At 40.1% G+C, this 134,086-nt stretch overlaps 7 protein-coding genes, 1 long non-coding RNA gene, 2 other non-coding genes and 4 pseudogenes across 16 annotated transcripts; 7 read left to right on the top strand and 7 right to left on the bottom strand.

The window, feature by feature from the left end:
* Positions 1 to 20,388: 20,388 nt before the first annotated feature.
* LOC121049941 lies at positions 20,389 to 21,001 on the top strand. Its single transcript, XM_040508423.1, has 2 exons — positions 20,389 to 20,847; positions 20,960 to 21,001. The coding sequence occupies exons 1-2, from the start codon at positions 20,389 to 20,391 to the stop codon at positions 20,999 to 21,001; spliced, it is 501 nt and encodes a 166-aa protein (XP_040364357.1).
* Positions 21,002 to 21,007: 6 nt separating this feature from the next.
* On the top strand, positions 21,008 to 21,566 carry LOC121050132. Its single transcript, XR_005802056.1, has 2 exons — positions 21,008 to 21,214; positions 21,325 to 21,566. It is a non-coding gene; the product is annotated as an uncharacterized LOC121050132 (long non-coding RNA).
* Positions 21,567 to 26,340: 4,774 nt separating this feature from the next.
* On the bottom strand, positions 26,341 to 30,864 carry LOC112170802. The gene is made up of 9 exons (XM_040508422.1): positions 30,682 to 30,864; positions 30,479 to 30,571; positions 30,002 to 30,174; positions 28,731 to 28,784; positions 27,757 to 28,096; positions 27,601 to 27,671; positions 27,364 to 27,483; positions 27,133 to 27,251; positions 26,341 to 26,665 (listed from the first exon to the last, which is right to left on the bottom strand). Exons 1-9 carry the CDS (start codon positions 30,812 to 30,814, stop codon positions 26,575 to 26,577), a joined length of 1,194 nt encoding a protein of 397 aa, XP_040364356.1. The 5' UTR covers positions 30,815 to 30,864; the 3' UTR covers positions 26,341 to 26,574.
* Positions 26,429 to 26,531, top strand: LOC112174954. Its single transcript, XR_002926263.1, has one exon. It is a non-coding gene; the product is annotated as a U6 spliceosomal RNA (small nuclear RNA).
* LOC112170486 (sodium/proton antiporter 1) lies at positions 27,042 to 36,586 on the top strand. 2 transcript variants are annotated; one of them, XM_040509216.1, is made up of 11 exons: positions 27,042 to 27,271; positions 31,290 to 31,487; positions 31,584 to 31,712; positions 31,808 to 31,984; positions 32,952 to 33,058; positions 33,789 to 33,909; positions 34,809 to 34,870; positions 34,980 to 35,285; positions 35,565 to 35,859; positions 35,951 to 36,046; positions 36,500 to 36,586. In XM_040509216.1, the coding sequence occupies exons 2-11, from the start codon at positions 31,341 to 31,343 to the stop codon at positions 36,569 to 36,571; spliced, it is 1,512 nt and encodes a 503-aa protein (XP_040365150.1). In that variant the 5' UTR covers positions 27,042 to 27,271; positions 31,290 to 31,340; the 3' UTR covers positions 36,572 to 36,586. The 2 variants fall into 2 exon arrangements, with proteins under 2 accessions (XP_040365150.1, XP_024163563.1); XM_024307795.2 differs by lacking the exon at positions 36,500 to 36,586 and having other exon boundaries at positions 27,043 to 27,271; positions 35,951 to 36,264.
* Positions 29,099 to 29,231, top strand: LOC112174920. Its single transcript, XR_002926231.1, has one exon. It is a non-coding gene; the product is annotated as a U6atac minor spliceosomal RNA (small nuclear RNA).
* An 18,023-nt stretch (positions 36,587 to 54,609) lies between the features above and the next one.
* LOC112170801 lies at positions 54,610 to 58,099 on the bottom strand (annotated as a pseudogene).
* Positions 58,100 to 58,377: 278 nt separating this feature from the next.
* Positions 58,378 to 98,837, top strand: LOC112170485 (sodium/proton antiporter 1). 6 transcript variants are annotated; one of them, XM_024307798.2, is made up of 10 exons: positions 58,378 to 58,797; positions 59,206 to 59,382; positions 95,112 to 95,240; positions 95,336 to 95,512; positions 95,837 to 95,943; positions 96,275 to 96,395; positions 97,296 to 97,357; positions 97,463 to 97,765; positions 98,047 to 98,341; positions 98,433 to 98,824. In XM_024307798.2, the coding sequence occupies exons 1-10, from the start codon at positions 58,549 to 58,551 to the stop codon at positions 98,565 to 98,567; spliced, it is 1,755 nt and encodes a 584-aa protein (XP_024163566.2). In that variant the 5' UTR covers positions 58,378 to 58,548; the 3' UTR covers positions 98,568 to 98,824. The 6 variants fall into 6 exon arrangements, with proteins under 6 accessions (XP_024163566.2, XP_040365148.1, XP_024163561.1 ...); XM_040509214.1 differs by lacking the exons at positions 95,112 to 95,240; positions 95,336 to 95,512; positions 95,837 to 95,943; ... (3 more) ...; positions 98,047 to 98,341; positions 98,433 to 98,824 and adding exons at positions 59,832 to 59,960; positions 60,052 to 60,228; positions 60,558 to 60,664; ... (3 more) ...; positions 62,988 to 63,315; positions 63,407 to 64,099 and having other exon boundaries at positions 58,379 to 58,797; XM_024307793.2 differs by lacking the exons at positions 95,112 to 95,240; positions 95,336 to 95,512; positions 95,837 to 95,943; ... (3 more) ...; positions 98,047 to 98,341; positions 98,433 to 98,824 and adding exons at positions 59,832 to 59,960; positions 60,052 to 60,228; positions 60,558 to 60,664; ... (3 more) ...; positions 63,021 to 63,315; positions 63,407 to 64,099 and having other exon boundaries at positions 58,381 to 58,797.
* On the bottom strand, positions 89,541 to 93,686 carry LOC112170490 (annotated as a pseudogene).
* A 1,118-nt stretch (positions 98,838 to 99,955) lies between the features above and the next one.
* LOC121048955 lies at positions 99,956 to 102,230 on the bottom strand (annotated as a pseudogene).
* Positions 102,231 to 107,749: 5,519 nt separating this feature from the next.
* Positions 107,750 to 108,658, bottom strand: LOC112170798. The gene has a single exon (XM_024308095.1). The coding sequence runs from the start codon at positions 108,656 to 108,658 to the stop codon at positions 107,750 to 107,752; it is 909 nt and encodes a 302-aa protein (XP_024163863.1).
* Positions 108,659 to 108,715: 57 nt separating this feature from the next.
* On the bottom strand, positions 108,716 to 109,408 carry LOC112170797. The gene has a single exon (XM_024308094.1). The coding sequence runs from the start codon at positions 109,406 to 109,408 to the stop codon at positions 108,716 to 108,718; it is 693 nt and encodes a 230-aa protein (XP_024163862.1).
* Positions 109,409 to 116,898: 7,490 nt separating this feature from the next.
* Positions 116,899 to 123,682, top strand: LOC112170489 (annotated as a pseudogene).
* A 276-nt stretch (positions 123,683 to 123,958) lies between these two features.
* Positions 123,959 to 126,651, bottom strand: LOC112170484 (D-3-phosphoglycerate dehydrogenase 1, chloroplastic). Its single transcript, XM_024307792.2, has 5 exons — positions 126,053 to 126,651; positions 125,590 to 125,966; positions 125,400 to 125,510; positions 125,221 to 125,316; positions 123,959 to 124,837 (listed from the first exon to the last, which is right to left on the bottom strand). The coding sequence occupies exons 1-5, from the start codon at positions 126,597 to 126,599 to the stop codon at positions 124,166 to 124,168; spliced, it is 1,803 nt and encodes a 600-aa protein (XP_024163560.1). The 5' UTR covers positions 126,600 to 126,651; the 3' UTR covers positions 123,959 to 124,165.
* Between the last annotated feature and the right edge of the window lie 7,435 nt (positions 126,652 to 134,086).

Genomic DNA, 134,086 nt, shown 5'->3' with positions numbered 1-134,086 from the left:
GGAAGCGACTACGCTCAAAATTATTGTTTTCGTGGTAGCCTTTTTTGCTCCAAAACTAACCCTAATTTCTTGTTGTTTTTCAGGATGAGTAACCTGAACAAGTTGAGCTTTGTTCCACTAGAGACAACAGATGCAGGATACCACAAGTGGGTCCGTGATGTGCACCAGCATCTGAAGGCTGATGGGATCCTGAGTACGATCCAAGAGCCAAGTCAGGACGTGCTTACTCCTTAAGAAGCTGCTGCTTTTGAAGCAAATAGAGCTACGAGAGAGGCAAATGAAGCTAAAGCCATCATTTTCATGACAAGGCACATGAATGAAGCGCCCCAGAATGAGTATCTCAATGAGGACGACCCAAGAAAACTATTGGTAGAACTCGAGTAGCGTTTTGGGAAAGTTCGTGACTCCCTACTTCTAGATTTAGAAGTGAGATGGCATACCCTCCACTTCTGTAATTTCAAGTCTGTACTTGACTACAATTCGGAATCACTTTGTATCAAGTCTTTGATGGAATTCTATGGGCAGAAAATCACTGATACGATGTTGATCGAGAAGACTCTCTCTACCTTTCCCGTCTCTGTATTGATGGTAGCAAAGAACTATCGGATTGCTGTCAATGCAGGACACATCACAAGATTTCATGAGCTTATTGGTGCCATGAACGTAGCTATAAAGCACGACAACATGGGCGTCAGAGGGAAACCGCGCTGGGTGGTCTTCTCTTCTCCGATGCCTAAGTTAGTCAATGTATTTATGTTGACAAAGTAACAGTAGGTAAGTATTAATTGCGTAATCAATGAGGAGAGAGGAGAGAACCTTTTTTAGGTGAGGAGGGAACTGATCTTCTCCATGTTTTCGATGTGGGACTGATGTGCTTCAGTCCCCAGCTTCTGAAGCTACTGCTGCCAACTTAGCATGGCACGTGGTGGCACGTCAGCAGTGATCTGGGGGTGAGCCGGGGCTCAAGCGATAGCCTGTTTGGCTGTGTTTCTGTAGGTCACTCCTTTGGCTGGAGTTGGTACCGCTAGCGGTAGCATGAGCGTGGCTCATTATAGCTAATTATGCTTGTGAATGCCTATGTAAGTACAAGTCCCCCAAGTCCCCAGTCAAGGAGGGCAATCTTGGTTGGGGAGTTGCCTACCGGTTTGAAGTGTTGCTTCCGCCAGTCTTGCAAAAGCATAATTAGCGTCAGTGCGTTGTCGACCATGGACTTACTGAGCAAACGATTTATACCCTTCCGGGTGGGTCCCTGCTAGGCCCCCTAGGGAGTGCCCCACTCCCCGGCTAAGATAGACCTCCGTTTGGCCGGTGTATTGTTTGTTAAGGGGAGCTGCGTTGAGCAAAGGGTGTTGGGTGGAAAACCCAATCTTTGATACCCAAGTAGCGGGGGTCAACGTACCTGATCAGGGCCGTCGAAGATTGTTGACGCATCCCTCTACATGTCCCCGAGGATCACGTTTTGACTGCAACGTCGCGTTGCGGTCATTGTCAAAGTGAGGCGTTGCCTCAGGAATCGCCGCTGGCGGAAGTCCCTCCGCTGATGATAAGTGGTCGAAATTGTTGTAACGACCTGCCTGGCGGTAGCCTGGTGCATGGCGTTGTGGTTAGCGGTGACTGTCTTCCCAGGTGTTGAGGGAGAAGTCTTGCTTGCAAGATGGAAAGGGAGAAATTCCTCTAGTAGAGTTGTGCTTAGCGGAGACTATCTCTTGCAAGATGGAAAAGGAGAAGTTCTGCTAGCGGAGACTATCTCGCTTGCAAGATGGAAAGGGAGTTCCGCTAGCGGAGTTGCGCTTAGCGGAGACTCGCTTGCAAGATGGAAAGGGAGAAATTCCGCTAGCGGAGTTGTGCTTAGTGGAGACTCTCTCGCTTGCAAGATGGAAAGGGAGAAGTTCTGCTAGCGGAGTTGCGCTTAGCGGAGACTTGCTTGCAAGATGGAAAGGGAGAAATTCTGCTAGTAGAGTTGAGCTTAGCGAAGACTATCTCGCTTGCAAGATGGAAAGGGAGAAGTTCCACTAGCGGAGTTGCACTTAGCGGAGACTATCTCGCTTGCAAGATGGAAAGGGAGAAGTTCCGCTAGCAGAGTTGCGCTTAGCGGAGACTAACTTGCAAGATGGAAAGGGAGAAATTCTGCTAGCGGAGTTGCGCTTAGCGGAGACTATCTCGTTGAGTGCTTCAATGACTGACGATTTTCCTTCTCGATGGTTACCTTGGACAGACGCTTCGTGTGATGGTGCCAGACACGTGGTCTACATGTACTGGATTAGCATGTGCGATAACATCTCCTTAGCACGCCCGTCACCTCGCCATTAATGTGGATAATTATTGATTTTGTAACCGAGGCGTCGCCTCGGTTAATCCGGAGAGTAAGTGCGCTTGTGAGGCACGTGTACGGTTGTAGTGTGATGTCGTTTTTCAGCGGATGGCCTAGATTAGTTTGACGTTGACATAAAAGAGAGGGAAAGCTTGTGCTTTGGCACTTCATACTTTTTACCTTATGTCGTCCTCTTCAAGCTTTGCTCTGCTTTCTAATGAGTACTGCTGCGATTCTATGAAGATATCCAGTTTTTGGAAGCACGAAGATCTTCTGTCATGAAGAGAAGTGTTTTTGGTCACACTCTGGTCTTCATCTTTGAGGTTGGTACTCTAAATCTCATCCCTGTTTTATTAGATTTTTGCGTTTTCTTTTTGTCGGTTTCTGGGTTTTTTTTTTTTTTTTCTCGATTTGTGGTACTGTGTTCCTCCCCGGTGTGCTCTGAGGGCGTAAAGCAAGTTTTGGGGATGGGTTTTGGTGTTTGGAAGAGGGTTGGGGTCTGGGAATTTGCTGGATGGTCGAATCTGGGTTTTTGAGTATATGGGTACTCTGTTCTTGTTTTGGTGTTTTCTAGGCAAGTGTTCTTGATGCTTCTGGATGTAACTAATAAAGGGCTAGCCTAGATTCGGTTCCAACTGACTGGTTTGAGTTTTAGGGTTTTGGGATGGCTAGCGTCATAGAGATTTCAAGCGGTGAGGATTTCGGGTCTGACGAGTCGCTCAACATGGCGAATAGGTTTTTATTGACTAGTTGCGGCCGTCTGCCCCTGCAGGAACTTCCTGGTCCGAACCGCTAGACATTGCACCACTACAAACCATACCTTGGGAAGTTGCCGTGGGTCGTGCTGGTCGTCCTGAGAGTTCTAGGGCAGGGGAGGATGTCGCTGCTCGTAAGAGGTGGGAGGACAGGCTGGCGAGTAATAGTGCCACTAGCGGCTCTGCTGATGGGGGGAGAGAGTCTGGCGGGGAAGAGGTTGAGTCAGCTTGGGTTCTCCGCGACAGTACAGCGGTTAACAAGGCGGGAGGGCCGATGACGGTGGCTGTCGTCAACCGTGTGAAACGGGTGTTCTGCCTACCAGGCATTGTGAAGCTACGACCGCTGCTGAAGGATGAAAGAGCGTCAGTCCTGTCAGCAGGGCATGCCGCAGTGCACGAGGCCATCTTCCTCCAAGGAGTGACACTCCCGCTACTGCCAAACCTCCAGATTTTGGTATGTGAATTTGGCATCGCCTTTGGGTAAATTTGCCCTAATATGTGGCGGTTGCTGATGGCGCTCAACTCACTTTGGCGTCTGTCCGGTTGTGAGGGTCCAACCGCGGCGGAGGTGTTGCACTTCTACGAGTTGGTGTACGTGAAGCGCCAAGGATGCAGCGGACAAGTGAATTTGAGTCGCAGATAGGGGGCGCCCAAGCTAATCGAGAACTTGAAGGACTCCATGTCACCCTGGCAAGGGACCTTTTGCTTTGCCACCGTACCAAGTGGGGTCGAATGCGGGGGAGCCGACATTCAAGATTAAGTCGGAATTCTAGCCTATCCGAGGTTGTCGGTCTGCCGCTGTTTAGAGTTTTTTATTTGTTGCGTGACAATTCCCCTTGTAATGACCATTTTGTTTTGTTTTTTTTTTTTTTTTGTAGCGGGCCTGCGTTATAGCTTGACGCGCGACGAAGAGTGCCGCTTGGCAAGGATCCGCGGCTGCTGGCAGAACCGCAATTTGCTAGATCTCCTCCTACTTACTGGTTGGGATCTGTTGGTCGATCAGCAGCTGACACGAGCCCTTAGTAAGTACCCTCTATAGATGTATGTTTGAGTTTGACTGCAGTCAAGCTAACCCGTTGCTTTGGTACAGATTCTCCGCAGAGAAACAGAGCAAGCCGCGAGGCGTTTGCAAAAGCCATGGACCTCGCCGAGATAAACAATTTCTTGGAGAGCATGTATGCCTCTGGGCTAGAGGCCCAATGGACAATTGTCGACCCTCAGACATTGGCGTTGAGCCAGTCTAAGGTTCCCGTGGTGTTGCCGATGCCGCACCACTCACACCTCGGCCCCGACGGCTTGCCCGTGGTGCAGGCAGGAACTGGCGGAGGTAATGTCACTGCTGCGCCAGCGCAGCAGAAAGAGGGTGCCCCCCATTAGGAGTGGGTCGAAGGAGAGGGCGGCCGCCGCAAAGGGGTCAATGACTATTGCGGGGCTGGAGCCGCAAACTGGAGCGCTCCCCGTTGCCGCTGGTGTAACTCGGGTGGCACACCAAGGGAAGCGGCGACAAAACAATCCGGTCGATGAGGATGACGCGGATGATGTGGAGACCATTGGGGTCCATCAGCGGAAGAAGGCACGGCAGGCCCCCTCGAAGGCGACAATGACCGCTGGGCTAGAGGCACCGACGAGCGACCTCGACTCGTTTGCCGCATATGCTGAATTTTTGACAGGGCCTGAGCGGGAGTTTATCTTCCACCTTTGTGAGCAGCTCGGGTTTGGCGGCCTAGAGGAGATCGTGCGCTCAACCGCCGTTAACCAATCGCCCTTCAACTCGGCCTTTGGACATCTCTCGGTTGGGCTGCATGAATTATTCCTGGCGGCGTCGGATCAGCCCCGGGTTGAGCGGGAGCTTAGGGAGGAGATCAAGGGTCTCCAGGGGGAGCTGGGTGAGGCCAAGGGCAGACTGGCGGATGTGGAGCGGCGCCTGACCAAAGCAGACTATGATGCAGCGGATGCCCATGGAAAATTGGCCGTCGCTGTTGAGTGGGACCTGGGGCTGAATGATCTCGTCTCCAAGCGAGAGAAAGATATTACTTTTTTGTGAGATCGCGTGGCGGCCAAGGATAAGAAAGTTGAGATTCTTCAGCGGGAAGCCGCCGCCAGGTCCACTGAGGTGAAGAAGCTAGAGAGCGAGGTTGCTCTCCTAGGAGCTGAGGGGGAACGTGTGGGGGTCGCCTCTATGGCGGCATTTAAGCAGTCGCCGAAATACAAGAAAGCCATGACTAAGGCGGCAAAGGTTGGTGCCATGGCCAATGTGGAACTGTTAAACCAGAAGGGCGCCATCGATTGGGTCAAGGCATCTCAGCCCGCCGGGCCATCAGGTCAGAATGTGCCGCCCGCGAGGGATGTGGTTCCTGTTGAAGTCGAGGGTGCCCGCTTAGGTAGCGATGAGAGTGGTATGCATCCGACGGACGATTCTCAGCGCACCCCGCCTCCTACTCAGTCTGAGGTCTCCCGTGCTGGCTTTCTGGCCGCCCACACTCTCGCTAATAGTACCATTATAACGTCGAGCCCTACCGCTCGTGGGTCCGATCAGACAAGCCGGCAGTCCGAGCAACAACCGCTGCCAGAGGGCGAGGCTGCCGCTGATACCCTTCAGCCATGAAGATGGCTCCAGTACCTGAAGTAGTGCCGCTGAGGCTTTGGTCTTTTTTTTTTTTTTTTTTTTTTTACGCCGCTAAGGTCTATTGTAACTAAACAATATTCTTGGGCGGGGAGTCCCGACCCTTAATATAAAGTTGGTATTTTGCTTGAGATTTTTTCAAGTGTGGATGCCTTTGCTGATTGTATTGTTTGAATACTTATGAACCGCTAGAGTTTTGACTGCTGTTTTGTGACTCAATGAAACATTAAAGGGATTAAAATTGTTCCAAGTGCACGATGTAGCGGACGTAGTCCGCCGAATATTGTTGGCGTTGCCAGTTGATTCTTGTGCTTGGACTTGGCGACAATGGTTTGAATAATTCCTCATTTCATTGATAGCTGATATGTCAGCGTTTACAAAAAGTGGGGTTGTACCCGTTGGGTAGCTTCCCTTAGCTAAATATGGAGTAAAAAATTTAGCTAAGTCAAGATGCTCTGGGGTAGCGATATGACTATTTGTAGTAATACCGAAGGTGTTCGGTATTCCAAGGGTGGGTCGTTGTGATACCATCTTTGTTCATCAGGTAGAAGGTGTCGGGGCTAGCAACTTCCACTATTTTGTAGGGACCCTCCCAAGTTGGGCTGAGTGTCGTTGGCGGTGGAATGACCTCCTTCATTACACAGTCACCTAGCTGGAGGTTCCGAGCCTTGACCCTGGCATTGTAGAAATGCGATACCCTCTGCTTGTTTTGCAGATTGTGTAAATGGGCCTTGTGTCGGTTCTTCTAGGAGGTCTCTGTCGAGGTTGACGCCCTCGCCGTTGGTCTTGGGGCAGCCGCCTTCGACCCTGGCGGTGGGTTGAGTTACCTCAATGGGTAGGACGGCCTCCGTTCTGAACATCATGCAGAATAGCGTTTCACCCGTGGTGGAAGTTGGGGTAGTTCTGATGGCCCATAGAACTTCTGGAAGCTTTTCCGCCCATAAACCATTGGTGTCGTCGAGTTTCTTTTTTAGCAGTTTCTTGATTATCTTATTTGCTGCTTCGACCTGGCTGTTTATTTGGGGGTGAGCGACAGACGCAAAATTCATCTTGGTGCCCAAGTTAGCGGTGAAAGATATGAGTTCCTTGTTGTTGAACTGCGTTTCGTTATCTGTGATGATGGTGTGGGGGACACCATAGCGGCAGTAGATGTTCTTCCAAAGGAAGTAAGTTACCTTGGCGGTGGTTATTGCCATTAGTGGTTCTGCCTCAATCCACTTGCTATTGTAGTCAACGGCAACAATGATGTACTTGAACTGGCCTTTGGCGGTTTGAAATTTGCCCATCAAGTCCAGGACCCACGTTGAGTGAATCCATGGGCCAATGATGATCGACAGTGGTTCCGCCGGGGCATGTGGGAGATCAGCATATTGTTGAAATTTGTGGCAAGATCTTGATATCCTTCTGGCGTCGTCACCGAGCGTAGGCCAAAAGTAGCCTTGTCACATTATGTGATTGGCTAAGGACCTAGCGCTTGAATGGTTGCCACATTCTCCGCCGTGTATAGTTGCCAGGGCGACCTTTCCCTCTTCTAGGGTTAGGCACCGGAGGTTGGGGTGGGTGAACCCCTGGCGGTAAAGCTTGCCATTTTGGATGTTGTATCAGGTTGCTCTCCGCTTGAGCTGTCGTGCTTCGACCTTGTCCTCTGGCAATGTTCCGTTGCGCTTGGATTCGATGATCTCATTCATCCAACTGGGATTGACCTCTATGTTGAAGATTTCTGCTAGGGTTTTTGTGATGCTAGGCTTGTCAAGACACTCCACCCTTGTGTCCGCTGGACTTTGGTGTGGTTGAGCGGTTGCTAGTCTTGCTAGGGAATCAGCCTTGGCGTTATTTTCCCTGGGGATCTGAGTGATGGTGTGAAATTTGAATTTTTTGAGGAGCGTCTTGACGTACCCCAGGTATGCTGCCAACTGTTGGTCTTTGGACTGGAAACTGTCGTTGACCTGGTTGACGACTAATTGGTAGTCGCTGAATATGTTGACGTTGTCAGCTCTTGAGTCGATGGCGAGGAGTAAGCCGGCAATGAGCGCTTCATATTCCGCCATGTTGTTTGAGGCTTTGAAATTGAATTTTAACGCGTATTCCACGTTCAGTCCCCCTGGCCCTGTCAAGATGACTCCGGCACCACTGGCCTTGGCACAAGCGGAGCCGTCCACATGTAGGTTCTAGTCTGATTGCTGGGGGGCTGGTTCCTCGGCGGTTATCATTGTTGTACTGGGCTTTACCTCTATGTTGGGTTCATCCTAACGCTCAATGAGCTCAGCAATGAAGTCCGCTACAGCCTGGCCCTTCATGGCGGTTCTTGGTTTGTAGTCAATGTCGAACTCGCTGAGCTCGATGGCCCAGTTGCTGAGGCGCTCCGAGTGCTCAGGGTTCTGCATTACTTGCCTCAGCGGTTGATTCGTTAAGACATGAATTGTGTGGGCCTGAAAATACTAGCGGAGGCGCCTAGCTGCGACGATGAGTGCAAGAGCGAGTTGTTCCAGGGGTGGATATCTTGTTTCGGCCCCGTTCATGCCTCTGCAGGCGTAGAATATAGGGAGCTCATCCTGGCCTTCCCGCCGGACAATAGAGCAGCTTACTGCTGTCTGTGATACAGCTAGGTATATGTATAGTGTCTCCCCCTGTACAGGAATAGAGAGGAGTGGCACTGCCGCTAAGTACTCCTTTAAGCTTTGGAACGCTGCCTCATAGTTCGGGTTCCAGTCGATGACCTTCTTGTGGGTTGTCTTTAGGACTTTGAAAAATGGGAGACACCTGTCAGTGAGTCTGGAGATGAACCGAGAGAGGACGGTTAGTTTGCCCTGGAGACTCTAATGTGCTTTTTCCATTCTGGAGCCTTCATGTTGAGGATGGCTTGTACCTTGTTGGGGTTGGCCTCTATGCCCGGCTCACTAACTATATAACCTAGAAATTTGCTGGCGGTGACCTTGAAGAAGCATTTTTCTGGGTTGAGGCGCATACCGTAGGCCAAGAGAATTGCGAATATGATTCTGAGGTTTGCTACGTGTCTGCTGGCTTTTATGCTTTTTACCAACATATCGTCCACGTAGACCTTAATGATTTTGCCTAGATGTTCAGCAAACATAGCATTCATCAGCCGCTGGTAAGTTGCTCCGGTGTTCTTCAAACCTAACGGCATGACATTGTAGTAGTATAGGCCTTTGTCAGTGGTGAAGGAGGTGTACTTTTGGTCACCAGGGTGCATCTTGATCTAATTGTAGCCGGAGAAGGCATCCATCATGCTGAGTAGCTCGTGCCCAGCGGTTGCATCGACCAGCTGGTCTATGCGAGGTAGCGGGAAACTGTCCTTTGGGCACGCCTTGTTGAGGCCCTTGAAGTCGACACACATTCGCCACTTTCCGCTGGGTTTTTTGACCATGACCAAGTTGGAGATCCACTGAGGGTAATTTACATGGCGGATGAATCCAATGCTCTGGAGCTTGGCAACCTCCTCCTCTATAGCACGGTATCTCTCCTCATCAAAGGCCCTTCGCCGCTGCTTGGTAGGGTAGGCAGATGGTTTGATACTTAATTTGTGAGTGATGATCTCGGGGGAGATGCCTGGAATGTCAACGTAGAACCATGCAAAGACGGTGGCGTTGTCACGTAGAAACTGGGTGAGTTGCCGCTACCTCTGGGTCTAGCTGAGCGCCGATGCGGACTGTCCGCTCATGGTGCTTGTTAAAGATGCTGATAACCCTTAAAGATGTCTCCGGGTTGACAGGCTCCTTTTTGACATACTTCTTCTCGTCATCTCTGGGATCTTTGAAGATGTCTGGTGCCGCTGCATGATTTCCCACTATTACTATTTTGTGGAGGCGTGCCGCTCGTGCCACGGTGGTGGAGTAGCACTCTCGTGCTAGTTGTTGGCTTCCCTTTACACAGCCTGTTCCGTTGGGAGTAGGGAACTTCATAAGGAGCATGTACCCGGCGATGATGCATTTGAGTTTGTTAAGTGTGGATCAACCAATGATGGCATTGTATGAACTGAAGCAGTCCACAATGATGAACTCCATATGGATTTCCGCCGTTCTTGGGCTGGCACCGATAACCAGTCGCATGTAGTCAGAACCTAATGGTTGTGTGACGTCACCGGAGAAGCTAAGCAATGGCTCATGATCCTGCAGTAGTTTTCTGTTCCGCCAAAATTTGTCGTAGCACCCGTTGAAGATGACATTTACAGCGGACCCGCTGTCGACAAGGATCCTTCCCACTGACCATTTATCGAGTACGGCATCGATCAAGAATGGATCGTCGTGGGGTAGATGTACGCCGCACTCTTCCTCCTCTGAGAAGGTAATAGGCTCCCACCCAGATTTGGGGAGCTTAGCGGACCTCTCATAGAGGATATTGCACACCTCCTTGGGGTGGTTGGCACGTGCGTAGCGCCTCTTTGCTCTATGAGACATATTGGTGATTGGAGCACCACCATCGATGGTGTTGATGCGGCCTAAGGGCGCAATGTTTGCGATCACACGTGGTGGTTGGTGCACCTTGAATTGTTCCATCTTACCGTCTCGGTATAATGTCTCGATGGCTGTTTTGAGGGGTTGCAATTGTTGGTGTTGTGGCCGCTGTCCTCGTGATATTTGCACCACTTACCGGTGTTTTTGGGCTTTTCCACCCATGAGTATTTTCTTGAGGGTGGTGGAGGAATCTGGCCTTTTGCACTGATCGTATATTTCCTCGTATGAGGCCTTGAGGATAGTGAACACTGCGTACTGCTGGGATGACTCCGTTGGTTTATTACGGTTATCGCCCTGGAATGAGCGGTTACCCTTGGTGTAATGTTGATCCTTCTGCCGCTTGCTCTGGTGGCTGCTCTGTAGCCACTCTCTCTTCTTATCAGTTGGCGAAGCAGCAGAGGTTTTGTTAGCGGTTTCCTGATGGCTGGAGGAGGGTTGGGTGGACTTTATAGGTGTTGGTGGTGATGGGGAGTTTCTCCATATGTAATGAATTTTGCCTGTGCATGGATGACAGCCTCGCTCATGGTCGTAAGCGGCATTTGGATGGTTGTAATTGAGGTGATAGAGAAATGGTCCTTTGAGGAGTCCCTGCTTGAAAGCTGCGAGCACCATTGTTTTATCAAGGTCGCGGCACTGCGACGTTACCGCTCGCCACCTGGTGACAAACGCCTTCAATGTCTCCTTCGCCCCTGCTTGAGGTTGAATAGCTGGGATGTATTGTGGTGTTCGGCAACCAATAGGATGAACCGAGATAGGAAAGCATTTGATAGTGCATTGAACGAGTCGATGGACCCTGGCGGGCACTCAAAGAACCAACTTATTGCCTCACTATCCAACGTTTCGATGAACAAGTGGCAGAGGGTAGCGTCATCGAAGCCCTTGTTATTGGTGACTTTTTTGAAGGTATCCATATGGACAAAGGGGTCAGTCATGCCGCCGTAATGTGACATCTTTGGCGTCTTGGCATGCGCTGGGTGGATGGCATGTAAGATCCTGGCGGTGAATGGTCCTGGTCTGGATGCAAAAAGTGGATTTAGTATTGGCGCTGGGGAGCCCGCCTCGGCCCGGATTAGCCTTTGCTCTAGTTGTTGCATCCGCTCCAGTATTATGGCGGTTGTGTCTCCATCGGGTTCCTTTTGGATGCTCCGTTGAACTAGCTCTCGCCTAGGGATAGGCATATTACCCTTGGTTTTGGCCTTGATTGTCGAGCGGTTGGTATGCGGCTGTGACTCCGCCTCCTGCTCCAGTATTAGTCGGGATTCAGGAGGTGGTCCCATTCCTCATAGCTCTGGTGGGTTCAACGGTACCTGCATCTGTATGATTGGTCTATGTACCAATCTGCCGGTGATGGGCTGACTGTGCCTGGTGCTCCGCGACTGCTCGCTTTGCACTGGGTTGGCGTTTTCTTCCAGCGCCTTCTTCAGCTCGTCAAATTTTGACATCAGCGTGGCCACATGCTTTTGGGCCTCGGCCTTTCTCTGCGCTCCTGTTCGCGCTCTCAATTAGCCATGTGAAGGTCCGCTATTGCTAGCTCATACATAGCGGCGAGGTCCTGCACCGGAGGGCGGCTGCCGCTCGGCTGAGCCTCCGCTGTAGTTTGAGTTGGCGGGATCTGGTAACTGGCCTGAGGTTCCCCGCTGGGGTTGACCGGCGTGTTGAATAGTGCACGGTTAACGTTAACCGCTGAATTAACATTGATCGTGGGGTTGGTGGGGTGGGGATTGGTGGATTGATCCGCTTGCCCCTCAGTGTTTCCCCCGCTACCGTTATTCATGGTGGATGTGGTGGGATGGCCTCTTGTTTAAGGATTCCCACAGACGGCGCCAATGTTGATGCTTAAAGTTCAGCGGTAGCTAAACCTTTACTAACGCTGGTCTGATGGGCAGACCGCTATCAATGATACTTACAGTCCCCGCTACCTGTCAAGTAAAATACAGAGGGCATCAGAGGGAGACCGCGCTGGGCGCTCTTCTCTTCTGATGCCTAAGTTAGTCAATGTATTTATGTTGACAAAGTAACAGTAGGTACGTATTAATTGTGTAATCAATGAGGAGAGAGGAGAGAACCTTTTATAGGTGAGAAGGGAACTGATCTTCTCTATGTTTTCAATGTGGGACTAATGTGCTTCAGTCCCCAGCTTCTGAAGCTACTGATGCCAACTTGGCATGGCGCGTGGCGGCGCGTCATCGGTGATCTGGGAGTGAGCCGGGGCTCAGGCGATAGCCTGTTTGGGTGTGTTTCTGTAGGTCACTCCTTTGGAGGGAGTTGGTACCGCTAGCGGTAGCATGAGCGTGGCTCATTGTAGCTAATTATGCTTGTGAATGCCTATGTAAGTATTGAAGAACTATAATTCAAGACTCGTGGGAGCCAAGCCAATTCCAGAGCCTAATTATAGTCATGCCCCTAAGGGAGGGTGCAAGGAACGAAACCCTAAGGAAAGGGATAATTCTAGACGTTCTGGTCCATATTCTCGCCCTAAAGAGGAAGGAAACCGCTAAGATAGGCGTGCACGAAACCATGGAGGTAAACGTGTGAAGAGAGAGAGAGGCCACGCCTCCGGCTATGGTGGTGATGCCACCAAAGATAGAAGCCTTCCCCAAAGCACTCCTAAAGCTTCTCGATCAAGGGAACCTGACCATAATGATGCTTGTCTTAGGTGTGGACTACCCGGACATTGGGCAAGGAAGTGTAAGGCATCCCAAAATGTTGTAAATGCATACAAGATGTATCATGAAGCAAGGGAGGCACATTACATGGAACAAGAAGATCAAGATGGCGACCTCGATCTAAGGGTGGAAGACTGCAAGGATTAAGACCCAGAAACTAGCGATTTTGATTAAGTCTTTTTATTTTCCAAGTGATATAGGCAATTGTCATATTATTTTTGTAGTAGATGCCAATGGTTTAGTCCTTCTTCAAAGTAGGTGTACTCAAAGTAAATGTGATATCTAGGAAGGTTTTGAGATAAGTGGTACTTAAGCGAGTCTTGCTCCACCGACATCTCTCTACTCACCTGGTCATGTTTGCATTGGAATTACCGAAAGAAGTTGGACGACTACAATTGTTTTGCATTAGCTAGTTTTTGGATTAGATTCTCTCTAGTGAAAGAGACAATGATGTAATTTCGTTGGCTTATTAATAAAAGTTGAGTTATTTTCTTTATGACTCCTTTTTAATTACGAGCCTTTTCTTTTAGGAATGGATTCTAGAGAACTGCAATGTCTTGCGAATAGTGCGACTACTCACACTATTCTCCGCCATAGGCAATTATTCTTGGAGATGTTGCCTACGTATTCCTCTGTGACTACGATGGCTGGGCCATCAGGATTAGTTCAAGGACATGGAATGGCCCAATTCCTTTTGCCAAATGGCACCATGATTAAAGTCGCAGAAGCTCTCTACGCTCCTAAGGCAAATCGAACCTTATTGAGTGTTAATGTTTAAAGTTCAGCTGTAACTAAACCCTTGTTAACGCTGGTCCAATGAGCGGACCGTTACCTATGCTATTCTCAGAGCTTCCGCTACCTGTCAAGTGAAATACAGAGGGCGTCAGAGGGAGACCACGCTGGGCCGTCTTCTCTTCTCTGATGCCTAAGTTAGTCAATGTATTTATGTTGACAAAGTAACAGTATGTAAGTATGCGTAATTAATGAGGAGAGAGGAGAGAACCTTTTATAGGTGAGGAGAGAGCTGATCTTCTCCATGTTTTCGATATGGGACTGATATGCTTCAGTCCCCAGCTTCTGGAGCTTCTGATGCTATCTTGGCACGGCGCATGGCGGCCAGTCAGCGGTGATCTAGGGGCAAGCTGGGGCTCAGGCGGTAGCCTGCCTGGCTGTGTTCCCGTAGGTCACTCCTTTGGCCGGAGTCGGTACAGCTGGTAGTAGCATGAGCGTGGCTCATTATAGCTAATTATGCTTGCAAATGCCTATGTAAGTACATTGAGCTTTAAAGATATCCAAGCCAACGGATTCCTTGCAGAAACGCATACTGAGAACGGAAAAGAGTTCCTTTGCATTACCTCTAATGACTACGGACGAAAGCGCATCTTAGAGAAGTTTATGTGTCAATCTAGTGGACTTTATGTCACTACCATTCGACCTATTGAATCCAATAATGTCATAACAGAAGCTCTCTTGGATTCTGGCACATTTTGTCTTTGGCATGACCGACTAGGACATTCTAGTCGTGACATGATGATCCGTATACTAAAAACTTCACACATACATCCATTCTTTCGAGCAAAAAGAAGCAAGAATCAAAGATTGATTCCTGGACTTAGTGTGACCGCCGCTGCAGCTGCCTCTGGCTCTGCCACCGTCCATCGCAGGCCTAGGGCTGCCCATGTTCCCCCTGACAATGCCAAACAGGGCGTCACCCATGGCAATGGCGCCATGGGTTCCACTTCCCATGGTTCCAACACCATAGCGGGTGATGTAGTCACAAATTTTGCTTCTAATAGCGATTCAGACGCTCAGGCCCAACCAAAATCCTCATTGGTTGCTTCTAAGGCCCCTCGCTCATTTTGCAAAGCCTATTCCTTAGGAAAATTAGGACCGAGACCGTCCTACGCAAAGGATCCCAAAATACTCATTCCGTTTTTACAGAGAATCCAAGGGGATATCTGTGGACCAATTCAACCATCATGCAGACCTTTTAAATACTTTATGTTATTGCTTGATGAGTCGACACGCTGGTCACATGTCGCGCTGTTGTCCACTCGAAATGCTACTTATGCTAAACTCCTAGCCCAGGTTATCCATCTACAAGCTCACTACCCAGACCACCCAATTAAGTCTATTCGACTTGATAATGCTGGAGAGTTTACATCGAAAACGTTCGGGGACTATTGCATGCCACTGGGGATTGATGTAGAGCATCAAGTTTCCCATGTTCATACCCAAAATGGTCTCGCAGAAGCCACTATCTAACGACTACAAATGATAGCATGGACATTGGTTATGTGCACTAATCTCCTTTTTTCCGCTTAGGGATATGCAATATTGCACGCAGCTACGCTAATTCATCTACGACCCACGGACACCCAACCTTATTCTGCGTTACAGCTAGTGACTGGGTACGAGCCTGATATCTCGCACTTAAGCATTTTTTGGTGTGCTATTTATGTGCCTATTATGCCGCCACAGCGTACTAAGATGGGTCCCCAGAGACGAATGAGCATCGATGTTGGATATGAATCTCCAACTATCGTCCACTACCTTGAACCCTTGACATGCGATCTCTTTACCGCTAGATTTGTGAATTGTCACTTTGATGAGACAGTCTTCCCGTCGTTAGGGGGAGAAAAGAACACAGATGTTCAACAGGAACGATAGGAATTGTTGTGGTCTGTCCCCATTATGTCTCATCTCGATCCCCATACCACACAGTCCGAACTTGAAGTGCGACGAATTATCGAGCTCCAGAACGTAGCAGACACTCTGCCTGATACGTTTTCTAATGTTTCTAAATTGACGAGATCACATATACCTGCTGCAAATGTGCCTGTAAGGATTGACGTCCCAAATATTGGACGTAACGCCACTCCTGTGACACCAGGAGATGGCGCCACTGCCCAGAATGGCAGTGATGTGGCATCTATGACCGCAGGTCCCCCGAGGAAGCACCGTAGACTGATTGGTTCGAAGGATACTCGCCCTAGAAAGAGAGCGAATGAGGCACAAACAAATCCTTTGATCGTCGATACTCAAAATCCGTACCATGAGAATGTTCCGGATTATGGTTATGTCCAAGAGACATCTTTGGGGGACGCCTCAATGTCAAAACCTATCCCTGAGAACGTAGAGATCTCGGTAAATTACACTAGCGTACATGGGACGTGGGAAACAAACTCCATCATCATTGATGATGTATTCGCATATTCAGTAGCGCGTGAGATTGTTGAGACCGATGACAACGAACCACGTTTCATTGATGAATGCCAACGTAGAGCTGATTGGCCAAAATGGAAAGATCCAGGCAAAACTTGATTCTCTAGCGAAGAGAAAGGTATTCGGTCCAGTGGTGCCAATACCGCCTAACACCAAACCAGTTGATCATAAATGGGTATTCTTTAGAAAGCGTAATGAGAGAAGCGAGATTGTAAGGTACAAAGCTCGCCTTGTGGCGCAAGGCTTCTCACAACGCCTTGGAATCGGCTACGAGGAGACCTACTCTCCCGTAATGGACGTTATTATGTTCCGCTACCTTGTTAGTTTAGTAGTTTCTGAAAAACTAAACATGCAGCTTATGGATGTGGTTACTGCGTATCTATATGGGGATCTAGATACAGAGATATACATGAAGGTCCCAGATGGACTTCAGTTGCCCAAATCAAGTGGCTCTAAATCACGGAGAGCGTTTGCAATAAGATTGAAACGCTCACTATATGGATTGAAGCAATCCGGACGGATGTGGTATAACCGTCTAACTGACTACTTGAGTGGGAAGGGATATGTCAATAATGAACTATGCCCATGTGTGTTCATAAAATGAACAAGTTTCGGATTTGCAATAGTAGCGGTTTATGTCGATGACATGAACATAATTGGCACCCTTAAAGAGTTAAGGGAAACCGCTGAACACTTGAAATCCGAGTTTGAGATGAAAGATCTTGGGAAAACACGGTTTTGGCTCGGTTTGAAAATTGAGCACCGTGAAGATGGTATCATGATTCATCAATCAGCTTATACCCAAAAGATACTTAGGCGTTTCAATACTGACAAAGTTAAGCCTTCAAGCACCCCAATGGTCGTCAATAGTCTTGATCCAAAGAATGACCCATTCCATCCAAAAGAAGATGACGAAGATGTGCTAGAGGCAGAAGTGCCCTACCTAAGTGCAGTAGGCGCATTATTGTACTTAGCACAATGCACAAGACCAGACATCTCATTTGCAGTGAACTTGTTAGCTAGATCTAGCTCTGTGCCAACACGACGCCATTGGACTGGTGTTAAGGAAATCTTTCAATACCTAAGTGGTACGATCGATATGGGCTTGTTCTATCCCTACAGAGAGACGATGGATTCGGACCCATCATATGTCAAGAACGCCACCAAAAGTGGACTGCGTTCGCTCTCTCCATCCCAAAACGACATAAGTGTTTTGGAAGGTTTTGCTGATGCTGGGTATCTCTCTGATCCACACAAAGGTCGTTCCCAAACTGGTTATGTATTCACCATGGGTAAGACTGCAATATCTTGGAAGTCTACAAAACATACCTTAGTTGCTACTTTTTCGAATCATGCAGAGATTATTGCTCTTCACGAAGCAGTTCGTGAATGTATATGGCTTAGATCCATAGTTACGCATGTTCGAAGTAATTTTGATTTGGAATCCACCACAGATGAGCCTACTAGTATTTATGAGGATAATGCTGCTAGCAAGGCTACATCAAAGGCGACAACACCAAGCACATATCGCCTAAGTTCTTTTACAATCAGCAGCAACAGAAGCTCCTCAAGATCAAAATGAATCAGGTTCGATCTGAGGACAAAGTGGCAGACTTGTTCACTAAGTCATTGCCCAAATCCACGTTTGAGAAACATGTTGCAAGCATTGGCTTGCGGAAGTTATCTGAACTCCCATGATTGTAGTCGTCAAGGGGAGACATGTACATCAGGGGGAGTTGTCTACATGTTGATCATGAAACGTGAAGAGTGTGTTGTGCTCTTTTTCTCCTTCGACCGAGGTTATTTTTGTCTCACTCGGTTTTTGTTACTCGCCAAGGTTTTTGACGAGGCAACGAGAGAAGCACCGCGTTTGGGCGACACAAGAGGGAGTGTTTAAGTAAATCCAAATTGTGTCTGGCCCAAACTCTAAGTTACTTGACCTAGTGATAATAGGGTTTTAGTTAGACATAATCTCGGATAATATCTTAGAGATTTCCATTCATTGTATGAATATCTTTCCTTGTACAATTCAGACTCTATGCATTGTAATCCTCTATATAAAGAGGCCCCTATTATTAATGGGAACACACAGCAATTCTCTCTTAAATATCGTTTCCCTAAAACAGCTTTCAGTTATATAATATATGTATATATGCGTCTGTTTAAAAGGCATAAGATGCTGGTGAAGAGTAACTAAATTTCAATTCTACCAGAAGAAGAAAGTATGTAGCCAGAAGAAGAAACTAAAAGCATATGATCTCTCTTCCTTTTCTGAGTTCCTGCCTGAGTTTGAGGATTAACAAGAACCAGCTCCTACCATTGATTTCACGCTAATGTATGTTTTCTCACAATGTGAATGAAGTTTGAGTATTAAGTTAATAATTGGTCACATTTTGGTCAGAAAGGAAGCAGAGCAGTTGGGTAGAGTTCTTAATCTCCCTGCTTTCCAGGCGGATCCGATGGCAGCTATTTATGAACACTTGAAGAACACACAACCTGTGATGGCTGAGCAACGGAAGAAAAGGGGAAAAATGGAAGTGAAAATGGGAAACAGAATAAATCTAAGGCTTTAGCTAATGATTTTCAACTATCCGCCTTGAACAGTAGATTATCATCTATCCACCTTGATGACTCTGTTCATATCTCATCCTGAATATTCCAATGCTCAAATTTTTTATAGTACAATGTTGTTGGCCTCACTGGAACTTGTTACAGGATTCTTGGTCTCCTTATTTGAGATGTGTAGAAATGAAAAGGAAACAAATTAAAGCTCTTATCTTGACATTTTTGTTTCTAATTTCCTGGAATTTAGTATAAAAAACATGCAACCTGGAGATTAAATTTGAGGTTAAACAGTATATACTCTGCATTAGAACAAAGTTTAATTGCAATTTTGTTTCTGTATTATCAGGAATAATCCTAATCTTATGTCCCGAAACTCATCCAAAGCACTCCATCATGCAGTTATTTTCCCGAGTATTATCAATTACTGGGTGCCAATTATCCGGAATGTAATGAATAACAGGTTGCACAACAAGGAAAGCTGCCCCAAAAAGTATAGGTTGCTGTATATGTTAGAAAACCTGATGAACAAGACATTACATAGAAACCTTGTATGTACAGCATATACACTTAAGTAAACGTATTTGTTAGAGTTTGTATTTAAAATAAGTTTAAGTACTTATCCTAATCTGTTTGGATTGATTTGAAATCAAATTAGGACAGTTGCAAGAAGTTATATATTTGAAATAGCAGTTAAAGGGTGATGGCAGTTTCTTGATGGAAGAAACTGTTATTACATTGCTATATATAACGTTTTGGTCCTTTCTGATACATAATCTGTTCTCATAAATTAGTCCCATCATACTAAGAGAATACTGGAGGTGGAATCAGGAGAAGACTAAGATGAATGGTTCAAGTGCATCGTGTAAGACTCCTTCACATATTGTACAGTTTATATACATTGCAGAAATCAGGAGGGATATGAAGTTTCAGTCCTATATTAGGATGCGACCAGTATATCACTCCTAAATATTTCATCCATATATTAGGATAGATATGTTTCTGCAATCCTAATATACTATGCGTTTACTATTGCAATCCTAAATAAAGTTTACGTATATAACATTGTTTACATGTGCTCTTACTGAGATAGATTTACAACATTAGACTAGTGTAGTTCTAACAATTGGTATCAGAGCAATCTATGCTTAGATGAGTTACATGTTATTGCTACTTCAACAAATTTATTTTGAAACGATTTCTGGGAATTTTGTTGTAATCCGCATACAGTTATCTACATATATAATTCATGTCTGATAAATAGTCATTGATGTATATACTTGTTTCAAGTTATGATATTTGATTCATTGAGAAATTCATCATGTTGTGTGCTGCCAAAGTGGTCCCATGAATGAACATTCCAAAGGATCTAATATGCTGATGAAATATTGAGTATGAATTCAATTATATGTTGCATAATAAAGTGCTGTCAAAGTGGCCAATATATAGCAATTACATTGTATTCAGTTTCATCAGAATGAGATTATGAGACTTAAAATTAAATTTGAGTATGATTTCCAAAGAGATCTACATCAAACATTTGGTTTCATAGTCTTGTATATTTTAGATAGATGAACATTCAGAAACTATTAGAGATGAGTACTCCACAAAGGATGTCAGGTCTTGAAAATAGAAAAGTTTCATTTGTCTGCATATACATAGAGTTTCAGTTAAATGACATTCATATATGAATTTCATTTGTTTTGGGACATTCAGATTATTCTAGTATCATGATACACTAGAAGATTTTGACTGATCAATTTCATATACAGCAATGCACTTTTCAATGAGCATAAGTCAGATTGAGTTGCTGAATGGCTCAAATTTCAAGAAATGGAAGAGTGACATTGAATTGAATCTGGGAGTTCTAGACTATGATCATGTTTTGAAAGAAGATCCACCAGAAGCATTGCCCGCAATTGCAAGCAAGGAAAGCAAAGAAAAATATGAGAAGTGGTACAAGCACAATAAGATGGCACTGATCATGATCAAGAAGAGCATAACTGAGAATGTGATAGGAGGTATTCCAGACTCAGAGTTTGCAAAAGTGTTCTTCAATTCCATTGCAGAAAAATACAAGGTTTCCAACAAAGCAGAAACTGGAAAGCTTATGAAATCTCTCATGAGGTTGCAGTTCAATGGAAAAGGGAGTGTTAGAGAATATATATTGAAGGGTTCTGACATTGCTGGGAAACTCAGAGGACTAAACATGGCTGTTGAAGATCCATTCCTTGTTTATTTGTTGCTGGAATCACTACCAGATGAGTATGATCAACTGAAAACACTTTACAAAACTCAGAAGGAAATGTGGAGTGTGAATGAACTGATTTCCTTTTGTGTGGAAGTTGAGGATGAAATTAAGAAGAAGGGAAAAGAAGTGTCAGTGAATCTCATCTCCCACTCAAAGTTCAAGAATAAGAGGTTTGGCAACAACAACTACAAAGGAAGCACTTCAACTGGTACTTCAACATCTGTTGTGAGGTCTGACAACATTAAGTTTAAAAATAAACCTGCAGGTGGCCTGAAGTGTTTCTTTTGCAAGAAACCTGGCCACTTTAAGAAAGATTGTGAGGGTTTCAAAGTTTGGCTAACTAAAAGAGGTACTTTTCTTTCAAAACCTGTTTTTAGTATTGAGTCAAATGATTTTGTTCATGATAACTCTTGGTGGTTTGACACTGGCTCACCCATTCATGTTGTGAATTCTTTACAGGGATTATCAAGGATAACAATCCCAAATAAGAATGAAACAAGGGTGTGTTCTGGAAATGGTCAAAGAGTAGCTGTGAAGGCTATAGGAGTTGTCAAGTTGTTGTTTAGGAATAATTATGTATTAGAACTAAATAATGTGTATTGTATTCCTAGTATAAAGAGAAACCTCATATCAGGTTCTCAATTTGTTGCTAACAATGGTTATAGTTTCTCTAGTGATAATAAATTAATGTTGCTTTATTATGACTCTGTGTGTTTTGGTGAAGCAAATATTTTAAATGGGTATTGGCTAGTCAATTGTGAAACTGTGTTCTCTGGTAAAAATGACAGCAAGAATATTTTCTTCTTAGATAAAGCATCTGGTTCCAAAAGAAAATTCAGTGATTCTTCATCCTTTTTGTGGCATAAAAGACTTGGCCACATTTCTAAAGAAAGGTTAAGAGAACTTGTTAAACAAGAGATCTTACCAGCCTTGAGTTTTGAAGATTTTGGAACCTGTGTAGATTGTCTAAAGGGTAAATTGACTAACTCTAGGAGTTTTGGTTCAAAAAGGAGTGAAAATTTGCTTGATTTAGTCCATACTGATGTCTGTGGTCCTTTTCCTGTTAACACAATCTGTGGAAATTGTTATTTTATAACTTTCATAGATGATTTTTCTAGGTTTTGTTATGTTTACCTTATTTCTGAAAAATCACAAGCTTTGGAAACCTTCAAGATTTATAAAACTGAGGTTGAGAAACAAACAGGCAGGGTTATCAAAGTTGTCAGGTCTGACAGAGGTGGTGAGTATTTTGGAAGGTATACAGAACAAGGGCAACATAAAGGCCCGTTTGCTTTATTTTTGCAAGAATGTGGGATAGTTGCTCAGTATACAACTCCATACAATCCTCAACAAAATGGAGTTTCAGAAAGAAGAAATAGAACTCTCATGAGCATGGTTAGATGCATGATACTCAGGTCTGGACTTCCAAAATTTCTGTGGGGAGAAGCCTTAAAGACTGCAAATTATATTTGTAACAGAGTTCCAACCAAAGCAGTTCACAAAATTCCATTTGAGTTGTGGTGTAGATATAAACCCAGTCTGAATCATTTTCATGTGTGGGGATGTAAAGCAGAGGCTAGAATTCACAGCAATGCAGATGGAAAGTTGGATTCTCAATCAGTCAGTGCATTTTTCATTGGCTATTCTGAGAAGTCTAAAGGATACAAGTTCTATTGTCCTGGAAAGGGAACAAGAATAATGGAATCTCACAGAGCTGCATTTTATGATGAGGTGTTTGATAACAGTGCAAGGAATGATTTAGAAATGGATAAAAGTTCATCACAGGCAGAAGACGACATGGAGAAATGGTTTGTCTATCAGGATTGCAGTAACATTCGCATCCTAGATCAGGACTGCAACAATACATCAATCCTAGATCAGGATCACAGTATTACTACAGTCCTAGATGAAGCCTTAAAGACTGCAAATTATATTTGTAACAGAGTTCCAACCAAAGCAGTTCACAAAATTCCATTTGAGTTGTGGTGTAGATATAAACCCAGTCTGAATCATTTTCATGTGTGGGGATGTAAAGCAGAGGCTAGAATTCACAGCAATGCAGATGGAAAGTTGGATTCTCAATCAGTCAGTGCATTTTTCATTGGCTATTCTGAGAAGTCTAAAGGATACAAGTTCTATTGTCCTGGAAAGGGAACAAGAATAATGGAATCTCACAGAGCTGCATTTTATGATGAGGTGTTTGATAACAGTGCAAGGAATGATTTAGAAATGGATAAAAGTTCATCACAGGCAGAAGACGACATGGAGAAATGGTTTGTCTATCAGGATTGCAGTAACATTCGCATCCTAGATCAGGACTGCAACAATACATCAATCCTAGATCAGGATCACAGCAATACAACAGGACTGTAGTAATACTTCAGTCCTAGACAACTCAATGTCGTTGAATCTTGTTCCAGCAAGTGCAGAGGGTGAAAATGTAACACAACAAGCAAGTGCAGATGTTGTGGATCATGTCAACACTATCATAGGTGAACAAAGTGAGCCAATTGCAGATGATACAATGCCAACACAACATAATGAGCAAGCTGAATGCAGAGTTGCAATGCAGACCACAGAAATTGCAGAAGCATCACAGCCTGTAACCTTGAGAAGATCTGCAAGAGAAAAGAAATCTGCCATACCAGATGTATATAAATTATATTTGACTATTGAAGAAACTGATTTGGGAGATGAAGGTGATCCAATTTCAGTTGAGGAAGCCATGAAATCCTCAAATAGAGAGAAGTGGAAATCAGCAATGGAAGATGAGTTGCAAAGCATGTCGCAGAATGGAGTGTGGATCTTAGTGGACAAACCTCATGATTTTAAGCCCATTGGTTGTAAGTGGGTTTTTAAAACTAAAAGAAATGCATATGGGAATGTTGAAAGGTATAAGGCCAGACTAGTTGCAAAAGGGTATAATCAAAAGGAAGGCATAGACTACAATGAGACTTTCTCTCCAGTCTCAACAAAAGATGCATTTAGAGTCATCATGGCACTTGTAGCACATTATGATCTGGAACTACATCAGATGGATGTGAAGACTGCATTTTTGAATGGTGATCTATATGAAGAAATATACATGCTGCAACCTGAGGGTTTTGTAGAAGATGACAGCAAGGTATGCAAACTTAGAAAGTCAATATATGGTCTTAAACAGGCTTCAAGACAATGGTACTTGAAGTTTGACAAAGTAATCACTCAATTTGGTTTTCTGGAAAATAAACTAGATGAGTGCATTTACTTGAAGACTAGTGGGAGTGACTTTATATTGTTGATTTTGTATGTTGATGATATTTTGCTTGCTAGTAGTAGTGTTTGCCTATTAAAAGAAACAAAGGGTTTTCTTTTAAATCAGTTTGATATGAAGGACATGGGAGAGGCTCATTATGTTCTTGGGATTGAGATAACAAGGGATAGAAAACAGTATGCCTTAGGCTTGTCCCAAAAGAATTATGTTGATAAAATACTTCAGAGATTTGGGATGCAGAATTGTAATTTAGGAGAGTCACCAATGTCAAAAGGAGACAAGTTGCATAAAGGTCAATGTCCTAAAAATGCATTAGAGAGGAAGAATATGCAGAACATGCCATATGCTAGATTGGTTGGGAGTTTGATGTATGCTCAAGTGTGTACAAGGCCAGATATATCCTTTGCTGTGAATATGTTATCAAGGTATCAGTCAAGTGCAGGTCATGCACATTGGGTGGCTGGTAAGAAAGTATTGAGGTATTTGAAGAAAACCAAAAGTCACATGTTGGTTTACAGAAGAATTGAAGATCAAGAACTTGAAGTGGAAGCTTATACTGATGCATCGTACAAGTCAGATCCAGATGACTTGAAATCGACATCAGGTTATATATTTGTTATGGCTGGAGGAGCAATTTCATGGAAAACAGCTAAACAAACTCTGACAGCAACTTCAACTTTTCAGGCTGAATATATAGCCATCTTTGAAGCTACTGGGCATGCACTATGGTTGAAGAATTTCATTGCTCACTTAAAGATTGTAGAATCTGTGTCAAGGCCTATAACAATCTACTGTGATAATGCATCTGCAGTATTCTTTTCAAAGAATAATAAAAGGTCTTCAGGTTCTAAGAACATTGATGTGAAATACTTTGCAGTGAGAGAAAGTGTTAGAGATGAGGAGATAGAGGTAGTGAAGATTGGAACTAAAGATCAATTGGCTGATCCTTTGACAAAAGCCTTGGCAGTTTCTGATTTTATTAGACACACCAAAAATATGGGAGTGTTGGACAGTTTCAATCCTGATGAAGTCTGATGGTATCTCACTCGTTGCTGTGTATTATTATTTATGGATTTTCAGATAATGATCAGTTAAGTATTATTACATTCTTGAGTTTTCACTTCATTATGTATTTGCATGATTAAGTTGTACAATTTCAGATTGTTGTTTATAAACAGCAAATATGCAAATTCATGATATTAGGCAAGTGAAATATAATTTGCTTCAGTTCTATATGATTAGAAATTTTGGCAGGACATTATGCATGCTTATATCATATATGGTATGATAATTTAAGCTTGATTACAGTGCAGCTGTAATAAGGATGATTCATGTGATTTTGGTTGCTGCAATGTGATCATGGAACACTAATGTTTCTCTGATTCATTGTGTTGTTCTATGATTCTTTACAGCAAACATGATTGACAGAATTTGGAACAGACAGGGAATACAAACTGAATGTGCACAATTTAGCTAACTGATACATGTATATGCACATATCAATTCTAAGCAATGTCAAGTTCAGTGGGAGATTGTTAGAAAACCTGATGAACAAGACATTACATAGAAACCTTGTATGTACAGCATATACACTTAAGTAAACGTATTTGTTAGAGTTTGTATTTAAAATAAGTTTAAGTACTTATCCTAATCTGTTTGGATTGATTTGAAATCAAATTAGGACAGTTGCAAGAAGTTATATATTTGAAATAGCAGTTAAAGGGTGATGGCAGTTTCTTGATGGAAGAAACTGTTATTACATTGCTATATATAACGTTTTGGTCCCTTCTGATACATAATCTGTTCTCATAAATTAGTCCCATCATACTAAGAGAATACTGGAGGTGGAATCAGGAGAAGACTAAGATGAATGGTTCAAGTGCATCGTGTAAGACTCCTTCACATATTGTACAGTTTATATACATTGCAGAAATCAGGAGGGATATGAAGTTTCAGTCCTATATTAGGATGCGACCAGTATATCACTCCTAAATATTTCATCCATATATTAGGATAGATATGTTTCTGCAATCCTAATATACTATGCGTTTACTATTGCAATCCTAAATAAAGTTTACGTATATAACATTGTTTACATGTGCTCTTACTGAGATAGATTTACAACATTAGACTAGTGTAGTTCTAACAGTATAATGTTTGCATCTCTTACACTGAACTTTACTGCTAGGTGCTGACTAGAATTTTGTACCTCCTCTCTGACATGGTTTCAAAGAACTGATCTCTTCACATTACATTGCCAACCAAATTTGATTCCACCGAACTGTATGAAATCAAAATTTGACTAGTTTGGTCCCTTTGGGGACATCCGATAAAATTGGAATGATACAAAGAAGATTAGCATGGCCCCTGCGCAAGGATGACACGCATAAATCGAGAAATTGTCCAAATTTAAAAAAAAAAAATTGACTAGTTTGAGTGTCATAGAAGTCCCTGCGTCATTTCTTGGTAGTACTGATGGTATTAGATAGCCAATCAAGACCTTCATAGAGTCCTTGGCCAGAGATTGCAGAAGTACTTTGGATGTACCTGTACGAGAACAAGGAAAATCATTAAAATTAATTTAAATACGTTGGAATTTAAAAATGTTCTGATTGCAATTCATTCAACATCAATCCGTTTGCTTTGGCTTTAGGGGTTGGCTGTGGAGGCTATGGACTCGGGTACGGGTAGAGAAGAGGAGGTGAGCTTGCGTCTGAGTTTTGACAACGGATGTTTGATGACGGATCTGATTCTTGTACTTATCCATTCCAGCTCTAATCCACTTATACCAATTAAACACATAAGAACATTGAAACAAATCTAATCTTATCGTAATCCAATCCAATTATTATCCTACTTCATTCCTATCCGGGCAAACAAACGCAGCCTTTGGTTTTTAGTCTATGACTCAATAGTAGGTTGTTCTGCATTCTCACTATAACACATATTCACCCTTTTTTTCTTGCTACCTTGTAGAGTAAGCATTCGGGAAAAATTGAAAACCATATGCATACCAGGAACGTTGACCAAGTAAGTGGAGTGCAAGTTTATCAGCAACCTCGGTAGCACACATAGCATTTGGAAGGTCTTGCTTATTAGCGAGGACCAGGACTACTGCATTGCTGAGTTCACTCTGCAAAAAAGGGACAACAGGTAAGGCTTTTTTCTTTGCCTTTTCTTATGCAGTCGTAAACACACAAAGATGCGAGTTCCGAGAGCATAGATGTAGTTGAGAGCTTACTAACCTCGCTTAGAATACGATGAAGCTCATTGCGAGCTTCTGGGATTCGTTCCCTGTCATTGCTGTCCACAGTAAATATAAGTCCTTGAGTGTTCTTAAAGTAATGCCTCCACAAAGGCCTTATCTGGTTATCAGCAAGCAGAAAATGAACACATTAGGATGTTATCGCAACACCATCATTCAGAAATCCATAAAAATGAGTTTATCCTTGCACGTATGAAAAGAAAATTCAGCTTGGTACCTTGTCTTGTCCTCCAACATCCCAAACAGTGAAGGTGATGTTCCTGTACTCTATTGTCTCCACATTGAAACCTGGTTCATAAAAGTGTAATAGGTCAATAGCAAAAATCATTTGAATCTCCAAACTAAAACAATAAAGGGTTTCTGGGATAAACACCAATTGTGGGTACTGTTGAAACAATCTCTCCTAGCTTTAGCTTGTAGAGGATGGTAGTCTTTCCGGAAGCATCAAGACCCACCATTAATATCCTCACTCCATTCTTTGGAAAGAACCTCTTTGCAAGTCTAGAAATGGCTCCACCCATTCCAACAAACCAAAAGAAAGAAGTAATCAGGAGTAAAACAATTACAAGACTTGGGAACTGAGTAGAAAAACCTATCAGTTTATATATAAAGAAGCAGAGAGAGAGATCTCTTGAGATCAAAGCAAAGACCAGAAGGGGACAATAGTAGCTGTAGCTTATGAAAAAGGTGAACAGAATAGAATAAGATTCTATTCAGAACACCAGGAAATACAATTTTATTATGAGAAATTCTTATTTTGTTTTTACTTTTGCAATAGGAGTTGTTTTGGTTTTTGGGTATAAAACTTATAATGGGAATTCTTGCCATTATATAATTTATTTTTTTGGCCAAACTTCTGTTTGCTTGTTTGCTGGAAGGTACAAAGAATACATTTGCACTTTTGAAAAGCTATGCACTTATTTGTGTTCGCATCCAATTAATATATAAAAACATCCTTCTCATCAAGCATAACAAATGATGCTGCTTCTGGAAAAATCTCTGCCAGATCCGTTTAATGAGTAGATCCCACATATGATATATTTTTAACTTTTAGTGATCTCCTTCCCATCTCATTCATGATCAGAAGTTGGTTACAAAGCATAAATCTTGCTTTGGGTCCATGTCATCATTCAAATGATTTTCAACCCTCTTTAAAACATAATAATACATCCTCAACCTTAATGTTGCCACAATTGTTGGCACTCCGACGAAATTACTGTAATGAACAAATGTTCAATATAAAGTACATGTCAGAATTGCAAACTATACAAAGACAAGATACAATCTCAACTGTGATTAATTTTCTGAGCCGGACTGGAAAATGAAAACTGCTGTTAAAACTCCCACCAATGCTGTAACAGCCAAAGCAGCGGTGGGTAGGGGACTTGTGAGCCCAAAGTTCTGCACAACCAAAGTGACAATGCATTATAATGTGAAGTCATTAAGTATGATGTTTTCATCAGAAAAAAGGGATTCATTTACGACCGTGATGTTACTTTATGGACAAAGAAAAGGTCCAGAAGTGATGTTTCCATCAGAAAAGAGACATCATTTTTCTGTTTCTGATTTTCTAGGGGTTTAATATCTCCTCACAAAAACGAAAGTGTTGTGAATCTATCCCTTGGTGGGATCCGATTGTAGGTGAGGAGAAGCAGGTGAAGGCATTTGTTACTATATAGATTCAAGTTTAAAGTATAACGAAAGCTGAACTCATTGTGTTCCTAGAAAGTTGAGATGGTTGTCATCTCCCTTAACAGGGACTGCAACTTGTCTTCGGATTTATGTGTCACCACACATCCAGACATCCAGTTAAGGCTTCCCACCCTTGTGGTGGATCTCATAATTTCAGGATAAATGTATGGCAACATGATAATATACTTTGTCTATCATCAGATAATTAGGGAGTGCTTAAGCAGCAAAGATTGAGTTTTCATCATCAAAAAATATGATGAGCAGGTGACCAAACAAGACATAGTCAAGAGATTTTCCACTTAAAAAGCTTCCTGGCTTCAAAATTTCCTAGACTGAAGAAAAGCTGGATATCTGATATAACTTGCTCAAAAACCAGAAAAACTACTGTAGATCATTACGACAGTCTTGGGTACAAAGATCTATAAAAGCCATGCCATATCCAAAACCGAAAGAGTTGGATTCAGGAGCTACTTTGATATCATAAAATCTCAATGACGAGGAAGTGAAGCTCACTCCAACAAGACACAATTCCTTGGATAGACAGTAAACTTGTGAGTTGTAACCATTTGTCTGTAGGAAGAGCCAAGTGTGAACACCTCATATGACCAAGTTTGACCCAAAGTTTCAAGTTTTGGAAAGGTTATTCTACAATTACTCCTATAGTTATTGCTTCTGATCAAAGATTTGCCTAGTTTCTTACACTACTTGATTGATGCTTCACGAAACATCAAGTTTAATCCTAACCTTATAAGAACGGTAACTTTCAGTAATTTTAATAGTTTTGATGTGCTTGTAAGCCACAATTTTTGTAAGTCGGTGTGGCACTCTGAATGAAAACCAACACTAATTCCCACAACCACAGTTGCAATTGCAAGTAAATAGTCATTCTTAGATTGGTTGTAAAAAGTCCATAACAAGTGCCTTACCTCTAGAAGTCCCTTCCCTGTTGCTATCTCGACACCAATAGCCGCAGTAAAGCCAACCATCCCAAGCCGGCCAAGCCATACATCCAAACCGCCCTCCTTGGTGCTTTGCTCACTCCTTACGGAAAGTGCCATTGATCTTCCAGTCTCCTTCCTTTGATGACATGTCCTAATGACTGAAAACAAAATCAAACATAAGCTCTAATCATACTTAATAGAGCAGTGGTCCTAAGACTCACCAATATGGGAGGTCCTGACTAGTTTAAAAGTTTTGTGCCTCAGTATCAGATACCCAACTGGGCTAACATTATCTACATTCAGAAAAAAGCCAAATTCTAGTCTAACAAAAAAGACCCAATTTTTTCTTGGTTCTTGAATTCTTGCCACCAATCATTAGTAGAGCTTATGAAGTATTACTAAACAGAAGGTCAAACCATCCAATTAGCAGAAAAGACAGAGCTACAAGAATGAAATGCTTACTGAGAGGAGAACCAGTAGCAAAGGCCGTCCCAGTTCTACCGAAATTCAAGACAGGAAGCCGAACAGGACTGGCTGAGCTAATTGCACTTGCATCTGTCACAAACAAACGAAAAAAAAAAGGTCCCAAATTTACCAACATAACAAACTTCTATATTCAATAGTTCAACAATTCAATTACAGAGAAAAGGAGAAAGAAGGGTCACCTCTGATGGAAACCGAGAGAGAAGCAGAGACCTGAGCCACAGCCATTTCTTCACAGAGAGAGTGAGAGTTGTCGAGGGAAACCAAATTGGGAAAAAAGGTAGGGTGGGAGTTGAAATTGAAGGTGGTGACCATAGAAAAAATTTAGGAGGGTAAGCCGACACGTGTCACTATACCAACACCCCAAAATAGAGTTGGATAGAGTTTTCAGAAAAGTCAAAATTGTTGAGAAAAAAACTGTAATTAGTGAAATGAAGACTTGAAAATGCTGAGAGATATGATCAGCGGAGAAACCCATCAAATGAAACACTAATTCCACTCTCTGCGTCTTTTCCATGCAACAGTCAGAAAAAAACAGAATCCAAACCTAACACTACTTCTTCAGCTTCAGACCTAGCTTAGCGCCGATCAAGGACTAAAATGTACTAGATATCTTCGATATTTCCTCGACATTTCTTTTTTCCGAACTATCGATATTTCCATAACTTTCGATATTTTAGTCATGGGCTCTGATGGCTTCCCTCTCAGTTGGTGTGGCATATTGCCATTGGGTGTTGCTGGTATTCATAATTTATGTGTCACCTGTTTAGCATTGTATGATTTGTATCAGGAGTTGACACCAAGTTCCGGATCCTGTGATCCTTTATGTTCGGTTGACGAAATGAGCTCAATTGATTTTGAGGCTTGTAATTTTGAGGCCAATTACAAGCCAAAGACTTATTTGCTGAAAGCTATAGCAATATTTGCGGCAGCTGCAACAGGGACGGTGGCGGTGGCAATTAACCACTCATGGGTTGCTGCTAATCAGGTACATCTGTGATTGTGGCCTGACCATTTATACACTTATTAGAAGGTTGCTTCATTTATTTCAATATTAAGTTGATATGACCTACTTACTGTACAGGATGTTGCCATGGCACTGCTATTTGGAATAGGATATGCAGGCATTATTTTTGAAGAATCTCTGGCCTTCAACAAGAGCGGAGTGGGTTTGATAATGGCTGTATGCTTGTGGACAGTGAGAAGTATTGGTGTAAGATTTATATTTAATGCTTGAAATTACCACTTGACTTTTGGAGTATCTTGTATGCAGATCCTTTTCCTGTAACTAATTATGATTTTTGGCAGGCTCCTTCAACTGATATAGCTGTTGCAGAGTTACAACATGCATCTGCTGAAGTCAGTGAAATAGTGTTTTTCTTGCTTGGTGCAATGACAATTGTAGAGGTCGTTGATTCTCATCTAGGATTTAATCTGGTCACTGACAGTATAACTACTCAAAAGCCGAGAACACTCCTCTGGGTGGTGAGCTTTTGACTCTGCTCTCATGTTGATGTATTTCTATTGGACATTTGGTGTATCATATTTTATTTTATTTTATTTTAATATGTGGTCGGTATTGTATCTGACTTGTATTTGAATGTTCAATCCACTTCATGAAGCATTCCATGTGTAGTTCTCATCTTCCTGTGGCATTAGAAATATCTTGGCTTTAGGACTCCTTGTTTAAAAACACCGCCAATTCCCAAATTACACTTGCTATTCTTCCTGTATCAGCTTTTCCTTCTATACGACTCTCTATCAATGTATTACATAAGCCAAAATGAGTCAAAAGCCAACATGAGGGCATCTCTAACAATGGAGTCAAAAGTCAAAATGACTAAAAGGCTTTTTTTTCACCATCTCCAACTCAAATCAAAAGGGTGTCAAAATGGCTTTTGAGTCATACCTTGAGTCAAAATGACTAAGGAATGAAGGTAGAAAGCCAAAATAGCTTAGGTGAAGAAGGCTGGGCCCCACCTTCCACTATTCAAAATGAGCGGCTCTGCGTCACTCATCATGAATTCGATTCAAAATGGAAGGGTAAGATTAATTGATACCAAAAATTAAAAAATAAATATATAATTACTTAATTTCTAATCTAACAGTCAGAAAAATGCGATGAATTAAATTCAATGGCTAATAATAAAGTAATATAGTTTTAAACGAGAAAAACTTGAAAAAATAAAATAAAATTTTCTAAAAAACATTTAAATGACAATATATTATTTAAGATTATTATGTATGATATATAAATTCATATTGTAGTTAAATAATTATCTAAAATAATTAAAATTATGAAATGGGTATGACTTTTGACTAAAGAGGGTTGGAGATACAAAATATGAATGAATAGTAATGACACTAGGAGTGTCAAATTTTCCAAATGACTTTAGTTTTTGACTAAAGGGTTAGAGATGCCCTAATATAACAAGTGATTGCGAACTTGCAGGTTGGTTTTGTGACTTTCTTCCTTGGTTCAATTCTTGACAACCTGACGTGTACCATTGTCATGGTCTCTTTATTGCGAAAACTAGTGCCTCCCTCAGACTTCCGCAAGTATGTGTTACCATCTACCATTTTTTTTTTTGTATTTAAGGATCTTTTTGCATGTTACCTCTACTTGCTGACAATGAAGGTCTGTTCTGTTGTTGAAGTGTTATAAAATACACACACACATATATGACAGTTATAGCTCTGACAACGTAAGCAAAAAATAGAGTAATATGTCATATTAATGTGTTCTAAATAGAAATGCATAAATTGTTTTGGTTGGACTCCAAGTCTTCGTCGGCCGATCTGGTGACGTTATCGTGTCACCTTTGGGCTTGGCTGGTGGCAGCGTCATCACTACGTCATCTCTCCTCTGTTAGATCTGCACTGTGGCTGAAGCTTGTAGGGCTATTTGGTTTTGTTTGTTGGGTTTTTTATTTGGGCCCATTTTGGGTCTTTTGTTTGTAATGCAGTTATTGTTTGAATAATAATCTTTCCATTGCCAAAAAAAAAAAAAAAAAAAGGAATGCGTAAATTGTGCTTGCACATCACATTGAGTGTGAGTATTTTCGGTATACAGTCCTGAACACTCTTGGTTTGTAACGATTGGACTCCAAATCATTTCATAACATGGATTCTCTTTAAGCACATTTTTAGCATCTGCATGTCTTCGAGGAAGGAGGACGAGGGCGGGTGACATTTATAGTCGCTCCCCCCTATCTCCAATGCAAGAACGGAGCCCAAATGGATGTATGATGTAATGCTTCATTTTTACGGAATTGTATTTCATTGACAGGATTTTAGGAGGAGTTGTTGTCATAGCTGCAAATGCTGGTGGTACGTGGACTCCTATTGGTGATGTTACCACCACTATGTTATGGATACATGGTCAGATATCAACAGTGGAGACAATGAAGGTCTTTGTCTTTTTTTCTAACAAACCTGTTTTATATATCAAATTTGCTTTTACCTCTTTCATTTTTATATCGTCCTAGTATTTTTGCAGATGGATTTATGTTTGATGCATTAACTTTGATGTATTGTCTAATATAATAGTGGAATTCAGAAGAAACCATTAATGGTATCTGTCTTTTTTTTTTTTTGCTCGGAATCATGGTATTGTCCAGGACTATTCTGAACTTGGAAAGTTGAACAGTTGAACTGTCAATCTGTTAAAAATGGATGATAGCATTTTTGCTTTTTGGATTTGGCTTCCCCTGGTGTTGAGTGTGAAAATAATTTGATTTTGATGACCTGGTTGCTTTAGCAGGTGGCGTATTTAACTAGATGGCATGTATGCAATACTTTTTAATACTGTGTGGTGAATATGTAGGATACAAGTGTACAAATGTATTGGTTTATTGTGGTCATCCGTGTGAAGCAATTAACAAAACACACATAAGAATTTTCTTACATATTAGTAATTCAGTGTAGATAATTTTGTGGGAAACTGTGTATTAACATGAAAATTGGACAAGGTAGAGTCAAAATGGTAATCCTTAAATAAGCAATAAAGAATTGAACAGTTACGTCTTGCGCGAATGAGAAAAGCCTATAGTCGATATAGTTGTCTCCGCTATTGAAACTCCCTAGTTTCGCTAATCAGATGCGGGGTTTTCTAATGCAATTAATCTAGAGCTTCTTGTTATGTCTGCCAAGTGTAATGTTCTGATATCTTTAACTTTCTCTATATGCAATATCGTTTGCAGGTGGCGTATTTAACTAGACTATATGTATGCAATGTATGCAATACCCTTTTACTGTTGATTGAATTTTATCAGATGTTTGACTAAATGAACAAGTTTTTTACTTGCAGGGATTATTTATACCAGCAGTCGTTTCTGTTGCTGTTCCACTGGCACTTTTGTCCCTTACAAGGTACTTCATATATATGCATTGTCATAGGAAGGACAAGGAGTTGAGTGATTAAGGGTAGGTTCAAATTGATGGATTGTAGATGATTAATATGAATTTTTATTCCATTCAGTGAAGCAAGTGGTGATGGACCAGACACATCCAATGTTATGGCATCCAAACAGATGGCTCCCCGGGGACAGCTAATTGTTTTCTTTGTAGGCTTCGGAGCTTTGATTTTTGTTCCAGTTTTCAAGTCCCTAACTGGTTTGCCTCCTTACATGGGTATGCTGCTGGGACTTGGAGTCCTTTGGATGCTGACTGATACAATCCACTGTGGTGAATCGCAAAGACAAAGGTTGAAAGTACCTCAGGCTTTGTCACGGATTGACACTCAAGGAGCGCTTTTCTTCCTTGGAATTCTTTTATCTGTTAGCAGGTGACTAAATAAATACTTAAGTCAACTCTTTTTTTTCCTTCTAAAATCATCACCATATGCTCAGAAAGTAATCATTGTAAAATTAAGAAACCAAGAACTTTCAAGTCAAATGCATCATATTGCTTGACAAGTACTAGAAAGCCGCTTGTGATATATATCCCTGTACTTCCATAACATGGCATTGCATCCTCTTCTTGTGGATTTTTGTGTACATCATGCAAAAGTTATCTTCTGCTTCTTCAAAAGGTTTAACTTGCACTTTCTGCATTTGTACTGTAGCCTGGAGGCTGCAGGAATTCTTCGGGAATTAGCAAACTACCTGGATGCTCATATTCCCAATATTGAACTGACTGCAATTTCAATAGGAATTGTCTCAGCAATTATAGACAATGTTCCACTGGTTGCTGCAGCTATGGGGATGTACGATGTTGCCTCTTTTCCCCAGGACTCTGAGTTTTGGCAGCTGGTTGTGTATTGTGCTGGTACTGGTGGATCCATGCTAGTTATTGGTTCTGCAGCCGGAGTTGCTTTTATGGGAATGGAAAAGGTGGACTTCTTCTGGTACTTTCGCAAGGTATAAACTAGTGTTGAGTATTCAGTTAATCTAAGAGCATCTAGTTTCAGTTTGGTGTTGGTAAGAAAAATGTTCATTCTGATTTGTGCAGGTGAGTGGGTTTGCTTTTGCCGGTTATGCTGCTGGTATTGCAGCCTATTTAGCGGCTCAAAACCTCCACATCTCAATACCAACAACCGTAGCTCAGGTTCCTTTTCTTTTTGGATCCTGAATTATGACATAAATGTTAGCGTGAGTCGTATATCGTAGGAATCCTTGTATATATCAACTTCCTATTGTATCTAGGGTTGTACTTTGTACTATTGTGCTGTTGTGTAATACAAGTGCAGTAGGTTGTATGTTTATATATAGTGTTACTGTGTTAGTGCCTCCTAGAGAGAAGAATATATCTGAAAAGTTATTCTCCATATTTGTCTTTAGGTTCCATTTTTTTATTTAGTATCAGAGCAAAGATCCAAAAGGACTGTCTCTTTGTTTCTCTTTAATCTTCCCTCATAATTCGAGGATCTTTCCCTCAATTCGAGGATAGATAGTTAGTTCAGAACCCAGTTGTTAGGGTTTTGCTAAATCAGATCGTCTCATCGCGTCGCTTCTATTTCTTCTTGACCAATCCAATTTCGACCCGACGAAATTTCTCCAGATCGTGATTTGTCTTCCGCAACCAGTTACCAGATTCAATGGGAGAAGAAGGAAGCAAGAACCAGCTCAGTGAGAACAGCCATGGGGCACTTAATTTTGAGGTCTCTGTCACTAATACAAAGTCAGCAGGGTCCTATGGTGGTGCTAAACTCAATGGTCCAGGTAATTATCATATCTGGAAGAAGATAATATCTGCTCACTTGCGTGGAATACACAAGATGCATGGGTCATGTTACTGGAATAATTAAGGCTCTTTGCGTCAAGAATGTTGAGAACTACACCAAATGGGAGGATGCAGATGGCTTAGTCATAGGTATTCTCTACAAGGCAATGACAGATGATGTTGTCCAATTGATTGATGGCTGTGATACTGCTGCATATATTTGGGAGACGTTGCAACAACTTTATATGAATGAAACTGACTTTGCACAGGTTCATGAGCTGATGATGAAGGCTTCAAGAATGACGCAAGATGGGCAATCTGTGTCTGTCTTCTACACTCAGTTGAAGAACTTGGGCTGAGATTGATCAAAGGTGCCCAAATAAGATGAAGAATGCATAAGACATTGCCTAGCACCAGAAAGAAAAGGAGTTGGAACGGGTCAATCAATTTCTTGGTGGGCTTGATTCTAAACATGCTAGTGCAAAAGGAGAATTGCTCAGATGGGTTGATCCTCTGACAGGACCCGTGGTACGTCTAAAAAGATGTACAACTTAAACCTTGCACTCAAATAACATCGTTGGTAATATAGTGATCAAGCAAGGGTCATTACCCGCTGAAGATTGTTCCTAAACTGCTAAACAAATGTCACAGACTACTCTAAAACATGCTACTGAACAGTTAACGAAAATAAATTAATTAACTAACCTAGACTCAATGGAATTTTCTGTAAATTTTACAGAACACTAAAGACACATTGAATAATACACATAAAAAATTTCAGAACAATCGGAGTTGATTTGTTATATGAAATAATTCACGTAAAACTGAACACAGAAATATAATGAAGCAGAAACAGATTTTATAACTTTAAACTATTGACAGATACACAGCTAAGGACTCATTCTCCACCACCAAACATACTCAATCACATCAAAGCTCAGTTATGGAATCTTAATTCTCAATTGAATTTACCCGAAGTTAACTCACAAGCTCGAATTAACCCATTACCCTTTCTTAGTTCCTCGTTAAGTGAATACAAGCTCACCACTTAATCTATTTCCGATTATGCAACCTAGACACAAACTCGCTAAGTTTAACATATCAAAATCATTAAGCAAGAAAAGGGTTTGGATAAATCTAGGGTCACAAGTACGTTGGTAGTCTTGCTAAACCTAGGGTTTGAGTCACATGTAATTCAAGAAAACATTTTGCTACTCAATTGGAATCAACACACGACATATACGAATCTAGTGTTACTCCTAGCATTAGAACCCTAACCTATTCATTTAGCTGCGCACCTAAACAAACAAGCAAAGATTCATCTTGTAGACACAGTGAAACAAACACTCAATTGATAATATAGAAAACCAAAAACTGAATTGTTATCAATATGAATTGAACATGTTTGGGGCTTTGAAATCGCCCCTAGCTACAAAAGTATTTAGCTAGACATAGTCATGAAGAAAACAAAAACTAGAAGAAGGAAGAGGAAGAGATGGCGGCTGGATGATGGCAGAAAGGATGCCGTTCTTCTTTACTCTTGTGCGGCCAAACGTACGTCCTAGTAGACGTCCCTTCTTTTTTGCTTCACTCCAAGAGATTTTCACTTCTTTTCCTTTTAGGATTCAAGTAGCTTCTCCTCTAAGATTCCTAATAATTTTCACCCATAAAAATATGTCATATATTCAGTTAATACTCGTCGATATTCAGTTAATACTCCTCTGGCTTTTGCTTCATTAGAGATATTCAGTTAACCCTTCTAAAAGGAATTCGGGCCTCAAATCATGGATTTCCGTCAAAGTGTCAGATTCCCGGACTGCCTGACCTTGCTGTACTAAATCGGCCATAACTTCTTTCAGAAAAATGATATTAACGAGCCGTAAAAAGATTCGGAAACTAGACATCCAAGGCTTTCCATCAATATAAAGATCACCCTCTGGATCGTCGTGAGCTGGTCTCAGTGATCCGTCGAAGTTGACTGATCTGCACAGGCAGATTTGCCGATTTAGCCTTTCAATCCCTCTTTTACTTCTTTTCTCCTTCTTTGCTCAAAATACCTATAAAACAAGTAAATAATGTAAATAACGAGAAAATATACTAAACTAACAAAGAAAGTATAGAGATTAATGTTATTAATATCGCATAATCATGCTCCTATCAAATACCCCCACACTTAAGCTTTGCTAGTCCCTAGCAAACAAAGAATACTAGAACAAAGACACGGACTTAATATCTTCCAAACATCTCAGAGAACTTATAATGCCCACAACTATGGTCAACAAAATTCAAGCAGTCATATATCAAAATTCACAATTTCACTTAAGAGCTAATTTATTTTGATAACCATAGTGCTAAAATTATAATACATGAACAATCAAACTAGTGCAACAAAGGAGAACCAACTTATTCATGGGTCAAACACGCTTCAACTCAATTTCTCACAAAGATGCTCTCAATTTCTTTTCACTCATGATTTTCTGACTTGATGTATGAGCATATATTTCGCTCAAGTTATATGTGAGAGGAATGATGTAATAAGACAAACAAATAGCTCACATATAATAATAAGAAAGAAAGGCTTTTTCTGAATTTTTTTTACATATGATCCCATGATTGGAAATTTGGAACGTTAAAACTCGGACGAAAGGCCAGTGACACCATATGCTCACCCCTCCACACAAGTCTCCACAAATCGAATGCACAACTTCAAAGATCAACAAGGTCTTTATTCAGGGTTGTAATCGGGCCAAGGGTTAAGGTTAGAAGAAAGAAAGGATAGGAAATTCAAAGATCCTAAAGAACCTAGTGGAGCACTAGAAGAACATAAGAGATAAAAGAATCTTGAAACTCTTCAAGGTAATCAATCTTCGAACATGAAGCAAATAAATTTTTTTTTCAAGGCCAGATGTCATCTTTTTGGGCTTTTGCTTCATTCTAAACCTTTCTTCTAACACTTGTGAAATAGAACAAAGGCCAAATTTTCTTGAACATGCCTTCAACTCAAAACAAACTCCTTATTCACAAAGGGGGGACTAAAATCCATTCACACCTTTTTTTTTTTTTTTTTTTTGCCGCATACTTTTTTTTTTCTTCATATTTTTTTTTCTGTTTCGGCATATATATACTGTTTTTTTTTTTTTATGGACAAGTCTTACCCCCACACTTGCTTACAAAAGTACCTTGAACATACATATATCTCTAAAAATATTTGCTCCACTAATTCCTTAGAATAGGATAAGGATAAATCTATACTAAGCTTAGGGTTAAGGAATTTGTGGGTAATGAAACAAAAAGGCTTAATGTAGGCTCTAGGGGGTTAACTAGGGGATTGCACATCTTGTGTGCATAAAAGGGACACAGGTTAATTTGGCTATGGTGGTAATCCTAGTGCCTTCATCCCTTCCCATCCATCATGCAATTCAACCATACGCTTCAAGAGGCTTTGGGGCAAGTTCTAGCATTTGTCCTTATAAAATATGCAAGTCGAATCCGAGTCTCAACCAAGATGAATAAAAGATGAGATCATGCAAAATCCTCGTCAAGAAAATAAGATGATTCTATACTAAGCACTCAGAAAATAAATAGCACATATACAGGCTCAAAAGCTCACAAGGGTTTAAATCAAGTTTAACCTGTCATAGCATGCATCCATCAATTCTCAAGTGTTACATTAATCCAACCATCAATGTATATAAATCAAGCACAATAATCATCAAAATCTATTAACAATTATTTGAAATCAAGAATCTAACACATGCCTGCAATCCTTTTGTGACCAAAATATAAATCTGAAAGTTCATGCTCATCATAGAGTTGGAAGACTCCTAAGACTCATTGAAAAATAAAATCTAAAACTAGACTCTTTTTTTTTTTTTTAAATTCTTTTTTCATTTGTTTGATTTTTTTTTGATTGAAAATAACAAAAAGTTTCAAATTCCTTCCCCCCACACTTAAACTAAACATTGTCCTCAATGTTTGATCTAGATATAATCATGCAATGATATAGTTAAGTATAGAAGGAAAGAGAAAACACAACAAAAACAAAATAGTTAAGAAGAGTAGAGAATGCTCCCTCTTGTAGACCTCCCAATGCTAATGATCTTTGGATATCAACCTCAAAGCTGTAAGCCTTGAATGTCTAGGGCAAGCTCTATGCCAAATGCGCCAAAGATACTCCAATAATGCTCAAAGTCATTAGGAAACATCACTACAAACTGATTTCAGCTAAAACCTTGCAGCATCCATATTTCCGAGGTTCATAGCTCATCCAGTAAGAACCGGAATCCAAAGGTTCCACTTGGAGATGAAAGTTCATATTCAGGGCTTTCCATACATATGTGGCACGCATTCCAACTCCAAGGGATGTAGAAACTAGAGACCTACAAAGTTAGCAAAAAATTACAGAAAACTGGCAGAATGACCTTTGTCCATTCAAACATGAATACAAGAGGCTACAGGGGTCACATTCAGAAACCCTTTGGTAGGAATGAAGTATAAATCCGGGGCTTCAAACCCATATAATTTTGTCTCATTTGGACCCCCGGAAGTATCCCCTGTTTTGCACTTTATGTGGCTCTGATGCCCAGTTTTCTGCTTTTCTGTTCCGACCCTCCTGTACTCAACTGGAGACTGCAGACGGTGTGAAACTTGAAATTTGGATCTGCCAAAGCCATTAGAAAATAGACATCTGGGGCTTTTGATCCATATATAGTACGTCTGTTGGTTCCAAAGGAGCTGTGAACGACAGCTGTTCAAAGTAGACTGAAATCTGGGCGTCAGAAAAACTGGTTTGATAAAAAGTGACTCCTCTAAATCTTTCTCAACTATGACACCTGCACACACAACACAAAAACATAAAACCGAACAAAACAAGAAGCAAAGAAAGAGAAGAAAAGAATAAAGAAAACATCCCTTAGAAAAATACCGCAATTTTACTCCTTCATTCATTGGGTTGCCTCCCAAGAAGCGCTTGGTTTAACGTCCTCAGCCTGACAGCCGGGCCAATTCTTTAAGAGTTATCAGGAGGTTTTGGTCTTGGTTCCATGAGATGCTTGACCTTTTTCAAAGATGCTAGGTGATCCCTTGTAAGCAACTTGTGCTCCTTGGTAACAATGGAAAGATAGGATTTCAACTTTCTCGTTTTCTTTCTCTTCTTCCATAGTCTCGTTCTCTTCTTATGTCCCACAAGCGCGGCCAAAAGAATCTTCTTATCAGAATTGGGATATTCACCTATCACCATCTCCACATGATCAACAAACTCAAGAGTTTCTTGTATGGAGGGAACAAATGTAAAGCTCGAATGTGGCAAGTAATGGTCAGGTGGTCGGGCATGTGATAGAATTAGAAGCCCGTCTATAGGAGATTTGCTGGACTCCTCTTCTAAGCAATCCTCCATGTCATCCTTGTATTCTTGATCTTTATGAGCTATGATGATTGCTTCCGGCACTTGGTACTCATTCGCATGAAACTGAACCTTATTTTCTTTAATGTAAAATTCCTCATCTGTCAAGGACTCTTCAATATCACTACTTTCACATGCTTCAAGCTCGGTTGTATATTGTAACACATAATCCTCACACGTTCCAACCTCAAGTTTCTTTTCATAGGGCTCATCCAAATCTGTATCTTCATCCTCATCCAATATTGACTCATGGAATACATTATGAGGTTGAGGTAAGGCTGTGACTTCAAGGGACTTCCCTAAAGTTGTAGTAGGTGTAGGAGGGCACTCCATAAGTACCTTGGCCTCCAAAGGCTCATTAGCTTCTGCCCAATCTTCTTCCTCACTCGTCAACACCTCATGATATGACTCTATTTCCCGCTCCTTTGTTTCTTGGTTCAAAGAATTAATAATTTGTTGGATATGTCGCTCAATATTCTCCACGGCTTTGTCCATATTCCTTGATGATTCTTCCGCACTTTTAGCAACTGCTTGTACAATTGCCTCAAGGGAGGGCTTCATTGGATCAACCAAGAGGACTGGTACTTGATCTTCGTATGACGACCACATGAATGAATCAATATTGTGATGATAAGGATCATACATAGGGACTTGATAAGGTTGCCTTGAGTTGAACGCTTCCGAATTCCATGAAGAGTTAGCATTAGTCCAACCATTGTTGTAAATGCTTGAGTTGGGATCCTCCCACATTATAGTAGCTTGCTCGAAATAATCTTGGTATTGCAGTCCGAAAACAAAACAAAACAAAAACTAAGTTAGTATATTACAAAACGGAAAAACACCAAAACAAAACAGATTAGCAATTAAGGAAAACAATCCCCGGCGACACGGCGCCAAAAATTGGTACGTCTAAAAAGATGTACAACTTAAACCTTGCACTCAAATAACATCGTTGGTAATATAGTGATCAAGCAAGGGTCATTACCCGCTGAAGATTGTTCCTAAACTGCTAAACAAATGTCACAGACTACTCTAAAACATGCTACTGAACAGTTAACGAAAATAAATTAATTAACTAACCTAGACTCAATGGAATTTTCTGTAAATTTTACAGAACACTAAAGACACATTGAATAATACACATAAAAAATTTCAGAACAATCGGAGTTGATTTGTTATATGAAATAATTCACGTAAAACTGAACACAGAAATATAATGAAGCAGAAACAGATTTTATAACTTTAAACTATTGACAGATACACAGCTAAGGACTCATTCTCCACCACCAAACATACTCAATCACATCAAAGCTCAGTTATGGAATCTTAATTCTCAATTGAATTTACCCGAAGTTAACTCACAAGCTCGAATTAACCCATTACCCTTTCTTAGTTCCTCGTTAAGTGAATACAAGCTCACCACTTAATCTATTTCCGATTATGCAACCTAGACACAAACTCGCTAAGTTTAACATATCAAAATCATTAAGCAAGAAAAGGGTTTGGATAAATCTAGGGTCACAAGTACGTTGGTAGTCTTGCTAAACCTAGGGTTTGAGTCACATGTAATTCAAGAAAACATTTTGCTACTCAATTGGAATCAACACACGACATATACGAATCTAGTGTTACTCCTAGCATTAGAACCCTAACCTATTCATTTAGCTGCGCACCTAAACAAACAAGCAAAGATTCATCTTGTAGACACAGTGAAACAAACACTCAATTGATAATATAGAAAACCAAAAACTGAATTGTTATCAATATGAATTGAACATGTTTGGGGCTTTGAAATCGCCCCTAGCTACAAAAGTATTTAGCTAGACATAGTCATGAAGAAAACAAAAACTAGAAGAAGGAAGAGGAAGAGATGGCGGCTGGATGATGGCAGAAAGGATGCCGTTCTTCTTTACTCTTGTGCGGCCAAACGTACGTCCTAGTAGACGTCCCTTCTTTTTTGCTTCACTCCAAGAGATTTTCACTTCTTTTCCTTTTAGGATTCAAGTAGCTTCTCCTCTAAGATTCCTAATAATTTTCACCCATAAAAATATGTCATATATCTCTAATGAATAGAGATATTCAGTTAATACTCGTCGATGGGCTTCTAAAAGGAATTCGGGCCTCAAATCATGGATTTCCGTCAAAGTGTCAGATTCCCGGACTGCCCGACCTTGCTGTACTAAATCGGCCATAACTTCTTTCAGAAAAATGATATTAACGAGCCGTAAAAAGATTCAGAAACTAGACATCCAAGGATTTCCATCAATATAAAGATCACCCTCTGGATCGTCGTGAGCTGGTCTCAGTGATCCTTCGAAGTTGACTGATCTGCACAGGCAGATTTGCCGATTTAGCCTTTCAATCCCTCTTTTACTTCTTTTCTCCTTCTTTGCTCAAAATACCTATAAAACAAGTAAACAATGTAAATAACGAGAAAATATACTAAACTAACAAAGAAAGTATAGAGATTAATGTTATTAATATCGCATAATCATGCTCCTATCAACCCGCTCCGGCTTTCACCCTGAAATCTGAAGTAGCCCTGTAAGGCTCACCTTAGAATAAATTTTACCGAAAATTTGATAGAAATTCTTCTAAAAATGGACTACTCAAAACCTATAGAAAAACATTTACACTTCTAAGCAATTCATCCTTATTCTCCTGGAGCCACATACCCTACTTCCCAAATCACAACATCTTCCAATTCACATTACACAAATCTTAACATAATAACATTAATCCCACAGGTTATCAAAGCAATTCTAATATCAAAGGTAAACAAGGAAAAACATGGATAAAAATGAATACGTGGAAGCGGTGCTGTTAGCTATGCCTCAACTCCATGTACGCCCGACTTCAACTAATCTAGCCTGCAAATTGGGCATTTGAAACTGAAGGGCCCAGGAAAAAAGTATTGAAAAACACGTTATTGGAACCTTCAAATTTACTCACTTGACCTCTATGCTTTTTACACCTCCTATCAAATTTTCAAATACTAAATTTACTCATTAAACCTCACTAAAGTTCCTCAAATAACCTCACTCATATAATTAATTTACAAACAAACTAAGATCTTTTTTTTTTTTTTTTATCATATCAATAACTAGTCTTTTTGTGAGTCGAACTCACAACCTCCCACTTACAAATGGGACACTTATGCCACTAAACCAAATGGTACTGGGCAAACTAAGATCTTTATAATAAAAAACTTAGTCATTTCAATGATTTAATTACTCTATAAATCTTAGTTACATCTCCATTCCTTAATCGAACAACATAAATCTTTTATCCAATAAAAAAGAATCAACACAAGGTATTGAGTTTTAAAAATTAACAAAAATAAAATAACATGAACTATTATGTGATTTTTTTTATTTACTTTTTCTTTTTTAGCTGTTAAAAAAAAAGATTAATAATTTTTTCTTAATGTTTCTCTAGTTTCTGTACCTCATGATTAATTATTTAAATATTTTTTTATTTATTTTTATTGGCTAGCTCTTTTCTTTATTCTTCTTTTTACAAATATAATGGATAGATTTAGGTTTAGGGCATAATACAATTTATTTTGTTCTCCCTGACCAGTATGTGTTCAATATGCATATCATACATTTTTATCTTAATCATAGTTTTATTTCTTAATAAATATATATATATATATATATATATATATATATGAATGCTTTAATGAGTATGTAATGAAATTGGAAAATGAAAATAGATAGGGAAAATAATAAAGAATGCAATCTAATATTATTGAATTGGAAAGTCTAGAGAAAATAAATGTAACCATATTTTTAGTATAATTATTATCCCTAATAGTCATTTTATAGTAGGTTATATATGTCATTTAATAATTCATAATAGAGTGAGGTCAAGTGAGTAGATTTGGAGGTCCCAATAGAAACTCTCAAAATAAATAATCAGGATAACTGAAGCAAACTCGAATACTTTCCCACATTTATTCCTTTGGAAGTCCAACACATGCAGCATTTATAAAACATAATTCTTTAAACTCTGAAATCTCGTGAAAACATACCAATCCTACTGGTTAAGAGAAAACGGACTAACCCCGCTAGTCAAAATAAATATAGAATATAGGGAAAGCATTATCACTATACGATAAGAAGGGAGCCTCCCAGGCTCTTGATCATCCCATGCTCTTTGCTCAACTCACCCCCAAACACATAGTAAGCGGGAATAAGTACTAATAGGCTAGCTAGCAATAAAATATATCAACCCGGGTGTGGTGGGTTAAAACTACGAAAATTGAAAATCAGAAAGGCTTCCCCAATATCTCCCAAGAAAAGAAATATATTCCAATGACGTGGCCCTGCACGCCAAAACAGTCTCGAAAACATAAACAAATAGGCGACAAATAATAAATATAACAATCCTTCCAAAAACCTAAGTTCGATAATATGGCAGAAATCTCAAAATCGACGAAAAAAATATATAATGTTAAATTCCGGAAATCACTTCGGAAAATAATTTGTCGAAACTCATATAAATCATAATTTCAAATAATAATCAAATATTGAAGATAAACATCAAAAGCTCAATATCCAAAAATAATATTACGAATCTATTTCCCAAATCATAATTAATCTATGAAAAAAATCAATTCATATTCCCGAAAACAATTCATAAGTCCAAACCCGAGTATATTAAATTCAATGCCAAAACTCATATGGAAAAAAAAATGCCAAAAGTATAGTCCAAAGTCAAATATTATGCTCAATAAATAAAATAATAAATAATTAAATAAATCAATCATCATTTTGGGAAAATAATTGCATGCATCAATATTTAAAACAAAAGTCCACTCACTGTACTATATAGGCAACCATGCATACGGGTTTCTTCGTCGAGCAGTAACTCGGTATAGCGCCCTGTACACAATTATATTCCGTGAATAACAATTCGGTAATTAAATACGATTCCCAAAATCAATCCTCTTAAGCTAACATCTCTATTTCCTTCTCCGATCCAACCTAAACTTTACCACTAACACCATTCCATTAATTTACAAGTTCTAGGGAAAATTCGAGAGAAATCCGACGGTCGGATTCTCGTAAATAGATAATCGAAATTCTAAATCTTTGAAAAATTATAATCAACACAAAACTCCTCCAATTTCAACTGAATTCACATAAACATTTTCTACATCAATTATAGGATTCAACTGGCTAAAAATCAGAGCCAGAAAACTGCCCTACGCACCTCCACCTGCCATCTACACGCGCCGCTGGCAACCACCTCCGATGACCACCAAATTTTGGCAGCACCACCTACTCAACAAATCCAACATTTTTGTCAACCATAATAAGTTTCAATTTTATCTTGAAGGGCTCCAATTTGGCCGGTGAACACAAGCCCAAAAATTTTGAAATCCTAGTTTCGAAATTTCTTCGATTCTCTCTCCACACAGCAAATCGAGGCGAGAGGCTTGGGGAAAATGATCCACGGCTCGAGGAGCGTCGATTGAACTAGATACTGTCGTCGGAGACGGCCTAAAGCTAAAGAAATCTCCGGAATTCCTTAGCTGCTACCATCGGGCTTTTGGGCTTTGATCTCCTTTATCCAACCAAGACATCGTGACCCATGACCATAGCTATGTAGGGGAGGGGGAGGTGAGTCGACCGCCACTGGGGGCTCGCTGTTTGGTGGCCGGACTGCGTCAAATCGAAGAAGAAACCGACGTGGGTAGAGAGAGAGAGAGATCAGGGGAAAGGAGAGAGAAAATGGGAGAGTTAACCAGGGGTAGTTTCTGAAAATGGAAGGTACCACAATAACTTTCCATATATATATAAACTTACCATGAATAGTAAATTCACAAATTTCATCCATAACTTTTGCATATGAACTCCAATTTTTACGTACCACATATGCACGGACTCGGTTTAACGTCCTCTACGACTTTTCAGAAGAAAATTTTCTCAAATTTTGACCCGAAAAAAAAAGTCAACATTTAGGGCTACTAAAAGTACTGAAATAAAGTAGAAAGTAAGGGTCGTTTACCGTCCAAATGACTAGTAAATCAGTAAATTCAGGTTTGGGACGTTACATCCTCTCTCTCTTGTCTGGGCCTACACTTATATCTACAAGGATGAGTTCTAACAGGAGAGTACCAAGGCACTTCAATCAGATGTCTCCGGTTTAACTGTGCAGTCAAGGACTTCTTCTTCACAAGTAGCTCTCCGCCCCATAACACAAGAAACTCCACCTCGATTTCCACCTAAATAGAAAAAAAAGAGGGGGGGGGGGGGGGGGTTCACATACTGCAATAATCCTGGTCATGTAAGAGAAACATGCTACAAGTTGAATGGTTACCCTCCAAATTATTTATGTCTCAAGTCAAGACCAGCAGGAGGCCAGGGAGCTTGGCCTAAGGGTAAAGCACTTGTTCACCTTGTTCAGGATCAGTGTTACTATTGCATTGAAGGTCTGGACCAGACTGCTGCAAGTGCTGAACTTCCATCTACATCATTAGTGGGACGTGGTACTGGTAAGATAGGTAAGGCTTTACAAATTTCTGAATTTATTGGGGAAGATACACGGATTATTGATTCAGGTGCATCGGATCATATGACATATGATAGATCATATTTTTCACATTTGTCACCACCACCAGTCTCACATGTTACTAATGCCAATGAGGAAGCTTTTCCTGTCTTAGGAGTGTCTATACATGTTACTCCTTCTCTAGAGTTACAAAATGTGTTACATGTCATTGCTCTGTTACACCACTTCATATTTGTCCCTCAATTAAATGTCTAATCACAGTGCTCCGTGACGTTCTTTCATATATGCTATTTTTCAGGATCTTCAAACCATGGAAGTCATCGGTCGAGGGTATCTGCGGGGAAAGCTGTTCCATCTGGATCAAATGTTTGCGGGGGAGAGACCAGGGAAGATTGCCCAAGCCGCTTTGACTTCGAGTTCTGATCGGTTCAGTGAAGTTTGGTTGTGGCATCGACGTTTAGGGCATCCATCTTTTAGCATTATGAAGAAATCTATGTCATCCTTGTTTATTGGCATTAGTGAGTCCTCTTTACATTGTCAAACTTGTTTCTTGGCCAAGATCCACCGTGTCTTAGCCAACAGCCACTGTGTCGGTTATCCTTGGAGATCATCTAATAAAAGTTCTATTCCATTTGAAATAATCCATTATGATGTATGGGGGCCTTCCAAAAAACTCACTGTCTTGGTTATGCAGTACTTTGTGTTATTTATTGATGATTGCAGTCAATTGTCATAGGTAGTTCTTCTTAAGACAAAAAATATTGTGTTTTCTGCTTTCCAAGCATTCAAAGCTCTCATACAAACACAATTCAATGGCTAAATCAAAGTATATTTCACTCTGACAATGGGGAATCTGTCAATCATGAGCTCAGGGATTTCTTTCAAATACATGGGATTATATATCAAACTACTTGTCCTCAAACACCTGAACAAAATGGAGAATCTGAATTTAAGAATCGCCATTTACTTGATATTGCCTGTGCTTTGCTGTTTGGTGCACATATGCCCAAGCTTATCAATCATCTTCCCTCTAGTGTTCTTCAGGGTCATATACCATTTGAAGTCCTCTCTCATCACGTCCCTATTCCATCTTTCAATGATCTTCCTGCTAGAGTCTTTGGGTGTGTTGCATTTGTTCATGTCCTTAAGAATCAGAGGTCAAAGTTGGATGCCCATGCTCTCAAGTGTGTCTTTGTTGGCTATAGTTCCACTCAGAAGGGGCACAAGTGCTTCCATCCTCCAACTGGAAAATTCTTTGCCACTATGGATGTCACCTTTTATGAAGACTTGTGCTATTTTTCCTCTACTGAGACCACTCTTCAGGGGGAGAATGGAGGTTACTTTGAAGAGTTGTTCACTAGAGAAGAAAAGGATGGTAAAGATGGAGAAGTCGAAATTGAAGCTGAAGTATATGGAGAGGCCGAAATTCATACATAAGTAGTTTCGACGGGTCAACAAGATTCATTCGACCCATCAAACTTAGAGTCAGAGGGTCTGCATGTTCCAGGGGACAACACAAAAGGCATGATCGACCCGTCGAATTTAAGTTTGGAAGATGCAAATCATGATAGTGAGTCCCATGAAGTAGAAGGAGCATTGATCCCCCCCCCTATCGATCATCACACCCCCCGACTGTGACTCCTCATGTCATGATGATCACACTGAGGTATGTCCATCTTCTGCTCCAGATAATCAAGGTGTGTCTAACCCCACTAAATATGTGTTACCTAGTCGGTCTACCCGTGGTCAACCTGCAAAGAAATATGAACCATCTCTCAAAGCAAATGCTAAGTATCCCCATAGCAAACTTTGTATCTCACCATAGGTTGTCAAAATCATATGAGTCTTTTGTGAATCAAATATCATCTGTATCTATTCCTAATAAAGTGCAAGAAGCCTTGGGAGATCCAAAATGGGCAAGAACAATGGAGGAGGAGATGATGCTCTACAAAAGAACAATACTTGGGAACTGGTACCACTTCCACGTGGTAAGAGAACCATTGGAAGTCGGTGGATTTTTACAGTCAAACATAATGCAGATGGATGAGTTAACAAGTACAAGGCAAGATTGGTTGCCAAGGGATTCACACAAACCTATGGCATTGACTATGATGAGACGTATGCACCAGTGGCGAAGATCAATACCATTAGAGTTCTACTGTCTCTAGCAGCAAACCTGAATTGGCCACTCCGGCAATTTGATGTCAAGAATGCCTTCCTCCATGGTGACTTGACTGAAGAAGTTTATATAAGTCTTCCACCAAGTTATGTAACAACTTCAACTATAGATGTTGTGTGTAGATTGAAGAAAGCACTGTATGGTCTAAAGCAATTGCCACGAGCTTGGTTTGGGAAGTTTACACAATCTATGCGGAGTTTCGGGTATAGACAGAGTAATGTAGACCACACATTGTTCATCAAACATCAAAAGGGAAGATTAACAGTGCTTGTTTTTTATGTAGATGACATGATACTTATAGGCAACGACCTTAACAGAAATTGGTAGGCTTCAGCTACAACTTGCTTCTAAATTTGAGATAAAGGATCTTGGTGATTTAAATGGAAGTACTTCTTGGGGATAGAAGTCTCCAGGGAGAAGGATGGAAACCTCTTGTGTCAGAGAAAGTATGTACTCGACTTGTTAGCTGAAACATGGATGTTGGATTGTAGTCCTGCAGACACGCCTATTGAGCAGAATCATAAGTTGGCGGAATATCCTGATCAGGTTCCTAATAATCAAGCTAGATATTAGAGGTTAGTAGGAAGATTAATTTACTGGTCTCACTCTAGACCAGATGTTGCTTATGCAGTCAGTGTGATAAGTCAATTCATGCATAATCCTAGTGAGAGACATATGGAGGCTGTTGTAAGGATCTTAAGGTATTTGAAATCTGCACCTGGAAAAGGGTTGATGTTTTTCAAGCATTGGCTATACAGATGCAGACTGGGCAGGTTGTATTATGGACAGAAAATCTACTTATGGGTACTTTACCTTTGTAGGTGGTTACCTTGTTACTTGGAGAAGTAAGAAGCAGAAGGTCGTGGCCAGGTCTAGTGTAGAGGCAAAGTATAGGGGTATGGCAAATGGTGTATGTGAACTGTTGTGGTTGAGGAATCTATTACGTGACTTAGGGTTTAAACCTAAATCAACCTTGGAGTTGTACTGTGACAAGGCTACTACAATAGATATATCATAGAATCCAGTTCAGCATGATAGGACTAAACATGTGGAGGTAGATAGACATTTTATCAAAGAGAAGCTTAATGCCAAAATCATCAAGTTCCGGTTTGTACCTACTGAGGAGCAACTTGTTGATATCCTGACTAAAGAAATTTCGAGCAAAGTTTTTTAAGACTCACTTAGCAAGTTGGGAAGTCAAGATGTGTACGCTCCAACTTGAGGGGGAGTGTTAGCTTGAGTCATATATGGTAGGAATCCTTGTATATATTAACTTCCTATTGTATCTATGGTTGTACTTTGTACTATTGTGCTGTTGTGTAGTACAAGTGCAGTAGATTGTATGTTTATATATAGTGCCTCCTAAAGATCGAGAAGAATATATCTGAATAGTTATTCTCCATATTTGTCTTTAAGTTCCATTTTTCTACTATAAAGAGGCTAGCTTGGATCATGTCGCTTCTAATAAGGCAGTCGATATATTTCAATATGAGTTTCATTCTCATCATAGTACTGAAGATTGTGAGTGGGAAATATAGAATGATGTTTCCCTCAAGAAATCTACAAAGTTTAATAAACAAACTACAAGGAAATAAGATTCATGCAAAACTGTTTAAAACTGTTAGAGTATCTAATAGGGAAGGATCGCGACGGTTAAAGGCTGGGCCGGCGTCTGACCCAAGAACGAGGTGCAGTCGACCTAAGGGTCGCCTAGAGGTGATAACTTAGTGGCGGCAGCGCTGGGATCGCCAATTCTCAGATTGGATCAGTGGGATCCCATTTGCTTTAGGCGGTTGGTCTTTGATCTGGGGAGGAGCGGCATAGATATCTTGTGTTTTGGTCAAGTCACGATCGCTCGGAGGTCAAATTGGTGGCGGTGGTGAAGCTACTGGTAGTCAGAAGGTAAGGGTGGTGCAAGTGAGAGGATGGCGTCGTGCCTCCTGCAGTCTGAAGCTTCGGCTTGGGCATGATAGTTTTTGGGCCCGGGCTTCGGCTCTGGGCCTAAACTATTTTTCTTTATTGCTTTATTGCTATTTATTTTTAATTAGATGTGGCTTGATGCTGGTAATAACCCCCTATCATTATTTGGTAGGGACGTGGGTTTGGTCCCGGTATGCATACTCTGTGTGCCTTGTTTAGCCTAGCGAGGCGGCGAGCTATTTGCTTGATCAAATGGACGCAACCTCTTAGTGGCAGGAGGAAATTAAGTGTCGCTGGATTTATTTCTGTGAGACAACATAGTGGAAAAATTGTGTTATTTGTAATGATGCTTTTTCGTTATAGAGTTATCTTTCTGGTATGTCAAAGCAAATAGAGTAGTCATTCGTGCACTCTTTGCTAATTGGTGCTTATTAGAATACATAGACTTTGTAGAAACTTTTGGTATTATTTCAGGAGATTCTCTTGATGCTTATTGTAATCTAGGGTTCAGGCTCTACGTCCCCCCCATGTATTCTACAGTTTCATTAATCAAGGTTTAAGGGCAATCGCACCAGCCCCCTTTCAAAAAAACAAAAAAAAATCATGTTACTATGCGTTGAAGAGCAATGCAGAATTTTCCAATAGTCTCCCTAGACATAGCATATCAAAAGATACATTTTTTTTTCCTGAGGGGATCAAAGGATACATGTTAACATCAACTATTTCTTTTCAATTGAAATTTAGTCGAAAAAGTTTGTACATGGTCTATTGAAATTTAGTCTAAAAAGTTTGTTCATGACTCCTAATGATTTGCAGTAGGTCAATTGATATAATAATAATAATAATAATAATAATAATAATAAGGATTTATTACTAGAGTAACCTACCAAAAATGGAAAACATTAATAACTCTAGCAATTTCAGATTCTTATACTATTCAAATAGTTGCCTTGATTGATACAGGAGCAGATATGAACTGTATTCAACAAGGAATAATACCTACCAAATATTGCGAAATAATAATAATAATAATAATAATAATAAAAATAATAATAATAATAATAATAATAATAATAATAATAATACTAATAATAATAATACTAATAATAATAATACTAATAATAATAATAATACTAATAATAATAATAATACTAATAATAATAATACTAATAATAATAATACTAATAATAATAATACTAATAATAATAATAATAATAATAATAATAATAATAATAATAATAATAATAATAATAATAATAATAATAATAATAATAATAATAATAATAATAATAATAATAATAATAATAATAATAATAATAATAATAATAATAAATAAATAAACAAATAAATGACTTCAATGTCGACTTATTCTCTAAAATCAAAGCAATTTTTTGGTATTTCTTCTAGAACTACAAATGATCGCATGGTGATAATAAAATAATCTGGGGTTCGCATCCAAAACCAATTGGCAATGGATGGAGTAGCCCAAACCCTTATAAACCCATAAGCAAAGTTAATTATATTTTTCTAATGTGGGAGTTATATTTATACACATTCTCAACACGCTCCCGCACGTGTGGCGATTTCTCAAGCATACACCCATAAGAAAGGAGTGGCCCAAACCCTTATAAACTCGTAAGCAAAGTTATATTTTTCTAATGTGGAAGTTATATTTATATACATTCTCAACAGGTGATTCATCCGAAGATTCTGAACATAACATGGTAAAAGGGAACAAGAAACTGGGAACAACTCAATTTAAGTACATTCTTTTCATTGAAAACTGAAATATTATTCTTCATTCCTCACTCTAAATCTACCACAACATCAAAGGACTTCAAAATCGGGGAGTAAAGCATGTGGCGATATCACCTAAAATAAGAGGAAGGCATAATGAAACAAGGCGCAGGTAACTATAACGCCACACTACAACTTGAGGAAAACAAACTCTTCAATGGCTGGAACATCCCCAATCCTTTTCAAAGATTGCTGCCTGGGTTGGTCATCCACACCAATTGCCATGACAGCCTGCTTTCTTGGGGCAATTCTTTCGATACTCATGAAACTAACGTTCACATTATCCTTTCCTAAAATGCTTCCAACCAATTCTATCATACCCGGCTGATCAACTTGTCTGCAGAGTATAATGCTACCTTCCAAGCTCACATCAACTTCAAAAGATCCAACCCTCGTCAAGTGGGGAACCCCATCCTTAACCCGACCCCCTACCTTTATCTTGTTGAGAATATACACATCCCACATGGGAAAAATGGGACCTTACCTATGGGTTTATAAGGGTTTGGGTCACTCCATCCATTGCCAGTTGGTTTTGGATGTGAACCCCAGATTACTTTATCATGGTATCAAAGCGGGTTACCCACGTGTGTATGCCTCATGGCCACACGGGCTCTATGTCACCTAATGTTGTCCACGTGTATGACTTGAAAATTCGCCACACGTGCGGGGGCGTGTTGAGAATATACACATCCCACATAGGAAAAATAGGACCTTGCCTATGAGTTTATAAGAGTTTGGGCCACTCCATCCATTGCCAATTGGTTTTGGATGTGAACCCCAGATTACTTTATCATATCTCCCCACTGTCTGATATGGCACTGGCAAATTTGGATTCCACATTGGCAATCTGAACTTAGATGGACTCTAGGGGACTCTCGGCTGAACCATCACTACTAGAAAAACATGTACTTTCACAAGGATGGATTCTGTGTGAATACATTGAAATTCACACGGAAATCTGTGTGTATGGGCAGTTTCACACAGTACAGTCACGGATTCACAATTTGTATGTGTTGCGAGCGTTGCTAAATCACTTTCACACGGAAAACTTGTCTGTGTGAGCTATATTAAGTGGTCCCATATGAATCAATTATATTAATTTTCAAATTTACAAACATTTAATCATTAATTTACAATTTTCAGGTTACATATAATTCATCAATTTATTGAATTATTCAAATATTTTTATATTTATTTTTAGATCCATTTATTTTCATGTTGTTTTGGGTCCTTCATTGAGATTTTGCAAATCTGGGATCTTTCCTTCATCGTTCTTCATTCAGATTTTGCAAATCTGAGATCTTTCCTTCATCGTTCTTCATTGAGATTTGCAAATCTAGGATCTTATGGCAGTAAATCATACACAAGTGTTGTTGCAAATAAGATCCACTTTTAGAATTCACCCAAAATCAACCGTCAAGTGCCTCCAATCCGGCAATTCTCGACGATTTGACCCTGTTTAAAATTTCATCCATTAATTATCCCAAACAAATTAACAGAGTGAGAGTTTGATAAACACAAAAACCAGACAAACTTACTTGGCTCGCCATATATAAGCACCCAAAGCTTCGAACGTGGTGAAGCTCAACCCGGATTGCTCCAATAGCTCAGTCTTGAACTTCTCAATACACTCATCCTTAGCTTCAAAGCATTCCCTCACAACCTTACCTAATTGCTTTCCATGTTCATACGGTGAGGACTGCCGATCTAATTTCAGAAACTCGTGCAGCACCGGCGTCTCTACTCGGGGCGGATCTCTGGGTCAGAGCGCAATATGGATCAGTAAGTTTGAATCCAAACAAACAACAAACCAAAAGTGATTATATATACCTTTATGAATCTCGATCTATTTGCCGAGGTCGATGGTGTCGATCTGTTTGCCGAGGTTGATGGTGTCGATCTGTCTTAGGCGAGAAAGAATCACAAGAAAGAGCAAAGTTGATCATGAGCTCGAGACATCAATTGAAAACCCAGAAATTGAAAACCCACAATAAACTTACTAGCAAAGTCGATCTGTTTGCCGAGGTTTATGTTTAACCAAATCGCACCTTCCAACCATGTCAGACCCAAAACCCAGACTAGTCTGTAGCATCGGCGACGTCCACGGCTTCCACACCAAGCTCCAAAATCTCTGGTCCAATCTCGAAATCTCCATCCCTTCTTCAGACTTCGCCACCGCCCTCGTCATCTTCCTCAGTGACTACTGCAGCCGCGGCCCGGACACCAACGAAGTCCTTGACTTCTTCGTCGCTCTCCCCTCCAGATACCCACATCAGAAAGACGTCTTCATCGCCGGAAACCATGACTTCACCTTCGCCACCTTGTTGAGAGTCCTGCCACTGCCACCGGATGGGTCCAAGTTCCGCGAGGGGTGGAAGGAGTTCGAGGACAAGGAGGTGAGAGAAAAAGATCTGGAGACAGAGAGAGGGCAAGAAGATGTAAAAAGAAAGAGAGATCTTCTTTTAACAAAGAGGAAATCAGAGAAAGATATGTGAGAAAGAGAGAACGATGGAGAGAATAAAACATAGAAATCTGTGTGAAAACAAAAATAAGAAAAGGATTCACACGGTAGTCTGTGTGTAAACTGAAAAGAAAAATATTAGAATGTTATGCTTTTACATATTCACACGGAATACTGTGTGTAAATTAAATTTACACTTATTTGACATATGACTAAAAACTAGTACCGGAATCTTATTAATCATATTTTTACACAGATATCCATGTGAAACAATATTTCACATGAAAAACAGTGTGAATTTTTAATTTACCCTATGACAAATTTACAGGATTCTCTGAATTATATTTTATTTCACACGGACTCCGTGTGTAAATTGACTTGAAAAATATTGGGTCCTAGTTTGAACCTTATGTGGCTGCAATAGTCTGTGTGGAAAATATATACACACGGATTTCCGTGTGTACTATAGCACTTTATACACAAATAATCGTCCGTGCAGGGGCGGATCCACATAGTGCCCAGCTTGGGCACTTGCCTAGACTGGATTTTTGATTTTACATTGATTTGGTGTAGGCAAGGGATGTGAAAGTGACAAAAATAGGGCAAAGCAAGGTGAATTGGGGAAGAAAATGGCAGAAATTAGACAAAATCAAGGCAAAAACAGGGCAAAACTAAGGCAAAATCTTCATAATTGCCTCCAAAATCTGCAGCTTCTCTATAATTTTCCTCCCTTTTCCCCTCCTGCCATTGACTTGCCTTACCTGAAAAAAATTTCTGGATCCGCCCCTGCGTCCGTGTGAACCTCTGTGACAACATTATCCGTGTGAAAGGACCTGTTTTTCTAGTAGTGCATCTAGAATGGTTCGCTCTTCTTTTATCCTAGCCTGAGTCCTCTCGGCTTAATTAGCAGTGAAATCAGCTTTGACCAGATTCACAAAAACACTGGATATTGGCTCAATGAGACCCTTGGTAATCATGGCTCGAAGGAGTCCAGTGTCAAGGTCATCAGGAGATCTAGCTGAAGCATATGAAACCTTTACATTCTTCACACCACTGCCTCCTGCCACTAACTGGACAGCCAGTCTCCCAAGTTTCTCAGCAATAAGTTCGATCAACATAAGGCTTCAGTTCCGCCAAACCTACAATCAAGAATGGCATCAAGATTATTTTAATCCTTGCAACAGCCTCAAGAATTCAATCTTCAGATTAGTCTTGAAATTCAACCCAAGAAAATTTTAGTCTTGAAAATTTTGATGCTGCGTAGTGCGTACGTAGGAGAAAACTCCCACACCCCCTTCTTTGACAAACTATAACATGATCAAAAGATTTTAGATTAAATTGTTGACCATGCAAAATTTTTTGGAAGGTAAACCGACACGTGTCACTATCCCAACACCCCAAATAGTTGGATAGAGTTTTCTAATTGTTGGGAAAAAACTGTAACTAGTAAAATGAAGAACTGAAAATGGTGAGAGACGGTGGAGAAACCCAACAAAGGAAACACTTGATTAGATTAAATTGATTGTCTTTTCCATGCAACTGGTTAGAAACAGAATCCAAACCCACTCTTCTTCTTCTTCATCAGCTTCAAACCTAGCTTAGCTGCAATGGCTTCCCTTTCATTTGGGGCGCATATGCCACAGTCCCACCACCAATTCATGAAAAGCTCGCGGCGGTTTCTCTCTCAGACCGAAAGCTTAGCTCCTTTTGGTTCGTCTTTACGTGGATTCAGAGGCCCAAGATTGCTGGGCAATGGAATGTTGGTCAGAGCTGAAGAGAGAGCCAGAGGTTCGGGTTCGGGTTCGGGTTCGGGTCAGCTGCCCAAAGCTCAGTCCCAGTCTGAGAAAGAGTTGCAGGTTCTTTGACTAAAGCTTCGATTTTTTTTTTTTTTTGACTAAAGCTTCGATTTTTAACAGTACCCAGTTGTTAGTTTTACTAGTTTGCAATTTGGTTGATTGATATTGGCCAAGTGTGTTAACTGGAATTGGCTGTGATAACTAGTAAAGCCTGAAAGTGTTTGTGATTAATTTGGTGAAATTTTGAGTCTTATTTTCCTGAATCAAAGTTTGTTGACCCCTGTAATTAGTATTTGAAATGTATCAGTTGCCCTTGCACATAGTTTTAGTATGACATCAAAAAGAGTTATGGTGAGAATGTTTCTAATGACATCAAAAAGATTTTGACTTTTCAGTTGGTGTGGCATATTGCCATTGTGTGTTGCTGGTATTCATAATTTATGTATCACCTGTTTAGCATTTTATCAGGAGTTGACACAAAGTTCTGGATCATGTGATCCTTTATGTTCGGTTGACGAAACGAGCTCAAGTGATTTTGAGGCCAGTTACAAGCCAAAGACTGATTTGCTGAAAGCTATAGCAATATTTGCGGCAGCTGCAACAGGGACGGTGGCAATTAACCACTCATGGGTTGCTGCTAATCAGGTATGATAAAGTAATCTGGGGTTCACATCCAAAACCAATTAGCAATAGATGGAGTAGCCCAAACCTTTATAAATCCATAGGCAAGGTCCCATTTTTCCCATGTGGGATGCATATATTCTCAACACGCCCCCGCACGTGTGGTGAATTTTCAAGCCATACACGTGGACAACTTTGGTGACGTGGAGCTCGTGTGGCCGTTAGGCATGCACACGTGGGTAACCCACTCTGATACCATGATAAAATAATCTGGGGTTCACATCCAAAACCAATTGGCAATAGATGGAGTAGCCCAAACCTTTATAAATCCATAGGCAAGGTCCCATTTTTCCCATGTGGGATGCATATATTCTCAACAAGGTACATCTGTGATTGTGGTCTGACCATTTATACACTTATTAGAAGGTTGCTTTATTTCAATATTAAGTTGATATGACCTACTTATGGTACAGGATGTTGCCATGACACTGCTATTTGGAATAGGATATGCAGGCATTATTTTTGAAGAATCTCTGGCCTTCAACAAGAGTGGAGTAGGTTTGATAATGGCTGTATGCTTGTGGATAGTGAGAAGTATTGGTGTAAGATTTATATTTAATGCTTTCACCACTTGACTTTTGGAGTACCTTGTATGCATATCCTTTTCCTGTAACTAATTATGATTTTTGGCAGGCTCCTTCAACTGATATAGCTGTTGCAGAGTTACAACATGCATCTGCTGAAGTCAGTGAAATAGTGTTTTTCTTGCTTGGTGCAATGACAATTGTAGAGATAGTTGATTCTCATCAAGGATTTAAGCTGGTCACTGACAATATAACTACTCGAAAGCCAAGAACACTCCTCTGGGTGGTAAGCTTTTGACTCTGCTCTCATGTTGATGTATTTCTATTGGACATTTGGTATATCATATCATATTTTATTTTATTTTAATATGTGGTCGGTATTCTATCTGACTTATATTTGAATGTTTAATCGACTTTTTGAAGCATACCATGTTTAGTTCTCACCTTCCTGTGGTATTAGAAATATCTTGGCTTTAGAACTCCAAAGATATAATATTGTTTAAAAACACCGCCAATCCCCAAATTACAGTTACTATTCTTCCTGTATCAGCTTTTCCTTCTATACGACTTTCTCTATCAATGTATTACATATAACAAGTGATTGTGAACTTGCAGGTTGGTTTTGTGACTTTCTTCCTTAGTTCAATTCTTGACAACCTGACGTCTACCATTGTCATGGTCTCTTTATTGCGAAAACTAGTGCCTCCCTCAGACTTCCGCAAGTATGTGTTACCATCTACCATCTTTTATTTGTGTTTAAGGATCTTTCTGCATGTTCCTTGATATCGGTTTCAGCAATTCAATGAGAAACTACTAGTAGGTGAGGCAGGTAAATAAATAAATAAATATTTATATATATATATATATATATATATGTTACCTCCCGTTGCAGACAGTGAAGGTCTGTTCTGTTGTTGAAGTGTTATATAATATATGTATATGACAGTTATAACTATGACAACATAAGCAAAAATAGAGTAATATGTCCTATTAATGTATTCTAAATTGGAATGCGTAAATTGTGCATGCTCATCACATTGAGTGTGAGTATTTTTGGTATGCATTCCTGAACACTCTTAGTTGTAAGGATTGGACTCCAAATCATTTGAAAACGTGGATTCTCTTTAACCACATTTTTAGCATCTTCATGTCTTTGTTTGGGGGGTGTGACATTTATGGTTGCTCCCCCCCCCCCCCCCCCCCCCCCCCCCTCCCCTCTCCAATGCAAGAACAGAGCCCAAATGGATGTATGATGTAATGCTTCATTTACAGAATTGTATTTCATTGACAGGCTTTTAGGAGGAGTTGTTGTCATAGCTGCAAATGCTGGTGGTGCGTGGACTCCTATTGGTGATGTTACCACCACTATGTTATGGATACATGGTCAGATATCAACAGTGGAGACAATGAAGGTATTTGTCTTTTTTCTAACAAACCTGTTTTATATATCAAATTTGCTTTTACCTTTTTCATTTATATATCGTCCTCGTATTTTTGCATATGGATTTATGTTTGATGGATCTTGACTTGATGTATTGTCTAATATGATAGTGGAATTCACAAGAAACCAATAATGTTATCTGTCCTTTTTTTTCCTTTTTTTTTGCTCAGAATCATGGTATTGTCTAGCCACACAGTTTATGCCGCCTACTATTTCTATTCTGAACTTGGAACGTTGAACAGTTGAACTTTCAATCTGTTAAAACTTAAAAATGGATGATAGCCTTTTTGCTTTTTGGATTTGGCTTCCCCTGGTGTTGAGTGTGAAAATAATTTGATTTTGATGACCTGGTTGCTTTAGAAGGTGGCGTATTTAACTAGACTATATGTATGCAATGTATGCAATACCATTTTACTATGTGGTGAATATGTAGGATACAAGTGTTGTAAACTCGTAATGTATTGGTTTATTGTGGTCATCCGTGTGAAGCAATTAACAAAACACACATAAGAATTTTCTTACATATTAGTAATTCGGTGTAGATAATTTTGTGGGAAACTTTATATTAACATTAAAATTGGACAAAGTAGAGTCAAAATGGTAATCCTTAAATAAGCAATAAAGAATTGAACAGTTACGTCTTGAGCTAATGAGAAAAGCCTATAGTCGATACTGTCTCCGCTATTGAAACTCACTAGTTTCGCTAATCAGATGTGGGGTTTTCTATCTAGAGCTTCTGGTTATGTCTGCCAAGTGTAATATGGTTATGTCTGCCAAGTGTAATATTCAGATATCTTTAACTTTCTTTATATACAATATCGTTGTTGATTGAATTTTATCAAATGTTTGACTAAATGAACGAGTTTTTAACTTGCAGGGATTATTTATACCAGCAGTCGTTTCTCTTGCTGTTCCGCTGGCACTTTTGTCCCTTACAAGGTACTTTATATGCATTGTCATAGGAAAGACAAGGAGTTGAGTGATTGAGGGTAGCTTCAAATTGATGGATTGTAGATGATTAATATGAATTTTTCTCCCATTCAGTGACGCAAGTGGTGATGGACCAGACACATCCAGTGTTATGGCATCCGAACAGATGGCTCCCCGGGGACAGCTTGTTTTCTCGGTAGGCATCGGAGCTTTGATTTTTGTTCCGGTTTTCAAGTCCCTAACTGGTTTGCCTCCTTACATGGGTATGCTGCTGGGACTTGGAGTCCTTTGGATTCTGACTGATGCAATCCACTATGGTGAATCGGAACGACAAAGGTTGAAAGTACCACAGGCTTTGTCACGGATTGACACTCAAGGAGCACTTTTCTTCCTTGGAATTCTTTTATCTGTTAGCAGGTAACTAAATAAATACTTAAGTCAACTCTTTTGTTTCTTCTGCTAGCAAAAATCATCACCATATGCTCAGAAACTCGGAAAGTAATCATTGTAAAATTAAGAAGCCAAGAACTTTCAAGTCAAATGCATCATATTGCTTGACATGTAGAAAGCCGCTTGTGATATATCTCCCTGCACTTCCATAACATGGCATTGCATCCTCTTCTTGTGGATTTTTGTGTACATCATGCAAAAGTTATATTCTGCTTCTTCAAAAGGTTTAGCTTGCACTTTCTGCATTTGTACTGTAGCCTGGAGGCGGCAGGAATTCTTCGGGAATTAGCAAACTACCTGGATGCTCATATTCCCAATATTGAACTGATTGCAAGTTCAATAGGAATTGTCTCAGCAATTATAGACAATGTTCCACTGGTTGCTGCAGCTATGGGGATGTACGATGTCGCCTCTTTTCCCCAGGACTCTGAGTTTTGGCAGCTGGTTGCGTATTGTGCTGGTACTGGTGGATCCATGCTAGTTATTGGTTCTGCGGCCGGAGTTGCTTTTATGGGGATGGAAAAGGTGGACTTCTTCTGGTATTTTCGCAAGGTATAAACTAGTGTTGAGGATTCAGTTAATCTAAGAGCATCTAGTTTCAGTTTGGTGTTGGTAAGAAAAATGTTCATTCTGATTTGTGCAGGTGAGTGGGTTTGCTTTTGCCGGTTATGCTGCTGGTATTGCAGCCTATTTAGCGGCTCAAAACCTCCACATCTCAATACCAACAACCGTAGCTCAGGTTCCTTTCCTTTCTGGATCCTGAATTATGACATAAAGAGGCCAGCTTGGATCCCGTCGCTTCCAATGAGGCAGTCGATATACTTCAATATGAGTTTCATTCTCATCATATTACTGAAGATTGTGAGTGGGAAATATAGAATGATGTGTCCCTCAAGAAATCTACAAAGTTTAATAAATAAACTACAAGGAAATAAGATTCGTGTTTCTGTGAGTTGAAGAGCAATGCAGAATTTGGGAGTATTTTTTGTTCCGATAGTCTTCCCAACCATAGGATATCAAAAGATACATTTTTTTGTTTTTTTTTTTAGCGGATCAAAGGATACATGTTGACATCAACTATTTCTTTTCAATTGAAATTTAGTCGAAAAAGTTTGTACATAGTCTATTGAAATTTAGTCAAAAAAGTTTGTTCATGACTTGCAATTGCAATGATTTGCAGCAGGTAAATTGAAAAAAAAAAAAAAAAAAATTTGTAAATAATTGTGGATAATCATGTAAATTGATGTTGAGTGATCATTGCCAGTCACTACTGATTAGTGATTGATAGGCTTGTAATTGTAAGAGTGATTGATATGTAATTAAGCATTACCTTTTATGTGCTCCATGTAATTTTATATAAACCTCATCATAGTGAGATGAATAACACACTCCATCTCTATGCGTCCAAACTCTCTCTCTTTCTGAAATACTTTTACTTGACGCTGACCCAAGCTGAAAGCTTAGCCCAAGCCACAAGGCCCGCTGCCACGTCAGCTATAAACAAATCCAATGTCTGCAAATGGCCAGAAGCTCCTTTGCTCGAGCCCAGAAGTCCTCAACCACTTCCCAATGGGCTAACGCATGAATGGGCAGCGAAAGCCCACGACCTCTTGGTTTAGCTCAAAAAGCCCACAACCTTTTGGTCCAGCAAAACCAAAGTGAATGATAGAAATGGAATTTGGTGTTGTTGGGATTCGAATCTAGCCCTGATATTTGGCAAAACAAGTCACTTACCGATGTGCTATCATAGCGTACCAGTATATGGGAACCCATTTTGATATAACTATTCGCCAGAAACGATTTATCATATAATTATGTGTTTTTCCTATTTTCTCTGTTTAATTATATTAAGGACTAAATTCTGCTTACTACCCTGTACTTTCAAAAGTTCATCAGTTCAGTCCCTGCACTTCTAATTTAATAAGAAAAGTCTTTGCACTCTCCAATTTCATCAAATCGATCCAATCTGTCACCACTCCGTCAATTTTCAAGGAAAATTTCCAAACTACCCATCTGCATTCACAACATTGACGCGTCGACGGGCTGCCTAGTGATGGGTAGTTTGGGAATTTTTCCTGTGAGAAGGTCCCACGTCAGCATTTTAACAGCGAAAATTGACGGAATAGTGACGGATTGGATCGATTTGATGAAATTGAAGAGTGCAAGGACTTTTCTGATTAAATTAGAAGTGCAGGGACTGAACTGATGAACCCTTGAAAGTACAAGGTAGTAAGCAGATTTTAATCTTTATATTAATTATATGAATATTCTATTTGCTTAAATTTTCCGCACTAGAATATATACGTGTAGAATGCAGGTACTTAATAACTTAATAAACTAGAAGTTTGTAGGGGCACTTTTGATCAGGGTTGTACGGCAGTGGATATTCATGGGTAAGGACCCAAAACTTTGCCCCTTTATCTGAGTTAGCGAAGACTAGGCCCAACAAACTTCGAAGGACCTGAGAATCCTAGGAAGCTTGTTGTTGTGTTCTTCCCGGCAGCTCCTTGTACATGCACTGCAGTGTCTTAATCGTTTCAAAAGGGGCTTGGTAAGATGCATGTGGCGTGGGAGCTAGAAAAGCATGATTTGTAGTGAAGATGAGAGATTTGCAGCAGCCATGAAAGCTTGGATTCGAATTGTGGTTGATGAGTTTTGGATAGGAAATGGGTTTTTAGGATAGGTGTTGGAGGAAACTGCTTGGTTTTGTTTCTCTGTTTGCCTACATGTTTCTGGGTTAAGTATTGGGGAATTGCTTGGGTTTGCTTTGCATGTGGGTTGCTTTGGGGTTGCTTCTGAATGCCTTTTCACAATAGTAAGAACTCTTAATTTATAGGAGAGTTGATGTATGATGCAGCATTAAGCTTGTTGCCTTGTTTTTGGCGTGTAGTTGTGATCATAATCCCAGAAATCCTGCTGCTGGGATTACCTTTCCAGGATTCCCGCTGCTGAAATCTGCTGCTGGGACTGCAATCCCAGGATTTCTGCTGCGCTGCTAGGATTTTGTTATGTTGCTGGGATCAATATTTTGGACGTGTTGAGTTTAAGATGGTTTCAATGGGCCTTGGGTGAGAGGATTGTTTCAATAGGCTTTGGGTTTCTTAGCTTGTTGGTTGGCTTTATCCCCATTAATGAGATGTTGGGCTTGAATTGTGCTATCTCTCTTCTTCACCTTGCCCATGTTGAGAATTGGGTTGCTGGCTTGAATTTTGGTCCCAAGTCCAATTATCAGCATGCCTAAAACTCGCGATGGACATCATACTTTTCTGTAACCTTCCACACCACACCCATTCTTGTAAGCCCCAAGTGCATGAACGTGGCTTGGGTCCACGTGCGTGGCGTGATGTTTGCCGGTGTAATTCGCCTCGAAATATGAATTGGGCTTAAGGCATGAATTGGGCTTGTTAGCTGGATTTTTGGGTGTCAACATTAGCCCCCTTGATTATGTGGGTCGTGCAAGCATGTTGCGGGCTACATAATCAAATCCGAAGACACATTGCATGATATATTGGCTTGAAAGATATGTTGGCTTGCAAATCCTCCGAATACGAGCTACGACTTATTCAGCTTGAAAAACAAATGCTTTTCATCGTCGGACTCCCAAAAGGAAAGAGTCCAGCCTCCAATCACCTTTCTTTTAGGAAAGTGGTCTTGGCCCGTGAAACTCATTATGTAACGTCCCGGACCTAAATTTTACCGTTTACTAGTCATTTGGACGGGAACGACAATTACTTTCACTTTTTACTTGTTTAGATACTTTTAGTGGCCCTAAAAGATGACTTTTCGTTCGGGTCAAAATTTGAGGAAACTTCCTTCATGAAAGTCGTAGAGGACGTTAAACCGAGCGCGTGCATATGTGGTGCGTAAAAATTGGAGTTCGTATGTGAAAGTTATAAGCGAAAGATTAAAGTTACTGTTTACGGTTACTGTTCATGGTAAGTTTCTATAAATAGCCGAGTTACTGTGGTAAGTTTCCATTTTTGGAAACCTACCCGGCTCTATCTCTCTCCTCCCCCGACATTTCCTTCCTCTTCGGCCCGATTCTTCCTCCTTCGATTTCTCCCTCCTCCGGCCGACCCACAGCGAAATCCGGCCATCCCCAAGCTCGTCTCCTCCCCCTCGACGCATCTGTGGTGGTGTTTTGGGGAGATTTGGCCGGAGGAGCTCGATTTCTTGCTGTGAAGGTTACTGTAGCAACTTGCGGGTTTTGACGATTTCCAGCGATTCCGGCCGTCTCCGGCCACCAAACCGGCGTCGAAGGTTCAGTTTTTGACATAGATCATTTCCCCTAAGGTCTTTCATTTCAATTTGCAGTGTAGAGGTCGAATTAACGAATTGAAATTTCTAGGGTTCTTGGAGTTTTCTGGGAAAAATTTCACCGGCCGATTTCAACTGTTTAAAGGTAAAATTGGGTTGTGTTGTAGTTGAGAGAATCGATCAGTGTGTTGAGTAGGTGCTACTGTCAAAATATGGTGGCCATCGGAGGTAGTGGCCACCGGCGCGTGGGGCCCACGCGCTGCCACTGTGGCGGCGCGTGGAGGCGTGTGTGGGCAGTGTTTTAATTTCAGTTTTAGCCCTTTAAATTGTATAATTGTTGTAGAGGTTAAATATGTGATTTTGGTTAAGTTTGGGAGAAGTTTGACATGGATTATGAATTTCCGAAGTTTGGGAGTTTCGGTTGTTGAATTGTGGGAATCCGACCTTCGGATTTCCCTTGTTCCGATATGGAATACATTAATCGACGGATGGATATTAATGGTGAAGTTAGGTAAGGATTGGTGAAGTTTGTTTGGGTGAGGAAGATGATTGGAGAAGTTGAGGTTGGGTTTTGAGATTAATTATTGATAATCGTAAATAGTTATCAAATTGTTGTTTACATATTATAATTGTGTACAGAACGTGATACCGACCTATCGCTCGACGAGGATCCTTACGCTTGGATACCACGTTAGCCGTATATCGTGAGTGGACTTTTATTTTTAAAGATTGATGCATGCATATATATTTATTTGCTTATTTGCTTCCGAGTTGATTATTTTATTTATCCATTTACCTTCTTGAGCATACGGTTATTTTCGGAAACGGTTTTGGTTAATTGATTTACTTGGAGATTTTATGGCGTGCGGGGTCACGTCGTTGGATTTCGCTTATCTTCTTTTATTTATTTATTTCCGATGTGATTTCCGGATTTATACTATTTATAATATACTTATATTCGGCAATTTGAGATTTCTATGAAATGCGATGAAATTAATCTTTATACTTGTTTATATCCTATCTATTTTGAAGATGAGATTATCTTGGCGTGTGGGACACGTCTTTGGAAATTCATTTACGAGAATTGGGGAAGTTTTATGGATTTACTTGGTTTTCGGATTTTCTTTTGCCATACTTTGGGTGACTTATCATTGCTAGCATTGATCTTCCGCCTTTGTGGCGAGGTGATGGGATCACCGAAGCCCTCCGCCTTTGTGGCGCTGGTTACTGTCTCTGTGACAGTAATTCTGAAGCCCAGTATCCTATCGCTACACATAGTGGCGTAAGGGTATATTACGGGAGTAATGGGAGTACTTTAGCCTAGAAGGCTCACTCGTATGGCTATCGCCTTCCCCTACTCACTTTACTACTTAGCTAGCGGGGCTAGCTTGATTTTTGTTTAACCAGCGGGGCTGGTCTTATTTTCCTAAGTATCGGAGTTCCAACTTTTTCTTTTAAATCTTATGTGACTAGCGGGGCTAGTCGGTTTTCACGAGTGGAACTCCTCTTGTTTATTTGTCATTAATCATTGCATGCATCGGAAGTTTTTAGAGAAATAAATGTGGGAAAGTATAAAATCCCTTGTATTTGAAATTATTTATTTTTGTCCACTCACGCTAACGTTTTTCTTGTACTTTCCCCTGGGCCCTTCGGTTTCAAATGCCCAGTTCGCAGTGTAGCTGTTCGGCTTTAGGAGTTGAGGCTTAGCACCACCGCTGTCATCTATTCCTCGTAGGTTACTTGCTAACCTACTTTGTGTATCGTTATTTCTTTTGGTTCTAGATTGCTCTGATAACCTTGAGTATTTTGTATTAATATTGTAACCTATGACTTGGTTGTAATTTGTGATTTTGGATAATTTGATACTCTAAATTGTGGAGTTGTGAGGTTTTGGGAGCAGGGTGGCTCCAGGCGTTTTGGGAGGGTTGTTTAGAAGTGAAATTGAAATTCTACAGGTTTTGGGTTGCCCATTTTTAAGGGAGGTTATGCCGAAATTTTTGGTAAACCTTCTTTAAAGGTGGGTCCCGCGGGGCCACTTCGGATTCCAGAGTGGAATTCGGGGCGGACCCTGTCACATTATGCTTTTCTCATCTTTTGGTTTCACAAGACGTCTTTCTCCTCAAAAGTCAGTTTTTTAATTTTAAGGGAAAGGAGCTTGTCTCTTCACAGTCTTTTGATATGGGAAATCACGTTCACGACCTCCTTATTCTCTTGTAGAACAAATTGATTGTTTTAAGCATGTGGTAGAGTATCTTTAGGCTTCTTGATCAGATTTTGCGCCTAGAAGAAAGGAATGGAATGAAGATTGCTCTATAGACTTGCTGGGTATAGGCTTCTCATTCCTCTGCTATCTTTATCTTTCCCCGTTCTCTATTTTAGCAATGATAATTGTGTTATAGCGTATTTTAGTTCTCGCGTTATCAATTTGCTACTATGATTGCTTGTTGCTTCAGCGACATTGATTTGTTGCTGTGATTGATTTGCTGCGTTTCACATATTTTGGTTTTTGCATCAATTTGCTGTCGTGATTGCTTGTTGCTTCTGATTTGTTGCTGGGTTTCACGTATTTTGGTTTTTGCATCAATTTGCTTCCGTGACTAATCTGTTGCATGTCGCATGCTTTGTTCTGGCGTTATCAATTCTGCTGCTGTAATTGCTTATCGCCTTAGCCATACTGGTTCGTTGTTGTGACTGACCTGCTACTGATGTGATAATTTTGCTATCAGCATTGATTTGCTACCACGTGTTTTGGAAGGTACCCAACCTGTAAGTATTTCCTCCCATTCATAACTTGTCCCGATTTTTTATTACTGCCATGACAGCGATGGGATTGATACAGCAGGGTATTATTGGCTATGTAAGCTATGTCTTCTCAACTCAGGCTCAATGGCCTTAATTTCTTTTGCTTAGTTCTTTGTTTGATGCGTGATAATAGATTGATTCGGCATGAGTGGCTTGGACTATTTCTTCTCTGTGTTATGCATGGAGTTTTCTTTTTATTGCTGTAATTGCAATTAAACATGATGGAGCTTGTTGTTAGTCTATTTGGTTCATCATGTGAGTTGCTTCTATTAGCTTGGCTAGGCTATGTGGATTCAATAGTTTCAATTTTAGCTTAGTCCCTTGCTTGGCGTGTGATTATGGATTGGTTGAGCGTGGAGTAGCTTGGATTTTTTTTTTGGCATTATGCCTGGAGTTTTTACTGCTGTGATTGCAATGGAACATGATGTAGCTTGGTATCATATCGTTTAGTTCATCATGTAAATTGCACCTGTTAGCTGGGATTGACCATGTTGGTTTTAAGATTTTAATTTTGCTTAGTTTCTTGTTTGGCATGTAATAGTTAACTGGTTCAACTTGATTGCTTGTGAATAGAGTGCTGTGATTCAATGGCTTGACCTCCCTTCTTTCTTTTTTTGGATTGGCGTGATGATGTGCTTTTGAATTGGAGCCCTGAGCCTTTTATTAGCTTGCTGCCATGTGTTGAAAATACTTTCATGCATGTTCATCAGATCCCTAACTTATGATAAAAGTATGAAAGAGTAGTTAAATGAGTAATGACGTAGAGATCGGATAGTTAAATAGGTTGATGTGTTGAAATTAATAAGGCATGTGTCATGTGTGTATTAGTTTAATGCATATAGGCATCAGGTGGTTGTGGAATGCATAACTATGTTTGCTAAATACCAAATGAGTATTTGAAAGGAATGAGATGCTTGGTGATTTGAAATCAATGCTTGGTTACTATAGCTGAAGAGTCAAAGTGTTGTGCTTATTGCTAAGTCGTGGAACAAAGTAAGGGAATCATGTGATCAAATAATTAACAGAAGTAAAACTAAATGAATTGTAACATATAAGTGTGTATCATATAGTGCAGCAAGCATGACTTTTGTGTTAAGAAGGGTGATAAAATACCTGCAACATTGTGTGAAAAATGAAACGTATGACTTGATAATTGAAAGATGAGAGAGATGACTTGCTGCTGGGAATAGTAGCAAGAGTAATACTTGTGAGAAAGAAAAAGAAATAAAGTGTGTTTTTTAGAAAACCATGAATACTAAATAGCGTGAACGAATAAATTTGCGAGTGAGATAAGTTATAACGAAGCAAGTACTCATATAAGATAATGCATGTGTGAAAAAATAGAGGTCAAAGAAAGCAAGGTTGGATTGAGACAGACCTTTTCCCATGATTTGGTTATTTGCTTGGAGTATTTTTTGTGTTTTGCTTGATTGGAGTTATTTAAGCATGTAGTAGCTTTTCTTGGGCATGTGCTTTGGTAGCTTGAGCTTGTGGCTACCTTAAGTATTTTGAGTGATCAATTGAGAGCGATTCGATATTGAAAAGAATGAGCATAATCGCTTGGCATGGTTCTCATATGTTCTGTGGGAGATGCACGACCTTAAGAGAGGAGCTTGGCATGGCTTGTGTATGCATGTATGATGCTTATATGCTTAGAAATATTTTTTGCTTGACATAAGCTTGTTTAAGTATTGACTTGTTACTCTTGGTCATGGATCCGCTTGGCTTGAGCATGAGTTTGGCATGATGTGTGAGTGGCATGAGCATGAGTTTGGCATTGTGTAGATGAATTTTTGATAATTCGAACATCATAAGAACTTAAATTTTTTTTTTTTTTCAAAGTCATGATGCCTTGAATGAGCATAAAAGTGAATAGAACTGATCCAACAGTAGTGTGCTTTGGAAGCCTTAAGTTCTAGTTCGTATTTTCCAGTGAATCAGTAGACCATGGGCCTATGCTTTTCATCATGAATCATCTTTCACCAAGCCCCCAAGTATACCTTACTTCAAGCAAAACCAATCTTTTGCTTGTAACACAGCAGTGACAATACCACAGATATGCATGCATAAAGGATGTCATGTTTGCTAGCAGGTCGTGATTCTTGCTTGAGTTACATAATAGAGATTTAAGCTCAGGTCTAATTTGATATAGCTAGCATGTTCCGGCTATACTCTTATGTCGATTAATTACTTGTCGACTAATCACCGGCTTGGCATGGCTTGAAATTGTTGAATTAGGATTTAGTAGGAAATGCAGCAGCTGCATGAACTTCTGCTGGAATTGCTTTAGTACAAGCTTTAATGACATGTATGTATGCTCGGTTGATTATGATGGTGAGCGGTTTTGGCTTAGAGGACATAAAGACAACGTGTAATGAAAAATGGTTAGAAGTGTTTACTTTCTTCATCTAAACAAAAATGAAGGGGAAGGACACTAGATGCTTGATTTTGATAATGGATAGAATTTAGTAAAGGAGGTGGATTAGGATACTGAAGGGAAGATGGTTCAGTGTTTGGTTTTGAGAGTATGCATGTATGCTTGATCGTCTGAAATCAGTAGCACATGGAAGCTTGAATCTTGAATAAGTGCTTGTTGATCTTTGAGTTTGAATGATACCTTGCTTGCTCAAATTCTTTGAATTGAATTGTTTTTCTTCTGTGGTCAGATAGGATTAGCGTGCTAAAAGTTCAGTTTCTTTTTGGATGTATTTGGACGTCATCTTTATTCCTAGCAGTAAAATGGGTTGAGTTGTTGATCTCAGAGCTTCAGGCCTGCAAGGTAGTGAATACCGTAATATTGGCGCTAGAACAACTTAGAATATTTGAGTTATTTTGGGCATAATGGTTTTTTTTTTTTCGAGCTCCTTTTAGCATGGCGGTGAGTGGTGACTTGCATGATTTACTAGCAACTTGATCATGAATAAGCAACGTTACAGTCTTGGCTTTGTTCCAACAATGAACTTTCTTTTTCTCTTGAAGTTGTCAGGACATTTGAGCACCTTGAACAACTTAAATTGCTTGGGACATTGCTTGAGTTGCATGATGCTCAATCCATTTTGCTTGGTTGCTCCTGTCTTCATGCATGAATTCTTTTTTTTAATATAATGAATGTTGCGATTGAAGTTTCTTTTCACTTCTTCTGCATGCTTGAAAGACTTTATTTTCAAAATAAGATTGTAAATTTTGAATGTGTGTGCCTGATACGAATATGCATGAGATCCGTCAATAATATAGTAGTTCTTCTTTTCTTCAACTTGCTTGTTGCTGGTTAGTTTGGCGTATGGATCTGGAAAGGTGCTCTTGAGTGATGCAAATGGTAGAAGCCTGATTATAAGAGTGCCTATGCGTGATGTATTGATTCTAGTTTAAATTAGTACGCTTGAGCTATGCAATGAATTGAAATGGTATGACTGATTGTGGAGAGTGGATTTGTTTGTGGTGTTGTCAAGATTTGGATATCAATGTAATTTGGTGCTGGTTATGGTATGTAAAGGGAATGATTTTGCCTGATTTGAATATTTTTTGTTTTCAGATGGATCAGCTTGATGCATGAATATGAGGCTAAAAAGTTTAGGATGGATGAGCTGCTGTTAAGGTAATCAACATGAACCAACTCATCAGCCCCCAAGTGCAGTAGCCTGATTAAAGGTATAAGATTTAACTTTTGCTTGCGTGTTCTCCGGCAATGAATATCGCTTGAGAAGTGTGAGGGGCTTGTGCTTATAACCACTGCTGTGTGCTTGGGTTTTAGATTAGAAAACATATGCATGTTGCTTTTGTAAGAGTATTTCTCTCTAGAATTGTAGCTTCACATTTATGTTAGCTAGACATATAGATTAATATAGGTATAAGATATCTAGAATATCATTATTGCCTAGTATAAGCATCAACAATGAAGAGGTTATCTTTTATGCTTCCTGGTAAGGTTCAGTGAAAGGGTATGTTCAAATAGGCTTGAAATGCTCAAGAAGTGGCTAAACAATAGTAAGATTGTTTTGCATGTAGATTTAATGATTGTAATGCTTGCAGGGGTGTTAATAAACTGCTCCCAGCAGTGATTGTAAATATCAAGAACAGAGATTAGCTTAATATATGTTGCAACAAGGGGGAAGCTAGCTGCTAGAATCATAGCCTAGTCCTCAGGTAAACGGTTCAACCTTGTTAGGACATGATGATTTGAGATAAAAGATAAATATTTTCAGGAAAGAGGTAGTGTTAGAGTACAAGAGGAAGAGGGAAAAATGTGATTTCTTTAATTTTCAATAGCTAGATTTGGCCTTTTGAGGAGAAAAATAAAACTTACTTTCACTGATCCTTTTCTGGTGTAAATCAGAGGTTCACAAAAGAGTAAGTAAGCATGAAATTGAATCCGGATTTTTCAAAAGTGAAGAACAAAAAAGACTCTTCTTACTAAGCTTGTTTGCATCACTTTGACCTTTTGCTGCTGTTGTGCTTGACTGTATCTGGTGGTGTTGTGACAACAAAAGTATGGATAGTTTCAAGAAAATTATCATCCTACCATGGAATAAGAGCATGATTTTTTTTTTCGAAGCATAGAGCACTGCTATGAAATGGAGGGAACCATGGTTAAATCACAGCATGTTTTTTTGAAATCCATTAAGCAAAGCCCCCAAGTATTCTTGCATGATGCTTGAAAGAAAAAGGATAACTTTGAGTTTGAGTATACTGAGTTGATGGTATTGACACAAATAAGGACTTATATATATATATATATATATATATATATATTTTTTTTTTTTTTTTTTTTTTCATGTTGTTGGGAAGGTTTATGAAAAATTTGGTAAATAGGCTCGAAATGCCTGAAAAATGGCTAAACAAAGGTAAGGTAGTTTTGTGGCACTGATGGTTGTGATGCTTGCAGGATGTTTATATATTGCTCCCAGCAGTGGTAGTCAAGATTCAGCGTGACATATGTTCAGCAAGGAAGAGGTTAGCTGCTGGAATTATGGCCTAATTTCCAGGCAGAAGGTTCAGACCTTACAAGATCTAGAAGAAATTCATCAACTGGTGATGAGGTTATTTGTGGTGGCTTGTTTGGTTTTGTTGAAGCCTCAAGGTGAGATAGCTTTTATAGATTGAGTAATAAGACTCTTAATTTGTTCACTCAATATTGAAGCTTGAATAATGAGTGAATAAATTTGATTTTGACAGCTTTCATGATTCCTGTTACAGAAACCCATGGATTGAAGTCTCATAGTCAATACAATAAGCAACAAGCTTGTGTTTCAATGAGTATTGGCATGTTCATCAAGAGAGCTCTCCTTGATTGCATCTAATACATATTGCCAGTGATAAAGCATGATTGGTTTGAAGTGAGCATGGAAAATTTCTAGAGTAAAATGCTGCTGTTATGAAAGCTAAGGTGGAAACACAACCTAGTCCCCAGTGAAGTCGCCAAAAATGTAGGGGCACTTTTGATCAGGGTTGTACGGTAGTGGATATTCATGGGTAAGGAACCAAAACTTTGCCCCTTTATCTGAGTTAGCGAAGACTAGGCCCAACAAACTTCGAAGGACCTGAGAATCCTAGGAAGCTTGATGTTGTGTTCTTCCCGGCAGCTCCTTGTACATGCACCGCAGTGTCTTAATCGTTTCAAAAGGGGCTTGGTAAGATGCATGTGGCGTGGGAGCTAGAAAAGCATGATTTGTAGTGAAGATGAGAGATTTGCAACAACCATGAAAGCTTGGATTCGGATTGTGGTTGATGAGTTTTGGATTGGAAATGGGTTTTTAGGATAGGTGTTGGAGGAAACTGCTTGGTTTTGTTTCTCTGTTTGCCTACATGTTTCTGGGATAAGTATTGGGGAATTGCTTGGGTTTGCTTTGCATGTGGGTTTCTTTGGGGTTGCTTCTGAATGCCTCTTCACAATAGTAAGAACTCTTAATTTATAGGAGAGTTGATGTGTGATGCAGCATTAAGCTTGTTGCCTTGTTTTTGGCATGTAGCTATGATCATAATCCCGGATATCCTGCTGTTGGGATTACCTTTCCAGGATTCCCACTGTTGAAATCTGCTACTGGGACTGCAATCCCAGGATTTCTGCTGCGCTGCTAGGATTTTGTTATGTTGCTGGGATCAAGATTTTGGACGTGGTGAGTTTAAGATGGTTTCAATGGGCCTTGGGTCAGAGGATTGTTTCAATAGGCTTTGGGTTTCTTAGCTTGTTGGTTGGCTTTATCCCCATTAATGAGATATTGGACTTGAATTGTGCTATCTCTCTTCTTCACCTTGCCCATGTTGAGAATTGGGCTGCTGGCTTGAATTTTGGTCCTAAGTCCAATTATGCCTAAAACTCGCGATGGACATCATACTTTTCTGTAACCTTCCACACCACACTCATTCTTGTAAGCCCCAAGTGCATGAACGTGACTTGGGTCCACGTGCGTGGCATGATGTTTGCGGGTGTAATTCGCCTCGAAATATGAATTGGGCTTAAGGCATGAATTGGGCTTGTTAGCTGGATTTTTGGGTGTCAACAAAGTTCATACATAAATATTGAATAAGAAGCTCACACATATTGAACCCTTGGTTTCGATAACATTGAAAGGTTATAAATCTTTCCAACTGGGCTCATCCAATTGGATGCAATGTCTAGGTAAGATCCACTGAGGTTGTGTACTTAAGTGAGCCTCGCTCCACCCAAACCTCGATATTTTACCTGGTTCTGTTTAATTGGAGTTACCGAATGTGTTGAGTAATAACATTTCATCTATATCGAACATATAATTTTGATAATGCCATATAAGGAACTTAAAGTTTCCTTCATAAATTCACCATACACACTTAATCCAAATTTTCATACCATGTTATAGAACCTGAAGTTCTTATTAGTTGCTTATGGACGATATTGCCTAAAGCACTAAGACTATTTGTTCATTTCTTGTAAGGAATGTCAAATCTCAACAAGCTTGACTTTGCAGGTTCCCGGAAGAAACTATCTAAAGTGGACTCAAGATGTGAAAATACATCTGACTGCAAAGAAGATGAGATCAACAATCAATGCTAACAATGTCATCACTGAAGCTTTTAAGGTGAGTGCCATAATTTTCATAAAGAAACATATGTAGAAAGCACTCCAAGTTAGGTATCTGATGAAGAGGATCTACAGACTCTGGGCCTCTCTGGAAGAGTGCTTTCCATCAAATGACCATTTTTCTGCCTGAAGCAAGACATGATTGGCATAACAAAAATAGCCCATATGATTGTCAGCCACGTGGCCAAGGCCCAAGAGGCCAAGGTGCACGTAATCCAGCTCCACATGGCCAAGGCCCACATGGTGGGAACCGTGATGCCCTAACTCAGCAAGCCCGAGTTGAAAAGGAACACTGGTCTGGCCTATCGCCCCCAGAATTAGCATGATCTTTGCTATCAGTGTGGAGGAATTGATTACTGGTCTCGAAGCACACGTTGTAAATGAGTATCACGCCAGTTGCAGAACTCGAGCGACTAACTTTGTTGAAGAGTCAATTCCTATGGATACCACACTAGAGATCATGGACTTCCAGGCAACTACCGGACATACTGAGAATTGAAACTCGAATACATGGATATGATTGGCCCATTGTGCCATATTTACTTCATCTTTATGAATGATGTTTAATTTTTTGGATTATTTTGTGGTGATTTATGTTTTCAATTATTTTGGATTATGAAAATGTGGTTATGTTCGAATATATTTGATTCAATAAATTTATTTATACATGTGATCCGTTGAATTAAATAAATGAATAGATATATTCTATGGGGAAGTTTGTTGTCTGGCTTACAGTGCTATTATGCACACCATACTCTCAGATCGGAGATATTTTTCAAACTTATTGCCTATTCATATCTCTGTGACAACCGTATCAGGCCGATCTAACCTGATAGAGGGCTATGGCAAAGCCCACTTTATGTTGTCCAATGGTACTGAACTTACCGTTAATGAGGTCTTGTATTCTCCACGTTTTAGAAGAATGTTATTGAGTATTAAGGATATTCGAACCAATGGTTATCACGTTGAAACCACTTAGAAAAATGAGTACAATATCTTTGCATAACCTCCGAGTGTGCAGCTAGAAGCATACATTGGAGAAATTGAAATCTGTTAGCTAGAAGCTAACTAATTTGATCAACTAGTTGCTAGGGCATGACCATTTGTGACACCCAGGTCAAAGTATGATGCACCATATCCTCAAATCATCACACGTGCATCCCCTTCTGAATAAGGGTCTTGTGTATAATGACACACCAGTTGAGGCCCACTGCTACCTAACCTCACTCAGCGTTACAGCTAGTGACTGGGTACGAACATGACGTTTCACACTTACGCGCATTTAGGTATGCCGTCCTAGTGCCAATTGTGCCGTCACAACGTAAAAAATTGGGTCCTCAACAAAGGATGGGCATGTATGTCGATTATGAATCTCATCCATTATGTGCTCTTTAGAGCTCTTAACAGGCGATCTTTTTACCGCTAGATTTGCGGATTTTTACTTTGATGAGACAGTCTTCCCACCGTTAAGAGGACATAAAAATGTCATCGTTCCTGATGAATGACGTGAATTAACATGGAATGTCTCCACTATGTCTCATCTTGATCCCTAAACTGCACCAAAATAATGAAGTGCGGAAAATTCTAGATCTATACAGTATAGAATACAATATGCCAGACACTTTCTCTGATCTAGCTAAAGTGACGAGATCTTATATACCTGCTGTAAATGTGTTTGCAAGGATAAACATCTCTATAGGATGTGTCATCCCAGATGGACGAGGTACGACCATGGCGGCTAGCCAGTCATATGTCCCTGCCCAAAATTGAGGTAGACCATTAGGTTCGAAGGATTCTTATCCCCAGAAGAGGGTAAAGTTGGCACAAACGAATCCTTTTGACATCGCAATCTCAAACCGATTCATCTCACAAGATAAATTCAAATTATGGGTACATCCTAGAAGAGACCATGTTGGGGAACACTCCAACATTTGAACCCACTCCCGAGAATAGAGAAATCTCAGTGAATTTAGTGAGGTTTGGAATCGGAATGAGATTATCATCGATGATATATTTGTATTTACGGTGGCCACCGAAACTATAATAAGTGATGACCTCGAACCTGGCTCTATTGATGAATGTCAAAGAGATGACTGGCGAAAAAGGAAACAAGCAATCCAGGTCGAATTAGATTCCTTGACAAAGAGAAAGGTGTTTAGGACTGTTGTTTCTACACCTCCCCATCTTAACCCTGTAGGATTTAAATTGGTATTTGTAAGGAAGCGTAATGAGAAAAGCAAGATTGTGATACACAAGGCTTGTCTAGTGGTGCAAGGATTTTCTCAACCCCCTGTGATTGATTACGAGGAGACATATTCTCCAGTAATAGACGTCATAACGTTCCGCTACCTTATCAGTTTAGTAGTTTCTGAAAAACTGAATATGCAGCTTATGAATGTGGTCACAGCTTATCTCTATGGGGATCATGATACAAAAATATACATAAAAGTTCTTGAAGGACTTAATATACCCAGTGCAAATAGTTCTAGACCACGGAACACGCTCTCCATTAGTTTTGAGGCGTTCACTTTATGGATTGTAATAATCTAGATGGAGGTGGTATAACCGTCTAAGTGAATATTTGATCGGGATTAGGGCTGTAAATAGGCTCGATACAGCTAGTGTTCGACTCGTATTCGGCTAAATTTTAGCTCGTTCGGCTCATATTAGTAAGATAAATGAGTCGAGCTTGAGCTCTATATTAAGCTCGACAAAAAAAACGAGCCGAGATTGAACAAGGATATATTCGGTTCGTCTAGCTCGTGAGTAGCTCGAGTTTGTTAAAGCTTAGCTCGTTTGTTAAAACTTAACTCATGAAAATTTCTGATATAGATAAAAATATAATTTTTCTAATCTCAAATCTATAACTCTTTTTATTACCTTCCTTTTCAATAGGAAGAGAATCTGAGAAATTAAGTAAAATATATAACAATAAAGAACAATACTTGTGCAACAATTAAATTTGGATTATTATATTAAATTTACTTTCTTTCTTTTTTATTTTTTAAATTTAAAGTCAAATGAGCCAAGCCTAGCCTATTCAAGCTCAAGCTTATCCAATGAATCGAGCTGAGCCCAGCCTAGCTTGGGCTTAAGAAAAATATTCAAGCTGAGTCGAGCTTGAGCATGGAAAAAAATATTCAAGGTTCAGTCCGACTCGAGCTCGATAAAAAACAAATGAGCTGAACATGATCACTTTGGTATTCACTCCGATACGGCTCATTTACACCCCTAATTGAGATGGGATATGTGAATAATAAACTATGCCCATGCGTGTTTATTAAGGAAACAAGTTCCGAGTTTGCAATTGTGGCGGTCTATGTAGATGACAAGAATTTGATTGATACTCCTGAAGAGATCAAGGAAACCGCAAAGTAACTGAAGTCGGAATTTGAGATGAAATGCCTTAGGAGAACAAATTATTGTCTCGACCTGGAGCCCGAGTACAGTGCAGATGAAGTTTTGGTCCATCAATCAATTTACATCTAGAAGATGTTAAAACAATTCAATAAGGATAAAAGCAAGCACACCCATGGTCGTCCGAAGTCTAGATAGAACCTGTGAGCCCCCGAAAATTTTGTTTAATTTTTAAAAGGTAATTTCCGCCAATAAGATTTTCGCAGGGTGATTTAAGTGAACAAATCGATTTCGGAAATTGTTTTGGGTGTCGAGACCACCTATTGGGGCTTATAATTTAAGTTTGGGCCAGAGTTCTTCATTTTGGGCCTAGAAGGTTACTAAAGTTCATTGAAGCAAAAGATCGTCGAAGCAAATTTGAAAGGAAGGCGAATTGAGTTGAAGTGAAGATTTGAATTTTTAGTTTTTACGAAATCAAGTTTCGGGTCTAAGACGGAGTCGAGAAATCAATAAAGAAGTTGTTGACGAAAAACGAGTAAAGAGCCAAAGACCCGAAAGAAATTAACCGGGAGTATTGTGTAATTTGCCGCAAGGGCAAAATGGTCTTTGTGCACCTAAAGTATAAATAGAAGGTTAACACTTGGAAGAACCCTAGAACCCTCCTCAAACTCTCTCTTCCTCTCTCGGCCACGCCTCTCTCTTCTCTCCTCCTCACCTTCTATCTCTCCGTTTCACTCTCCCATCTGCCACTACTTGAGACCCCAGCTCCGGCCACTATCTCACCACACCGCCTCCACCAGTCAACGCAGCACTTAAACCAGACCAAAACCCACCCGAAATCACTGACATGCACCGCCGGCAACCTCCAACTCAACAACCCATGACTGCGAAGCCACTATTCCTCGAGCCTCGCCTGTTTCCGGCGGTTTCCTCGCCCTTTCGTCACCGTCATTCTACTCAGCAAGCAAAGCGGAGCAAAAGCCAGAGACTCCTCTTCGCCGCCGACGCCTGACGACGACTTACGAGCTTCTCCGGAACTCGTAGCTCTACATGCCTACGTTCTCCTGTCTCCAGCTCGAATCGAGCTAAACCACCTCCGTAGTTGGAATCAACACCTCCCCTTTGACCATAACCCCATTTCTCTGACTTCTGTCTCCGACCAGAGCCGCCGCACGCGCCGCTGCACACACAAGAGCTACTCAGCACAACCGCGAGCTCACCGACCTATTCTTTTTCTTGGTTGAGGCCTCTGCTTTGATTTGGATTGAAACCCTAACTCGATTGCTTAATTTGGGATATGTTCAGATTATGGAAACTGCGTTTTTAAAGATTTTGGATAAGAAGGAATTGTTGGGTCAGTTTCGATTTGAATCGGATATGGTAAGGATATTTTGCAGTTTTCGTTTTAGATACAAAAATGGTGATGGGTTGATTGTTGAGCTTATACTGTCTCCTAGGGATTCGAAAGGTTGGTGAGGATGGAGCATGACTATGTTGGATCGAGTTACGGTTTGGAAAAGAAGAATGGTAAGATTTGGGTATTTGAATCTGTTACTTGGTGGGGTTGTTAAAATCAGCAACATGTTGTTTGTAGCCTCATGAATGGGAAAGTGTTAAAATGGTGATATGGATATGTTGTTGAGTAGATTGGAATTGATAGGAAATTGTCCTTGATTGACTTAATTATGAAAGCGGTTAATGTTGAATTTATGATGATTAAGAGTAGTTTGCTCAAGATGGTAAACAATGACAATGTCTATAACTATCATTCCGGATACCACGGTTGTAAGAAAAGAAGTGAGTTGGTTATTGTTAACGAAAAGGTAAATTGCTCAAGTTCATAAGGAATTGGTATCCGAAATGAAGTTATATTGGCTAATGATCATTGGCCGAACTTAATAAGAAGTTCGTTTAGTAAATACTTTGATGATTAAAAGGGAATTAAGGAAGCTAAGGTATACCAAGAATATAGTAAGGTCTAACAAGTTGACCTAAAAATTTATTTACGGATTATTTCTTTGTTAAATTATCCATGTCCCGAAAATTGAGATAAATTTATTTAATGGAATGTTCGGGAATGGAAATTGTCAATTGTTTTCTTAAAGTAAAAGGTTAAAGAAATGAATGTCAAAGTATTAAGTATAATGGCCATATCTTAAATGGTTCAAATGCCATATCATTTGAATTATTTGGGAATGGATAATAGATTTTATCTATTAAAAGGGAATTCGTTAGACTTCAAAGAAGTTAAATCAAAGTTTTGGTTGTTCAGTTAATACGCTATGATAATGTGAGGTTACTCATTAGTTTGAATTTATTTCAAAGGACTCGAGCGTGTGCACATGGAATTGGACAAAGTATCCAAAGTCTGAAACGAAACTAAGTTTGGACAAGCACTCCAATTCCAGGTAGGGTGAGCTGTCCCTTCCTTGTTAGAGGCTTTTCGATATATGTGGAATGCTCTAGTATAATAGTATGTTGCCTGCAAGTACGTTTTTGGTTGTTCATTAGTGGATGCCTCATGTTGCCTGTGTTTTCATAACTGAAAGCTGTTGATTGCAAAAACCGAGGCTAGACTTGTATGTTGACATACTGTACCCCTTGTATGTTTGTACTTGTGACCTGAAAGTGAATGGGACCTAGACTCGTAGATTCCTAGGGATCCCACGGTGTCGATAATCGTGAACCTCCGGAGGGGGCTGTGCTCCTATGTTTGTCTAGAAAGGGTGAGTACCGACAGTGAACCAGTCATAAGAGACTCAGGGCTAGGAAATGGACACTTTTGTTGCTTGTAGTCACAAGGACTATAGAATAGTTGGCTGGTTCTCGAAGGATGACGAACCGGGTCGGTCACCGATTTGTTTTAGTTTAGCTGGCAGGTAAGTATCTCGGAACTCCAAGTTGTGTGAAGCATGCTGCATATGTTTTATAAAAGAAAACAAATGTTTGTGGTTGCCTCTTTTAATTTTTGATAAATGTGCACAGTATTATGTAGTAACTATTTTCAAGTATATTATCTTTCAAACCTAGCATGGTTGGGTCGACCCTTACTGGGCATGCGAGAACGAAAGCTCACCCCTATAACAGTGTGCAGGTTTCGAGTATGTGGTCGGGGAGCATACAGAGGAGGCACATGGCCCGGCATGACACATTTCTCTTTGACTTTATTAAAAGAAGATTTTGGTCCCTTATCGGATTTTAAAGTAACTTATTTATTTACTTTTTATTTATTTGTTTGTTTCCTACTTGCTTGTTTACAAAACTTCGAGATGCCCGTAACCCTGGGGTGCGTCTCTCATCCTGGTTGTTACTTAGTGATTTGTTTTCCAAATTGGGCTCCGATTGTAAGCCCAAATCTTTTAACCCACTTTAAATTCCGCTTTTAAAATATGTTGTTCGGTTGCTAGAATGATTTGTCCAAAAAAGTGTTTTGTGAACCAACAGTCTAAACCCAAAAGGCCTTGCGATTTCGGGTTGATGAGTTATCGGGATGTCATTCGTGACATGTCAATTTCTCATCGGCTCGGGGTCGTGGCGCTGTGGGACCCCTCTCTCGGGACACCACAGAACCATATCGTCCTGCAGATGATAACGAAGAGATATTGGTGCCAGAAGTCCCATATCTAAGTGCAATATGTGCATTATTGTACTTGGCTCAATGCCCTAGACAGGACATCTCATTCGATGTGAACTCGTTAGCTAGATATAGCTCTGCGCCAACACGCCGCCACTGAATGGCATACAAGACAGTTTTCGCTACCATAGGGGTACAACGGATATGGGCTTATTCTATCCCTACGCATCAAGGAATGGATCAAACCTCTTTGATCCTAGGAATGATGCTCGCCTTGTTAGATATGCTAACACGAGCTATCTATCATACCTGCCAAAGGCGTATTCCAAAACTGGTTATGTCTTTACCATTGGGAATATTGTAATTTCTTAGAAGTCTATGAAATAGACCCTTGTTGCTACCTCTTCGAATCATGCTGGGATTCTAGTTCTTCACGAAGCAGTATGAGAATGTATATGGCTAAGAACCACAAAGCATGTTCGAAGCACATGTAGATTGCATTCCACCATTGATGAACCGACCATTATCTACGAGGATAATGCTGCTTACATCGAGTAGATAAAGACGAGTTTCATCAAAGGAGACAACACCAAACATATTGCACTGAAGTTCTTCTTCAATCAGCAACAACAGGAGCATCAAAAGATTGATGTTATGCAGACTCGATTTGAAGACAGTCGTGCAGACCTTTTCACCAAGTCAGTATCAAAGTCTACATGCCTGAAGCATGTCCAAGGTATTGGTCTACGTAAATTATCTGATTACCTACCATATAATTTTCAGGGGGAGTATCCCGAAGCATACTCATATGACTGTTGTGTGCCCTTTTTGTCCTTCGTCTAGGGTTATTTTGTCCCGCTAGGTTTTTTTTACTTGACAAGGTTTTAACGAGGCATATCTTTAGCATGGTCACTTCTTGAATGATAGTTGACGGTGGTCGACAAAAAGTTGATGATGGTTGACAAAAGTTGATGATAGTTAACGATAGTTTATGATAGTTGACAAAATGTTACGATAGTTGAAGAATGAGTTCACCTCTTGAATGATAGTTGATGGTGGTTGACGATGGTTGATGAAAGTTGACGAAAGATTACGATAGTTGAAGAATGATTTTTAACTCTTGAATATTGTCGATGATGGTTGACGATAGTTGACGGTGGTTGACAAAAGTTGACGAAAGATTACGATAGTTGAAGAATAAGTTTTAGCTCTTGAATAATAGTTGACGAAATGTTATATATGTTACTATGGTTGAGGACATATATGTTACTATGGTTGACTAAGTGGATTGAATTCGAAACTATGATGAAGTTGCCTAAATTTTTGACAGAATGCATAAAATAATCTAATAACCTCACCCAACGGTCGGTTTCTCCATTTTTGTATGTCTAGATGGGGTTGCCCAAAGAGGAATTAGATATATAAATATAAGGTTATGAAGGACTATGGTTGACCAAGTGGAAGACAAATGTGCCTACTAATGTTGTATAACTTGTACATTACATTTGAAAGTCATGAGGATCTTTTAAAAGAAACAATAAGTTGGACAATGAATTTTGAGAAACTAACCGTTAGATGGGAAGATTGAGATGTTTTATGGTGGTTGTTAAAAATTCAACCGATTCGGTATTTGTTTCGACCTTGATCCGTTTGGTCAACCATAGTTTTCTTTGTAACTATATATTTATATATCCAATTCCTCAAAGGGCAACCCCATTGAATCATTTGAAAATGGGGAGACCAACCGTTAGATGAGATTAGAAGAATATTGTATGGATGTAAATAAAAATTTAGCAAATTTCGTAATAGTTTCAAATTCGATCCACTTAGTCAACCGTAGTAACATTTATATCATCTTAGTTGACCGATGACATAACCACCGCGAAACGTGCTTATTTTTTCACACGACGTCTATAAATACGTGGTGGATACATGTGAATGGTCAAAAATTAAATTTTTCAAATTCTATTTCATGGACTGTAAGAAAAACAAATGTGCATACTAATGTTGTATAACTTTGTACATTGCATTTGAAGTCATGTGGATCTTTTAAAAGAAACAATAAGGTGGATAATGAATTTAGAGAAACTGACCGTTTTATGGGAATATTGAGATGTTTTAAAGTTGTTCTAAAAAATTCATCTAATTTGGTATCCATTTTGATTTCGATCCACTTGATCAACCATAGTTACCTTCATAATCTTATATTTACATATCTAATTCCTTTTTGGGCAACCCCATCTAGACATACAAAATGGAGAAACTGACCGTTGGGTGAGATTATTAGACTATTTTATGCATGTTTCAAAAATTTAGGCAACTTCATCATAGTTTCGAATTCAATCCACTTAGTCAACCATAGTAACATATATATATATATATATATATATATATATATCTTCAACCATAGTAACATATAGGGCTAAATACTGGTTATCACCCTGTGGTTTAAGTCCAAAATCAATTCAGTTCCTGGACTTCTAATTTCATCAAAAACACCCATGTACTTTCAATTTTGATTTAATAGGTCTTATTCGTTAATATTCTATTATGAGTTCAAGTTATAGTTGGGTTATTTGTTGAAAAACTATTTATTTGATAGATTTCTAATAGTGGGACTCACTCCTAAATTGACTATGCAGGCCACCTCAATACCACATCATAAAACATAGGCCATCTATGAGCCAAGCCAACAAGTTAAATGACTCAATTGTTGGAAGACTAATAAATTGGACCTATTAGATCAAAATTGAAAGTGCAGGGATGTTGTTGGATCATAATTCATATACATATTTGTCCCCTAAAACATGGAAATTACTTGTTCTAAAGTCCAAATTTAATGTTGACTAATCCAATTTCATTATTTCCCTAATCTTGTACTTTTACTTAACCTTTGTGTTTATTTATATATATTTATTATGTTTTCCTCATCATGCTAGGAAATGATAGAGAAGAATGGAAATGCACTAAAAAGTCAACCTTAGCGCTAGGAGAAAGTGAGCTAGACAAGAAAGGAGGGGTAGTTACTTGACCAAATGAACTCCGAATGAGTTAAAACTTTCTAGTTTCATCCTAGACATCCCAAGGATCATTTGTTATGAAGGGTGCCAGAGATAGTTTTGAGTGGAAAGCCTTCAAACAGTCAGTCCAATTTTCTGAAAGATGAAAACGGGAAAACGTGACCTGTACGTATTTCAGAAGAATTAACAGGCCAACCACAGTGAATTTAACTCTAAAATTTTACCAAGATGATCTACACTCATAGAGGAACATTTGATATGAAGAAATCGGAGGCCTATTCTAAACTCTTGGTGGAGAATTAATTGAATGAATAAATGGGCAGAAAGTGACCTAAAAACAGCTCAACATTCATCATGTTCATGTTTTCCACCCACATAAAGAAAGCTAGATGCTTTTCTCTTTTTCCTTAGATATATTTTTCTACTCCATTCTCTTTAATATATCATCATCACTTTCATATTTCTGCACCTTCATGTTTTTCTTTCATTTCATCATTACTCCATCTTTTCCATATTTTACAAACCCCTTCCATACTCCACTTTCATTATCTTTCTTCCACTCATCATTTCACTCTTCTTTTTCTTCCCTATATAAACACCTTCTCCTCTCACTCTCAATCACCAATTCCTTGATCCATAACACATCTCTTTTCTCTCTTCATCTCCTTCACAAAACCTCTATATCCACCTCCCAAAATCCAAACCCACAATACCCAATCTACTCCATCTCCTCCATCATCACCACCACAACTACCATCTTCCACCACCATAAACTTCATCACCACCGCTACTACTCCATCACTACCACTCAGAGTTAGCCAAAGGAGCATCATATCTTCATCATCATTTCATTCATCATCACCATCAAGAAGTTCATCATCCATCCATTCCACCATCAAGGAGGATTCAAGGAGCATTGAAAGAGAAAAATGAAGGTGAAGCTACCCATTAATTTGTCAAGTTTCAACTAGTTCTTTCTTCCCTTAACTCTTTAATTTACCTTGATTTACTTTATAGATTTGATGCCAATTTGTATGACTATGAGTGAGTAGTTACTTTGTTGGGGCTAGGGTTGAAAGCCCTAGCCAAACTTGTATGAATTGATATTTTAATTTACATTTGAAGTTATTTTTTATTTTCATCTTCATATGCTAATTCAAGAAGTGAATGCATTCATTCAAACTTAACTACTTCGAATGTGTTGTGTTTGTCATCTCATGAAAAAATGTTTAGGGAGTAGTTAACCTTGAGCATTGATAGCATGATAGCATCCTCTATGTGCATGTGAAGGTTGTGAGTTAAAATCACCTAGATCTAGGATTGGTTTGCTTGCATGATTATCTAAACTCGCAACTTTATGCATCTAGGAACAATGAATTGAGACTTAACCGGTAATAGGATTTGTTCTTAGGTAGTTAATTCTAGACTTATCCGGTTGGAATTGATAACATTAAAGGAGTTTAAGCCTTTGTAGTCTTATCTGGATGCAAAGAGGGTAATTGGAAAATTAGAATATCATCACTTATATTTGAATTTCAATACTTGCAAGGGAGGTTAGTAGTAGGCAATCCAACCCCTAACTTCATCCATTATATTACTAGTTTAGTTTAGTTTACATTTGAGCATTTAATTTAATTTGGTTCACCACTCTATCCAACAAACAATCTCACTACCACCACAATGCACATACTCACCATGAGCCTAGATTTCTTGTGAATCCAGGTTTGTGATTGTACATTTTCATATTCTAGCTCTCCTTAGGTTAACACCCTTGCTAGTGAAGGGAATCCAATCCTCGTCGGTTCGACAACCTTTCTTAAATCCCTATACTATTACTTGTACCCTTTATACTTTGAGGGTGGCTATTTTGGATAACAGATGTTCTTGATGAAATTAGAAGTTTAGGAACTGAATTGATTTTGGACCCAAACTACAGGATAGTAATCAGTATTTAGCCCTAACATATATAACATTTCGTCAACTATTATTCAAGAGTTAAAACTCATTCTTCAACTATCGTAATCTTTTGTCAACTACCGTAAACTTTTGTCAACCTTTCGTCAATCACCGTCAACTATCATTGAAGAGGTAAACTCATTCTTCAACTATTTTAACATTTTGTCAACCACCGTCAACTTAAGTCAACCACCGTCAACTATCATTCAAGAGGTAAACTCATTCTTCAAACCAATAGTTGGGAGAGTTTGTGTTCTTATGGCATTGCCTAGAAGGATGGCAGTTCAAAGGTTAGGTAGCTTGTCATGAAAGAACTGCAAGTGCCTTGGCTAGAAAACTAATGTAATAGAATGACACAACTGTGTTAATTACATAGTGGAGGTTGCTTACATATAATATAGTTCCATTTGCTACTACATTTTCATCAAAACCAATGAGCAAGAAACTATTCTAGCAATGATTTAACATAGAAATTATATCGCAGAAGCCCAGAAATGGATGACAGAGCTTCATTGACCTAAGAACTTAAACTGAGCCTAGTTATCTCTTGTAAAGCTTTTTATCAGAATTACTAGGAGACTCGAGAGTAGTAATTGCAGATGATAATGAACACACTTCCTCATCAGAAAACCAACAATGAAGAGTCCAATACTATAAAATTTTAGTTGAGTTTATGAAGTTTATGAATACCTGAATATTTGCACCATATCTAGACTAGTTAAATATGGAAAAGCCATGATACAGAGCTTCCATAAGAGATGTCATGAATACTAAAAACATGTAGGGTGACAGCAGGTTATTTTACAACATCGCCAAGGCCGTACCTTCGGACATTTAGGACAAGAGCATTTCCATTTGAAACAATTCAAACAAGAGCAATCGGGACATGAACACGAACACGATGGTAAAATGCAGCAATTTCTGCTGCATGAACATGAACTAGTTTTGCAGCAACGGGATCGGGGACATGAGCAGCAACGGGATCGCCACTTTTGTAGTGAAGGGCAACTGAAACACGAATTACAGTTACATGGACCGCAGCATGAACCCTTGCATGAACCACAGCATTTACCGCTGCATGAACGGCAGCAGGAGCAGCGTGGCATTTCTAGTTGAAGAGAGCACCCATCACAACAGCAGCAACAGCAAATTGATGACAAGCTCAAACAGAGCATTCCATTGTACCACAAACAATCTTATGTCATATTAGGAAGTTTATGCATTACGTCTAATTGATTGATACTGCATTACAGAGGAGGGAAAAGAAGATGCCAAAGATACTGCTAATCAAATGTTAAGGTTAATCTTGTTATTTAGGAACCAAGCACAAAATGTTTTCTAGCTTTACTGCTACTTCCATCAATAACAGTAAGTTTTAGGCATCATTAAAATCATACTTCCTTAACAAATGACCCAGGACTGAGCATATCGATAAGTAATAACTATCACTGTCTATCAGAAATACAATTGAGGACTAAGGAAGAAGATTGAGTCCACATTTCTATATATAGAAAGAATTCAAATGCTTCATGATCTTTTAGCACAACATATTTTACATTTGCTAGGAAGTTGTTCTCAGTTCAATAGTGGTAACAATTCCTTTGTTTGAAGCAATTTTATCTTAATAGTAGAGCAGCATTTCTCTTGAAAATGATAAACAAGAAATGAAAAGTAAAGAGAAGATGGTACCAGAGCCATTTCCAAAAGCGACAGGATCATCGTTTCTTTCGATTTCTGCTTGACAGATAAATACAAAATAATGATCACAATGCACATAATGCAAACTAAGCCTTACAAAAATTTGGTGATATTCTTACGTTGATATTAACGGATCTGGATTCACAGTCACAAAATCAGGCAATCAGCAATCCTGCAAAATATTCATATTCAATCTACTAGAAGATGACTAACATTATATAAAGAGAATCACCTCATTTTTCTTACATGGCTAGAACAAACAAATTTGAAAGATATTCAGTTGCAGTTCCTTTTACTATAAAACTATGTGCCTTCAAAAGGTAATTGAAAAACTAACACACTCTTTGCAGCATCGGGAAGCAGGTTGGAGGCGTTCAACAGATTTTAGTTCCTCCTGCCCAAGCGAAAAAGATTAATGAGCTTGTTAACTTTCCACAGAAGCTAAGAGGCGAAATCAAGAAAATTTCCAGTGAGATTATTATTGCATAATATTTCAAAATATCTTGTTTCCAATCTGAACATAGGTTTGTTTACTATTACTACTATTAATTTATGCAGCAAAAGAAAGCTACCATCTTACAGCAGGAATCTGGTTATAGGTCTAAGAAGGAAGATTAAGAGGTATAAAAGTACACTTTTGGCAAGTAGCCTACATAGACTTTTCCTCATTCATTTCAGTCCCTGATCGGGAACCTATAATTTGATAGTCCAATATGGAAAAAAAAAGGTGGCTTCCGGTAAATAATCATAGATCAAATTGAACACAAAGACCAGTCTGATGTATTGGTCAACAAAATATATCCATATTATTATTCGACCAGGTTAAACACAATTGGAGGTATCAATGAAGTCAATCAAAACCCGACAAACACGTTGAGTGTACCAATTGACTGGAGAACAGATACCAGCCACAATGAAACAGAACACATTCATGCACTTGGCCTTTTTTTTTTTCTACAGCTAAGAACCCTCTGTTTCTTCTAAGATCAATCTGCTTTCTTAATCTCTCAACACTCCCAAACCCACCCAAATCATTCTGTCACCAACTGTTGCTCTATGCTGCATCAGAAGTCAGCTACAGTACCAAACTAGCAAATCAGGAGGTAGAAAAAGAGAACAAAAGATGGAAATAATAGGTGCATATGAAAAAGTCACACCTTAACATGATTACTAACATATGCATGGAAAGTTGATAGACTCCAAACTGTCTGATCCAGTTTCTTGCCCTCCGCATGACGAGGTAAAACAACTGCATTGGTACATGGTACAGATTATTACAGTGAGAAAGAAAATTAATAACAAGCTGCACATTTCCATGACATTACCAAAAGTGACAAATCCCGCATTGACAGATAGAGCTATATTAGGAGCTCCCTTTAGTTCTAAAGGAGGGGTCGGAGACCACATACAATAAGGAGCATTATTAAGTCCAGCCGTATGTCTTGCATCCACAAATTCCTAAATGATAACAAAGCAAACCTTCAGAGTTCACAATTAGAACTTGGAAGTATACAAAACCTCATTCGAGGCGGCATAGCTTGAGAGGTACTATTTCAAGATTGGAAAGCTTGCACTATGTACGATATCAGATAACTTTTATTATTAGCCTCATCAACATACTTAGTTATGAGTGACTTTTATCTCTTCCAATAAGAAATTTTATATTTGCAAGTCGTTTATGTTGTGTTCAACTAATTTAAGACAATACTCAGTATACCTGCAGGAAGGAAGTTGCAAGAACAATGTCAATAGAGTCCTTGAATCTCATAGGAAATACCACGGTCACCTTTTCTGCCTGTCACAATAATTATAAAAATTTACCAGCAAATTTTTTTAGTATTGTCCTCCTAAGTAGCTAAACTAGAGAATATAGAAAACAGATAGGATTCATCATAATATGTAACTTTACCTGAGGAATAAGGAAAAAGGATTCCTTTGGTGCATCCTTTGGCCGATGCACAAGAGCTAACAAGTGGATCAATATCGGAAGCAACGGTCCTCAAAGCAGGCTGCTTCAGAATTACTCTCAATGGAGCTCCTAGCACCACTTCCCTTACAGATGCAATCTTTACCAAAAGAGCGTGTTTGTACTCTACACATCATCAACATCAAACAACAAGATGACAAGACAAAATATTAGAAACTCAGCCAAAATACAAAATCAAACGGAAAAATACATAATCTGGAACATGGATGAGAATGGGGCGCCTAAAAGACTATAATCCACTAAAAGATCATCTAAACCAATCGAAACAACGAGAAAGAACTAGGTGGGGTTTTATACGAGAAGCAAGCAATCCAAAAAGCCCAACAACAGTACCAAAAAGAGTTAAAGAAAACCTCTCCGAAAGATTCATCATTCTACCTAATATACTCATATACATAACAAGCGAGAAATGCTGATTGCATTCACTGACTTTGACAATGTCCCAAAATATGTTTCATGGCAATATAGCAAGCTTATTATGAATGACCTTAGAAAAGGAACTCGTTGAACCTTCGTCTGTAGGAAGTTTAGAGAGATTGAGGTTCAATGTAAGATTAAACCCATCTCTAGGTGGGTCAAGAATCTGCACGTATGGATAGCCTCTATAGCCCCAGCAGGAAGCCCACTGAAGAACACAGTTTCCGGAGGTGGGGCACAATGTGTGGGTTTTTCTCAATTGGGGGAGTGAGAAAGAGAGAGAATTTGATTGAATTGGGGGGAGGAAAGGAACCCAACTTAACAAGGTGCGTGTCCATCGAACAATCTCCTACGTCTCCCTTTCAAAATATTCATCCCTCCCTCCAACTCGCACGCTTCACGTCACCCTGCCATATGATACGATCGGTTTCCTGGCTAAGGCTTTAGCCGGTAATCGATTCATAGCCGCTTGATCACAATCCAACGCTTCTCTCCAGCTTTTGTTTTTCACATTTCACGTGCGCTGCAGGTGATGAACAGTGACCCACAATAGACGTGCATGGCTGCACGGTGCGGCGCGAAGACTGTTCCTCACATGGGCTGCACGTAACTGTTTTACCCTCCAGTGCCACAACCCCTAGTAGCCGGTGGGGTCACACGTGAGAGCAAGCAGAGAGCGAGAGATGAATCAGATGCCACAGAGGAGCTTAACTGAAATATCGACCCCAGATATTATACTTCCTCAACTGACCCTGGTTTCTTTGATGGGTTTCTCCGCTGATCATATCTCTCACCATTCATGGCACGTTTACTTACTTGGAAGGAAAAGGAATGATTACGGAGTAAAAACATTCATGCGTTTACTAACACATAAAGGAATCAGAATGATTCCGGGTAAAAGAATTCCTGCGTTTACTAACACATGAAGGAATCAGAATGGATGTAGGTCTCACCTCCTTATCAGGAATCGATTCCTGAATACTCAGGAATTCGATTATGAAAGGGGGAGATGGGTTTAGGAATCATTCCTCCGGAATCAATACCGATTCTTTTCTTCTCCAATTCCACTTGTCTCCGATTCATGATTATTTTCCATTTCAAGTAAGTAAAAGTGCCAACATTTTCAGCCTTCGTTTCAGTTACAGTTCTTTTTCTATAGACAATCCCTCAAATTCCACTCCCATTTCCACACCATCACTCTCTTGTCTTTTCCATGCAACAGTCGGAAACAGAATCCAAACCCAACACTGTACTTCTTGAACTACCGCTTAGCTCCGATCAGGACTAAAATATCCTCGACATCTTCGATATTTTCTCGAAATTTCCTTTTTCCGAACGATCGATATTTCCATAACTTTCGATATTTAGTCATTGGCTCCGATGGCTTCCCTCTCATTTGCCCACCACCAATTCAAGAAAAGCTCGCGGTGGTTTCTCTCTCAGAACCAAAGCTTAGCTCCTTTCGGTTCGTCTTTGCGTGGATTCAGAGGCCCAAGATTGCTGGTCAGAGGTTCGGGTTCGGGTCAGCTGCCCATAGCTCAGTCCCAGTCTGAGAAGAGTTGCAGGTTCTTCTTTGACTAAAGCTTTGATTTTTAACAATACCCAGTTTTTAGTTTTACTAGTTTGCAATTTGGTTGATTGATATTGGCAAACTGTGTTAACTAGTAAAACTGAAAGTCTTTGTGATTAATATGGTGAAATTTTCGAGTTTTTTTTCTATTTTTACCTCAATCGAATTTTATTAATCCTGGAGGTTAGTATTTGAAATGTATCAGTTGCCCTTGCACATAAGTTTAGTTATAAGGCCATGGAGTAGAATGGCCTAATGGGATGAGTTATGGTGAGAAACTGAGAATGTTTCTAATGACATCCAAAAAGATTTGGACTTTTCAGTCGGTGTGGCATATTGCCACTGTGTGTTTTCTGTATCACCCGTTTAGCATTTTATCAGGAGTTGGCACCAAGTTCTGGATCCTGTGATCCTTTTTGTTCCGTTGACGAAATGAGCTCAATTGATTTTGAGGCCAGTTACGAGCCAAAGACTGATTTACTGAAAGCTATGGCAATATTTGCGGCAGTTGCAACAGGGACTGTGATTATGGCAATTAGCCACTCATGGGTTGCTGCTAATCAGGTACATCTGTGATTATGGCCTGACCATTTATATACGTATTAGAAGGTTGCTTTATTTCAATATTAAGTTGATATGACCTACTTATGGTACAGGATGTTGCCATGGCACTGCTATTTGGAATAGGATATGCAGGCATTATTTTTGAAGAATCTCTGGCCTTCAACAAGAGTGGAGTAGGTTTGATAATGGCTGTATGCTTGTGGACAGTGAGAAGTATTGGTGTAAGATTTATATTTAATGCTTGAAATTACCACTTGACTTTTGGAGTACCTTGTATGCAGATCCTTTTCCTGTAACTAATTATGATTTTTGGCAGGCTCCTTCAACTGATATAGCTGTTGCAGAGTTACAACATGCATCTGCTGAAGTCAGTGAAATAGTATTTTTCTTGCTTGGTGGAATGACAATTGTAGAGATAGTTGATTCTCACCAAGGATTTAAGCTGGTCACTGACAATATAACTACTCGAAAGCCGAGAACACTCCTCTGGGTGGTGAGCTTTTGACTCTGCTCTCATGTTGATGTATTTCTATTGGACATTTGGTATATCATATTTTATTTTATTTTAATATGTGATCGGTATTCTATCTGACTTATATTTGACTGTTCAATCGACTTTTTGAAGCATACCATGTGTAGTTCTCATCTTCCTGTGGCATTAGAAATATCTTGGCTTTAGAACTCCAAAGATATAATATTGTTTAAAAACTCCGCCAATCCCCTAATTACACTTACTATTCTTCCTGTATTAGCTTTTCCTTCTATACGACTTTCTCTATCAATGTATTACATATAACAAGTGATTGTGAACTTGCAGGTAGGTTTTGTGACTTTCTTCCTTAGTTCAATTCTTGACAACCTGACGTGTACCATTGTCATGGTCTCTTTATTGCGAAAACTAGTGCCTCCCTCAGACTTCCGCAAGTATGTGTTACCATCTACCATCTTTTATTTGTATTTAAGGATCTTTTTGCATGTTCCTTGATATCGGTTTGAGCAATTCAATGAGAAATTACAATGTGTTCTATATAGGAATGCGTAAATTGTGCATGCACATCACATTGAGTGTGAGTATTTTCATTATGCATTCCTGAACACTCTTAGTTGTAAGGATTGGACTCCAAATCATTTCATAACATGGATTCTCTTTAAGCACATTTTTAGCATCTGCATGTCTCCCCCATATCTCCAATGCAAGAACAGAGCGCAAATGGATGTATGATGCTTCATTTAAGGAATTGTATTTCATTGACAGGCTTTTAGGAGGAGTTGTTGTCATAGCTGCAAATGCTGGTGGTACGTGGACTCCTATTGGTGATGTTACCACCACTATGTTATGGATACATGGTCAGATATCAACAGTGGAGACAATGAAGGTCTTTGTCTTTTTTTTCTAACAAACCTGTTTTATATATCAAATTTGCTTTTACCTCTTTCATTTTTATATCGTCCTAGTATTTTTGCCGGTGGATTTATGTTTGATGCATTAACTTGATGAATTGTCTAATATAATAGTGGAATTCAGAAGAAACCAATAATGGTATCTGTCTTTTTTTTTTTGTTTTTTGTTTTTTTTGCTCGCAATCATGGTATTGTCAAGGAACACAGTTTATGCCGCCTACTATTTCTATTCTGAACTTGGAAAGTTGAACAGTTGAACTTTCAATTTGTTAAAAATGGATGATAGCCTTTTGGCTTTTTGGATTTGGCTTCCCCTGGTGTTGAGTGTGAAAATAATTTGATTTTGATGACCCGGTTGCTTTAGAAGGTGGCGTATTGAACTAGACTATATGTATGCAATACCCTTTTACTATGTGGTGTAAACTTGTAATGTATTGGTTTATTGTGGTCATCCGTGTGAAGCAATTAACAAAACACACATAAGAATTTTCTTACATATTAGTAATTCAGTGTAGATAATTTTGTGGGAAACTTTGTATTAACATTAAAATTGGACAAAGTAGAGTCAAAATGGTAATCCTTAAATAAGCAATAAAGAATTGAACAGTTACGTCTTGAGTTAATGAGAAAAGCCTATAGTCGATATTGTCTCCGCTATTGAAACTCCCTAGTTTCGCTAATCAGATGGGGGGTTTTCTAATGCCATCTAGAGCTTCTTGTTATGTCTGCGAAGTGTAATGTTCTGATATCTTTAACTTTCTCTATATACAATATCGTTTGCAGCTGGCGTATTTAACTATAGTATGCAATACCTTTTTAATGTTGATTGAATTTTATCAAATGTTTGACTAAATGAACAAGTATTTTACTTGCAGGGATTATTTATACCAGCAGTCGTTTCTCTTGCTGTTCCGCTGGCACTTTTGTCCCTTACAAGGTACTTCATATGCATTGTCATAGAAAAGACAAGGAGTTGAGTGATTAAGGGTAGCTTCAAATTGATGGATTGTAGATGATTAATATGAATTTTTCTTCCATTCAGTGAAGCAAGTGGTGATGGACCAGACACATCCAATGTTATGGCATCCGAACAGATGGCTCCCCGGGGACAGCTTGTTTTCTTTGTAGGCTTCGGAGCTTTGATTTTTGTTCCAGTTTTCAAGTCCCTAACTGGTTTGCCTCCTTACATGGGTATGCTGCTGGGACTTGGAGTCCTTTGGATTCTGACTGATGCAATCCACCATGGTGAATCAGAAAGACAAAGGTTGAAAGTACCTCAGGCTTTGTCACGGATTGATACTCAAGGAGCAGTTTTCTTCCTTGGAATTCTTTTATCTGTTAGCAGGTAACTAAATAAATACTTAAGTCAACTCTTTTTTTTCTTCTACTAGCAAAAATCATCACCATATACTCAGCAAGTAATCATTGTAAAATTAAGAAGCCAAGAACTTTCAAGTCAAATGCATCATATTGCTTGACTTGTAGAAAGCCGATTGTGATATATCTCCTGCACTTCCATAACATGGCATTGCATCCTCTTCTTGTGGATTTTTGTGTACATCATGCAAAAGTTATCTTCTGCTTCTTCAAAAGGTTTAACTTGCACTTTCTGCATTTGTACGGTAGCCTGGAGGCAGCAGGAATTCTTCGGGAATTAGCAAACTACCTGGACACTCATATTCCCAATATTGAACTGATTGCATGTTCAATAGGAATTGTCTCAGCAATTATAGACAATGTTCCACTGGTTGCTGCAGCTATGGGGATGTACGATGTCACCTCTTTTCCACAGGACTCTGAGTTTTGGCAGCTGGTTGCATATTGTGCTGGTACTGGTGGATCCATGCTAGTTATTGGTTCTTCAGCCGGAGTTGCTTTTATGGGGATGGAAAAGGTGGACTTCTTCTGGTACTTTCGCAAGGTATAAACTAGTGTTGAGTATTCTATTTATCTAAGAGCATCTAGTTTCAGTTTGGTGTTGGTAAGAAAAAGGTTCATTCTGATTTGTGCAGGTAAGTGGGTATGCTTTTGCCGGTTATGCTGCTGGTATTGCAGCCTATTTAGCAGCTCAAAACCTCCACAGCTCAGGTTCCTTTTCTTTCTGGATCCTGAATTATGACATAAAGAAGCCAACTTGGATCCCGTAGCTTCCAATGAAGCAGTCGATATACTTCAATATGAGTTTCATTAATTCATTCTCATCATATTACTGAAGATTGTGAGTGGGAAATTATATAGAATGGTGTTTCCCTCAAGAAATCTACAAAGTTTAATAAATAAACTACAAGGAACCCAAAATTTGGGAGTAAATTTTGTTCCAATAGTCTTCCTAGACATAGCATATCAAAAGATACATTTTTTTTTTCCGAGGAAATCAAAGGATACATGTTGACATGAACTATTTCTTTTCAATTGAAATTTAGTTGAAAAAGGTTGTACATAGTCTATTGGAATTTAGTACAAAAAGTTTGTTCATGACTCGTAATGATTTGCAGCAGGTAAATTGATAAAAATAATAATAATAAAAAAATTTAAAAAAAATCAAATTAAGTTGACTTAGTCTCTGAGATCAAAGCTATTTCTTCTGGAACTGCAAATGATCACATGGTGATTCATCCGAAGATTGTGAACATAGCATGGTAAAAGGGAACAAGAAATTGGGAACAACTCAATAAAGTACATTCTTTTCATTGAAAACTGAAATATTATTCTTCATTCCTTACTCTAAATCTGCCACAACATCAAAGGACTTCAAAATCGGGGAGTAAAGCATGTGGCAATGTCACCCAAAATAAGAGAAGACATAATGAAACAAGGCGCAGATAAATATAACGCCATACTACAACTTGAGGAAAACAGACTCTTCAATGGTGTTCCAATCCTTTTCAAAGATTGCTTGCTGGGTTTGGTCATCCACACCAATTGCCATCACAGCCTGCTTTCTTGGGACAATTCTTCCGACACTCATGAAACTAACGTTCACATTCTCCTCTCCTAAAATGCTTCCAACCAATCCTATCATACCCGGCTGATCAACCTGTCTGCAGATCGTATAATGCTACCTTCCAAGCTCACATCAACTTCAAACAATCCGACCCTCGTCAAGTGGGGAACCCCATCCTTAACCCGACCCTCAACATTTATCTCCCCACTGTCTGATATGGCACTGGCAAATTTGGATTCCACATGGCAATCTGAACTTTGATGGAGTCTAGGGGACTCTCGGGTGAACCATCTAGAATGGTCCGCTCTTCTGTTATCCTGAGTCCGCTCTTCTGTACCTCCTGTCCGACGTGGTTTCAAAGAACTGATCTCTTCAAATTACATTGCCAACCGAATTTGATTCCACTGACCTGTATGAAATCAAAATTTGACTAGTTTGAGTGTCATAGAAGTCCCTTACGTCATTTGTTGGTAGCACTAATGTCATTAGATAGCCAATCGAGACCTTCATAGAGTCCTTGGCCAGAGGTTGCAGAAGTACTTTGGATGTACCTGTACAAGGAAAAGAAAAATCATTTTTAAATAGTTGCAGTTTAATAATGTTCTGATTGCAATTCATTCAATCTCAATCCGTTTGCTTTGGCTTTTTGGTTTTTAGTCATGACTCAATAGTAGGTTGTTCTGCATTCTCACAAATCCCGCATTGACAGATAGAGCTTCATCAGGAGCTCCCTTTAGTTCTAAAGGAGGGGTCGGAGACCACATACAATAAGGAGCATTATTAAGTCCAGCCGTACGTCTCGCATCCACAAAGTCCTAAATGATAACAAAGCAAACCTTCAGAGTTCACAATAAGAACTCGGAAGTATACAAAACCTCCTTCGAGGCGGCATAGCTTGAGAGGTTCTATTTCAACATTGGACAAGCTTGCGCTATGTACGATATCAGATAACTTTTATTATTAGCCTCATCAACATACTTAGTCATGACTCGTGAGTGACTTTTATCTCTTCCGGTAAGAAATTTATATTTGCAAGTCGTTTATGTAGTTCAACTAATTTAAGAGTATATTCTGTATACCTGCGGGAAGGAAGTTGCAAAAACAATGTCAATAGAGTCCTTGAATCTCATAGGAAATACCACGGTCACCTTTTCTGCCTGTCACAATAATTATAAAAATTTACCAGCAAATTTTTCAAGTATTGTCCTCCTAACTAGCTAAACTAGAGAATATAGAAAATAGATAGGATTCGTCATAATAAGTAACTTTTACCTGAGGAATAAGGAAAAAGGATTCCTTTGGCCGATGCACAGGAGCAACAAGTAGATCAATATCGGAAGCAACAGTCCTCGAAGCAGGCTGCTTCAGAATTACTCTCAATGGAGCTCCTAGCACCACTTCCCTTACAGATGCAGTCTTTACCAAAAGAGCATGTTTGTACTCTACAGTCTACACATCATCAACATCAAACAACAACATGACAAGACAAAGTATTAGAAACTCAACCAAAATACAAAATCAAACAGAAAAATACATAATCTGGAACATGGATGACAAAGGGACGCCTAGCTAATAGACTATAATCCACTAAAAGATCATCTAAACCAATCCAAATAACGAGAAAGAACTAGGTGGGTTTTATACGAGAAGTAAGCAATCCAAAAAGGTCAACAACACTACCAAAAAGAGTTCCAGAAAACCTCTCCGAAAGATTCACCATTCTACCTAATATACTCATATACATAACAAGCGAGAAATGTTGATTGCATTCACTGACTTTGACACTGTCCTAGAATTAATGTTTGAGCATATTCATGGCAATATAGCAAGCTTATTATGAATGACCTTAGAAAAGGAACTCGCTGAACCTTCATCTGTAGGAAGTTTAGAGAGATTGAGCTTCAATATAAGATTAAACCCATCTCTAGGTGGGTCAAGAATCTGCACTACTGATCCATACGCAGCCTTTATAGCCTCTACAGCCCCAGCAGGCCGGGAGCCCACTCAAGAATACAGTTTCCGGAGGTGGGGCACAATGTGTGGGTTTTTCATTGTCACCTGCAAAACCATCAATGGTCAATGATCCATTGGAAAACCAATCAATCAGTCAGTACGTCACCTGAATTTGGTACCGGACGTCATCGAACTAGGCCCAATGGTAGTCCAGCTCCGCCGCTTTTTCAATGCTGCAGAATCAGAAGACAAGAAAGTGATCAGAATCAATGGGGAAGTGAGAAAGAGAGAGAATTTGATTGAATTGGGGAGGAAAGGAACCAACTTAACATGATGCGTGTCCATCGAACAATCTCCTACGTCTCCCTTTCAAAATATTCATCCCTCCCTCCAACTCGCACGCTTCACATCACTCTGTCATAGCATACGATCGGTTTCCTGGCTAAGGCTTTAGTCGGTAATCGATTCATAGCCGCTTGACCACAATCAAACGCTTCTCGCCAGCTTTTTTCTTTTTACATTTCACGTGCGCTGGAGGTGATGAACAGTAACCACGCTGCACCATACAGCGCCGCACAATAGAAAAAGAACTGTAATGTGTGAAATGAAAGATTGAAAATGGTGATATATATATATATATATATATATGATCAGCGGAGGAACCCATCAAAGGAAACCCAAATTCCACTCCCATTTCCACTCTCTTGTCTTTTCCATGCAACAGTCAGAGACAGAATCCAAACCCAAGATAAGGAGACGCAACAAGATAAGGGTTGGATTATGTCTAATAGTACCGGAGGCCACATACATACGAAATGAAGTCATTACAAGGCTGAATATGAAAGACCTCACATACTTCACTCTGAAATCCTAGAGAGGCCCGCATCAAAATCATGTTCAAGGCAGCAGAGATGCAGAATAAGCATAATGCGACTAATTGTTATCCCTTTTTTAAAGAGAGAGGTCAAGTGTAATAACCTGTTTTTTTTATTCAAAGCAATTTAGTGGCAAACACCTTTGTTAAAGGTAAAGTGTACCTTGATTCAAGGCCGGTTGTTTTAATCGTCTTACATGTCTGCATAATTAAAAGAAACAGACAATTCTCTCTCTCTCTCTCTCTCTCTCTCTCCCTCCTCAGGTCACCTCAAGGCCTCAGACCACATTCCACATCTTCGTCTCTTCCTTGCACAGCTTCCAGTGGCAGCCTTACGCCCTGGAACAGCCGGAAACGGCGGCGGAGAGCCGGTTTGTTTAAAACCCCGTTTTGGTTCCAATCGAGATATCTCACGCTACTGGCCACCGATCCTTGCCAAACTTCATCCTCGTGCTTGCATCAACCTACTGAAGCTCCCAGAAGCGTTCTTTCACGGCGGCACAGCCCGTAGCAGCAGCTGCAAGTCAACCCCGCTAAGAACTAAACCGGAGCTATCGATCCAAATATCTCGAGCTACAGGACGTCGTCTTGAGTGTTTCTTGGACTGGTAAACACAGAGTGAGGAGCTGAACAACTTTCCATAAGGGATCGAGGCCTAAGGTTGCAGTTTTTACGTCGAACTAGGAGCTCGCCGGTTTCTGGGTTTTTTTTCCGGCCAACCCGACTGGTTCGAGGTAATTTATATCCCTTCCGGTCATTTTCAGATTACATTCTAGTTAGGAAAGTCATTAGGCTTGATGAGACGAAGCAGAGCAGCCTAGCCCCGACACCATTGGCGGTGGTCGACGGCCGCTCTGCCACTAACTCCGGCGGCCATTTCCGGCCACCTCCGGGGGTCACAAGGATAGTTTCTGTACATTTTTAGATTCTAAATTTCAATACGATATTGTCAATATATTATACGCAATTTTTGGATATCGTATGATTAAGTTATGAATTTTACGATTTCGATCGATTTCAATCGTTCGATTTGTGATCTGTGAAGATCGGACCGTCCGATGGACTTGTAGTTTTGATATGTTGATCTTATGACTGTCCCAGTGGCCTGTGTGGTCATAGGCGAAGATCCGACCGTTGGATCTTCGTATAATTGTAAAAAAAAGTGGATTCGGAAGGCGATATGTGAGAATCCGACCGTCGGATTTTCTTATAAATTTGTGAAAATGTTAGCAAGGACAATTCAGGAAGATCCAACCGTTGGATCTTCGTGATGATTTTTAGAGGATGATCCTAAAGGCGATCCGTGAGGATCCGACCGTTGGATCATCATTTAATTTCGATCCGACCGTTGGATTGTCGTTTGAGTATGTTTTTGAGTTATTGGCTAAGTTAAGGTCATGTTTGATTAGGTGATTGCCGGTCTTCCTTGGGTGAGCGGTTTCGGTGTGTATTGTGTTAAATTGAAGACGCAGCGGGAATCTAGAGGTGAGTAAACCTCACGTGGTTCATATTACGAACCGAGTACATTTAATTACTTTATTTTGTCGTAATTGTGTGAAAATATTTATGGAATAAATATTTGTTTTAAATCATATGGACTTGATCAACTACGGTCCATAGGTAAGTAAAATGATTTTAATTATACAAAATGAATTTCACGATTTTATGCTTGAATTATAGTTGGTATTAGTGATTAAGTAGTTAGAGCTCTAACATGTTGTGGGAAAGACCACAGCGGAGATACTGCACGGGTGGGAAAGACCACATGAAGTGAGGAGGATAGCACGGGTGGGAAAGACCACATGCAATAGGAATAGTAATGTGTTGTGGGAAAGACCAAAGCGGAGATACTGCACGGGTGGGAAAGACCACATGCAGTGAGGAGGATTGCATGGGTGGGAAAGACCACATGCAGTGAGGAGGATTGCACGGGTGGGAAAGACCACATGCAATGGGAATAATAGCTGGTTGTGGGTAAGACCACATAGGTGATATAGAGGTCAGGGAATTTTAAGAATGTATTCCTTGTTGTTTCCCGTAAGTTGGTTGATGTTTGCATTGTGGATGTTGAGATTGTTGATTGTTACTTGAGTTTAAGGAATTGAAATTTAATAAATCAACAGTTCATTCTTGTTTACTCATACGAGCTGTCAAAAGCTTACCGGGTTTGGTGTTGTTGCAATCCCGGTACACTATTCAAATTGTGTAGCGGGTAATCCTGCATGTCAGGAGAATCAGGGCGGTGATCGTGCGGGTTAGAGTATTTGTTATAGATTTACATAAATTGTAATAGTGAGGTGAGTTAAGCTCATTTGAGCCTTACAATTTGATTGGTAAGAGTGTACTGTAATAAATAACTTGAGGAGGTGTGAAGTGCGGTTGTTTGTGAGAAAAAAATTCAGGATGTTATTTGTAATTGTTATTATTCATGTTTCGGACTTTGAATTGATTATTCAAAATTCGGGGCGTGACAGTTTGGTATCAGAGCGTAAGGTACATATTTGGTGATATGTCAATACTTACCGAGTGATGGCCCGTCTGCAGCTAATCCCCATCGTGTGCTCTTCGGTATTGGCAAAAATCATTGGGTATGTGTGAGCGTTAGGAGTCGTCTAGGACGTCGAGTTGCTTTAGAACCTTGAGTGCTTCCCTTGTAGTACTGACTTGGTCAATATAGACTTGTATTTGACTTATAATGTGTTTAAGTGCTATACTTATATTAACCAAGCGTACTATGCACCTTAGGTAATGGACAGACAGCGAGGCCATAATGTGCGCAGAAGGGGAGGCAGAATTGGTGGTAGGGAGGAAAGGACCCGTCCCTTAGAGGAAGTTTATTTGAGTGATGTAGAGTCTTCTTTTGATGTACATCCTACTCCGCTTGTTGTGGAGGTAGTGGATGTCGTTCGCTTAGCCAAACTGGTTAAGGAGATCAAACAGTTAGGTGCAACCGCATTTGAAGGGGGAGTTGATCATTGGGCTGCTGATCAGTGGCTTGAGAATATGATGAGCTGTTTTGAGATGGTGATTTGCACCGAAACTGAGAAGTGGAGGATTGCTGCTTACCTTCTTCAGGGTGATGTCAGGATATGGTGGGCGGGTCAGCGGAATACTGTGAATATGGCTACTCTGACTTGGGATGGTTTTGTGGAACTATTCCAGGACATGTACTTCCCTGATGCAGTGAGGGAGCAGATCGAGTTAGATTTCATTACTCTAGAGCAAGGGACTATGACTGTGAGAGAGTACGAAACACGGTTCACCCAATTATACAGGTTCGTTCCCCAGTTGGATGCCCAAGCCTTGGCTAAGAAGTTCCTAAGGGGACTAAATGACAGGATTAGGGAGATAGTGTATCCTCTTCGGTTAGCCACCAAGGAAGAGATCATTGCTAGTGCCATGGCCCATGAACAGGCAACCAGCATGCGTGTAAGTGAACGAGGGGCTGCGAAAGAATCCTTGGGAAAGGGGAAGGCAATTGTGGGAAGCAATGGTTCCATGGATCATGGAGGTGGGTCGTGGAAGCGACGACGGACTCATTTCTATCCACAGGCTCCAGCTAGGATAACCTATCAGCACCAGGCCCCAGTTAAGGCAGTAGCAGCTCCTCCTATTCGGGCTGCACCTATCAGGCAAGCTGCACCTACAGCACCTATGAGATGTTTTAACTGCAAGGAGTTGGGCCATCCTGCCAGGGCGTGCACGAAACCCAAGGTTATGGGATGCTTCCGATGTGGACAGACTGGACACTATGCCAGGGACTGTACTCGACCATAGGGTGCAGGATGGGATAACCAGCATAGACTCTTACCTCCAGCACCAGCTAGAGTCTTCGCCATTGGTCAGGGAGGCACTGGGGTGGAAGGTACCTTATCTGTTTACCGGGTTTGGTGTTGTTGCAATCCCGGTACACTATTCGAATTGTGTAGCGGGTAATCCTGCAGGTCAGGAGAATCAGGGCGGTGATCGTGCGGGTTAGAGTATTTGTTATAGATTTACATAAATTGTAATAGTGAGGTGAGTTAAGCTCATTTGAGCCTTACAATTTGATTGGTGAGAGTGTGCTGTAATAAATAACTTGAGGATTTGGTTTATTGTATTATTGAGAGGTGTGAAGTGCGGTTGTTTGTGAAAAAAAAATTCAGAACGTTATTTGTAATTGTTATTATTCATGTTTCGGACTTTGAATTGATTATTCAAAATTCGGGGCGTGACAGTTTGGATTGTAAGGTCATACTATCGAGAAAGATTTCATGTCCACCTCTTATGGGCATAAGATCAAATTCGGATGCAGCTTCCAACATGAGCCACTCCTGTACCATAAGCGATGCCATGATTAATCGGGGCTTCCTACTCAAAGCATCTGCCACTACGTTGGCCTTCCCAGGATGATGCTCCAAAGTGAAATCATAGTCTTTGATGAGCTCCATCCATCTTCTTTGTCTCATATTCAACTCCTTTTGGGAGAATAGGTACTTCAAACTCTTATGATCATAAAAGAGTTCGAATTTCTCACCATATAGATAGTGTCTCCAAATCTTCAAGGCAAACACTACTACAGCTAGCTCTAGATCATCAATGGGGTAGTTCCGCTCATGAATTTTCAGTTGTCTAGAACCATAAGCAACAACACCACCATTCTGCATCAACACACACCCCAAACCCTGATGAGATGCGTCACTATAGATAACTAGACCACCACCACTAATAGGAATAGTTAACACTGGAGCTGTAGTCAATCTTGTTTTCAGTTCGTTGAAAGCCTTCTCACACTCATCCGTCCATACAAACTGAGTGTCCTTCCTTGTCAATTTGGTCAAAGCTGAAGCAATACTAGAAAACCCCTCAATGAATCGCCTGTAATACCCTGCCAATCCAAGGAAGCTACGGATTTCAGTAACAGTGGTAGAGCGACTCCAACTCATCATCGCTTCAACCTTCGAAGGATCCACCGAAACTCCATCCTTCGAAACTACATGACCGAGGAACTTGACTTCCTTCTACCAAAAATCACACTTCTCAAGCTTGGCAAACAATTTCTTCTCTCTCAGTGTCTGTAGTACAATCCGCAAATGCTCCTCATGCTCATCAGACGACCTTGAATAAATCAAGATGTTGTCTATAAACACTACAACAAATTGATCTAAGTACAGACTGAACGTACAGTTCATCAAGTCCATGAATGCTGCTGGCGCATTAGTTTGGCCAAAAGGCATGACAATGAGCTCAAAATGTCCATACCTGGTCCTAAAAGCCGTCTTTGGAATATCCTCATCCTTCACCCTTAACTGGTGATATCCAGATCTCAAATCAATCTTTGAGAACACAGTAGCCTCTCTAAGCTGATCGAACAAGTCATCTATCCTAGGTAAAGGGTACCTGTTCTTGATAGTCACCTTGTTCAGCTGCCGATAATCTACACATAATCGAAGTGAATTATCCTTCTTCTTCACAAACAGCACTGGTGCCCCCCAAGGAGATACACTAGCCTGAATGAACCCTTGAGCAAGTAATCCATCAATCTGAACCTTCAACTCCTGAAGTTCAGCTGGAGCCATTCAATAGGGTACCTTCGATACAGGGGCAGTACCTGGTATTACATCAATGGAGAAGTCCATTACCCTTTTTGGAGGTAACCCTGGTATCTCCTGAAACACATCCGCATATTCTGAAACTACAGGAATCCCTGAAATCTCAGAAATACTACTCCCTGACTCAATATGAGCAAAAATTCCTGTCCTCATGGTGATGTCGGACCTCAGACAACGGTAATGAAACACTGGTTGTCCCGGAATAAGAAAGGACACAATCATCCTAAAGCAATCAATCAATGCATGGTTTGGGCTCAACCAATCCATACCCAAAATCACATCATACGTGTGATCTGGTATCACAATCAATGATGCAGAGAACTCTCTGCCACCAATCCCAATAGGGCAATCATTACAAAACATATCCAGCTCAAGAGATACACCGAGAGGTGAGGTAACACATAATGATCTAGTAAGAGGCATGGAAATCAAACCTAACACATCTACTACGGAACTAGATACAAAGGAATGGAAGGCTCCCGTATCAAACAGTACTCTTGCAAGATAGTTATAAACAGATAAGGTACCTTCCACCCCAGTGCCTCCCTGACCAATGGCGAAGACGCTAGCTGGTATTGGAGGTAAGAGTCTATGCTGGTTATCCTGTCCTCCACCCTGTGGTCGAGTACAGTCCCTGGCATAGTGTCCAATCTGTCCACATCGGAAGCATCCCACAACCTTGGGTTTCGTGCACGCCCTGGCAGGATGGCCCAACTCCTTGCAGTTAAAACATCTCATAGGTGCTGTAGGTGCAGCCCGAATAGGAGGAGCTGCTACTGCCCTAACTGGGGCCTGGTGCTGATAGGTTATCCTAGCTGGAGCCTGTGGATAGAAATGAGTCCGTCGTCGCTTCCACGACCCACCTCCATGATCCATGGAACCACTGCTTCCCACAATTGCCTTCCCCTTTCCCAAGGATTCTTTCGCAGCCCCTCATTCACTTACACGCATGCTGGTTGCCTGTTCATGGGCCATGGCACTAGCAAAGATCTCTTCCTTGGTGGCTAACCGAAGAGGATACACTATCTCCCTAATCCTGTCATTTAGTCCCCTTAGGAACTTCTTAGCCAAGGCTTGGGCATCCAACTGGGGAACGAACCTGTATAATTGGGTGAACCGTGTTTCGTAATCTCTCACAGTCATAGTCCCTTGCTCTAGAGCAATGAAATCTAACTCGATCTGCTCCCTCACTGCATCAGGGAAGTACATGTCCTGGAATAGTTCCACAAAACCATCCCAAGTCAGAGTAGCCATATTCACAGTATCCCGCTGACCAGCCCACCATATCCTGGCATCACCCTGAAGAAGATAACCAGCAATCTTCCACTTCTCAGTTTCGGTGCAAATCACCATCTCAAAACAGCTCATCATATTCTCAAGCCACTGATCAGCAGCCCAATGATCAACTCCCCCTTCAAATGGGGTTGCACCTAACTGTTTGATCTCCTTAACCAGTTTGGCTAAGCCAACGACATCCACTACCTCCACAACAGGCGGAGTAGGCTGTACATCAAAAGAAGACTCTGCATCACTCAAATAAATTTCCTCTAAGGGACGGGTCCTTTCCCCCCTACCACCAATTCTGCCTCTCCTTCTGCGCACATTATGGCCTCGCTGTCTGTCCATTACCTAAGGTGCATAGTACTCTTGGTTAATATAAGTATAGCACTTAAACACATTATAAGTCAAATACAAGTCCATATTGACCAAGTCAGTACTACAAGGGAAGCACTCAAGGTTCTAAAGCAACTCGACGTCCTAGACGACTCCTAACGCTCACACATACCCAATGATTTTTGCCAATACCGAAGAGCACACGATGGGGATCCGCTGCAGACTGGCCATCACTCGGTAAGTATTGACATATCACCAAATATGTACCTTACGCTCTGATACCAAACAGTCACGCTCGAATTTTGAATAATCAATTCAAAGTCCGAAACATGATTAATAACAATTACAAATAACGTCCTGAATTTTTTTCTCACAAACAACCGCACTTCACACCTATCAATAATATAATAAACCAAATCCTCAAGTTATTTATTACAGCACACTCTCACCAATCAAATTGTAAGGCTCAAATGAGCTTAACTCACCTCACTATTACAATTTATGTAAATCTATAACAAATACTCTAACCCGCACGATCACCGCCCTGATTCTCCTGACATGCAGGATTACCCGCTACACAATTTGAATAGTGTACCGGGATTGCAACAACACCAAACCCGGTAAGCTTTTGACAGCTCGTATGAGTAAACAAGAATGAACTGTTGATTTATTAAATTTCAATTCCTTAAACTCAAGTAACAATCAACAATCTCAACATCCACAATGCAAACATCAACCAACTTACGGGAAACAACAAGGAATACGTTCTTAAAATTCCCTGACCTCTATATCACCTATGTGGTCTTACCCACAACCAGCTATTATTCCCATTGCATGTGGTCTTTTCTAGCCGTGCAATTATCCTCACTGCATGTGGTCTTTCCCACCCGTGCAGTTATCCCCACTGTGGTCTTTCCCACAACACATTACTATTCCTATTGCATGTGGTCTTTCCCACCCCTGCAATCCTCCTCACTGCATGTGGTCTTTCCCACCCGTGCAGTATCTCCACTGTGGTCTTTCCCACAACATGTTAGAGCTCTAACTACATCGTTACTTGTCACCTTGGCCTAGGTTCAATGTAAACGACATATTTCCGGGTTATTTAATAACCCTCGCTCCTTGGACCCCTGTCCTCAGAACCCTACTTTCTCTATCCTCTATTCAACTCAGAAGGTCAACATGATTATCACGAACATTCATCGGTCACCGTTATCACAAATAATCATGGCAATTTCAAAAACAATATCATCTCATAACCAAGTTATCGCAATTCCACACACCTCAATGTCACACCATTTCATATATAACCACGTAAATATATATATATATATACACACACACACACGTAATAAACCGCTCAGGGATAATCACTAATGCCAACTATAATTCAAGCATAAAATCGTGAAATTCATTTTGTGTAATTAAAATCATTTTACTTACCTATGGACCGTAGTTGATCAAGTCCATATGATTTAAAACAAATATTTATTCCATAAATATTTTCACACAATTACGACAAAATAAAGTAATTAAATGTACTCGGTTTGTAATATGAACCACGTGAGGTTTACTCACCTCTAGATTCCCGCTGCGTCTTCAATTTAACACAATACACACCGAAACCTCTCACCCAAGGAAGACCGTCAATCACCTAATCAAACATGACCTTAACTTAGCCAATAACTCAAAAACATACTCAAACGACAATCCAACGGTCAGATCGAAATTAAATGATAATCCAACGGTCGGATCCTCACGGATTGCCTTTAGGATCATCCTCTAAAAATCATCACGAAGATCCAACGGTTGGATCTTCCTTAATCGTCCTTGCTAACATCTTCACAAATTTATAAGAAAATCCGACGGTCGGATTCTCACATATCTCGTTCCAAATTCACTTTTTTTACAATTATACGAAGATCCAACGGTCGGATCTTCGCCCATGACCACACAGGCCACTGGGACAGTCATAAGATCAACATATCAAAACTACAAGTCCATCGGACGGTCCGATCTTCACAGATCACAAATCAAACGATTGAAATCGATCGAAATCGTAAAATTCATAACTTAATCATACGATATCCAAAAATTGCGTATAATATATCGACAAGATCGTATTGAAATGTAGAATCTAAAAATGTACAAAAACTGTCCTTGTGACCCCCGGAGGTGGCCACCGGAGTTAGTGGCAGAGCCGCCGCCGACCACCGCCAATGGTGTCGGGGCTAGGCTGCTCTGCTTCGTCTCATCAAGCCTAATGACTTTCCTAACTAGCATGTAAGCTGAAAATGACCGGAAGGGATATAAATTACCTCGAACCAGTCGGGTTGGCCGGAAAAAAAAAAACCCAGAAACTGGCGAGCTCCTAGTTCGACGTAAAAACTGCAACCTTAGGCCTCGATCCATTCTGGAAAGTTGTTCAGCTCCTCACTCTGAGTTCACCAGTCCAAGAAACACTCAAGACGATGTCCTGTAGCTCGAGATATTTGGATCGATAGCTCCAGTTTCGTTCTTAGCGGGGTTGACTTGCAGCTGCTGCTATGGGCTGCGCCGCCGTGCAAGGACGCTTCTGGGAGCTTCAGTAGGTTGATGCAAGCATGAGGATGAAGTTTGGAAAGGATCGGTGGCCGGTAGCGTAAGATATCTCGATTGGAATCAAAACGGGGTTTTAAACAAACTAGCTCTCCGCCGCCGCTGCCGGCTGTTCCAGGGCGTAAGGCTGCCACTGGCAGCTGCCCAAGGAAGAGACGAAGATGTGGAATGTGGTCTGAGGCCTTGAGGTGACCTGAGGAGAGAGAGAGAGTTTGGAGAGCCTCTGCTCTGTTTTGAGTTCGTCTCAGTCGAGAGAGAGAGAGAGAGAGAGAATTGTCTATTTCTTTCAATTATGCAAACATGTAAGATGATTAAAACAACCGGCCTTGAATCAAGGTACACTTTACCTTTAACAAAGGTGTTTGCCACTAAATTGCTTTGAATAAAAAAAACAGGTTATTACAATCTACCCTCCTTAAAGGAATTTTGTCCCGAAATTTAGGCACACTCGTCGACAAATAGCTGAGGATACCTTTTCCTCATGTCAGACTCCAACTCCCATGATGCATCACCCTCGTCATGTTGACTCCACAACACCTTCACAAGATTAACCTCCTTCCGACGAAGCTGTTTTGTTGACCTATCCAAAATACGAACCGGTTCGACCACGAAGGTCACATCCCCTCTAACCTCTATGGTACCATGGTCAATCACATGGGAGTCATCTCGAACATACCTCCTAAGTATAGACACGTGGAAGACATTGTGCACACCCGATATGCTGACAGGTAGAGCAAGCCGATATGCCAAGTCACCGATCCTTTCTAGAATCTCAAAAGGTCCTACATATCTTGGTGCTAGCTTCCCTTTCTTGCCGAATCTCACCACACCTTTCATAGGTGAGACTTTTAAGAATACATGGCCACGTACTTCGAACTCAACCGATCTTCTCTTCAAATCCGCATAACTCTTCTGCCTACTCTGTGCTGTCCAGATCCTGTCCCGAATAGTAGAGATCTTCTCAGTAGTCTCCTGAACAGGTGCAGGACCCAAGAGTCCCTTATCTCCTACTTCTGCCCAACATACAGGTGTCCTACATGGCCTACCATAAAGAGCCTCATATGGAGCCATGCCTATGCTGGAGTGATAACTATTGTTGTAGGCAAACTCTACCAGTGGTAGATGATCTGCCCAACTTCCTTTAAGATCCAAAACACAAGCTCTAAGCATATCCTCCATCACCTGATTCACTCTTTCAGTCTGCCCATCTGTCTGTGGATGAAATGCGGTGCTCATAGCTAAAGATGTGCCAAAAGCCTTATGGAATCTGTGCCAGAATTCCGATGTGAAACGAGTATCCCGATCAGAAACAATCGTAACGGGCACACCATGAAGCTTCACTATCTCATTCACGTACAACTTACACAACGTGTCACCTGAGTACGTCTTCGCCACAGGAAGAAAGTGTGCAGACTTCGTCAATCGGTCAACAATTACCCAAATCGAGTCATAACCTTGTCTGGACCTAGGCAATCCAGTCACAAAGTCCATGGAGATGTCTTCCCATTTCCACACAGGAATCGGTAACGGTTTCAGCATCCCTGCGGGCCTCTGATGTTCTGCCTTCACTTGTTGACATGTAAGGCACTTCGATACATTTTATGCCACATCCCGCTTCATTCCATACCGCCAAAACTATCTTCGCAGATCCATATACATTTTGGCACCCCCTGGATGTATAGTGTATCGAGATTTATGTGCTTCTCGCATGACTTCATCCTTGAGGTTATCAACACTTGGGACATACAATCTTCCACGAAATCTCAACCCTCCATCTATCCCGATAGCCTACTCAGAAGGGCCCTCCACATTCGGATCAGCAGTCATCTCAGCAATCCTTGCCTGAGCAAACTCATCAAGTGTCTGACCCTGAATGATCCTAGAATTAAAGGTAGAGGTTAGAGGGGATGTGACCTTCGTGGTCGAACCGGTTCGTATTTTGGATAGGTCGACAAAACAGCTTCGTCGGAAGGAGGTTAATCTTGTGAAGGTGTTGTGGAGTCAACATGATGAGGGTGATGCATCATGGGAGTTGGAGTCTGACATGAGGAAAAGGTATCCTCAGCTATTTGTCGACGAGTGTGCCTAAATTTCGGGACGAAATTCCTTTAAGGAGGGTAGATTGTAATAACCTGTTTTTTTTTATTCAAAGCAATTTAGTGGCAAACACCTTTGTTAAAGGTAAAGTGTACCTTGATTCAAGGCCGGTTGTTTTAATCATCTTACATGTCTGCATAATTGAAAGAAACAGACAATTCTCTCTCACTCACTCACTCTCTCTCTCTCTCGACTGAGACGAACTCAAAACAGAGCAGAGGCTCTCCAAACTCTCTCTCTCTCCTCAGGTCACCTCAAGGCCTCAGACCACATTGCACATCTTCGTCTCTTCCTTGCGCAGCTGCCAGTGGCAGCCTTACGCCCTGGAACAGCCGGCAACGGCGGCAGAGAGCCGGTTTGTTTAAAACTCCGTTTTGGTTCCAATCGAGATATCTCATGCTACCGGCCACCGATCCTTTCCAAACTTCATTCTCGTGCTTGCATCAACCTACTGAAGCTCCCAGAAGCGTACTTGCACTGCAGCGCAGCCCGTAGTAGCAACTGCAAGTCAACCCCGCTAAGAAAGAAACCGGAGCTATCGATCCAAATATCTCGAGCTACAGGACGCCGTCTTGAGTGTTTCTTGGACTGGTAAACTCAGAGTGAGGAGCTGAACAACTTTCCAGAAGGGATCGAGGCCTGAGGTTGCAGTTTTTAAGTCGAACTAGGAGCTCGCCGGTTTCTAGGTTCTTTTTCTGGCCAACCCGACAGGTTCGAGGTAATTTATATCCCTTCCGGTCATTTTCAGCTTACATACTAGTTAGGAAAGTCATTAGGCTTGATGAGACGAAGCAGAGCAGCCTAGCCCCGACACCATTGGCGGTGGTCGGCGGCGGCTCTGCCACTAACTCCGGTGGCCACCTCCGGGGGTCACAAGGACAGTTTCTGTACATTTTTAGATTCTACATTTCAATACGATCTTGTCGATATATTATACGCAATTTTTGGATATCGTATAATTAAGTTATGAATTTTACGATTTAGATCGATTTCAATCGTTCGATTTGTGATCTGTGAAGATCGGACCGTCCGATGGACTTGTAGTTTTGATATGTTGATCTTATGACTGTCCCAGTGGCTTTGTGTGGTCATGGGCGAAGATCCGACCGTTGGATCTTCGCATAATTGTAAAAAAAAGTGGATTCGGAAGGCGATATGTGAGAATCCGACCGTCGGATTTTCTTATAAATTTGTGAAGATGTTAGCAAGGACGATTAAGGAAGATCCAACCGTTGGATCTTCGTGATGATTTTTAGAGGATGATCCTAAAGGCGATCCGTGAGGATCCGACCGTTGGATCATCATTTAATTTCGATCCGCCCGTTGGATTGTCGTTTGAGTATGTTTTTGAGTTATTGGCTAAGTTAAGGTCATGTTTGATTAGGTGATTGACGGTCTTCCTTGGGTGAGCGGTTTCGGTGTGTATTGTGTTAAATTGAAGACGCAGCGGGAATCTAGAGGTGAGTAAACCTCACGTGGTTCATATTACAAACCGAGTACATTTAATTACTTTATTTTGTCGTAATTGTGTGAAAATATTTATGGAATAAATATTTGTTTTAAATCATATGGACTTGATCAACTACGGTCCATAGGTAAGTAAAATGATTTTAATTATACAAAATGAATTTCACGATTTTATGCTTGAATTATAGTTGGTATTAGTGATTATCCCTGAACGGTTAATTACGTGTATATATATATATATATATATATATATATATATATTTACGTGGTTATATATGAAATGGTGTGACATTGAGGTGTGTGTGGAATTGCGATAACTTGGTTATGAGATGATATTGTTTTTGAAATTGCCATGATTATTTGTGATAACGGTGACCGATGAATGTTCGTGATAATCATGTTGACCTTCTGAGTTGAATAGAGGGTAGAGAAGGTAGGGTTCTGAGGACAGGGGTCCAAGGAGCGAGGGTTATTAAATAACCCGGAAATATGTCGTTTACATTGAACCTAGGCCAAGGTGACAAGTAACGATGTAGTTAGAGCTCTAACATGTTGTGGGAAAGACCAAAGCGGAGATACTGCACGGGTGGGAAAGACCACATGCAGTGAGGAGGATTGCATGGGTGGGAAAGACCACATGCAGTGAGGAGGATTGCACGGGTGGGAAAGACCACATGCAATGGGAATAATAGCTGGTTGTGGGTAAGACCACATAGGTGATATAGAGGTCAGGGAATTTTAAAAATGTATTCCTTGTTGTTTCCCGTAAGTTGGTTGATGTTTGCATTGTGGATGTTGAGATTGTTGATTGTTACTTGAGTTTAAGGAATTGAAATTTAATAAATCAACAGTTCATTCTTGTTTACTCATACGAGCTGTCAAAAGCTTACCGGGTTTGGTGTTGTTGCAATCCCGGTACACTATTCAAATTGTGTAGCGGGTAATCCTGCATGTCAGGAGAATCAGGGCTGTGATCGTGCGGGTTAGAGTATTTGTTATAGATTTACATAAATTGTAATAGTGAGGTGAGTTAAGCTCATTTGAGCCTTACAATTTGATTGGTAAGAGTGTGCTGTAATAAATAACTTGAGGAGGTGTGAAGTGCGGTTGTTTGTGAGAAAAAAATTCAGGATGTTATTTGTAATTGTTATTATTCATGTTTCGGACTTTGAATTGATTATTCAAAATTCGGGGCGTGACATCAAATCCTGAGGATGTGATTTAGCAATATCCCCTATCTGCCAAACAGCTGTAAATCTGGTTGCTTGGGTCGAACCAGCTATTAGAATCGGGTTAAAGAGATGTGCAAATGAAATGACGTTAAATAAATGATGAAATTATGATCTTACCTGATAAGCATTCCAAGTGCAGTAAACTGAATGGTAAATCCATGGAATCCATTTTGGCGCCGATGCCGTCTCGGCCTCTGACCTCATGAATCTCGTGGATCTTTCCTGTATAGTAGAGAAATTCTCTCGATATACGAAGCCCTAACCACATCGTTCGTGCTCCTCAGCAACCGGCATCACTCATAATCGATCGAATAGAAGACCAGAGATCCGAGAGGTAAATCTCCAACGAGGCAAGGGCTTGTGATCAGCAGTCATGTGGCTCTCGTCCACGCACCAGGGTTAGTTGAGGAAGCATTAGATGCAAATCTGGGGTCGATATTTCAGTTAAGCTCCTCTGTGGCATCTGATTCATCTCTCTCATTCTCTCTGCTATGCTCTCACGTGTGACCCAACCGGATGGGAAACAATTAGGACGTCACGTGCAGCCCATGTGAGGAACAGTCCTCGCGCTGCAGCGTGCAGCCATGCACAATAGACAGCCCCAAATTCTACTCCCATTTCCACTCTCTGACTTTTCCATGCTACAGTCGGAAACAGAATCCAAACCCAACACTTTACTGCTTGAGCTACAGCTTAGCTCCGATCAAAGACTAAAGTATCCTTGATATCTTCGATATTTTCTCGAAATTTCCTTTTTTCGAACGAATTCAAGAAATGCTCGCGGCGGTTTCTCTCTCAGACCCAAAGCTTAGCTCCTTTTGGTTCGTCTTTGCGTGGATTCAGGGGCCCAAGATTGCTGGTCAGAGGTTCCGGTTCGGGTCAGCTGCCCATAGCTCAGTCCCAGTCTGAGAAGAGTTGCAGGTTCTTCTTTGACTAAAGCTTTGATTTTTAACAGTAACCAGTTTTTAGTTTTACTAGTTTGCAATTTGGTTGATTAATATTGGCTAAGTCTGTTAACTAGTAAAACTGAAAGTCTTTACCTCAATCGAATTTTATTAACCCTGGATGTTAGTATTTGAAATGTATCAGTTGCCCTTGCACATAAGTTTAGCTATTAGGCCAGGGAAATTCTAGTGTAGTGGTGGGTATCTCATATCCACATTTACAAAAGTGAGAACAAATTTTGTTGTCAAAGTTGTAATTTGAGTCATACTTTGTGTAATCTTAGTTCTAATAAGGGTAATTACACTCTTACGACATTTTACAAGTTTTTGAACAATTTCGTTGTCAATGTTGTAATCTTAGTTCTAATAATGGTAATTACACCTCTTACGACATTTTTACAAGCTTTTGAACAAATTTGTTGTCAATGTTGTAATTTTTGTTTAACAATATGTAAATAGTGTAAATGGATATGGTAACTTTTGTTCTCAATGTTGTAATTTTGGTTCAAATACTTGTAAATTTTTGTTTAAATAGTTGTAAATGAGGGTATCTCATACCCACCAGTACACTAGCTTGTCTCATTAGGCCATGGAGTAGAATGGCCTAATGGGATGAGTTATAGTGAGAAACTGAGAATGTTTCTAATGACATCCAAAAAGATTTGGACTTTTCAGTTGGTGTGCCATATTGCCATTGTGTGCTGCTGGTATTCATAATTTATGTATCACCTGCATGTTTAGCATTTATCAGGAGTTGACACCAAGTTCTGGATCCTGTGGTCCTTTATGTTCGGTTGACGAAATGAGCTCAATTGATTTTGAGGCCAGTTTCGAGCCAAAGACTGATTTGCTGAAAGCTATGGCAATATTTGCGGCATGAGCTGCAATAGGGACTGTGATTATGGCAATTAACCACTCATGGGTTGCTGCTAATCAGGTACATCTGTGATTGTGGCCTGACCATTTATACACTTATTAGAAGGTCGCTTTATTTCAATATTAAGTTGATATAACCTACTTATGGTACAGGATGTTGCCATGACACTGCTATTTGGAATAGGATATGCAGGCATTATTTTTGAAGAATCTCTGGCCTTCAACAAGAGTGGAGTAGGTTTGATAATGGCTGTATGCTTGTGGATAGTGAGAAGTATTGGTGTAAGATTTATATTTAATGCTTGAAATTACCAGTTGACTTTTGGAGTACCTTGTATGCATATCCTTTTCCTGTAACTAATTATGATTTTTGGCAGGCTCCTTCAACTGATATAGTTGTTGCTGTTGCAGAGTTACAACATGCATCTGCTGAAGTCAGTGAAATAGTATTTTTCTTGCTTGGTGCAATGACAATTGTAGAGACAGTTGATTCTCATCAAGGATTTAAGCTGGTCACTGACAATATAACTACTCGAAAGCCAAGAACACTCCTCTGGGCGGTAAGCTTTTCACTCTGCTCTCAAGTTTATGTATTTCTATTGGACATTTGGTATATCATATTTTATTTTATGAGGAGGAAGAAGAGATTCAGCAGTAAGCAAGTAAACTATGGAAAGAGGGAAGAACTTCCTGCGGTATGTTCCTATGCGGAATCAAATCCGATTGAACCAAGGTTCGATTTCGAATTGGAGAATAAGACGATTGCTCATGTATGTTTTTTTTTTTTTTTTGGGTTCTCTAATTGGGGATTGATTTGGGTCCTCCTCAATTTTTTTGATGCAGAATCTTACCGTGTTTTCTTATTTGTTCCTATAAATAGAAGCAATTGTTGGGGCAAAATCGATTTTGGGGATGTCATTATTTTCTTAGAGATTCAAGCTGTTGAAGCTCCTGAATTTTCAAGGAGGACTTTTGATGGGTATTGATGAATTTCCGACTATTCTCGGGTATTATTTGCTTGATGGTGTTTGTTTTGAGATGTTTTATTAGTTTGACAAAGGTGCAAGTTAGCTTTTGGTGTTCTATGTTTGAATTGTTTTAGTTAAACTTAACTTGCCATGCATTTGCAATTGAAGTTTACATTGGGTGAAATCTTTGTCTCCTTTTCTCTTTTTCTTTTTTGTAGTCTGATCATATTGTCAATGAAATCATGAAATCATATAACTAGCAGTGGTTCAATCATGCATGTTTACATAGATTGCTATTAGATTGTCATGATAGTATCAATTTGCGTATTAACATGTAAAATATCCTTTCTTCTTTGAACAAAATCTGATTGGTACTAAAGAAAGATTGTCATCATAGTATTTTACAAAATCTCCCAACACATGTCCTTTCTTCTTTGAACAAAATCTGATTGATACTTAACCAGATTTATTTATCGGTTTGGACTGCTCATATCATCGTATATATCGGTGGTTTTGGGTTTTAAACAAACTAGAGCTCTCTGCTGTGTGCCTCTTTCTGATTTGAAATTTACAATTAGATAGTATCTACCTTTTGAGTTTTATATGTAAATTTTATCATTGTTTTCTTTAGTTCTTTCAGTTCCTATCCCACAAAAATAAAGAATATTTGTTTGACAAAATTTTTAGGCAATTGTGTTTCCAACAGTGTTTCCAGCTTTATTTAATTTTCATGTTTGCTTAATCTGACTTACAAAGCTCGGATCTTTTGTTGCTTTTGGTTTTGCCTGCAGCAACTTTATCTTCAATTGGATCAATTTACGAGTAGAGTGCCTTCTGTGTGATGTTCAGGTTCCTGGTCAATATAGCTGTGTTGATATCTGCCGTTGGGTTTTTGTGGTTTTATTTCTAGATACAGCAAGTATTCAAAATAAATCTCACTGTTCTCTCTGTTTTGGCTCTTCAGTTTTCTTTTATATGTTTGAAGTTGGCTGCTTTGGGATTGTTAAACTGAGGTTAAGTTTGATTTGGTCTCATTGCTATGAAAAGTATGGATTTCTAAAAAAGGAGGTCACTGCTGTGATATGTATAGTCCAATTGATTGAATTATCTCAATGAATCTGGTATCATTATTTGGTCATCAGTATTGGAATTTGTGCTTCTTTAGCAATGCTTAAGGATTGGAGATCAGGGCTCATAGAATCTGTAATTGTTCAGGATGAATGTTGTATTGAGAATTCATTCTAAACATTTGGTCCTTTGGTTTTTCGTATTATTGGGAAATTGTAGCAGATAAATAGTGTAGATAAGCATGTCAATTTACTAAAATTAGTTGAAGTTATGAGTTTTATGAATCAGATTCGGAACCGTTCGTATTCATTGTTGTAAATTGCAGTTTTGAATGTCTTAACGATCACCAATTTGGCTGAAATTTTACAGAGATGATCTATACATTTGTATTGAGAATTCTTAGTTGTAACGATTGGACCCCAAAATCATTTCATAACATGGATTTAAGGAATTGTATTTCATTGACAGGATTTTAGGAGGAGTTGTTGTCATAGCTGCAAATGCTGGTGGTACGTGGACTCCTATTGGTGATGTTACAACCACTATGTTATGGATTCATGGTCAGATATCAACAGTGGAGACAATGAAGGTCTTTGTCTTTTTTTCTAACAAACCTGTTTTATATATCAAATTTGCTTTTACCTTTTTCATTTTTATATCGTCCTAGTATTTTTGGCTTTTTGCAGATGGATTTATGTTTGATGCATTAACTTGATTTAGTGTCAAATATTATAGTGAATTCAGAAGAAACCAATAATGGTATCTGTCTTTTTTGTTTTTGTTTTTTTTGCTCGGAATCATGGTATTGTCTAGGAACACAGTTTATGCTGCCTACTATTTCTATTCTGAACTTGGAAAGTTGAACAGTTGAACTGTCAATCTGTTAAAAATGGATGATAGCCTATTTGCATTTTGGATTTGGCTTCCCCTGGTGTTGAGTGTGAAAATAATTTGATTTTGAGGACCTGGTTGCTTTAGTCGGTGGTTATTTAACTAGATGACATGTATGCAATACTTTTTTACTGTCTGGTGAATATGTAGGATACAAGTGTTGTAAACTTGTAATGTATTGGTTTATTGTGGTCATCCCGTGTGAATCAATTAACAAAACACACATAAGAATTTTCTTACATATTAGTAATTCAGTGTAGATAATTTTGTGGGAAACTTTGTATTAACATTCAAATTGGACAAAGTAGAGTCAAAATGGTAATCCTTAAATAACTAAGCAATAAATAAGAATTGAAAAGTTACATCTTGAGCTAATGAGAAAAGCCTATAGTCGATATTGTCCCCGCTATTGAAACTCCCTAGTTTCGCTAATCAGATGCGGGGTTTTCTAATGCCATCTAGAGCTTCTTGTTATGTCTGCCGAGTGTAATGTTCTGATATCTTTAACTTTCTCTATATACAATATCGTTTGCAGGTGGCGTATTTAACTATAGTATGCAATACCCTTTTAATGTTGATTGAATTTTATCAAATGTTTGACTAAATGAACAAGTTTTTTACTTGCAGGGATTATTTATACCAGCAGTCGTTTCTGTTGCTGTTCCACTGGCACTTTTGTCCCTTACAAGGTACTTCATATGCATTGTCATAGGAAAGACAAGGAGTTGAGTGATTAAGGGTAGCTTCAAATTGATGGATTGTAGATGATTAATATGAATTTTTATTCTATTCAGTGAAGCAAGTGGTGATGGACCAGACACATCCAATGTCATGGCATCCGAACAGATGGCTCCCCGTGGACAGCTTGTTTTGTCGGTAGGCATCGGAGCTTTGATTTTTGTTCCGGTTTTCAAGTCCCTAACTGGTTTGCCTCCTTACATGGGTATGCTGCTGGGGCTTGGAGTCCTTTGGATTCTGACTGATGCAATCCACCATGGTGAATCAGAAAGACAAAGGTTGAAGGTACCTCAGGCTTTGTCACGGATTGATACTCAAGGAGCAGTTTTCTTCCTTGGAATTCTTTTATCTGTTAGCAGGTAACTAAATAAATACTTAACTCTTTTTTTTCTTCTAGCAGCAAAAATCATCACCATATGCTCAGCAAGTAATCATTGTAAAATTAAGAAGCCAAGAACTTTCAAGTCAAATGCATCATATTGCTGGACATGTAGAAAGCCGCTTGTGATATATCTCCTGCACTTCCATAACATGGCATTGCATCCTCTTCTTGTGGATTTTTTTGTCCATCATGCAAAAGTTATCTTCTGCTTCTTCAAAAGGTTTAACTTGCACTTTCTGCATTTGTACGGTAGCCTGGAGGCGGCAGGAATTCTTCGGGAACTAGCAAACTACCTGGACACTCATATTCCCAATATTGAACTAATTGCATGTTCAATAGGAATTGTCTCAGCAATTATAGACAATGTTCCACTGGTTGCTGCAGCTATGGGGATGTACGATGTCACCTCTTTTCCACAGGACTCTGAGTTTTGGCAGGCTGGTTGCATATTGTGCTGGTACTGGTGGTTCCATGCTAGTTATTGGTTCTTCAGCCGGAGTTGCTTTTATGGGGATGGAAAAGGTGGACTTCTTCTGGTACTTTCGCAAGGTATAAACTAGTGTTGAGTATTCTATTTCTCTAAGAGCATCTAGTTTCAGTTTGGTGTTGGTAAGAAAAAGGTTCATTCTGATTTGTGCAGGTAAGTGGGTATGCTTTTGCCGGTTATGCTGCTGGTATTGCAGCCTATTTAGCAGCTCAAAACCTCCACAGCTCAGGTTCCTTTTCTTTCTGGATCCTGAATTATGACATAAAGAAGCCAACTTGGATCCCGTAGCTTCCAATGAAGCAGTCGATATACTTCAATATGAGTTTCATTCTCATCATATTACTGAAGATTGTGAGTGGGATATTATATAGAATGGTGTTTCCCTCAAGAAATCTACAAAGTTTAATAAATAAACTACAAGGAACCCAAAATTTGGGAGTAAATTTTGTTCCAATAGTCTTCCTAGACGTAGCATATCAAAAGATACTTTTTTTTTTTTTTTTTTTTTTGGAGTGGATCAAAGGATACATGTTGACATGAACTATTTCTTTTCAATTGAAATTTAGTCGAAAAAGGTTGTACATAGTCTATTAGAATTTAGTACAAAAAGTTTGTTCATTACTCGTAATGATTTGCAGCAGGTAAATTGATAAAAAATAAAAATAATAATAATAATAATAATAATAATAAATTTAAAAAAAAAATTTTAAAAAACAAATTAAGTTGACTTATTCTCTGAGATCAAAGCAATTTTTTGGTATTTCTTCTGCAACTGCAAATGATCACATGGTGATTCATCCGAAGATTGTGAACATAGCATGGTAAAGGGGAACTAGAAATTGGGAACAACTCAATAAAGTACATTCTTTTCATTGAAAACTGAAATATTATTCTTCATTCCTTGCTCTAAATCTACCACAACATCAAAGGACTTCAAAATCGGGGAGTAAAGCATGTGGCAATGTCACCCAAAATAAGAGAAGACATAATGAAACAAGGCGCAGATAAATATAACGCCACACTACAACTTGAGGAAAACAAACTCTTCAATGGCTGGAACATCCCCAATCCTTTTCAAAGATTGCTTGCTGGGTTGGTCATCCACACCAATTGCCATGACAGCCTGCTTTCTTGGGGCAATTCTTCCGACACTCATGAAACTAACGTTCACATTCTCCTCTCCTAAAATGCTTCCAACCAATCCTATCATACCCGGCTGATCAACCTGTCTGCAGAGTATAATACTACCTTCCAAGCTCACATCAACTTCAAAAGATCCAACCCTCGTCAAGTGGGGAACCCCATCCTTAACCCGACCCTCCACCTTTATCTCCCCACTGTCTGATATGGCACTGGCAAATTTGGATTCCACATTGGCAATCTGAACTTGGATGGAGTCTAAGGGACTCTCAGGTGAACCATCTAGAATGGTCCGCTCTTCTGTTATCCTGAGTCCTCTCTGTTTAGCAGTGAAATCAGCATTGACCAGATTCACGAAAACACTGGATATTGGCTCAATGAGACCCTTAGTAATCATGGCTCGAAGAAGTCTAGTGTCAAGGTCATCAGGAGCTCTAGCTGAAGCATATGAAACCTTTACATTCTTCACACCACTGCCTCCTGCCACTAACTGGACAGCCAGTCTCCCAAGTTTCTCAGCAAGTTCAACATAAGGCTTCAGTTCCGCCAAAACCTACAATCAAGAATGGCATCAAGATAAAATTGTAAATCCTTACAACAGCCTCAAGAATTCAATCTTCAGATTAGTCTTGGAATTCGACCCGAGAAGATTTTAGTCTTAAAAATTTAGATGCTGCGTAGGAGAAAACTCCAGTTTGTCAACATGATCAAAAGATTTTAGATTTGGTAGTTCTTCAAGAGTTCATTCACTAAAGGATAACTAATAGCCCTACAAATCAAGAATCACATTTGCACTTATGAAACTCAATAGTTACTAACCCAAGGACCCTGCGTATGACTAGTATAAAACAAATCACTATCAGGTTTTACGACAGGTTTTACCTAGAAATCACAAAGAATAAAAAGAAATTAAAATCTTGGGAAATGAAATTATACCTCAGCGGGAACCATTGGTGCATTGACTGCGGTGGCAGCAAGCTCGCCTTTTAAGGCTCCAACGACGGCTTCAGCAATTTCAATGGCCACTCCTTCCTGCACATCAATTCCAAAGTTTATATGATAACCGGGTGAGAAGAAAATAGACATTGTGATACATGCAACGCAGCAAAGTCTACCTGTGCTTCCATGGTACTAGCACCAAGATGAGGGGTGGCAGTAACTCTCTCATGCAACACCAACTTGTTGCCCTGTGGCGGTGGCTCCACAGTAAACACATCAAGAGCAGCCTGCACAAAAACAAGTGCACATTACTAATTGTCCTGCATTAACAAAGAAAATCGCAGAGTTCACATTCACAGTTCGAACCTGAGCAACAATTCCCGAATCAAGTGCCTTGACCAGTGCATCTTCGTCGATAACACCACCACGTGCAACATTCACAATTCTCACTCCTTTCTTCATCTTCGCAAACGTCTCGTCGTTGAGAACCTTATTTGTAGCAGCAGTGAGAGGCATATGCAGGGAGATGAAATCCGCAGTGGCCAAAGCCTCATCGAAGCTCACAAGCTCTACACCTATGGCACGAGCACGATCTGCCGGGGCATAAGGATCGTGTGCAATCACATGCATACCAAGCCCCTTAGCACGACGAGCCACTTCAGATCCAACCTTTCCAAATCCCATCACAGCCAGGGTCTTCCCAACAAGCGAAACTCCCACATACTTGTTTCGCTGCCATTTACCTGAAACAAATCACCACAACAAACAAAATTGAACACCAACTATTTGACAAAATGCCTCAACGAAACTAATTTTCTAACATACCCACCAGCTTTAACAGAAGCATCAGCCTGAGCCACGTTGCGAGCCATGGCGGTGAGGAGAGCAATACCATGCTCTGCCGCGGCGACGGTGTTGGCCGTCGGAGCATTAACCACCAAACAACCAAACTCAGTCGCGGCGCCCAGATCCACATTATCAATCCCCACGCCGGCTCTGCCGACCACCTTCAACCTCCCGCCGGAGGACTCAAACACCTCGCGGCTGACCTTCGTCCCGCTCCGGACAATCAACGCGTCGCAGAGCGAGATCTTCGTGCAGAGCTCCTCGGGGCTCAGATTATACGAGCAGTCCACATTCGCGAACTCCTTCAACAGGTCCAGCCCGGCGTCGCCGAGCTTCTCGGCGACCAAAACCGTCGGCTTGGCGTCGAGCCTGGCCGCGGAGAGAACCACGACGAGTCTCGGCGAGGCGAGGCGGCGGCTGGAGGGGAGGGAGAGGGCGAAGGGGAGGGGGGTCTTGGAGGAGAGAGAGAGCGAGGAAGTAGGGTTGCGGAGAAATGGGGTGCGGAGGGTTTGGGATGCTGACGTGGCCATGATTGGTGGTGACGGAGGTGTCGACGGTGGTTTATTTATGTGAGTGAATAAAGGTGTCTGGTTTCGTATTTATAGTGGGAGGGAGAGAAGAGATCTGAGTGGGGAGGGGGGGGGGTGAGGTCAGCCCTGGGAGTCTCAGGCAGGGGATAGAGGTTTGGGACAGGCGGGAATGTCACGCGCTGGTCATACGGGCGGGAAAATCGGGCCAGGGTGAGAGCGCGTGAGTGTACGGGGGCGGAGGGGAGAGTGGGAATGGAGTTTGGGGTTGGTGGAAAGATGCCCAATCAAGTCGCAGCCATTTGGCAGTGTATCTTAAATGGTAAGTCATTGGTAAAAATGATGAGTTTTTTTTTTTTTTTTGGTAAGTAAGTTGATGAGTTGTTGAGAAATTAATGAGTTTAATGAATCTGTCTCCCATGGTAATTCGAGTAATTATACAGTGGTTCAGAAGTTTACATTATGTGTTAGTATTGCTTTCGGAGTTTGGTGTAGTTAGGCTTGGCAACGTGCGGATATAATGTGGGTACGGTGCGGGTTCTTAACGGGCCGACCTGTTCAAATCCTCACGGATCACCTAGATGATCATCTTTACCGATTTATATGACGATCCAACGGTCAGATCCTCACGGATTGCCCTTAGGTTCATCCTCTTAAAATTATATAACGATCCAACAGTCAAATCCTCACGGATCACCTAGATAATCATCTTTACCGATTTATACGATGATCCAACTGTCAGATCCTCACGGATCGCCCTTGGGTTCATCCTCTCAAAATTATACGAAGATTCAACTGTTGGATCGTCTCCGATCGCCCTTAGAATCATCCTCACAAAATTATATGACGATCCAACGGTCGGATCCTCACGGATCGCCTTTTGAATCATCTTTGCACAATTATACGAAGGTCCAACGGTTGGATCGTCCCAGATCGCCTTTAGAATCATCCTCACAAAATTATACGACGATCCAACGGTCGAATCCTCACGGATCTCCTTTTGAATCGTCTTTTCACAATTATACGAAGATCCAACTGTCGGATCCTCATGGAGAATAAGAAAAATTATAAAAACGCCCTGGTTGAAAAAAAAAAATGGGGAATCCGTATGGGTTTTTGAGAAGGATTCTGAGTTAATGGGTTCCAACGAATTTAGCCTGCAAAACCCGTTAATTTGCAGGTTTTTTGCTTGCGGGCTTTTTTTAGCCCGGATTAATAAACGGGCAGGTTTGTGCGAGTTTTTAGCGTGCGGGTTTGCGGGTTACGGGTTTAAATGTCAAGCCTAGGTGTAGTCTGGTTAATCGAATCGTGTGATATTTTTAGAAATTTTTTTTTTTTTTTTTTGTATTTTCTATATTCATAAACTCTTCATTTTAATGTACGGTAATATTTGGTAACATTAGAAAAGAAATCCGGAAAAACATTTTTAGTTATTCAAATTTCTATGATGTTTTGGTTAATGAATCCAAAAAAAAATTGAATCTCTTACAGTTTGAGAGGAATCCATTTCTTCACTATTCTCTGTTGGTGACGAAAACTGGTTGCTGTCTTTGTGCTTACCTTTTTTTTGGTTTGAATCTTTGTGCTTACCAAACACAAAAAATGGTTCAATTTCCCTTCATAATATGAACTCTCATTCTTAGCTCAAATCACTGCCACTTTTATTGGTGACACTCGCAATGATTTTCACGAACCTTTGACTTTAAATACAAACACAATATTATTACCTCGAAACTTTTACGTGTCCCTCACCACAGTCATACACACCGGAATAAGGCAGAAACACATTGTAAGCTGTCTAATTTTATTTCATTTTATTTAATTTTTACTGAAAAAGGAAAATTTCGATTGATAGGCAAGTTTTAGAAATAGACCTTTCATTCTCGCAGTGGGGCGTAGCCATATGTTAAGAAGAGTTAAGCTCAGTAGCTGAGGGGTTGGTGGAGACGAGGACGAAATGAAATAAAAATCTGTGGGATATACCGTGAGATCCAGCATGAGATCTCTAGACCATGGAGTATCTAGTATCAAGTTGAGAGAGGACCACTCCACCCACATGGCATATCTTATTTGTTTAAGTCTTTTCGGATTGGTGTTGGTGAGTGTTAGATTAACAATCCGTTTTCGCTTTGGACTAAAAGGAACCAATCGTTATTCATCTGAGACTTTGCTTTGAATCTTTAGTCTATTCGCTTTGGACTAAAAGGAACCAATCGTTATTTTGAATCTTTAGTCTATATTACTTTTCTTTGGGTAGAGGAAGGAAAGTAGGAGTTGGATTACTTGCGGTTGATTAGTTTCGATTCTACTTTGCTAGTCGATGTTTTTTAGTCTAAAACTAGCAAAGGAGTACGCGATGCGGCGGGCTTTGATTGTTAAATTTTTTTATATAATGTTTATTAGGAATAGAATGTAATGGATTATGGCACAAAAGTTTGAGAGATTACAATTTTAGATACCAACTTAAAGTATATTATGGCCGATTTATAAAATGCCTTTGGTATTGTGCATATCTTAAGTAGCTTGAACAAATAACGATCTGTACTATTTCCTTAACGTCTAATTAACCTCTACCATGGTTTTGCCCTTGGTTCTCTTAAAGTGGGAACTCAAAAGAAAAGAACAATTCCTCTTATATCCAGGTAAAGCTCAATCTATCCCAAATTAGTCAACTTGGAATTCAGCAAAAACAGAGTTGTAAAGAGAAATGAGAGGAATTTCATAAATATGTGAACATACAAAGTATACTTGTGATGCCCCAGAAATTCGTATTTACTTTCCGAGGATTTTCCGGAATTTAAATTGTGGGTATCGGACGTTTTCGTGGCTCGTGGACGGAGCGGAAGTGTTTTGGACGAATTTTTATTCGTAAAGTGTGGAATTAGGGGGGGTTTCAAGGTTGACTTTTGATACGTTGAGATTCTCCAAAAACTTCCTTCACGAAAGTCGTAGAGCGCGTCGATACGAGTTCGTGGACATGCGGAACGCATAAATCGGAGTTCGTATGAGGAAGTTATGGCTATTGGAAAAAGTTTCCATTTTAGTATATATAGGAAAAATCAGAAAAATATATTCATTTTTCCACTTTCCTTTTCCGGAAACCACACTCTCTCTCTCTTCTCTCTCGTCCGCGTCTTCAGAGTCGAAGTTTTTCGACTGACCCGACCCGGACCCGGTCGATCCGACCCGACGTTTCCGGCGAGCTCCGGCCATCTCCGGCGACGAAATTTTCCAGACAGGATCGTCTCCGCCGTCTGGTGGTCCCTGTGGTGTTCTCTATCGCCGATTCTCGGTGGTAGCGGCGGTAGAAGGCGGTGCAGGTTGGTGTTTTCGGACCCGGCCGGAAAACACAACTCCGGCGACTTCATGGCTTCAACGATTCCTTGGTTGAGCTCAGAGCGGCCTCGTTGATCGATCCTTGGTGGTTGTTTGGATCGATTCACGTGAAACTTCGATCAACTCGGATTGGATCACTGTTCACGGCTTGTGAGGTAGTTTTCGATCCCTTAGGCTTGTTTTCTGACTTCGATCCAGTTATGAGAATTCACAAGCATGCTTAGATGAAGCTTTTTGATGTTGGGAGTTTTGTGAAATAATGTGTTTTTGGCCGGCGGCGGTGCACCACCGTCTGTGGTGGCGTTCCGGCGGTGTTCCGGCCACTTAAGGAATTGGTTTTGGTATTATATATGTTCTACTCGTTGATACGAGCGTTTCGATATATAATATGCAAATTTTGGAGTTCGTATGGAATTGTTATGATTTTTGCAGTTTCATACCGATCGATTTATTCGATCCTTGAGGATTTGAGCGTCCGATCGACTTGTGGTTTGGTCACATCGATCGTGGACGTATTCCGAGGACTTTGGGAGGTCTCGGATGTGGTTTCGCCTCATTTGGCGTCACCTTGGGAATTTTGGTTCGATTTAGGGTTTCGAACGTTATCCCTTGTGATTCGTTGACTGAATGAGAGCTGTAATTCCTTAGGTACGTGACGTAGTACTCCTCGGACGGCTATTTTGTGGATTGGCTGTCTTGTTCTGTATTGAAGACGCAGCGGGAGTTTCGAGGTGAGTAATCTCACAAGGTTCATTATGAACAGAATTACCATTATTGTTTTGGCGTTAATTATTTAACTGCAAACTATAGTTGGTATTAGTAGGCATTCCTGAGCGAATGACTACATATATATATTTAGATGAAATATATATATATATCCTTGTGGATGATTGTGATGAATAATAATATGCATGATGGTGTTCATATTATTGTTAAGTATGACTTTTCAGGAAACAATATTATAGAAAAAGATGTTTTCTATTGTTTGAAAAGTATTGAGTTTGATGTTACATTTTTGAGTCAAGCGTGACTCTTTTTAAATGTATTGGTCCTTGTACCAAGGGTCACAGATGGTGAGCAGGGATGGGAAAGCCGGAACTAGATGGTCGTAACGTTTTTAGGTCAGGTGTGACTTACTTAACGTTGACTTGAGACCAGATGGGGTCTGAAAAACATGGGTCGCAGATGGTGACCAACGGTTGGTTCTAAGACCAGACGGGGTATGAAAACCAAGAGTCACAGACGGTGATAGGTTGCAGATGGTAACCAATGATTTATCTGTGTTCTGAGTCTAGTTACCATAGATGTATTGTGGCAATTCTGAGTGAATGAGTATGTGTGTACATATATATATTATGGGGTATATATATATACATATGTATTCATGTATTGGTTGCATTTCTGAGTGAATGAGTATGTGTGTACATATATATATTATGGGGTATATATATATACATATGTATTCATGTATTGGTTGCATTTATGAGTGAATGACTATGTGTGTACATATATATATACATACGTATTCATGTACTAGTGGCTTCGTGGTGAATCTGTGTTGATGTGTTGTGTGTCTAGGTTGGACTGATTTGTTGTTGGTACATCATGGGGTTAGTGGGGAGCTATCTGATGCTCATGAGTACGTGTTTCTTTAAAAGAGAGTTTCGGGGATTCTTTCTTTTAAATGTCCTGGGAGGACTTGTGAATCATATTATATATGTCACAGATGGTGACTAATGGTTGATCTGAGACCAGATGGGGTCTGAAGATCATATGTCACAGATGGTGATAGGTCGCAGATGGTGACCAATGGTTGATTTCGAGATTGGATGGGGTCTGAAGATCATATGTCACAGATGGTGACAGGTCGCTGATAATGACCAAGGTAAGAAATAAGGAATCACGCAGTTAGCCGGGCGAGTGGTTACGATAAGCTAGAGCGCTAGTATGTCTGCCATGGTACCTCATGGATCTAAGTAGGTTACTTATGACTCCTGGGTACGTATTTTGTCTAGGTTGGACTAAGAATCATATGCTATTTGTTAGGTTAACGATAGGTATGATTGATGTGCGTGTGTGTTTTATCCAGGTTGGATCAATTAATCAGATTTGAATTGTGATGTTAACGATTTATATGATTTCGTCACGGTGTGGCTTTTGTGTTTTCCTTTTTGGGGAAGAGTATTGTTTTGGGAAGCATGGTATGTTTTCCTTATCCTCGAGTCGAAAGGTTTTCCTCGTGTTGGCGTGAGTTGTGCGGGCTCTTATCCCGTAAATTCGTGTAATTGGTTTTGAGTTACTCATACGAGCTTCATAAGCTTACCGGGTTTTGTTGTGTGGAAACCCGGTGCACTATTCAATGGAATGGTGTAGGGGTTAATCCTGCAGGTCAGGGAAATCGTGGCTGAAGCTGAGGTGGCGCTTTGCAGCTTTACGGTAGGAAGCCATCTTTGTGACTTTACCGTTGATAAGGACTTCCGTTGTATAGTTACTCTGAGGAGCATTTACGTTTTATTTTGTTGTTGACAATTTAATTCGTAAACTCATGTGTTGTGTGACTCTATGGGGCGAGTCAATATAGAATTTGTGGGTTCAGGGCATCAATATGTACTTGCGTTAAAAGGGAATAAGTTTCTAAGTATTTTGTATTGATGGCTGAGCATTTCACGCATATATAATTATGGGGTTATATATCGATTTATTGTGTATAAAATCAGGGGCGTGACAATACTTAAGGTTAGGGGAAGTGACTTGAGGTTAGGGGACGCGCGTATGAGAAGCAAAGAGCTCTTGTTGTGGAAGAAACGGGCACTTGCAGCACTTGGAAAGACAAAAGACTGATGCATGGGCCTAATCTGCCTTGCTTGGAGCTGTGATTGTCGAAATTGATGGTCATATTAATTGATGGTTCAGATTTGTCCATTTTGAATATGGACGATGCTGATGTCGTCCCTTTTTTCTTTCTTTTTTTACTGTAATGGAACTATTTTTAATCTAAGGGCTTGTATTTGAAGGAAAAAAATTATTATTATACTCATATTATATTTTAATCAAGAATAGTGAAAATAGCGCCTCTCATATAACACCTCATTGTTGAAGATGAGAATTGAGTCATATATGAATAGTGCAACAATGGGGTGCTAAAATGAAAATGAAAATAGCAGCCCCAAATAGAACTTATTGTTGGAGTTGCCTTAAGGATTTGAATATTAGAAGCCAATGCTACCAAAATATTGAAATAACTCAATCATCAAAGTTAAGTTTGACTCACCAAGCCTAGTATCATTTAGTCTAGTGGCATAAGTCTCCTTTTTGTAAGTGGTAGGTTGTGAATTCGACTCACAATAGGCTAGTTGTTGTATCTAAGTTGTTGCCTATAGAGGAGAATTCATTGGTGCCTTTGCTTCTAATCATAACATTCCTAGTTCGATAGTGGCAGAGGTAATGGCTGTCATTAAGGCTATTGAGCTAGCTTGGGTAAGGGACTGGAAACATGTAGGGGTAGAAGTTGACTCTTCCCTAGTTTTAAACTTTTTGCAGTCCCCGGATTTAGTGCCTTGGCAGCTTCGTATTGAGTAGAGTAATTGCTTATATCGTATTTCTCAAATGCAATTCTGATCTTCACATATCTTTCGGGAAGGGAATCGCATTGCAGATGCATCAGCGAATTACGGTGCGACTTCTAGTGATCTGACTTGGTAGGACCTAACTCCTCCTTTCATTGATAGACATTGTCAGAGGGACCGTTTGGGAATGCCGAATTTCCGTTTTTGTTAGTTGTTTTTTTCCTATAGTTGTTTTCTGTTTGGTATGGGAGGTATTTGTTTTTGTTCCCCCTCCCTTTGTATTTTTTCTTTCTTCTTCAATAAATTCTCAAAGGTTAAGGTGGCTCATTGCCTCTCTTAACCTTTGACTTCAGCCAAAAAAAAAAAAGTCAAGAGACACAACACCATCATATAGATGGATCTGAATAAAAAAAACATGCATGATCAGTCAAGATGGCATAAATGAAAGTAGCATGACCAGTCATGAAAATTGAATTCAAAGTGATTGCCAGATTACGGTTTAGAGGAGATCTAAAAAGAGACCTGAAAGATCGAACGGTATCTTGAAAAAACTCCTAGCCTGAAAGATCAAACGGTATCTTGATGTCA

Source organism: Rosa chinensis, chromosome 6 (assembly GCF_002994745.2).
Source record: "Rosa chinensis cultivar Old Blush chromosome 6, RchiOBHm-V2, whole genome shotgun sequence".
Taxonomy (NCBI): domain Eukaryota; kingdom Viridiplantae; phylum Streptophyta; class Magnoliopsida; order Rosales; family Rosaceae; genus Rosa; species Rosa chinensis.
Note: the sequence above shows the minus strand (reverse complement) of the source record. Positions and strands in the feature narration are given on the sequence as shown.

Bases quoted from the DNA above. Each gene is read 5' to 3' on its own strand.
- LOC121049941 (XM_040508423.1), top strand. From the start codon at position 20,389: ATGCACTTTTCAATGAGCATAAGTCAGATTGAGTTGCTGAATGGCTCA. The intron at 20,848-20,959 runs GTTTATTTGTTG...TTTGTGTGGAAG, and splicing joins CTGTTGAAGATCCATTCCTT to TTGAGGATGAAATTAAGAAG.
- LOC112170797 (XM_024308094.1), bottom strand. From the start codon at position 109,408: ATGGACAGACAGCGAGGCCATAATGTGCGCAGAAGGAGAGGCAGAATT.
- LOC112170485 (XM_040509214.1), top strand. From the start codon at position 58,549: ATGGCTTCCCTTTCATTTGGGGCGCATATGCCACAGTCCCACCACCAA. The intron at 60,229-60,557 runs GTAAGCTTTTGA...GTGAACTTGCAG, and splicing joins CAAGAACACTCCTCTGGGTG to GTTGGTTTTGTGACTTTCTT. The intron at 60,665-61,233 runs GTATGTGTTACC...TTTCATTGACAG, and splicing joins CCTCCCTCAGACTTCCGCAA to GCTTTTAGGAGGAGTTGTTG.
- LOC112170484 (XM_024307792.2), bottom strand. From the start codon at position 126,599: ATGGCCACGTCAGCATCCCAAACCCTCCGCACCCCATTTCTCCGCAAC. The intron at 125,317-125,399 runs GTAGACTTTGCT...ATTGATGTGCAG, and splicing joins CTAGTACCATGGAAGCACAG to GAAGGAGTGGCCATTGAAAT. The intron at 124,838-125,220 runs GTATAATTTCAT...TCTTGATTGTAG, and splicing joins CACCAATGGTTCCCGCTGAG to GTTTTGGCGGAACTGAAGCC.
- LOC112170802 (XM_040508422.1), bottom strand. From the start codon at position 30,814: ATGGTCACCACCTTCAATTTCAACTCCCACCCTACCTTTTTTCCCAAT. The intron at 30,175-30,478 runs GTAAGCATTTCA...TTTTGTTTTCAG, and splicing joins TGCTACTGGTTCTCCTCTCA to TCATTAGGACATGTCATCAA. The intron at 28,097-28,730 runs GTGGGAGTTTTA...CTGGTGTTCTGA, and splicing joins CTTTGGCTGTTACAGCATTG to ATAGAATCTTATTCTATTCT.
- LOC112170486 (XM_040509216.1), top strand. From the start codon at position 31,341: ATGAGCTCAATTGATTTTGAGGCTTGTAATTTTGAGGCCAATTACAAG. The intron at 31,488-31,583 runs GTACATCTGTGA...CTTACTGTACAG, and splicing joins CATGGGTTGCTGCTAATCAG to GATGTTGCCATGGCACTGCT. The intron at 35,286-35,564 runs GTGACTAAATAA...TTTGTACTGTAG, and splicing joins ATTCTTTTATCTGTTAGCAG to CCTGGAGGCTGCAGGAATTC.
- LOC112170798 (XM_024308095.1), bottom strand. From the start codon at position 108,658: ATGGATCATGGAGGTGGGTCGTGGAAGCGACGACGGACTCATTTCTAT.